Source organism: Cnephaeus nilssonii (genome assembly GCF_951640355.1).
Source record: "Cnephaeus nilssonii genome assembly, chromosome: 7".
NCBI classification, from domain to species: Eukaryota; Metazoa; Chordata; class Mammalia; order Chiroptera; family Vespertilionidae; genus Cnephaeus; species Cnephaeus nilssonii.
Window position 1 is genome coordinate 77,132,151 of NC_137078.1, and position 121,896 is coordinate 77,254,046.

Genomic DNA, 121,896 nt, shown 5'->3' on the forward strand with positions numbered 1-121,896 from the left:
TCCAAAACATTCCCAACTAAAAAGATCACATTCCCTGGAGGCTCTCACGGAGCAGACGGAATGCCAACCTCCACCCTTGGGGAGGCCATGTCTGACTCCAAATCCCGACCCCCGCTCCGGCCCGGCTCGGGAGGAGGAGACCTGTACTGCCTTTTATAATCCTCAGCTTTAATTGGGTTGCTGCAGGCCAGCTCACCCGCCCACGACAAAAACAGCGGAGTTCTAGAGCTAGAGACCCGCCCACGGGCTCCAAAATCCTGCCCGCCTGCTCGCCCCGCCCACCTCGCTCAACCGCTCCCGCCGCCGTTGGCCCCGCCCTTCCGCCTCAACCCCACCTCCGAGCCCGTCCCTTTCGCCTGTTCAGCTGCAGAGCGCAGAGCACCTACGGGGTCGCATCGCTAGGCCCGCCCCTTCCTTGGGTCGCGAGCGCCGAACGCATCGAACGCAGCCAATGGGCGGTGCGGCAGCCGCACCGCGGGAGGTTCGATTGACCCGGCCTGGCGGGACGGGAGAGCCCGGGCGGCTGTTAACGCGCGCTTTAGGGAGAACCAGATTAAGCCGGCGTGCCGGGAGCACATTCGCCTCAGCCGTTTTTTTTAGCCCCGTCTGGGGTTCCCTTCCCAAGCCTGGGTCTTCTACTTGTGCCGCCTGGATCCCTGCTCGGCCTCCCTCAGTCCGGACCTCGCATCTGCCTTCCAGACCTGGGAAATCCCCTTCTCTGGGCTCGGGCGCCTCGCCTCCCCAGGTCCCAGATTTTCACCTCAGCCTCTCTCCTGGCCTGTGATTTTCACCCCAGCCTCTCCTGGCCTGTGATTTATTTCCCTTCCCTCACCTTCCCCCCTTAGCTACTTCCTTCCTTCAGGCCCACCTGAGGCCATTTTACCGACTCCACTTTGCCCAGCCGTCCCAGACCTCTGCGTGGTTGGCCTGCCCTCCGGCCTCAGCTAACTGGCCACTCAGGTTTGCGCCCAAACCCCAGCCCCTGGCTGAACTCCCCCCCCATCCATTCTCTTTAATTAGACACGTTCTCGCTAATATAGCAGGCCGCTCTTGACTGGCGCTGGTTCTGCATTTTCAGCTTCTGGGTGCCTTTGCCTTTTGGCTGATGGGTACTTAATATTTATGCTCCTGGGTCTAGGATGGTAAGTGAGGCCTAAGGGGAGACGGGATCCGAGGGGCTCAGGCTGCAGGATTCCTGCGGGTGCTCAGTTTCCCTTCTCTTTCAGAGGAGGAGCTTAGCTCCCAGCCAGCTGGCCAGGAGAAAACCGGAAGGCAGACCTGATGATGAAGATTGGCAGCCTGGGGTAGTGGTGAGTACTCTGCCCTCAAGTGGATAGAAAAGGTGGGCATGCAGGAGTGTTTGGGCAGAAAGGAATCCTGGACTTAGTTTCTGGGGTTACATGGAATGAACCTGATGACCTCCAGAGGCCTCTTTCAGTAAACTTTTAATGAGTGCTCACTATGTGTCAGGCATTGAACATAGATACTAGTAAATAAAATGTTTGTTCCCAAGTGCTCACTAGAAGCTAATATAGACTCATTTTTCCTGGTAGGAAAAAATGGGAATGTTTATGGGAATATGTAAACAGTATAAGAGCACATTGGGTTGGGCCCTTTGGCTGCCTTGAAAAAAAAGGCAGCCAAAGGGCCCAACAACAACTAGCAGCCTGTTCTTTTGCTTTTTGTCCCTTTACCCAATGTCACAAAATAGTGGAATGTCCTGGGTCCACTTTAGAATCCTGAGCTCACTTGGGCCTAGATTGGAGGGGTGGTTCCCCTCCAGTCTCTGCTAATACTCCAGGATAGTATGTTCAGCTGTGAGCCGGGTCCTGCGCTCTGCTCCCTCTTCCACGGCTTCCCGGGGCTGGCTGTAGGCAGGATCTGTGTAAACCAAAACCAATAGGACAATGCAGCATTTACTTCAGAGAGAGCAGTTCAAGAAGCAAGGGCTTGACTGACCACTGGAACTGTGGAGGAAAAGATTAGCTTAAGAAGGTCTAGAAGGCAATTTTGGGCAGGGGCAGTTGGTGAGTAAAAGCATGTAGAGCAAGCATGTCAAACTTGATGTAGAGAGAGGGAAGGGCCTGGCGTTTCTGGTGTGCCTTTATGTGATCACTGAAGCTTCAAGTACCTTGGCAAGGTGGTACGAGTGGGTTCTTGCCTGGTGGCTCAGAGGGGCTTGCTCTGTAGTTGCACCACTGGTTTACGGTGGGGCTCCTCTACCTGTGATGGCGGCACATTGGCTGCCCCTTGCCACTTACCTGGATCTCGGACTTGAAGCTGGGCAGCCCTTGGTGCAGCTGGGTCATAAATGGTGCTGTCTGCTCTGGTTGCTCCTGAAAATGTTTTTGGTGTTGGGGTCCTCACTGCCATGGTGTGAACTGACTGGAGAGTGGTTTTAGTGGCCTGAGAGTTGGGGACCCCATGCTGCTGGTGGACTTGCCCTTCACAGGCCTACTTCATTTACCTATTTCAGTGCCCCATCTCAGATTAGGCAAGTTCTTTAAGCTCATTAAGCTCCAATTTTCACCTGTTAAATAAGGACAATAAATATTTAACATAGGACCACTGTGAAAATGATATATGGGAATAAGTGTGATGAGTTTTGAACAGGGTCTGGCACTTAATAAGTGTTTTAATCAAATTTAAAAATAATTTTATTTGTTGATTTTTAGAGAGAGAGAGGAAGGGAGAGGGAGAGAGAGAAATGTTGATTTGTTGTTTCACTTATTTGTACATTTGTTGGTTGATGCTCTAACCAGGGATCCAACTCAGAACCTTGGTGTATTGGGACCTTGCTCTAACCACCTGAACTATCCCACCAGGGTTTAAAATTACAAAGCATTTTAAATGTTAGTTGCCATTGTGGTATTCTAGACATCACCTTTCCCATTACTCTCTCCTAGACTCCTAAGAAACGGAAATCCAGCAGTGAGACCCAGAGCCAGGAGTGTTTCCTGTCTCCTTTTCGGAAAGCTTTGACCCAACTAACAAGTCGACCACCCTGTCTGGACAGCAGTCAGCATGTAAGTCAGAACCACAGCCTGCCAATGTATACGCTTCCCTGTTGTTTTGCCTAGGGAGGCTCCTACCCCTGAAGAGACTAGAGTAGCCAGCCAGCAGACAGACTTTGGTGGGGACTATGGGCCTGCTCACAGTTCCGGGGGACTGGAAGAGGCCTGGCCTCTTTTCCTTAGAGAGGTGTGCTGATTTGGAGTCCCCTTCTTTATTAAAAAAATATATATTTTATTAATTTTAGAGAGAAAGGGAGAGGGGGGAGAGAGAAACATCATCGTGGAGTCCTCTTCTTTTATAAGTACTTAGTCACCAGATTTCAGGTGGCTCAGATTCCTGAGGACATGAGGGTACAGGAGAAAGAAGGCCGTGGCAGGGTATTGGTTCAGTCTCTGACTCTGCATATGGTTTTAAGAAGTACCAGAGTCCTACAGCTTTCATGTGTTTCGTCTAGTAAAATTAAACGTAATCATCACTATGGCAGATTCTGTGCATTATCTTGTGTAACTCTCTTTTTTTTTTTAATATGAGGAAGCTGAGTCTTGGAGGGGTTTACTTGTCCAAAGTTACAGTGTAACCTAGTCAGATCTGCCTAGCTCCATCCAAAGCTTTTTCCACCAAGTTTTCTGAGAGACTGATGTTGAGCTCTCGGAATTTAAGTAATGTTATTTATAACCCCTTCAACCACACCTGAGTTTGTGTTAATGAGATAACTTTTGTAAAGCACCTAATTTTGGGGCTGGTTGCCAGGAGAGCCAACCCACCAATGAATGGCCAGTGCTTAATCATGCCTATGTAAAGAAACCTCCATAAAAACTCAAAAGGTCAGGGTTTGGAGAGCTTCCTGGTCTCAGAGCAACTGGGTTGGTAAACAGCACCGCATCCATGTGCCGGGAAGTGGACACCCAAACCCTATAGGTACAGAAGCTCCTGTGTTTGGGAACCTTCCAGACTTTGCTGTATTTCTTCATCTGGTTGTTTATTCATATTCTTTAATATCCTCTGAGATAAACCGGTAATCTAGTAAGTAAACTTCTTCTGAGTTCTTTGAGCTGCCCTAGTAAATTAGTCAAACCCAAGGAAGGGGTTGTGGGAACCTCTAATGTATATCCTGTCAGACTGAACCACCTGCAGTGGTGGTGGGGAAACAGTCTTGTGAAGTCTTAATCTGATGCTTTCTGTGTGTAGATAATATCAGAATTGAGTTATATTGTAGGACACCCAGCCCTGGCAGGAGTGACTCATTTGGTTGTAGTGTCATCTGGTACACCAAAATGTTGCAGTTTTGATCCCAGTCCAGGCACATACTTAAGTTGTGGGTTTGATACTTGGCCTGTTGGGGTGTGTATGGAAAGAACCAGTCAATGTTTCTATCTCACATTGATGTTTCTCTCTCCCTCCCTCTCTAAAAATCAATAAAAATGTATCCTCATGTGAGGATTTAAAAATAAATTGTAGCCCAGCCAGAGTGTCTCAGTGGTTGAGCATCAACCTATGAACCAGGAGGTCACGGTTCGATTTCCTGTCAAGGGACATACCTGGGCTTGATCCCCAGTAAGAGGCATGCAGGAGGCAGCCCATCAATGATTCTCATTATTGATGTTTCTGTCTCTCTCTCCCCCTCTCCCTTCCTCTCTGAAATCAATAAAAAAATATATTTTTTAAAAATTGTAAGACACCCAGGTGGTGCTTGATTGTGAAAAACATACATGTGGAGTCAGAAGTGAAGCAGTGTAGTATTGAGAGTAGAGGACACATACAGGAGTGTGCTTTTCTTTTACAGGGAGGTTTTGAAGGAAAAAATGGGGATGTTTATGGGAATATGTAATGGAGGTTATTTGTGCACTCAGCAAACATTTACAAACATTTTTATGTGATAAATGTGAAAGAATACATATGTGACATCCTATATAATAAAAGCCTAATATGCTAAGTGTCTGGTCTACTGGTCCGACGTTCAACCAATCAAAGCGTAATATGCTAAGGCCACTCAACCTCTCGCTATGACGTGCCCTGACCACTAAGGGGCAGATGCTCCAACCGGTAGGTTAGCTTGCTGATGGGGTCTGGCTGATCGGGACTGAGCCAGAAGGGCCGGAGACGCCCTGGAGACCTCCCGCAGTCCCTCCCCAGCTGGCCAACCTCCCGTGTCTCTCCCCAGCCCTGAATGTGCACCGGTGGGGTCCCTTGGCCTGGCCTGCACCCTCTCGAAATCCGGGACCCCTCGGGGGATGTTGGAGAGCCGGTTAAAGCCCAATCCACAGGGGGAGCGCTGCCCACCCAGAAGCTGGGCTCACAGCTGGCACAGCAGCGCTAAGGATGTCTGACTGCTGGCTTAGGCCCACTCCCCCCTTTTCCCATCCCCAGAGGTAAACCACTATCTTGAATTATGTTCATCATCTCTTGCTTTTTGTGATAGTTTTACCATATGTATGTAATTCACTAAGTTTATTTATTGAGTTATAAAAAAATGATATGTCTGTTACTGGTCTAAAGGAGTCTGCTTCCTGTGTGCATCAAAGCTCAATAAAACACGAACAGGAGCTTGCAGCAAAGAAAATAAGGATTTATTAGTTTAGGAAATGGCCCACACCTGGAGTCACAAATGAATTAATGCTTATAAGCCTGGCTTCCATGGATGGGCTACATTGGGGAAACATCATTAATCATGGTGACTAATGGAGTTAGGGTTGTGGTCTCTGCTGATTGGTCAGTGCTAGGGTAGGGGGTGGTTGTCAGCCATGGCACCAGTTTGTCTGGTTTCCCTGCATTTGGGGGCCTGGAGCTGAAACACAACTGAGGCTTAGATATTGTCTCTAGTTTGACTGAAACTGTCTCTGCTGGTCAACAGACCCGAGGCTGTGTTCCCAAGGTTATTGATTCTGATCAGAATCTCATTGTCCTGCGGGCTTAATGATTAAGGGAGTGGACATGCAAGGAAGAAGGATACTGGATGAGGCCAGTTTAATCAGAAGAAAATAAAGGAGAAAAGTTATATTAAAGAAATTAAGTTTCTACATGGTTACATGTAGTCCCTCTGGGACTTTTCATTCAGGATTCATTCAAGTGACTATATGACAATAAGTGCAGGTGTGGTGGGAGTATGCAATAGGGTCCTAACAGTCTGGAGGTTGGTGAAGACCTGAATCTGAGGGATGTACTGATTGGGTTGAGTCCTGAAGGATATGAGAAGTCAGCCAGGTGAAGAGAGTGCGGCATGATCTAGATGTAGGGAACAGCCTGTGTGAAAGCAGTGGAGGAGGAGCCTCTCGGGGAGGAAAAATTTTCCTCTACCCTAGGTTCTTCTGCCTGGACTAATAATCAGATTGTCATGAGACAGATGAGCAGGAGGAAATTTAAAGCTTAATAACATATAATCATATGAATACCTCCTGTGTACATGGGAGAGACCCAGGAAAACTGTGTAACTCGCCAAAATGGCAGAAGCCATCACCTTAAATACCACCTTCAGCTAAAAACAAAAAATGGTGGTGGAGTCAGTCAGGGGAGGTGACCAGGAAAAGTGCAATAAACAAGGGTATGCAGATTTAAGTCCAAACCTTTTCCATGGATAGTAGAGGCAGGCCAGGTTTGGTGAGGGAGACACTCTTCTTCCAAGTCTGCTGTTTGTTAAAAATAACCAGCCTAAAATAATTAATATCACAAAATGCACATTTTGGGGTGGCAAAAACTACTTACCTCCTGGCCCCAAAGGCAAAAGTGCCTCAGACCCACAAAGGTCATAGTGCAACCCTGGAGATGAGGACTTTAGCCTTAGACACCAGTAGAATGTCTAGGTTTGGAGGTGGTTGCAAATGTGGGTGTGGAGCCTAGGAGAGAGGTACTGATTGGAAATAGACTTGGGGTCATTAGCATTGATGATATTTAGTTCCATACCTCCAAAGTGTATTGAAGTGTCAGGGTGAGTGTGCAGTCAGAAGAGCCTAGAGCCCTATCTGGTTTGGCTCAGTGGATAGAGCATTGGCCTGCAGACCTAAGGGTCCCGGGTTCGATTCTAGTCAAGGTCACGTACCTCAGTTGCAGTCTCCTCCCCGTCTTTCCCTCTCTCTTCCACTTTCTCTAAAAATCAATGGAAAAATATCCCCGGGTGAGGATTAAAAAGAAAAAGAAGAGCCTAGAGCCAAGCCCCGAAGAACACTTACCTCTAAGGGGGATTAGGCAGAGGAAAAAGAAAACCCATTAGGGGACTGAGCAGGAGGTCCCAGAGAAGAGAATAGTGGGAGAGTGGTGGCATGGAAGTCAAAAACAGAATATTTGAGAAGGAGTAGTGGCCAGCTTTGTCTAGTAAGATAAGGATAGTAACACATTTGTTTCCAGTGAGAGGGAGGAGACCTCAGTTCTTGTTTTCTTGAGGGGAAGATTTTAATCAAGAGACAAAGTATAGAAAAGAAAGCAAGAAAAGAAGCTGTTGTACAAATCTAATATGGAGCACAATGTTCTAGGTGATTCTTAATGAACTGTAATAAAAATACAATGCTCTCACTGTATTATGATGCTTACATAGACATTTTAGGTTGCATTTGTAGAAATAGTATCCCATAACATCTCCAAAGAGTCTTAAATCCCTGTTTTCTCTCTCTGTTTCTTTTTAGGAAGCATTTATTCGAAGCATTTTGTCAAAGCCTTTCAAAATCCCCATTCCAAATTATCAAGGTAAAAATGGAGACTTTTCTCTTTTTAATTCTGTCATGTGTAAATGTGCCTGGATAGATTAAAACCTCAGCTTTTGAACATATAAGCTTACCTTGGAGTTGAAGATGCCAGTCCAGTGGTGAGTGTGTATGGGGTGGCTCCACTGAGGCCTGCATGAAAGAAAGCTGTTTGATAGCTTCAGCAAGGGCCGCCCTTCATCTTGGTGGGGATGTGCCAGTGCTCAGGAAGCTCCTGGTGGGCCAGGGTGACTGATGGGTCCAGGTTTCATTTAGTCCAAGTGAGTTCAATGGCATTTTTATGAGGTTGACTCTGTTGGAGGCTTAGGTTCTACAAAGTTTTCCTTGTCCTATATAGAGTACACATAGCATTGTGCACTGGGGCTGGGAGAGAGGAGGCCAACTCTCAAGACCTCTAAGTCTTGAAAGGCCCTTTCAGGGTTTTAGACCTTTCCAGGATTGACTTGAGTTGAGATGAACAAGACCTGGCCCTTCTGAGGTTTGTAGTTGAGTGGCAAACTAAAATAATAAAGACTCTGACCTGAGGCAGACTGGGATAATGGTCAGGTAGAGGTGCCCAAACTATTTGGAGAGGTTCTGGGAGAGAGAGGGTCATATGGAGGCTTAGGAAAGGTTATGTGAAGGGTAGGAATTTGAGCTGGGCCTGCTGGAGCTCCTCAACATAGAGGCTTAGTTAACAGATTGTTGGTTTCTAGGTCCGCTGGGCTCTCGGGCATTGGGCCTCAAAAGGGCTGGGGTCCGCCGGGCCCTCCATGACCCCCTGGAAGAAGGTGCCTTGGTTCTGTACGAACCTCCCCCGCTGAGCGCCCATGACCAGCTGAAGCTTGACAAGTATGTGTGTTGGTATTTCTTGAGCAGTTCTGGTCCTCTAAGTGCACATACCTGGAAGGCAGAGGCCATTCTGGTGTGATTTACCCTGGGGACTGGCCTCCGTTTTCAGAGTGCTGTCATGACCGCTATACCATCCAGAGAGTGGTGGGGAAGCAGAGTGCCTAGGCAAGAGCATGTGGACATGACCAAGGTGGGGATTCCTCACTCAGGAGCAGGAGGCATTGAGGTGATAACATAGAGAGCCCATCCCCCTTACCTAAATTTCCCCGGGGCAGGAATTTACCATGGTTTGATTACCAGGCCAAGAAGGTCCTTTTTTAGGCAGCTGCCTCTATGGCTTCTGGATCAGCAGGACACAACTTCCTTAGGGCATGCCCTTGCCTATGTCTGAGCTCCATATTTTCTTTGCTGTGTTTTCTCAGGGAAAAACTCCCTGTCCATGTGGTTGTTGATCCTATTCTCAGTAAGGTCTTGCGGCCTCATCAGAGAGAGGTAAGTGGGACGGGATGGGGGGGAGGGGTTTGAGGTATGGGCTAGGGTCTGAGCTTAGGAGGCTGCCATCTTTAGGACAGCAGCAGTGTGGATGCCAAAGTGGGCTGAGTGCTGTTCTTCCCCAGGGAGTGAAGTTCCTGTGGGAGTGTGTCACCAGTCGGCGCATCCCCGGCAGCCATGGCTGCATTATGGCTGATGAGATGGGCCTGGGCAAGACACTGCAGTGTATCACGTTGATGTGGACGCTTTTGCGCCAGAGTCCAGAGTGCAAGCCAGAAATTGACAAGGCAGTGGTGGTGTCGCCCTCCAGCCTGGTGAAGAACTGGTACAATGAAGTTGGGAAATGGCTTGGAGGGAGGATTCAACCTCTGGCCATCGATGGAGGCTCTAAGGACGAGATAGACCAAAAGCTGGGTATGGAGTCTTAACAGAGATGACTGCACTCTTCTACACAAACTACTTTTTTCTTTTTTATGTTTTTCTTGATATTTAGAGAGAGGGGAAGGGAGAGGGATAGAGATATAGAAACAGTGATGAGGGAGAAACCTCATTGATCAGTTGCTTTCTGCATGCCCCCTACTGGGAATCAAGCCTGCAACTGGGGTATGTGCCCTGTCCAGGACTTGAACCAGTGACCTCTTGGTTCCTGGGTCAGCGCTCAATCACTGAGCCACACCAGCTGGGCAGCATATTCCTGTCTTATGTGAATGCTCACTGATGGCCAGGGTTGAGGGCAGTGAGAGGTGGCAGAGAAGAGAATTCTATGGAAAATAGTTGAAATAGTTATTTCCAGGCTGAATTAAACAACTATCAAACTTTTTTTTTCTTTAATATATTCTAAGATTTGTTCCTTGACACCTTTTCTGTTGTAGAAAGATTCATGAACCAGCGTGGAGCCAGAGTGCCTTCTCCCATCCTCATCATTTCCTATGAGACATTCCGCCTTCATGTTGGAGTCCTCCAGAAAGGGAGTGTTGGACTGGTCATATGTGACGAGGTACTTGACTCTCAGCAGTCTAGGTGGTAGGAGAAAGTCTGTCAGAGTCTCCTCACTGAGAGCTCCCTCCAAGGGCTATGTCAGTCATTGGGGAATGCTGAGTATAGAGCATGCTGCTTTGGAGGAGGCAAATGAGAGGAGAGCCCATGATATCCATCTGTCAAAAGAGGGAGTAAGCGCTTTTTGGAACTCGGAAGAGGGTGAGGTGCTGTGGATTGATGGCCAGAGATTAGATCCTCTACACAAGACTTAGCTCCTATTAGGGATGCCATATTGTGCCCAGGCCTAAGTGAGAATTTCCTTTTAGGGACACAGACTCAAGAACTCTGAGAATCAGACTTACCAGGCCCTGGACAGCTTGAACACCAGCCGGCGGGTGCTCATCTCCGGGACTCCCATCCAGAATGATCTCCTTGAGTATTTCAGCTTGGTACATTTTGTTAATTCAGGCATCCTGGGTAAGAATCCAACCTTGTCTGCTACGCTGGAGAGGAGTCTTACCTGTAACTCTAGCTGAGGAGAGAAAAGAGAATGCTAGTACTTGTAGGAGGACTTCTCTTGTCAGGGAGACCTTGGCTCTGCCAAGCAACTCAGCAAGGTCCTTTCTGGCCATAATAATAATTATTATTATTTTATTTTGTTGAAGGAGTGGAGGGTATGGAGGGGGGATAGAGAAACATAGATGTGAGAGAGACACATCCATTGGTTGCTTCCTGCATGCTCCTCAGATCGGGTCGGGGAACGAGTCTGCAACTGAGGTATGTGCCCTTGATGGGGTCTCAAACTCAGGACCCTTAAGTCTGCAGGCTGACGCTCTATTCGCTGACCCAAACTGGCTAGGGCAAGATTTCATTCTTTTTGTTTATTTTTTGTTTGAGAGAAACATGGATCAGCTGCTGCCCATATGCACCTTGACCTGAGATCAAAGTTGCAATCTAGGTATATGCCTTGACTGGGAATCAAACCTGCGACCTTTTGGTGTACAGGATGACGCTCCAACCGAGTCACCAGCCAGGGCAAGATTTCATTCTTTTTTTTATGGCTAATAGTCTATAGTATATATGTATCACCACTTTTTTATCTACTCATCTACTGATGGGCACTTAGATTACTTCCATATCTTGTCTATTGTAAATAATGCTGCAGTGAACTAAGGGTGCATATATCTTTTCAAATTTAGATTTTTGGGTTTCTTTGGATATATACCCAGAAGTGGAATGATAGCCATTGTGACAAGTTTGAGGTGATAGCTCATCGTGGTGTGTTTTTGTTTTTGTTTAAATATATTTTATTGATTTTTTTACAGAGAGGAAGGGAGAGTTAGAAACATCGATGAGAGAGAAACGTCAGCTGCCTCCTGCACACCCTCTACTGGGGATGTGCCCACAACCAAGGTACATGCCCTTGACCGGAATCGAACCCGGGACCCTTGAGTCCGCAGGCCGACGCTCTATCCACTGAGCCAAACCGGTTAGGGCATCGTGGTTTTATTTTGTTTTGATTTTTAATCCTCACTGGAGGATCTTTTTAAAAATTGATTTTAGAGAGAGGAAGGGAGAGAGAAACATCGATGTAGGAGAGAAACATCAATTGGTTCCCTCCTGTATGTGCCCCGACAGGGGATTGAACCCACAACCTTTTGGTGTATGGAACTATGCTCCAACCAGCTTAGCCACCTGACCAGGTCTCTCACTGTGGTTTTAATTTGCATTTCTTTGATACTTAGTGACATTGAGCATCTTTTCATATGTCTATTGACCATGTATGTCCTCTTTGGAGAAGTATCCATTCAGGTCCTTTACCCATTTTTAGTTGGATTGTTTTATTTGTTTGTTCTTTATAAATTTTGGATATTAACCCCTTATCTGATATATCATTGGCAAATATCTTCTCCCATTCAGTAGGCCATCTTTTCGTTTTGTTGATGGTTTCCTTTGCTGTGCAAAAGAACTTTTTAATTTGATGTAGTCCTATTTATTATTTCTTCAGTTTTCCTTGCCTGAGGAGATATATCAGAAAAATATTGCTAAAAAAATGTCAGACTTTACTGCCTATGTTTTCTTCTAGGAGTTTTATGGTGTTGAGTCTTACATTTAAGTTTTTAATCCATTTTATTATTATTATTTTAAAAATATATTTTATTGATTTTTTACAGAGAGGAAGGGAGAGGGATAGAGAGCCAGAAACATCAATGAGAGAGAAACATCGATCAGCTGCCTCCTGCACACCCCCCCACTGGGGATGTGCCCGCAACCAAGGTACATGCCCCTGACCGGAATCGAACCTGGGACCCCTCAGTCCACAGGCCGATGCTCTATCCACTGAGCCAAACCGGTTTCGGCCTTTAATCCATTTTTAGTTTATTCTTGTATATGGTGTAAGAAGATGGTCTAGTTTCATTTTTTTTTTTCATGTATCTGTCCAATTTTTCCAAAACCACTTATTGAATAGACTGTTTTTATCCCATTGTATATTCTTGCCTCCTTTGTCATATTAGTTGACCATATAGGTGTGGGTTTATTTCTGGGCTCTTTGTTCTTTTCCATTGATCCATGTGTCTGTTTTTTATTCCAGTACCCTGCTGTTTTGATTATTATAATCTTGTGATCCCTCCAACTTTGTTCTTTTTTTATTGCTATGGCTATTTAGGGTCTTTTGTGGTTCCATATAAATTTTTGGATTATTTGTTCTAGTTCTGTAAAAACACCATTGGAATTTGATAGGGATTTTGTTGAAACTATAGATTGCTTTGGGTATCTATGTGTATGGTATATGCTTCCATTAAATTTATTCCTAGGTATTTTATTTTTTTGGTGCAATTGTAAATGGGATTTTTTTTTTTTAGGTTTTCTTTCTGACAGTTCATTATTGATGTATAAAAATGCAACCAATTTCTGAATATTATTTTGTATCCTGCTATTTTACTGAATGCATTTATCAGTTCTAGTAGTTTTTTGGTGGAATCTTTAGGGTTCTCTCTATAATATCATGTTATCTGCCAATAATGACAGTTTTACTTCTTCCTTTCCAATTTGGATGCCTTTTATTTCTTCTTGTCTGGTTGCTGTGGCTAGGATTTCCCCACTCTGGCCATTTTTCTCTGGCAGAGTTCGCAGGCTCTATGCAGGGCATGGGGTCACTATGAACTGGATGGAAATAATATCTCCAGATATTTTTGTTACCTCATGAGAGCTTTGACCTCAGAGCAGATGGTCTTGGGCAGCTTCTTTCTTTTTTTAAAACCATTTTTTAGTGTTCAATTAAGTGTCATTAAGTATATTCACATTGTTGTGTAACCATCACTACCATCTATCTCCAGAACTTTATCTTGCAAAACTGAATCTCTACCCATTAAACAATAGCTCCCTATTTTTCACCCCCGCCCCTGCCCCCCATAACCACCATTTGGGCAGTTATTGCGCTTAGATATCTGTGAAATGGTTTGTTAGTGTCACCCCAACTTGACAGTGCTTAGGAAAATCACTTAAGGTGAGAACCAGCTGAGCAGCAAGATTTCCACAAAGAATATATTTGAGTGACCACCAGATCAGTTACTAACACCATCTCAGCAGCCCTCCCATCTCAGAGGCACTCTCCCACCCCCTTCTAATCACTACTTTTTTCTCCCCAGAAATATTCTTGAACTTTATATATGTAAATGGAATCATACAGTATATATTCCTTTGCATCTGGTTTCTTCTGTTCATTATATTTATGAGAAATCATCCCTGTTGTTGCCTGTAGTTGTAGTATTTCATTTTTGTATACTATGTCCTTTAATGAATATACCATGATTTATTTCTTTTACTATTTTTTAAAATATATTTTATTGATTTTTTACAGAGAGGAAGGAGAGGGAGAGAGAGTTAGAAACATCGATCAGCTGCCTCCTGCACACCCCCCACTGGGGATGTGCCCCCAACCAAGGTACCTGCACTTGACCAGAATCGAACCTGGGACCCTTCAGTCTGCAGGCCGACGCTCTATCCACTGAGCCAAACCAGTTAGGGCGTATTTCTTTTACTATTGATAAACAATTGTTATTTCCAGTTTTTTATTCTTTTAATAATGATGCTATGGACATTCTTGCATGTTTTTACCTCAGCATAGTATGCATTTCTCTATCCTAAGTGTGGAATTGCTGGGTCATATGTTATGCATGTGTTCAGCTCTATAATCACTTTAAGCGATTGTACCAGCAGAGTATGAGAATTCTAGTGTCTGTACATCATGGGTTAGCTTTTTTTTTTTTTCTTAAAGGGCTAGATAGTATTTTAGGCTTACAGGCAAACTCTGTCACAGTTACTCAGTTCTGCCATTGTAGAGTGAAAGCAGCCCTAAAATGTATATGAATGGGCATGGGTATATTCTAATAAAACTTTATTTACAGAAAGAGGTGGCTGGCCCATGGCTGTAGTTTGTTAACTATGGCTCTGTATCACCAATATTTATCTTTAACATTTTCAAAAAATGTTAGTCGCCCTGGCATGTGTTTCTCAGTGGTTAGAGCTTTGGCCTGTGCACTGAAGGGTCGAGGATTCAATTCCCAGTCAAGGGCACATCCCTGGGTTGTGGGTTCCATCCCCGCCCCCCCCAGTCAGGTGCGTGTGAGAGGCGACCAGTCGATGTGTCTCTCTCACATTGATGTTTTTCTGCCTCTGTTTCTCTCCCTCCTCCCTCCCCTCTCCCTTCCAGAAGAGCAATTGAAAAATATCCGCAGGTGAGGATAATCATCTTAGTCATTTTGTTGGTGTTTAGTAATATCTCATTGCTTCTGCCTAATGTTGAATAAAGTTGGATATCTTTTAATATAGTCATCAGCTATTTGGAGATGCTGATTTTTTATTTTTTTTTTAAATTTCTGGTCAAAAGAAAACCATATACCCAGTAAGCAGTTACTTTCTATTTCCCCTAAACCCCCGACAACCACCAATCTGCTTTCTGTCTCTATGGATTTACCTATTCTGGATATTTCATATCAGTGGAATCCTATAATATCTGAACTTTTGTCTTTGGCTTATTTTACTTAGTGTAATGTTTTCAAGGTTCGTCCACACTGTGGCATGAACTTCATTGTACTGTTACATGCTACTTTATCTCTTACAAACAGTATATAGGTGGGGTTCTAAAAAAAATCCAGTCTGATCATTAGATTGTCTTTTTAAAAAATATGTGTGTTTTTATTGATTTTCTTAGAGAGAGGAAGGGAGAGATAGAAACATCAATGAGAGAGAAACATACTGGGGATGGAGCCTGCAACCCAGGCATGTGCCCTGACCCAGAATCTAACCAGTTACCTCTTGGTGCATGGGTCAACACTCAACCACTAAGCCACACTGGCCAGGCTGAAATGTCTTTTTATTGGGTTATTTGTCCATTTATAGTTAATGTGATTTGTCCTAACCAGTTTGGCTCAGGGGATAGAACTTTGGCCTGTGGACTGAAAGGTCCCAGGTTCGATTCCGGTCAAGGGCATGTACCTTGGTTTCGGGCACATCCCCAGTAGGAGGTGTGCAGGAGGCAGCTGATTGATGTTTCTCTCTCATCAATGTTTCTAACTCTCTATCCTCCCTTCCTCTCTGTAAAAAATCAATAAAATATATTTAAAAAAAATATATATATATATAAACAGGGGGGTGGGGGCATGTGTGGGGAGGTGTGTGGGATGGGAATGGGGGGATGAGGACAAATATGTGATACCTTAATCAATAAAGAAATTAAAATATATATATATATATATATTTTTATATATATATAGTTAATGTGATTAGTTACATGTTTGTATTTTAATCTACTATCTCACTATTTGGCCTTTTAAGTCTTCTGTGTTTTGGTAGCTCTCCGATTCATTCAAATAAATTGCCTGTAATTTGTTTAGCTTTGTTGGTCTTGGCAGGAAGGTTGGTCTGTAACAAAGAAGTCTGCCATTACTAGCAGTGGGAAAAGAATTCTTTTTCTACATTCTTTCCTTTTCCTTTTTCTTCTGTGTTTAGGAACTGCCCATGAGTTCAAGAAGCATTTTGAGTTGCCAATTTTGAAGGGTAGAGACGCAGCTGCCAGTGAGGCAGATAGGCAGCTAGGAGAGGAGCGACTGCGAGAGCTCACCAGCATTGTGAATAGGTAATGGCAGAGTGGACCTAGAAGGCAGCACTTTCTTTGGGTTCCCCCAACTGAGATCATCAGAGTTGCCCCCTAAGTCATCCAAGGCCAATCTTTTGGGACCTTGACCTATGAGGGCCAGGATTCTAGGAAGGGAGTGGGATCTGTGTTCTGACTGTAACTACTGAATAAATAGGGCGTCTTACAGGCCAAGTCCTTGCTTTCTTCCTGGCCTCAGTCCTGTGGTCTGGTTTTGGGTTGCTTAGCAACCTGCTGAGGAAGCTCTTTTCTGATGCTGTTGGATTTCCTGAGCAAAATATCCCTCGGAACACTGTTAGTATTTCAGAAGCTTCTTATCATTTGATATCAAACCTAAAGAACCACGCTTACCTTCCCAGGCCTCATAAGTAGGGATAGATCTGATGGATGGGTGTGGCTTCCAGGCTGAGATGGCTTTTTCTTTGGGTCCCACATAGCACAGGCGGGCAGGTACATTCTGGACTCCTGTCATAGGTATATACACTTGATGATTTACATCCTGAAGAGTCCTGTTCTTCCCAATTGCCACCTCTCCCTCCCAATTTTAGATGGCAAGAAGGAGAGTCAGTGTATCAGGAGCTGCTGCTCAGGTGCCTGATCCCTGTTCTTCCTGGTCTGCCAGGAGGTGTGGGCTTAATTTCATTGAGCCTTGGGTCATTTGACAAAAGGCATTTGGGCAAATGCAGAAACTTCCCTAAGGACTTAGTGGTTTGCAGCTTGCTTTCCCTATCAGAGCACTAGACTCAGTGGGAGACCTTGGCCTCTTCTTGAAGACCAGCTAACCTTTTGAAGGGGAAGAGAAAGAGTGGTCAGTTAAAGCTAGACTGTAAGGGTCTCCGTTCCCATGACTGTGACCCCGATATAGATATCTTTGCCATAGGGCTGATGGGTCTCTGACATTTGATAGTACAAAAGAGTCAGTGTTGGTCCTTTAGGGGGTAATTTTTATTCCAGTAGTTTGCTTAGTGGTTTTACCAGCCCCTACCTTTTTATCTTGTTCTCTGTAGGTGTCTGATACGGAGGACATCTGATATCCTGTCTAAGTATCTGCCTGTGAAGATTGAGCAGGTGGTTTGTTGTAGGTACTGAACTCAACTTAGGGGTGTGGAGAGAGTAAAAGCCCAGTTTTCAAGTTGTCCTCAGAGGGCCCAAGTGTGGTTCAGCCTTTCTCACTGACCCAGCTGCCTTTTTTTCAGGCTGACACCGCTTCAGACTGAATTATACCAGAGGTTTCTGAGACAGGCCAAGCCAGCAGAGGAGTTGCGTGAGGGCAAAATGAGTGTATCTTCCCTGTCTTCCATCACCTCACTAAAGAAGCTTTGTAATCGTGAGTTGAGTCCATGCTCCTCAGCGGTCTTCTGTGAGAGAGCAAGGAGGGTAGGCTCCCACATGTGATCCAGCCACCTTCACTAATACTTGTCCTCAGAGTCCTCATAGAGGCCATACGTGATTCCGGCCCTCCCCAAGGCATGAGCCCTACATTGTTTACTTTGTAAACCAGACCCTTTGCTTTGAAAACTTTAGGTTATCCTCTGCCCAGCCCATGCTTGATGCTTGGGGTATATAGGACTCTGTGTGTGTGTGTGTTCATGAACACGTGCACACAAAATTTCAGACAGGAATAAAAATAACAAATGTACTGTCTCTGGTATAGCTTCCTTCTTGTTGGGAGAACACACTAGTGAGCCAGGTTATCCATTCATGCTCCCAGATGGCACTGACTACACACTGGAATTTGGGACCAAGCAAATCTGGTGCTGAAGAAGGTCATTTGGGTAGGCTTCTAGAGGAAGTTCTAATGAATACTGAAGTGGAAATTTCTGAAAGCAATGTAGCTGGCTTTTTTTCTTTTTCACCAGATCCAGCTCTCATCTATGACAAGTGTGTGGAAGAAGAGGACGGCTTTGAAGGTGCCTTGGACGTATTCCCCCCTGGTTATAGCTCCAAGGTTCTAGAGCCCCAGCTGTCAGGTGAGCCCTTTCCTACTATTTTTTGTTTGTTTGTTTTGTTTTGGTTTTTGGTTTTGGATTCTCTGGGAGGAAGGGTGGGAGATTGTCTCTGTGTTCTAAACCTATCTTGTCTCAAGGCAGGATATCAAGAGTAAGAATTTTGGGCCATTGGGATGACACATTGGGAGCTAATAGTTCATCTTCCCAGGTAAAATGCTGGTCCTTGATTACATTCTGGCGGTGACCCGAAGCCGCAGCAGTGATAAAGTAGTGCTGGTGTCCAATTACACCCAGACACTGGACCTCTTTGAGAAGCTCTGCCGGGCCCGAAGGTAGGGAAGAGCCTAACTAGGCTGCCCAAAGTGCCTCCCCAAGCAGAATAGCCCCTGGTCTTTCGGGTGTTCCCACAGGACAGAATCCTGGCTCCTAGCTCTTGCCCCTCCCTTTGTGAGTGTGGGGCCTCAGGCTGTGCATAAACAGCCTCAAATATGGTTAGTTTAGTCCCTTCAATAGTTCTGGCTCCAGGAAACTCTGCTGCTTTCTTGGGTTTTGATCTTTGGATTTCCCTTTAGGTATTTGTATGTCCGCTTGGATGGCACCATGTCCATTAAGAAACGAGCCAAGGTTGTAGAACGCTTCAACAGTCCATTGGTAAATGCACAACCCTTGTCCCCACACCACCAATGTAGTAACATCAGGATTAGGGTTGATAGAGAAGCTATAAGGAGGCTGCGCTCTAGTGTCTTCCTGGATTTTTTTTCTGGTGGGTGTGGTAAGGTTAGGCTGGTTAGTGATGGCTGGGCTGGGAACTGACTTTGTGGGCTAGGAAATTGGATGGTATGCAGACAAACTGGTGATACTCACAGTTGGTCTGAGCCTAAGAATATAGATGTGTAAGAGAGAACAGTTGACTGGGCTGAGTAGGATTCTAGTTCAGGCTGCAAAAGGTTCTTTTCTGCTTCCTCTCTTTCCAGAGCCCTGACTTTGTCTTCATGCTGAGCAGCAAAGCGGGGGGCTGTGGCCTCAATCTCATTGGGGCTAACCGACTGGTCATGTTTGACCCTGACTGGAACCCGGCTAATGATGAACAAGCTATGGCTCGGGTCTGGCGTGACGGTCAAAAGAAGACCTGCTATATCTATCGCCTGCTATCTGTAAGGATGGTGATATTGGTCAGAGTAGGGGTGGGTCATGGAATAAGACCTTCAGGACCATCTTGGGTTATTTTTTAGTGCCACTCTTTGGGCCCTCTGCCTCTAGCAGTGGCCTTAGCTATGGGCTTAGCCAGGAGCCTTTTATTCTTCTGTTCTCCACCCCATTCCTTCAAACCCTTCTTTACAATGCTCTCTGGATACCTGTGTTCAGTAGTTAACAAACTCCCCTGTGGCCCCATCCTTTTCACAGGACCCCTACTTTCCTTCATACCTGATTTCTACTCTCCGATGTGGCCTTGTAGTCTTATACTCCATGTCCCATGGTATTAAAAAGAGGTATTGGCATTTTCCAAGTTCTCAGTGATCACTCAGACCATCCATCCTATAGTTCTTTTGAAGCTCAAGTTGTCTAGTTTGATTTCTCTTTTCCTTACTACAGTCATCTACCTCCTGCTATTTTCATAATTCGTTAATGATTTTTAGACACCAGCTCCATCTTCATTTCTTTCCCAAATCCAGCTATCATCCTGGTGGACTTCAAGGACCATGCAGTTATCCAGTACTCTGGCCTTCATGTTTCCTTGACACCCCCCCACCCGCCCCCGGCCCCGCCCCAATTTTAATTACTCTAAAGGCTCCACTGTGGAACTTAAACAATACTGAAGCTTTACATAGTACCCAAAACTTTAGTAATAGCTATCACTTCCTGTCCTCCAGCTTTTTTATACCGCCTACATCTGCTTTAACCTAACGTCCCTAGTACCTTGGCCCCAGTCCTCAAATCTAGCTTTACTTCCTTTTCTGTTGGACCTGATCCTTATTGTGTATCCTTTCAGGAACTCCTTCCCTAATACCTACTTCACTTGGCTCATTACAGCTGTTCTCAGCTTTTACACCAGATAAATTTGCACTTACAGATGGGCACTGTCACTAATCACATTCACCATTTTGGCTGGGCCATATTTCGTTTTCTTTCAACAACCACTTCAAGCCTTCATCACTGCCCTCAAGTTTCCTTCCTAAAGCTGTCATCTGCAGAGACCTTGTCCTACTTCACAGAAAAAAAATGGAGGCTATCAGGCTTGAATTCTACCCCCTACCTTTTGCTCTCTTCCATAAATCTTTACACCTGGTCTTCCCTTCCCATCTCAGAGGAAGATCATGCCCTTTCTCTCTGCTTGAGGCTCATTATTCCAGCTCTGCTCTAGAACCCTTCCCCATCCTTTCCTTTCTTAGCTGATTAATCCCTCCTTTATTCCCCAAAGTCTATAAACATACTCAAGTAGCTCTCACCTTAGAAACAAAATTTCTCAGCCCTGTTTATTGCAGCTACTAACATGGGTACTTCCCATTTATTTACTGTCACATTTTTCCAAATTCTACAAATTAACTTCACCTCATCTTCTCACTCATCAGAACATTTATGCCACTGAACTCGCTTTTGAATGTACTATTATTGGCTTCCTAATTGCCAAAACAAGAGACTCTTGATTTTTTCTTCTTTGTGTATCTGACACTGTTGACTACTCTAAAATTATTTTCTCTTTGGAAACTCCATTCTGGTTTTCCTACCTCTGTGATTTTATATACTCACTAGAGGCCCGGTGCACAAAATTTGTGCATGGGTAGGGTCCCTAGGCCTGGCCGGTGATCAGAGCTGATCAGGGCAATCAGGGCCTTCTGGCTGCTGGCTGGGGCCTTCCTTTGTTCCGCGCCACCCCCTGGTGGTCAGCGCACATCATGACAAGCGATCGAACTCCCAAGGGGACACTTTGCATATTTGCCTTTTATATAGATAGATAGATTATATTGACAAGTCTAACAAAATTTTTAGCCCAGATCTCTTACTTGAGTTCTAGCCCCATGTATCCATCACCTACTGTACATTTTCACCTGAATATCTTTTTTCTTTGTTTATTTGTTTGTTTTTGTTAATCCTTGCCTAAGGATATTTTTCTTTCTTTTTTTTTTTTTAAATACATTTTATTGATTTTTTACAGAGAAGAAGGGAGAGGGATAGAGCTAGAAACATTGATGAGAGAGAAACATCAACCAGCTGCCTCCTGCACTCCCCCGCCCCCCCATTGGGGATGCGCCCGCAACCAAGGCACACGCCCCTGACCGGAATCGAACCCGGGACCCTGAGTCCGCAGGCCAACGCTCCATCCACTGAGCCAAACCGGTCAGGGCTAAAGATATTTTTCTATTATTTTTTAGGGAGAGGGAAAGAGAGAACATTGATGTGAGAGAAACACATCGATTGGTTGCCTCCTGCATGAGCCCTGACCAGGGCCTGGGCTGGGGAGGAGCCTGCAACCAAGGTACGTGCCCTTGACTGAAATCAAACCTGGGACCCTTTGGTCCTCAGGCTGATGCTCTATCCACTGAGCCAAATGGGCTAGGGCTCCACCTGAATATCTTACGAGCACTTCATATACATCATGATGAAACATGCTCCCCTTCTGAATTTTGTCATTTAATAGTTCCATTGGCCACTCCACCCAAATCTGGGCATTATCCTACTGGACTATTCTGTCTCCTAACAATCAGATTCCAATTACCATTGATTTTAAACTCTTGAAATATCCTTAATCTAACCTTCCTCTCCAACCCATGCTAAAGTCACAGTAATCTCTTACTTGGATATTGCAAACAGCTTCCTAATTCTTTACCTTTGGTCTTATCCTAATCCATTCTTTACATACTTCTTTCAGAATGAGCTTTCAAAAAATTCTGATTTTTGCTTTTTAGGATAAGGTCAAGCTCTTCAGCCTGGCATCCAAGCTTCTCCAATACAGACACTGCTGACTTTTCCGTCCCAGCTTTTACTATACTTCCACTGTCATCTGGATAGGCTGAATGCCTCAATCCTCCAATAGGCCAGGCTTATTCCTTTGTTCCTATGCAGGGAATGCCTTCCCTTCTCTATGCCCTTCTAATTGATCTAGTTTCTCTCTTTTTTTTTAAGATTCAGCTTGAGGATCATCTTTACTTTCAAGCTTTTCAACACTATTCCATTCTTCCCATCTTGTGGGCTACTAGGTATTCTGTACAGAAATCTATTATTGTACCAAGTAGCTTATATGTCTGTCCCACTAGTCTGAGTTCAAGAATAAGGGTCATATTTGATTCTTTAGTATATCCTAGTGTTAGCACAGGGTCTGGCATATACTACCCAAATGATAGTTATTGGGTGAGTCTTGGGCTTGGTGTGGAAGTCTGGTGAAGCTGCTACAAACCTCAGCTTACCCTAAAGGAATTTAGCCAGGCCCTGAAACCCTCCATTGGTACAGAAAATATGGGCAGACCTGCACAAGTCATATTCCCAAGAGACAGGCTAGGCAATGGGCTTAGCTAAGCAGAGGCACTGCTGCAGGGTTCTTAACTTTTCATTTATCTTTCTCTTGGGTGGCTATAGTTTCATCCCGTTTTTTCTTCTCCCTATGTATGGAGATGACTTAGCCCTGCTTCCCTGCCTCCCCCAACCTTCCTTCAGGCAGGAACCATCGAGGAGAAGATCTTTCAGCGTCAGAGCCACAAGAAGGCACTGAGTAGTTGTGTGGTGGATGAAGAGCAGGATGTGGAGCGACACTTCTCTCTGGGCGAGTTGAAGGAGCTGTTTACCCTGGATGAGGCTAGCCTCAGTGACACACATGATAGGTGGGTGGAGTGCCCTTGTAGCCATTATCTGAATTTTCCTTATAGCTTGGAGATGGGGTGTACAGTGACCACAGCTTTGTCCTCTGCCCCCAGGTTGCGCTGCTGCCGCTGTGTCAACAACCACCAAATCAGGCCACCCCCTGATGGTTCTGACTGCACCTCAGACCTGGCTCAATGGAACCATAGCACTGATAAGCGGGGGCTCAGGGATGAGGTACTCCAGGCTGCCTGGGATGCTGCCTCCACTGCCATCACCTTCGTCTTCCACCAGCGTTCCCATGAGGAGCAGCGGGGCCTCCGCGGATAACTAGTCTGGGTATAGCTGTTAAGTGGGAGGAGACAGGGAAAGGGGCTTCTTGTCCCATAGGGCCCTGCTGGATTTTGTTCTCTGGGAGAAAAATCATCAAGAAGGGCTGCATGATGTTTGCCCAAAATTTATTTTATAAGAAAAACTTTTTGGTTAAAAAAAAGAAAGGAATAAAGGTATGAAAGGGACTGAGGCCTGGGAGCAGCATGGTGAGCCCAGCAGAGAAGAGGCCTGGAAGTGGGCACTCCTATATTTCTCTAAAGCTTGGGTACCTGCTTGAGGTGGGAAAGCAGGAACCCCGGAGCAAGGGGGAGGGGGGCTGTCCTCAGTGACTGATGACCACTGTAACCTCCTGGCTCAGGGTTCTCAGGTTGCTGAGTAAGAGGCCCAAAGCCTCTAACCCCAGTTCTGGGAATGCCTTTGCTGGGCCCCACCAAGGCCTCCAGAACCTCAGTGCAAGGGAAGAAGGAAAATAGAGGGGGGAAAAGGGTGGCAGAAAGAGAAAGACAGAATTGGTTGGGAGTTCTGGGCAGCCCATGCCTCAGCCCTTGCAAGCTGATGATACTGAGCACGGACCTGTGAGGCACGGGGCCCCATCACATGGTGCTGACATAATCTGCGAAAGCCTGGGATGAGTCCCACGAGTCGCTAACCACATGGCAGGTAGCCCGGAGCCGCCGGATAGCTTCTCTGGCTGTGACTGCATCCTGGTCCAGCCAGTTCTGGAAAAGGCGCAGGTGACCAAAGGCTCCACGGCCCCAGCGCTCCAGCCGCTTGGCGAACTCCAGAAGCCCATCTGGCTTGATGCAGTTGGAACTGGTAGGGATGAGATGGGTTAGACACCCAGGAAGCAACTAATCTCTGGTCTGTGCTCCTGCAGCTCTATCCCAACCCCCAATGTATACCTGATGTCCAGCTGACACAGAGAGGAGGACGAATCCTCTGAGAAAACATCTGCCAGGGCCAGCAGGCCAGCATTCCCTAGGGAGAAGGGGAGAAATGCTGATAAACACTCAGGATAGGGAATAAGGTTATCCCAGCCTATTTCTGGCTGGGGAGGAGCCCAGCCTTCTGAAGTATCAGCACACAACTATATTCTAACCCCCCATGCTTCCACTGAGTTTCTAGGTCAAAAGACAGGCTCCTCCCCCCTCTCTTCCCTCTCCATTCCCAGGGCCTTGCCCCCACCCAGGCGATTCCCTGGCAGCCGGAGGCCCTTCAATGTGGAGTTGCCCTTCATAGCAGCAACCATCTCAGGCAGAAATTGGGCTGGGCGCTTCTCAAACAGACGGCAGAAGGAGAAGGTAATCTCTGTCAAGAGAAATTAGAATAAATTCTGATGGCTGCATTAGGATTGGTGCTGCCCCTCCTGCCCCAGTTGGCCTTAGCAAAGGGTGTGAACATTTTATAGAGGCCCAGAAAGAGGAAGGAATTGTCCAAGACCCACAGTAAGGCTAGAACTAAATCAAGATTCAAACCACAGATTAAGCTTAGATATTCACTTGGGAAGGTTCTCTGCAATGGGCAAAGTCTCCATTCACTTTCACTTATCCATTGACTGCCCTCTTTGTAGGGCTGGGGATTAGCAGTCAAGTCTATGAGGAGAGCCTGTTGGCATATTAATCCCTCTCCACTACCATCATTTCTGTCAGCCACTGAAAGGTAAAAACTTTTGGGTGAGGCACTCTAAAAGAGTAATTTTCCATGTGTAGTATAGGAGGAGTTGAGATTGGGATCTTTTAGAAAGAAGGCCAAGCAGGCTCTAATTTTATAGTTGACATAAGGCCAATATAAAAACTGGCTCACTCAGTGAGACAGTGGCAGAGCTACAATAAGCACTCAGGAATGCCACAGGTTCTGGATGAAAAACTTACCTTGAAGAGTCAGATTCTGTAGCAAAAAGAGCACCTCGCTCTGACAGTCAGCCAGATTCATGTCATGGAAGCTCAGTCTCTTCAGGGCGAGGTTGTACTCTGGATGGGGGCACAGGCCATGGGCCTCATTAGCTTTTCCAACGAATAATGCAAGGTTCCGTCTGACCTCCTTTACCACTCTGGGTCTTACCTTTGAGTGTCTGCAACACAAGCCCAAAATCCTGGGGAGAGGCAAAGGTGGTGCTATCCAGGGACAGCTGCTGCAGAGAACCTGAGGCCTTCAGTACAGAGCAGAGCAGTGGGGCTGACTGGGCTCCCCGTGGAAACCCCATCTCCAGCTGTTCCAGGCAGTTTTCTGGATATGGTAAGGAAAGGAGGTTTCAGCTGGCCATCTACTTCACCCGCACAGCAGGTCCTATTTGACCTTCAGGGATTCACTAAAAAAGCGTATGTGTACTTGTCCTTGAGTGCCTATACTATATGCTAGGCACTGTCTTAGGTTCTGGAAATAGAGCAGTACATATGAAATTTAGTCCTTATTTTTATGGCGCTTTTAGTCCAGGAAGACTAGACCACTTGGACAAGCCAATATAACAAAGTATGCAGGGTGGTGGGATAGGAGACATACCAGAGTTCAGGGAATATACATACAGCAGGAGGACCTAATCTAGTTTAACAATTGTTCTTGGTTCAGACCCCTTTTCTGGAGGCTGATCTGCCATGGTCACTCCTTACTAGGTTTGTAGTCTGGGCCCTTAAGAATAGCAAGATAAACGGAACAGATTCCAGATAAGCCTGGTGGCAGGGCTGAATTTGAGATCTTCCCACCTTCCCCACACAAATGCACTTGCACTGCACATTTGTGTAGAGACAGACAGACACACACACACGGTGCTTCACCTGGTATCTCTTCATCCCCAATTATGTGGCTAGGGGGCCCTGCATTCCCTGGCACAGCAGGGTTGTCCCTTTGGCTGGGGTGGTCCACACGAATAGAGAGGACCCGCAGCAGGGGCAGGGCTCGGACAATGGCACGTGTCAGCTCCAGGATGGGCAGTGGTGAGAACAGGTCACTGAGATGCAGGGCACGGAGGCGGCATCCAGCCTGGCCTGACAGGGCCCGTAGGCTGTCCAGCAGGCGAAAGATGTTAGAGCCCAGGCCTATGGCAAGAAAGAGTCATGTGGGAGTGTCAGCAAGGGTAGCATTCAGAGACAACTCCAAATATTCCGATTGATAACTATAAAATCTTGAACTTTGGATCTGATTATTTAAAATCACTTGTCTCAACTATGCTGTCTTGCTTTTTTCCTCAGGTAACCAGCAAACTGATGTCTACTGTACTGGGTTTTGCCTTCAAGCATCAGTCAGGCAGAGTCATAAGACAGGATATGGTGGGCAGCATGTAGCTGCCAGCTGTATGATAGACCCAGGCAGCAGCAGAGGTCTCTGGGCTTTTTCTGCAAGTCATGGGGAACATCTGAAAACCAAGGACAATGATCCAATAGGGACTACTTTAAAAACTTATTGGGTGGGAATGGGGCAAAAAAGAATAACCATATCCCACAGAAAGGAGTAGGATCCAGAAAGTTAGAAAAGTTGCTTAATGCCACAAAGCAAACAATTCCATGGATTCTGCTTATTTCATTCAACTAAACCAGAACTTGGTAAATAAGGTGGGGTTTTATTTTGTTTTTAAATCTTCACTTGATATTTTGCCTTTTTTTTTTTTTTAAGAGAGAGAGAGTGGAAGAGAGAAGGAAAGTCAGAAATATCGATGTGAGAGGAAATACATCAATTGGTTGCCTCCTGCACGCGCCCTGACCAGGGCCCGGACTGGGGAGGAACCTGCAACTGAGGTACATGCCCTAGACCAGATTCGAACCTGGGACCCTTCAGTTTGCAGGCCAATGCTCTGTCCACTGAGCCAAACTGGCTAGGGCAATAAGGTGGGTTTTTTTGTTTGTTTTTGTTTTTTTGCTAAGACAGTAGCGAGCAACAAATCTTGTTCCTGCCTCTATAGCCTGATAACAAAAAACATGATGGGAACTGGGTAAGTAGAGTACTGTGGAAGTACAAAGGATGCGTACTTAAGACCCAGTTCAGTTTACATCAGTAAAGGTTTCCAGCTGAGTTCTAAAAAACATAAAGGAGCCTGGTTAGTGTGGCTCAGTGGTTGAGCATCAACCCATGAATCAAAAGGTCACTGGTTTGATTTCCAATCAGGGCACATGCCTGGGTTCTGGGCTTGATCCCCAGTAGGGGGCATGCAGGAGACGCCCATTGATGTTTCTCTCTCCCTCCCTCTCAAAAAATTTTTTTAAAAAATTCTTTTCAATAAAGGAGATCGGCTAAATGGAGGGAGAAGAGTGATAGTGGCACAGAGAACCTGGTATACATAAGGCCTGAAGAAGAGTGGCAGGTTCTAAGAACTGAAAAATCAAAGTGGCTGGTGTATGGGGGTAAAATGTTCAAGATGGAGGTAAGCAGCAGTGAAAACATGACCCTGTAAGCAAAATTAAGACATGGTGACAGGAAACCACTGAAGGGTTTTTAAGTGAAAAAATGCTTGGGCTTCAAGCATAGACAATGGATGACATGGTGAGTACTGACTCAGGAGGAACTGCTGAAGTGATGAATCCAGGTGAGAAGCACTAGTAGTCTGAATTAAGGATGTGGAGAGGAATAAATGGATTTGAGAAATAGACTGTAAAGATAGGACCTGGTAACCAAATATATTTGGAATAAGAAATAATGCAGGTTCCTTTTTCGGCAACTGAGTCAACTGTGATGTCCATTAAGAGAAGGAACATCATATATAGAGGGAAGAAGATACATTCAGGTTGGGGAGCTTGTGGTTTATGAAATGATATCTAGTAATCAGTTGGATGGACATGTCTGAACTAATGTCAGAACCGGGGGGGGGGGGGGCGGGAGGGTCATCAGCGTAGTTGGCCTTTGAAACCAAGGGAACGGACAGAATTGTCTAGGACAGTGATGGGCAACCTTTTGAGCTTGGTGTGTCAAACTTCGCCAAAAAATTGAGCATAACTCGGGTAGTGTGTCACTTTGAGGAAAAATCATTATTTCGCAAATGTTTCATCCTCAGGAGCAGCAAATGTTTCATCCTCGGCATGCGGCCGCCTCAGCGGCCGCGTGTCATCAGAAATGGCTACGCGTATCAGTGCTGACACGCGTATCATAGGTTCGCCATCACTGGTCTAGGAAGTGTGTAAAGTGGGAGAGCTCTGACCATTAGGAAAGACATAACATCCAGAGAGAGAGAAGGAAAAAGGGTTTTGAGGAAGTGTGAATGAGTATTTCATGAGGAAGACTGCTTAATGGCAAGTGCTGCCAAGAACTAATGTGAGGACTGAAAGGTATATATTGAACTTAGCAACAAGGAAGATCTTGCTTACAGCTCTTTGATGCATAGTGGGTATGTAAGCAAGACTGGAGTGGGCTGTGAGAGAAAACAGGTGACTTAAGGTTGTGAAGGGCAAGAGAAAATAGGTCTAGTTAATATGGGAGAGAAGTGGTGGTAGATTTTGGTAAATACCCAACTGAATGTTTAAATGGTGGGGGAGGGACAGTGGAGAGAAGGGAGGCAACATTAGTGGTTTAAAAGCATGAACTCTGGAGCCAGGTTGTGTGGGTTTCAATCCTGGCTCTACTACTTACTACCTAAGTATCCTGGGCAAGTCACTTAACCTCACAGGGTTGTTGTAAGGATTAAATTAATGGGAATACTTAAAGTATGCTTGGCACATACTAAGCAGTATATGAAAGCTCTTAATACTAAGAAACAAGCTTTCCTAAGGTGAGGGTATGGGTCCAGAGCACAGAAGAGTTCGCTTTCGACAGGACGGTGGAGAAAGAAAGGATGAAAGTAGATGGAGAGTTTGTCGGCTGGCTAATAAATTGAAGGAGTTTATGTGGTGGTGCCTGTTTTCTCTGTGAAGTAGGAGGTGAGGTCACCTACTAGTAAAATAGGAAGGGGAGAAAGGTTTGGAAGTGGTAGAATGGGAGCTGATGTTGCAAACACAGGATTTATCTAAGGTTGATAACTACAGTAACACCAATATACATAGTTGTATGATTTTCTCTAGCAATGTTCGGTAAACTAGGCAAATTGCTAAATTTAGCCAGAATTAACTTTGCCTAGCTGGGCACAACCAGGTAGGAAAGAATTGCTTCGCAGGTTGCTGGTCTGATGTGCTCCACACCTCTGCCCTGGCTGGTGTGTCTAGTGGTTAGACTGTCCACCTGCACACGGGAAGGTTGCAGGTTCAATTTGTGGTGAAGGACACGTAACTCATTTGTGGGTTACCTTCACCACCACCACCCCTGTTGGGTCGAATGCAGGATGCAACTGCTTGATGTGTGTCTCACATCAATATTTATCTCCCTCTCCTCCCCCTCCACTCTCTGAAAAAATATCGAGTGAGGATTTAAAAAAGAAAGAAGTCCCACACTTCCTTGTCTGTACAGCTGCTTTTATATGCCTAGTGGGATCCAGCTTCAGTCCTGACTAGGCTTGCATACACTACTCCCACTGACCTTTGACCTACCATATCTAAAATGTACTCATTTTTCAGGTTCTCCTTGCCCTTCAGGAACCCTTCCAACTACTAAGCATGCCTGCAGACCTCATGTTCTTCCCTAACACCAATAGCCTGCCACGCTACATGCCTTCTGCCTCCCTGTGAGGCAGACAGGGCCACATACCCCAGGTACTCCTCCATAGGATTGGGCATACATGTGCTGCTAAAAGACCCAAACCCTGGCCCTCTAGGGCACTCACCATTATAGGATAGTGTGAGGCTTTCCAGAGACACCCAGGAGCTCAGCAGGTGGCACAGTGTCAGAGCTGCCTCTGTGGAGAGTGGGACTGTGAAGAGCTCCAAGGTGGAGATGCTGCGGAATCGTTGGGAGGCCTCCAGTGCTGGAAGCCCCAGGCAGCTGGGATCTGACCCATCCAAAGCTCCACAAGCCACTTCCCCAATCTCCATCTCTTCCCCATCTTCCTTCTCACCAGCCACAATGAAAACAAAGTCATACAGGTCTTCAGACTCTGCACCAGACCCTTGACGAGTGCGAGCACCCTTTTTCCCTGTGGCTCTCTTAAAACGCTTTAAGGGCTTAGGCTGTGGGGCTGAGCTAGCTGGAGCCCTTTTAGATGCGGATGTGGAAGAAGAGGGAGAGGCAGAGGAGGTGGCTGGAGCAGAGGGTGGCTGCTTGGTGCCAGGAGCCTCATGGGAGGTAGCTGGAGGGTGCAGCTCCCTCTTACGGTCTATCCCACCTGCTCTCAGGCTCTCCTGTGTGCTCCTGCGTGTAACCCGAGTGGTAGGTGGGGCTCTGGCCATCTGCTTGGCTTCGCTCTTCCGACGGGAAGCCATCAGGGCTGCAGCGCATCGCTCAGCAGCATCCCTGCGAGGCCTGCGTGAGCCCAGCAGGAGGGAGCTTTCATCTCGGGATGGGGCCCGGCCTCGAGAGGCCTCTCCACAGAGGCGGCAGGGAGGACCACCAGGGCCTGGCTGCCAGAAGCCAGCACTCATGGTGAGGATAAGGATGAAAAGGGCTGACTCAGGCACAGGCCAGGAGTATAGTGACACCTGGTTGACAACCCCATGGTGAATAAGCTGATGCAACAGCTGTCGAAGTGATTGCTGAGCAGCCACATCAGAGAATAGCAGGTGGCGGAACTTGAGAGTGTGCAGGGAACTGGCCAGGGTCTCCAGAACCCTGCGGTTTGGCTCAGCCACCAGCTCAGTTGCACCCTGCAGCATGTTGCAGATGGTGAGCTGCCGGACATGGCGGGAGCTGTGCAGAAGAGGTGAGAAGCGCTGGTCACAAAGACGCTTGTCAGAAGACACGTCAATGGTTCCACGTAGAACATGGGAAAAAAAGGCCTCCATAAACTTGGCTCGCCAACACGTCACGCTCTGAAAGCAGAGAACATGCCAGACAGCTGTGATAGTAAGAGTGCTACCCATGGGACCATCATCATACTAGTTTCCTAGCTATTTAATGTGCCAGGCAACATTCTAAGTAATTTATACAAATTCACTTAATCCTCACATCTTTGGGGCATGTATTACTACTATAAGCCTCATTTTACAGGTTAAAAAAAAAAGGGCACAAAGGTTATTCCCTGTGATTACACAGGTAAGTGGCAGAATCAAGATTTGAGTCCAGGTCCTGGCAGGATAGCTCAGTTGGTGAGAGCATCAACCTGATACACCAAGGTTATGGGTTTAATCCCTGGTCAGGGCACATACACACATTAATGAGTGCACAAATAAGTGGAACAACAAATTGATGTTTCTCAAACACCCAGTAAGAAAGCTGCTTTTCAAAACACAGATTTGAGCCTAGGAAATTTGGTTCCAGAGACCAGTTTGCTAAAGTGCTTCACAAGTGAAAGTCAATCCTGTAAATTCTCCCATGTTTCTAGAATCTGATCCCAACTTTCCATTCTTAAAACTACCTACCTTTGTTCAGTAACCTTATCACCTCACACCTGACTATTAGCCTCCTGACTGCTCTCTGTTCCCTTTTCCCCATTCCAAACTCGCAAGTCCACTGGACTTATCTTTGTAAAATACCTGATTACATTATTCGGCTTTATTGTTTTTTTCTTTTTTGTACATTATCTGCTATAAAAAACCCCATGTTTTCCCACTATCCAGTGTTAATTTGAAGATCCTCTCCTTGTCAGGAAAAGCCCTCCACAATATAACCTCTGCCTACCTCAAAAGTTTATTTCCCACACATCTTACTCCATGAATGCTTTGCTCTGGCCAAGCTTGATTACCTCACTGACCCAATCTGCCTTCTATGTCCTTTCCTGTATTTGCCCCAAATGCTTTCCATTACCAAAGCAAGTAGGTTTCCTGAAAGGACCTACTAACCTTTCACACTCTGTCTCTCAGTATGCCCCCTTCACTATCCTCCTGCCTCTTTTTGGGACTACTCAGGTCTTAGACTTTGGTAGACATGCCTCATGGTGTTGAGTCTCTTTGCCTGTGCACATCTTATCCCAGACATTAGAAATTCCTGGAGAGCAGGAACCAAATCTTAAATTTGTTTTCTCCAAAGCAATAGTTATTTGCTTTGATGGATATGAGACTTCATCAGGCTATTCTGATACATAGAAGAACTTAAGTGCAAGTGATTTTGAACCTTAATTGCACATCAGCATTTACTGTGGGACTTTTTCGCCTTAAATTCATACACCGGGTACCCAGACTTGAAGATTCTATGTTACATCTGATATAAGGTCTGTGCATCTGTTTATTTTTAAACTTCCCCTAATGATTTTGATCTCAGAGGTTAGGATTCACTGCTATCTACCCCAAAAGGACACACTGAGACAGACTTCCCTAAGTTGCCATTCTCTCCCAAGGTGCATAGAAAGTAGGCTGACCTTGATACAGGTGCCAGCTCAGCTACTATACTCTGGACCTTTCTGAACTTCTCTTCATCTGTAAAACCTGCTTCACAGGTTTGTGTTGAAGATCAAATGAGGCAATGAACGTTAAAGTACTTTGTAAACTGTAAAATACAAAATGTAACTTCTGATAATTAGCCAAGATGGGGCAATGTGAAATGGACTTGATGGAGGCAGAGCCTGCTAAGTAGAGTACTTACTCAGCCTGAAGCAAAGGTAATGGGGGCCTAAGTGTTTCCCAAGATTAAAAGACACATTGGTACTTACCCGACCTCTGTGCATTCCCTCATACCAGAGTGACCCCCAATCTATATCTGAGGTTCTTGGCAGGAACTGGGCCCCTATTATTCTGAGGCAAAAGTGTCATTCCCTTTACACTCACTATTCCCCAAGCCTGCCTGCTGTAATATTAATTAGGAATGACTTCTTCATGCTTGAGGTAACTGCATGGCAACAAGAGGACCTCTCTCACCAGTAGCATTTGGGGGTGTTAGGGGAACAGAAAAAAATACCTGGCAACCAAATCTCTACTCAGCAAAAGGGTTATTCCTGAATCTAAATCCTACCTCACTCTAGCACTTTCACTGGCCCACACTCACCCTTGAAAAACATTGGTAACACTAGCAAGGCTTCAACTTCATAAATGAGAAGGTTGGATGGTTATTGTAGATCTGGGCCTAAAATATGGACAAAGATGTGAACCAAGATATTGTGGCTGTTTCCGACCATGAGGCATGTGGAATATGTAGTTTAGATAACTAAATACTGGGCTTTTTCAGACATTTTATTGGTTGATGAAGAGTACTGGTTCCATCAGAAATGGAACACCTCAAGCTCTCTATATCATGTGAGAGCAGCAATGATACAGTGATTAGGAGCATGTGCTCCTGAGCCAGACTGCCTCAACTTGAATCCTGGGGTCTTCTGTTCACAAACTAACGTTAGGCAAGTCACTGCACCTCCTTCTGCCTCAGTTTCATCATTTGCAAAGTGAAGAAGATAAATATACTGACATCATAGAGTTGTGAGGATTAAATGAGTAATAAAGTTAGTTACAACTATCGCAGTGGCTTTTATTCTCATGAATTAATGCATGAGCAGACAGCAGTTTTCACTGCATTTTATTCCATCACTACTTTTTAAAATCTATGCTAAAACTTCAAAGCTGAAAAAATACCTGAGAGATCTAGTCCAAGCCATTCATTTTATGGACTTGTATAACTCAGACAATGAAAACTGATTTAAATACTTTGATTTTAGCCCTAGCTGGTTTGGCTTAGTGGATAGAGTGTCATCCTACGGGCTGAAGGGAACCAAGTTCGATTCCGGTCAAGGGCACATGCCCAGATTGTGGACTCGATCCCCAGTAAGGGGCATGCAGGTGGCAGCCAATTAATGATTCCCTCTCATCATTGATGTTACTATTTATCTCTCTCCCCCTTCCTCTCTGAAATCAATTTTTAAAATTATACACACACACACACACACACATACACTTTCATTTTAGTGACACCAGGGGAAATGAGGCATCACCAAAGAGGTAAAATGATATTTGCCTCCAACATAATCCTTGGCCTATGCACAATGGGCTGGCAGCTCAGGCACTGGGGGGGGGGGGGGGGGGCGGAGTGTCGGGGAAGAAGTGTGTGTACAAGCTAGGAATGGCGAAATATTTTCTTGTACTAAACTGTTGCAGCCAGCAAGTGTTTATTAAACTATTGTCCACTGTTGCCTTTCTGATAATAGAAATATTTTTTTGTGGAATTATAAAGAAGCAAAAAATCATGTGCAGCCTGGCTGGGTTATCTCAGTGGTTGAGCATAGACCTATGAACCAGGAAGTTGAGGTTTGATTTCCCATAGGGGCACATGCCCAGGTTGGGGGCTCAGTAGGGGGCATGCAGGAGGCAGCCAATCAATGATTTTTTTCTCATTGATGTTTACCTCTTCCTTTCTGTATTCAATAAAAATAAAAAGTCATGTGTAAACCAACTATGGAATGTACATATATGTATGTGAATAACTTTAGATACTTGTTATAACATTGAGACAATTCAGAAGTTTCAAAGGCTTTTTTTAACATTATAGTACCATTTCATTAAACATTTTTACCATGTATTTAAATATTTTTAGAATATGACTTTATGAATATTTTGAAAATATGGATGTACTAGCCTATATAATAAAACCCTAATATGCAAATTGACCGAACGGAGGAACAACCGGTCTCTATGATGCGCACTGACCACCAGGGGGCAGACACTCAATGCAGGAACTGCCCCCGGTGGTCAGTGCACTCAGCCAGAAGCCCTGAACCAGGCTCACGGCTGGCAAGCGCAGCAATGGTGGCGGGAGCCTCTCCCACCTTTGCAGCAGTGCTAAGGACTCCTTGGAGGATGTCCGACTGCCAGCTTAGGCCAACTCCCTGCCGGCAGTTGGAAATCCCCCGAGGGGTCCCGGACCATGAGAGGGTGCAGGCTGGGCTGAGGGACCCACTCCCCCAGTGCACGAATGTCGTGCACTGGACCTCTAGTATTTAATAATTCCTGCATTATTGAGTATTTAAATTGTTTCTAGCTTTTTGATATTAAACTTTGCTGTAATGAACATCTGGAAATAAATTTTCATGAGTATCTCAATTTTTATATACTATAAATTATAAGTAGAATTTCCAAAGAATTGGAATATTTTAAAGACTCTTGACAATTATCACCAGATTGCCCACCAAGAAAGTTGTAACATTTCTGCTCCCACCAATAGCATATTAAAATGCAAGTTTTACCCACCCCTAGAATTACCTTTTAAAACAAAACCAAATCAAAACAAGACTTTACAATATAAGAAGTACAATTTTACTTTCTCATTTTTTATTATTGAGATTGAACATTTTTCACTTTATTGGAGATTTTTATATATTTTGTGACTTATCCAAATCTTTACTCATTTTATTCCACTGGGGCTTTTGTCTTATTCTCTGTATTCTTTTGATTTGCAAATGGTGCTGCAACCATCCTTTCCCAGTTTAGGTATCTTTTAAATTGTAGTCATAGTTTTGGCATTTTATATGGTCAAATATGTTCATATTTTCTTATTTGATCCTGCCCATTTAATAATTAGCACCAGTAACCTTTATTCTTTTTTAGTTGTTTAGTGTTTTTATTTTATACAATTTAATCTTTAATCCATATAGAAATTATTTTAGTGTAAAGTGAGACTCTATTTTTTCCAAATGGTTAATCAATTACTAGAGAATCATTTATTGAATAATCCTTCATTTCCATACTGCTTTGTCTCCAGAATATCTATAGTACTCTACAGATCTCTTAATACACACACACTAGTACTACACAATTAGAAATACTATTGCTTTATAAGCAGTCAGGGGCTATGTCTAACTTGCTCACCACTGTATTGCTAGAACCTAGCACAGTGCCTGGAACTGAGCAGGCATTCAATAAGTGTTTTCGAATCATGAATGAAGTGAAAGTTACTGCCATGCAAAAGTGGGAAGCAGAAGAAGACACCCTCTGGAATAAATGAATATGCTCCAAGTCAGGACCCCTGTCTAGGTGATTGTTAGGTCACCAAGCCTGGGGTTTCCTAAATTTCTGAAATGCTGAAACAAAAAACAATTTAACAAATAGACATTCTTTTTCCAGGAAGCTCAAGCTAATGTTGGGGAAAAAGCTTTCCCCAAGAGAAAGATATCACAATCTCCATCACTGGCTAGTCAACCATACTGCTTGGGAAACAGTGGAACAAAGTGAATCTCATGTTTCTTGAAAGGTTGCATGAAGCCGTTACTGTTTTCTAATATTTTTGCGTTCAATTCTCTTCCTAATAAGGGCTAATTCCTGTACATAGTGCCTGAGGATTTTGTTAGGCCTCAGTGTCATCACACTGAACTCCAGGGGTTGTGTCCAAATCTGAAAGTGAAAAAGCTGAAGGATATGGAGCTGAGTATTACTGAACCTAGTGCATCCCAGAAATGCAACCTCCAGTTCCTGGTAAGAGCTTGTTGCCTTGTCATTTGGCCTCATTCACCATATAAGTCCCAGTTCAAATACTATTTCCTAGAAAAGATTTTTTTGCTCTCTTTTTCCTCAGTCTCCTTCCTACTCTCTATCACACCACTTATCCTACCATACATGATGTATTTCCCCACTAAACTGATAATTCCTCAAGATTAGGAATTGTGTCTGTATTTCCAATATCTAGCCTATGACCTGGTATGTGGTAAGTTTTTGTAAATGTTTATTGAACTCAATTTGTCTTGTCACCTAATTATAGAGTAAAAAATAAAGTTCTGCTTAAATGAGATCTCCAATGAGTTATATCTGAACCAATGAATAATAGAATCTCAGGGTTAAAAGGAGCCCTAAAACTCATCTTGTTCAAACTTTTACCATGTTGAATTTCCTCTATAATATCCTTGTGTCAAATAGTTATCTAGGATCTGTTTGAACACTTAGAAATGGGAAGCTTCTTACAACTGGAATTCACATGTTTCATCACCAATAAGCTCAGAGTTTAAAAGTTCTACATTCAGTTTAGCAAACATTTATCCTCCTTTAGCTTCCACACAGAACAAGTAAATTAATCCCTCTTTCATGAGACTACCATTCAAATATTTAAAACAGTTCATGTTCCCCAAGTCTTCTCTTTTTTCAGGAAAAACATCTCCAGTCTTCCATATGTGACTCACATGATGTGGCTTTGACTTCTTTCTCCATACTCCAGGAATAGCCTGACTACTGCAGAGCCAGGCAGGTCTACTCTCCCCCTTGTCCTTCGGTCTATATTATAGTTACATTAGTTCACACAGCTCAGGGTACAGTCTCTATATGAGTGGTTTTAGCACACTGTTGACTAAAACCCCTTAATTTTTTTATACAAGCCAGATCCCTCCATCCCTACCCTGAGGTCACCCAATTGGAATTTTTTAGACTCAACTGAAGAGTTGGCCCTAGCTGGTTTGGTTCAGTGGATAGAGTATCGGTCTGCAGGCTGAAGGGTCCCAGGTTCGATTCTGGTCAAGGGTACATGCCCTGGGGTTGCAGCTTGATCCCCAGTAGGGGGTGTGCAGGAGGCAGCCAATCAATGATTCTCATCATTGATGTTTCTAATTCTCCCTTCCTCTCTGAAATCAATAAAAATAAAACAAAATAAAATAATAAAATAAAAAGAGTTGCATTATCATGTTCAATTTTATCTTGTTAAGTTTGACCATTGCTCCAGGCCTGTTAAGACCTCTGTGAATCGGGGTTCTGCCATCATTGTGATCACTACTTTCTCTGTTTTGTGTCACCTGTAAACACGGTGAGCAAGCAAGTCAGTGACAAAGGCCAAATGGTGAGGTGTCTTATGATAAGCCATCAGAGCCCTCCTCCCAAATTCACTCCATCCCTCCCTGCACTTTACCCATACACAACTTATGTTTGTGTACTGCTCCTGCTTTTCACTGTGCAAAGTCAGGCCAGAGTTCTACCTAGTGTCTTAACTTACTTCCAGACCGGAAGGCCTTGTCTTCATCAGTTCATCCCATAGTCGGCGCCAGATGGCCTGAGTGGAGAGGCCTGTAGGGAGAAATATCACATTTACTTGGCTGCTCCTCGGCCACCATGAGTGAAGTATATCAGCCTTTTAATGTTGTCCTTCTCTGGATTCACAAGAGCAACTGGCTCTAAAGACAGACTGCCTTGGTTTAAATATCAGCAAAACACACTCTAGCTGTGTGACCTTAGACAAGTTACTTAATTTTTCTGTACCTTAGTTTCCTTATCTGTAAAATGTAGTTAATAATAACTATTTCACAGAACTGTTGAAAAGATTTAGTAAGTTTCTTCAGGTAAAGTGCCTAGGACAGTGCTTGGCACATCAGAGTTAATTAGATAAATGTTAGTTCTCAACAGATGTGTCCATTGTGGGGTTTGAGAGGCAACTTGGTAAAACAGAAAAACAAAGATTCAGAAGATTTGGGTTCTAGTCTGGCTTTGCTATTAATTGTGGTGTGACTGTGGTCTCACTTTTATTAGTATACCAGGAACCACACACTTGTTTTATGTTTTACAGGGCACTGAAGAATCAGATAAGAAAGTAGGTGTGAGGGTACTTTTGGAAAATCCTAAAGTTTTACACAGGTATCAGGTGTAATATTTACCTGAAGAACATTATGGTGTCTTGCTTACAATCATTCACTGAGAAAGAGAGAGAAAGACACTCACCTTTCTTGAGGGCAGTTTCCTCAATCCTCTCCAAGTAATATATATTGAGCAGAGGTAAGATGCTTTGAAGTATTGGGCCTGGGAGGGCTACAAAAACCAAAACACAAAATTTACTTTTTTTCTGCCAGGTTTCTTAGCATTATTTATCCTATTGGGGAATAAAAAAAAAGAAGAAGAAGAGCAAACATCTCTTTTGACAAATGGAACCTATAGACACGAACCTGAAGATAATTCAAACTCTGGTCCACTTATCTTTAGCCACTTAGTTGGCAGCTAGAATTCCATGGCCCTACACATTTACAAGGGTGAGATAATCCCACAAAGCAAGCTAATATGCTCATTTAGGAGCTGGTCAGTTTACTTCTGTCCAAGCATAATGAATGATCCTACATTTAAAAAGTCCTGTTGAATATGTGTGATTAAATAAGTCCTTCATAATCTGGGCCCTACACACTTCTCCAGCTCCCTGCTTTGTCTGCTACACTTCAGCCACACTAAACTACTTTTTTCACTTATCTAAGGTGTTACCCTGCTTTCTGCCTCTGTACATGAGATTCACTTTCTTAAGCTGTTCTCCCCTTCAAGAATATCCTTGTCACTTTCTGAATAACAACTACTCATCTTTCAAGTATCACATGCACTTTATTAAGCCTTTCCTGAATTCCCTTCCCATTCTTCCAGGTTGGCTACTTCCATTCTTTGGGCACCCACTATGTCCAAAACTAGTACTTTCCTAAGAAGAATAGAAATAGGCTCTATACTCAAAATTCAATATATCTTAAAATCAAAACTTGCTTGCTGACTTCCCTAGATCTCAGAGGCATTACAGTATTATGGCTAAATGGTTTGGTCTCTAGAGTTGCACAAAACTGGATGAAATCCTGGTTGTACTAAATTAATTATGAATCCATGAGCAAATTAATGTCTTTAAACCTAAATTTCCTCAATTTTAAAACAGAGATAATAATAACTACCTCATAACATTGTTGTGAAAATTAAAGATCATGCTTGTAATCTTTTTAAGGCCATGCTGGCCATAATAAGCTCACTAAATGTTGGCGATTACTATTCTTATTCTGTCAATAGCATCTCTGTCCAGCCAAGAATAAGTTTAAGAACTTGGAGTATACCATAATTAATGAAAATCTTTAAAAACTTCCATTCTAGTATCTCTTTTTATATTTATTTGTAGAATAACTGAATCTTGCTATTCAAGAACCTAGTACAATTCTTTGTATATAGTAGGTACTCAAAGTACTTGCTGAATAAAAGCACTAATTCCCTATGCTATTACACTAATGTAGGCTCTCTATTGCATTTCAGATAAAGTCCAACCCATATATTGGCATTCAAGGTATAACATACCTGTTTTACTTATGTTTCCTCATTGTATCCTTTCCTGCTACCTTTATTCACTTTCTCCACAAAGTAAAATCAGTCCACCTCCTCCAGGAAGCCTTTCCTGGTTGTCAGGCCACACTGAGACCTCCCTCCCAAACAGCACTGCGCAGCAGGCCTCTTACTTGGCTCCTCTAAGAGGCCTAAGGATCCAGCTTTTCCTGTGTGACCATTTACCTGGAGTAGGCCATGGAGCTCTTCCTCCTCTCTCCCTCCAATCCACTCCCACAGCCGCCGGGATTCTCATCCCCTACCATCCACACACTCCTCTTCCCTTCTTCATTCTTCTTAAGCCAGGCTCTTCCGTGCTTCTCTCCAGCCTACACCTTTAATGCTTCCTCTTCTCAACCCGGGGCCTCCACACCGAGTCCTCTGTCCTCATGGCCTCCAGTATCCTAGAAGCTCCAGGCTGTCGCAGCCAGATCCTGGCTGCCTCTTCCACCTGCCCCAGGACTTTTCTGCTCCCCCTGCCCACTCCACGGAGACTTTCCTCCTGTTTCCTGTGGGTCAGCCTGACCCTTCTCTTAGATTTTGGCACAGAGGCTCCACAATCCCCTCCCCCACTAGGCCTGAGGTATTCGCCAGCCTTCCCCCCAGGACATAAAGACACTGGCCTCTTCAGGATCCGTCCCCACCACACCAAGGGCCTTCCCACATCCCCGGGCCTCCTTAACCACTCTCCACAGCCTCGGGGCTTATTCCTAGGGGCCCCCACCGCCGAAAAAGACCCATCCTCCTGGGCCTTTTCTCCACATCCTCCTCATGATATAACCCAAAGCCCCATCCCAGGCCTTCAAGCCATCCATCCTGACCTCAGCAGGGCCTTCCTCCTGGCAAAGACACCACCACCACTCCTGAGGCCTTCTCCAGAACACCCCCTTCCCAGGCCTAGGGCCTCCTCTCTCCACCCCTCCCCCTCCGAGGCCTGGGCCTGGCCTGTGATAGACACCAACTTGAGCCCAGGCCTCAACCCCACCCCTCAACCACCGTCTGTCAGGCCCCAGGCCTCCCTGGTCCCCTGTGTGGGCGGCCTACCCTCCAGAGGCCCTCGCTCTCCTCTCCTGCATTCCCACTATCAGTCCTCAGGATGCCCACCCGAGTTTTACTCACCAGCGGGCAGGCTGCGACCAGGCGTACCCACCCCACAGCCAGGCCTCCTGGTGCCCATCGGCTGCAGGCCTCCGCCCCTCCGTTACTCGGCCCAGCGCGGCCTGCCCTGCTCTCCGGCCCATCAGCGAGGCTGTTCGTCTCGTCCTCCCAAGCTCCCCATCCTAGCGCCCCAGGCCGCCGGCCTTTGCTGCTCAGCGTGGGCGCCCTCCACCCAAGCCGGGCCCGTGGGTCGCCGCCGCTCTCAGGCCCGGGGCCTCCTTTCTCTCCCACTCGGATCAGGGCCTCCTAGCGGCGATGCGCCCCCTCCCAGTACGGGATCCCCGGGCCGTGGCCCCGCCTGGGGCCTCCTTGGCCCTTCCCGCCGGTCCGTCATTCGAGCCTCCCTGGATTGCTGACCCGCTCCGGGCCTCCCTCCACCAGCTCTCGGCCCTTCCCTGCCGCTCCAGCCAGTCCGAGCGGCCTCGGGCGCTCCCCGCCGGGCCCGTCAGTCCGTCGCTCAGTCGGCGAGGCACTGAGGCCCCCCGTCTTCAGTTCGCTCCCCTCCGCCCCGGGCCGTCAGACAGGCCTCCGCACCCCAAGCCTTTCGGCCTCTCCCCCAGCCCCGTCCCTCACTCCTCAACCCAATGGGCTACCCTCTCCCATCGGCTTGGCCTCCGGGGTCTCAGCACCCGTGGGTGTCAGGCAGATAGCGGAGGCTCCGCGCTGTCAATCAGGTTGGGTGGCCCCGGGCCTGGCCTCCCTGCCTCAGGCCGGGCCTCCCAACCTCGGCCCCCGCCCCCAAACAGCAGGGCCATCCCTGCCCGTCGGCTCGACATCCTAGCCTCCCCTGCCCGGTCCGGCCCGAGTGTCAGCTCGGTGCCCACGAACCGGTCCGCTAGTCCAGCCTCTGAAGTCCGAGCCCTGCCGGCTTCGCCCCAGCCCGGGCCTCCTGGCCTCGCCCCCCGCGCCCCCCGGCCAGGCCGCGGAGCGGGTCCACCTGCCGGCTTGGTCCCCGTCTTTACTCTGCCCGGTCTAGTCGGTCACGGAATTCAGGCTCCGACCAGACGGCCTGGCTTCCAGTGCCCGAGGCTGGGCCTTGCCCCGGGCCTCCCGGCCTCGCCCCCCGCGCCCCCCGGCCGCTGGGCCGCCTCCGCTCACTGCCAGAGGTAGCCCCTCACCCCGCGACTTACCCCACACCCCGCTCTCCAGAACCCCCATATGGGCGCTCACCGCCCGCCCGCACAGCTCGAACAGGGCGGGGGGAGCGCTGGGGCCCGAGGCCGAGCTCTTCGCTGGCGCCGCCTCCCGGGACGTGGCCTCCATGGTCGTTGCCGCCGCTACCTCACAGAACCAGCAACTCCGGGCGCGCCAGGCCTCGGGCGCCGCCATCTTGGGGAGGTGCGCGAGCCCGAGAGTGGCAGCCGCGGGCCGCCATCTTGAAAAGGTCGGCAGTTAGGACGGTTTCATCAGCAATGTGGGTAAGAATGAGAACTGCGCTGAAGGAACAGTGAGTAAATATGCATACTTACAAGGTTTCTTGGAAGGCAATAGTTCAAATAAACACCTATATCAACATATTTGGGTCTGGCGGGACGAAAGAGACATTTCTTAGAAAATCCTTCTCAGGCGTAAATACCAGCTACCCCTAACCCCTGCCTATGGACGGTAGTACATGCCAATCCGAGCTTATGTTCGGGACTGCGAGGAGTCTGCCGCACTTCCGGCCAGGTCGCCGGATATCCGCTGAGTGACCCTTACAAGTCCTTCTTGGTTCTGAAGTGGAGTCGGTGCTGCCGTTGCTGCTCTGGTTAAATCCAGAACCGTAGCCAGACATGGGGCTGGAGGACGAGCGGAAGATGCTGACCGGGTCCGGAGATCCCAAGGAGGTGAGGCACGGCGGCGGTCGAGGGTCAGGACCCAGCCCGCCAAAACGCCCGGGCCCTCGTGGCCCGGCTTCTACCTCCCTCCCCCCGAGAGTTTGCGGGGTAGGGAGAGCTGGTTCCCTTGACCCCCAGAATCCCTCCATTGACCTTGGGCAAGTAGATGAGTAGTCTTTGGGCCTCGACCTTCCTAGTCTGTGAATACGGTGAAGGTTTAACGAGAGCGAAAATGCTGTGTTGACTACTTCTGTAAAAATACTGTCCATAGCCCTAGCTGGTTTGGCTCAGTGGATAGAGCATCGGCCTGCGGACTGGAGGGTCCTGGGTTCGATTCCGATCAAGGGCACATGCCTGGGTTGCGGGCTTGGTCCCCAGTAGGGGGCGGGCAGGAGGCAGCCGATCAACGATTCTGTCTCAATATTGATGTTTCTATCTCTCCATCTCCCTTCCTCTCTGAAATCAATAAAAAAACATTAAAATACTACCTGTATTTTTAGTCAGTCGGGTGTCTTTGATTTGACGTGTTTGGGGAAGCAGCTCAAGTCAGGAACCCCTGCCACATCTTCTGTGGCGGTTCCGGAGATTTGCCTTTTCACTAGTTTCTGTGAAAAAGGGGTTTCTTTTGGGGGAAGGTACCCTTCTCTGGGGACAGTGTGGGAATGTGCGGTAGGAGTTTTTTCCGGAGTAAGAATGCCGATAATGATTGACTGCTTACTATTTCAAGTGCTTCATGTGTGCTAATTCGTTTAAGCCACACAGTCGTCCTAGGAGGTGTTAGATACTAGTGCTGCGGTGTTACAGATGAGCGTAGAGAGGGTAAACATCTTGTCTAAGGACACACAGCTCCTCCATCACGGAGCCAGGAACTGAACCCAGGAGCAGGCTCCAGAGCTAAGACAGCCACAATGCTATACAGCCGTACAGAAGCCAGCTAGCGTTTGTTTCCAATCACATTTCCTATCCTCTGTCAGTTTTGTGCTTATGGGTTCAGAATAGTTGGAAACTAGTTTATCCCATAATTTTTCCTAGTTTTATTATTTTCAGAAAGAGGACCAGAAAGATGTGGAGCCAGCCTTAGGAAGTTCAGGGAGAATATTAGACACTTCAGTAGGGCTCACCACAGCAGTAGATGAGAAAAAGAAAGTAAATAAGTAGTTAATTTTACATTTAAGAAAATGGAGGTCTCCTGGAGATTAAATCTTTTTAGTTAGTGTGATGTTGGTTTTTCTCATTGACTGGAAATTTTACAGGAAGTATTCCATAACCAGACTTGTAGTTGGATTTGTTTTTCCAAAACAAGCCATGATACCTTTGACACAAAATTATCAAAGACACAGAACAATTAATGTAGTAGTATTGCTAATAGGGGAATGATATAAAGGTCTTGCTTCTAAGATAATTAATTTCTGGTTTCTAACTCGGGCAGAATGTGATCTGTGTTTTTTAAAAAAAATTTTAGTATGGATTTTCTTTAAAGAGCAAAGTCAAGAAACCTTATTTAGCCGAAACCGGTTTGGCTCAGTAGATAGAGCGTTGGCCTGCAAACTGAAAGGTCCCAGGTTCAATTCCGGTCAAGGGCATGTACCTTGGTTGTGGGCACATCCCCAGTAGGGGTTGTGCAAGAGGCAGCTGATCGATGTTTCTCTCTCATCTATGTTTCTAACTCTCTATCCCTCTCCCTTCCTCTCTGTAAAAAAAAAAATAAAAAATAAAAAATAAATAAAAAGAAACCTTATTTAATGGAAAACTAGAATTTTGCCTCCTAAATAACATCTTTATGTTTATTTTTTTTTAAATCTTTTAATTGATTTCAGAGAGGAAGGGAGAGAAAGATAGAAACATCAATGACACGCCCCCTACTAAGGATAGAGCCCACAACCTGGGCATGTGCCCTTGACCGGAATCGAATCCAGGATCCTTCAGTCCACAGGTCCACGCTCTATCCACTGAGCCAAACCGGCTAGGGCAACATCTTTATGTTTAGAAGAGGCCTTTGCCAATTGTGGGAATAAATGGCCTGGGTTACAGTTGAACCTGCCCTACCCCTCCTAGCTTTCATGGGCTTTGTTTTGGTCCTTTCTCTGAAGGGCATGGTAGAGAATGAGCCAGATTGTGTTGGAATTTTGGGAACATTGAGGGATGGCTGAGCTAGTTCTTTTATTTCCTTCTATACCTTCTCTTTCCGTGTCCAGCGCGGCTAGAGACTGGCCCAGTTCCTGAGTAGGGGCTGCTGGGGATTGAGAAAATGAAAGAAAGAGACAGACACAGAGATGGAAGGAAAAGGCTGGGGCTGCGTGGGACCACTGTCCTCTGACAGGGACAGGAACCCAGAGCCAATACAGCAAGTTTATTTTATACAGCAAAAACCAGGAAGTTTTACTAACGGTCAAGACAAAGGAGATTATGTGCATTCTTGGGTGGGCCTGAGTCGTACTCATTCCTGGTGCTTGGCTGGATTTAGATATCAAAACCCACCCCCTGGCACATTGGCTGAAGGTCAAGCTGACAACACTCCTGCCTCTGGCAAGGTGTGTTTCCAGGACGTGGCTCTGCGAACACCACTGGATTCAGCTGACAATAATTAAATGCTTATGTGCCTTCCCAGGCACTCTCTACACTTTCCCTTCTCCCAAAAATTGACACATGCATGACAGGTTGAAATACTGATCAAATAGACGCTTCTGCTCCAGATTTAGGCCTATGCTGATGCTCCCTTAGGGAATCTTTTTTGACATTGTTCTCTTTGGAAGAAAGAAAACTAAGTTTGAGACTTTGCACCAGAATTGGAAATATATAGGAAGGGCCTGGTGTTTCCAAACTTGTGGATGGAGACATGTAGACATCTTATATTGATAGTCTACTTATAGCCCTGAGAGTTTTGCAAGCCAAAAAGTAGTGGCTGTAACCGTCTTTAGTTAAGCTCTGGCTAAAGAAGAGTTTTGGTTTGGCCATTTTCATATTCCCAATTCAAGTTCAGAATCTAGAAAAAAAATGTTAGTTTTTCTCCTAATTTGGTTTTAGGATGTAAGGACTAAATTTAGCTATTTCTAGTAATAATGGAATTCACCAGAATTTAGAACAAAATACTTTTTTTATTTTTTTTAAATAAAATATATTTTTTATTGATTTTTTATAGAGAGGAAGGGAGAGGGAGAGAGAGTTAGAAACATCAATGAGAGAGAAACATCAATCAGCTGCCTCCTGCACACCCGCTACTGGGAATGTGCCCGAATCCAAGGTACATGCCCTTGACCAGAACCAAACCTGGGACCCTTCAGTCCTCAGGCCGATGCTCTATTCACTGAGCCAAACCGGTTAGGGCAGAACAAAATACTATTTTTATTATTATTATTATTTTAATATACTTTATTGATTTTTTACAGAGAGTAAGGGAGAGGGAGAGAGAGTTAGAAACATCAATGAGAGAGAAACATTGATCAGCTGCCTCCTGTACACCTCTTACTGGGGATGTGCCCGTAACCAAGGTACATGCCCTTAACCAGAATCGAACCTGGGACCCTTCAGTCCGCAGGCCGACTCTCTATCCACTGAGCCAAACCGGTTACGGCTTTTTTAAATATATATATATATATATATATATATATATATATATATATATATGTCTTTTTTTAATATACTTTATTGATTTTTTTTACAGAGAGGAAGGGCAAAATACTTTTTAATGTTCATAAATAATCTGGCAACTTGAATTTCTATAAGAAAATGTCTAATTAGTGTTAGCTCTCAACTGGGAGTCCCTTAGGGCTGTTGTGATTAACCAAATCATATGAAAGTGCTTTATACACTTAATAGTGTTGTGAATTCTTTAGGTCAGCAGTCGCCAACCTTTCGGGCCTCGTGGACCACCCGTGGCGACCGCTGCTTTAGGTTGTTGCTAATGAAAGTGAGATAGTATGTCCTTGAAGTATACCCAGGATTTGTTTTAACATGGTATGGTAAGCTTACAGACATTGAGAGGATTGTTTTTGAAATAAGAGTTTATTACTTACTAAAGGCCCGATGCACGAAATTTGTGCACAGGGCTCAGCCCTCGCAGCCGCAGTGGCTGCCCTCGGCCCTCTCAGCTCCAGCTTTGTCCAGCTTTGTCTGGAAAGTCATCCGGAAGGTCTTTCGGCTGTCTGGTCTAATTAGCATATTACGCTTTTATTATTATAGATAGTTCCCCAAAGAACTTAAGAGTAATAAGGCCATACCACCTAGGGCCACATAGAGAAGTGCCTGGACCACTCAGGAGCAGAAGAAGCAAAGGAAAGGAGAGCTTTGGTTTCTAAGGGAAGGAGTAGGTGAGGCAGGATAGGCAAGCTTTAGCAAGTTTAGGATTGGATAGATAGAATCATTTCAGATGCCTCTGGGCTAGAGGGTGGTCCCTAGTTGTTTGGTACTTGGCCCTGGGGTGATTAGGGCAGGGGCAATATTGGTTTAGTGTGGGAGAGTTAGATAAGTAGGTGTTGGTTAGGTATTGGGATTGGTTGTTTTACACATGAGAGGCATGTCCCCAGGCACGTTGTTGCTATCTCTAGAAATTAGCCAGCCCTGGGAGGGGCTGTCTCTAGGATTGGCAGGGCCCCTAAAATGTCAAAACATCATAAAATACAGAAATTTTAAAACATGGTTAATATAATGTCTATCATCAGTAATTACAAGATCAATATGATTGGGAATACATATGTCATAAAAATGTTGCTAACATTAATTTTGTTTTCCTTTTGTAGGAGGAAGAGGAGGAGGAATTAGTGGTAAGAGCTGTCTCAGTTTTGGAACCATCACAATAAAAGGAAGGTTGAGCTTCATAAAACTCTGCAGCCATTTTAAGAGTCTTTGTATTTGAAACTTGGAGAGAGTGGGAGTGGAAAAGGCCTTGTGTTTGGGGGTGTGGGCCTGGGAAGCTGGGTCGTTTCTGGGTTTTGGGCTTCTCCAATTGTGTCAGGGAGCAGAGCAGCATTTTCAGAGCCTGGCACTCGGTCTTTGTGGTTTAATAAAGAATTCTGAAAGGATCTTTCCCTGGATGGCCCTTCTCTATGTTAACATTGCCTTTCTAGCTGGGATTCACAGATATTACATAATCCCAAATGTTATGTTAACAAGTAAGGCCTCCTATAGATCTACTTCAAGTTTGGCCAGGTTTCCTTTATCACCTTATTTTTCAGATAGGACAGGCTTTCAGTACATACTGGCAACCTTGGAAGGCAGAAATGTGAAACTTTTTCCTACTACTTAGCATCAGAATTGAATGAGAGACCCCATTCTGCCATTTCTGGTGGCAGTATGGCTCTGCCAGCTAGCCATCTACACGATAATTCAGAGGCAGCACCTTGGTTTAGTGGTTGTATTAATCAAAGCATATGATTTGTAGATCGCCACCTGAAACCCCCATTTTGTTTTCTGTTTTGTTTGTTTGTTTCTCCATCAGGATCCCCTGACAACAGTGAGAGAGCAATGCGAGCAGTTGGAGAAATGTGTAAAGGCTCGGGAGCGGCTAGCGCTCTGTGATGAGCGCGTTTCCTCCAGGTCACAAACAGAGGAGGATTGCACGGAGGAGCTCTTTGACTTCTTGCATGCAAGGGACCACTGTGTAAGTCAGCCTATAGTCAAGAAGGGGGAAAGCTTACAGTGGCCGGGGAAGACTTGGTTCTGACAGCCTTTTCATCCTAGCATTTATTGTGGTCCAATATATGTCAGGTACAGTACTGGGCACTTTACATAAGTAATCTTACATAATCCTACCTCTTTCACTTGAGGCAGATATCATCCCCATGTTACAGATAAGAAACTGAGACTCAGAGAAGATAAATGATATCCCAACTTGTACAGCTAAACAGTGGGGAAGCTGGATTTTGTACTTTTAAGTAACAGACTATTCTTTAAAATAACTTATATCCTCCAGTGTGTCTTTTACATAGCAGTTGGTCCAAAAAGTTTTTTGTGTTTGTTTGTTTTTAAGTAATTTGTTTGACTTTCTGACATATAATAATAATAAGGTATTTTAAATTATAGGGTAGGCACACTCTCCCTTCCTCTGTCTCTAAAAAAATCAAATAAAATACATTAAAAATAATAATAAAATAAATTATAGGGTAGGCAAAGTTTGATATGGTTGTTTATGTTAAAACTGATTGGTTGGCTGATAAGCATTATGAAAAGATGTTCAATACCATAGCTATCAGGGAAATGCAGATCAAAACCACAATGAGATACTACTTCACATCCACTAGATCAGCGGTCGCCAACCTTTCGGATCTCATGGACCACCGGTTAGCAACCGCTGCACTAGATTGATTCCTATCAAAAAAATAGGTAACAAGTGTGGGCCTATGTGGGAAAATTGGAAACCTCCTACACTGCTGATGGGGATGTAAATTGGTAAAGCCTGTAGAAAACAGTCATTTTTCAAAAGGTTAAAGATACAGTTACCCATCAGTTCTATTCAGGTATATTCCTAAGAGAAATGAAAACATGTCTACATAAAAACTTATACACAAATTTTCATAGAAACTATATGTTTTTATTGATTTCAGAGTGAGGAAGGGAGAGGGACGGAGAGATAGAAACATCAGTGATGAGAGAGAATCATTGATCAGCTGCCTCCTGCACACCACCTACTGGGGATCGAGCCTGCAATGTGGGCATGTGCCCTGACTGGGAATTGAACTGTGATCTCCAGGTTCATGGGTAGATGCTCAACCACTGAGCCACACTGGCCCAGCAGAAGCATTATTCTTAATAGCCAGAACGTAGAAACAACGTAAGTGTCCATAAACTGATATATCCATATAGTGAAATATTCTTTGGCAATAAAAAGAAATCAAGGCTCGGGCCGGGTAGCTCAGTTAGTTAGAGAGTCATCCCTATACACCACGGTTGCAGGGTCATTCACATATAAGAATCAGCCAACTGCCCGGCCATTGAGCAATGGTTTGAGCATCGACCTATGAACCAGAGGATTACAGTTTGATTCTTGGTCAGGGCACATGCCCAGGTGGCAGGCTCAACCCCAGTAGGGGGTGTGCAGGAGGCAGCCAATCAATGATTTTATCACTGATGTTTCTATCTTTCTCTCTTCCTTCCTCTCTCTGAAATCAATAATAACATACCTTAAAAAAAAAAAAAAAAGAAAAAAAAAAGAATTAGTCAATGAATGTATAAATAAGTGGAACAGCAAATCTGTTCTGTCTCTTCCTTCCCTCTCTCACAAAAATAAAAAAAAAGGAAATCAAGCACTTTACCCCAAACTCTAAACATAGAATTACTGTATTGATCCAGCAGTTTCACTTCTGTGTATATAACCAAAAGAATTGAGACTTTGTTTAAGGACTTGAAAAAGATAATTTATACATGCATGTTCATAGCAGCATTCACAATATCCAAAAGGTGGATGTAACCCGAGTGTTTGTTAATAGATGGATGGCTAAACAAAATAGGAAATTTAAAGACATACTAAGTGAATCAATCAATCACAAAAGGACAAATATCATTCCACTTATATGAGATACCTTAAGTAGTCAAATTCATAGAGACAAATTAGAATGGTAGTTGCCAAGGTTTGAGGGAAGGGAAAATGGGGAATTATTATTTAATGGGTACAGAGTTTCAGTTGATGGTGAAAAAAATCTGGAGATTAATGATGGCAGGACAGTATGAATGTACTTCATACCACAAAAATGTACTGTTAAAAATGGTTATTTTTATGAGCAAAGCACTAGATTAAGATCTGGGAGTGAGACAGGCATGGTCTCTTTCTTCATTATGAGAACAGTTAGTAAATTGGTAAGTCTCTTGGGTGTAACCATCTTAGGGTGGTCTTCACTGACCCAAAATATAAAGATGCTATGCATCTCTTTACTTTCTTCAGGATTTATCACTTTCAGAAGTGGCCTTATGTGTATATTATATTTCTCTGTTATCTCTAAGTTCCATCCATAAGAGGCAGAGATATTATTGTGTTTACCGTTGTAACTCAGCACCTAGAACGGTACCTGGCATTTAGAATTGTATAAATATTTGTGGAATTGATAAGCACTACGATATGGGAAGTATACGTTTCTGTGGGGAAGACAGGAGGAACAGACTTGTATGGAAATAGGGCTTATTTAGAGAAGGCTTTCATGTTAACTTAAGTTCTAAAGAAAAAGATGAAAGAAAATGGAAAAGAGAGTTCCAGGTAGAAGGGAGATTCAGGTAACAGGGGAGTTCACTGTGGCTCAGGACAGGTGTGAGTATGTGAGAAGGGGAATTGTGAGAGAAGGGACAGGACCAGTCTAGGTCACGCAGAACCCTGTAAGCCATGACATTAAAGCTGCCAATTAATGACTTCTTTTCTTTCCTCCTTCTAGGTGGCCCACAAACTCTTTAGCAACTTGAAATAAATGTGCAGATTAATCACCCTTGGGCATCAGGATATTTCCTTGTGGTTTTGAACATGCCATTTGTTTATTTGTGTAACTGCAAGTTCATGTGAACACCTCATGGATTTTGGTTAGGCAAGTTGCTTCTATGTACTTAGCAGTGATTACATCTTAATAAAGTCCAGTAATCTGCAGACCTTTATTTTAATTGGATTTTTTATTTGAACTTTTAAGCATAAGGATGGATAATAACCCCTCTGTACCCATCACCTAGTATAGTTGCTTTTCTTAAAAAAATAAATATTTTTTAAAAAAAGGAGTGAGGAGGGGATAGGTTTGTGTAGGGAGGGGTATTGGAGTCTAAGCAAGGTGAGAAAAGGGAATCTGGGTAGTTGGGATATTGAAGATAATGGGAGCTAGCAGAGAATGAAATTACAAATACGGAAAAGGAAAAAAAAGAATGAACCGTGCAGAGTTAAGGTATTGGTATAAACTAAATAAATACAGATTTTAATGTAAGTAAATATATATATGCCAATATGTGTCCATGCAGAGAATATATGTTTTCCCTAGCTCAGCCCACAAAGGGCTTCATTCTCCAATAAAAGAAACCAGAGCCCCTTGGAGAAATGGGTGATTCCAGGGCTAGGCAGGGAAAATACAAGAGAAACCATTTTGTTCCAGAGAGAAGGAAGTACTCAAAGAACAATAGGAACGTGTCAAAAGTACACAAAACCTCTATTCAAATCTGGGACAATTTGAGAATCAAAATATGTGATGACAACCCTGGCGGGGGTAGCTTGGTTGGAGTGTCATTTTTCAATCCTCAGGTAAAGATTTTAAAAAAGTGTGTGTGATGAAAGCATTAGATTACAGCTCATTGAATAAAATAGGATCCATGAATCTGTACTAATATAAAGTGAATCACTTGAAAGTTTGGTGAGGAAAGGGATACATATTAATTACAAAAGGAGGAAGTACACTGGAGAAGCTTGGCAGGCAGTAACTTGGATTAAAGCTGACAATAATGGGACAAATAACTATCACCTATAGGCAGCAATGAAGAAAAGCAAATTTTTAAAATTCCTGCAAAAAATATATAAGCTGAATCTAACCAGATAAATTGAGGGATGTTCTATAAAATTAGACATTGTGGTCCCGCTGGAGTGGCTCAGTGGTTGAGCGTCAGCCTATGAGCCAGGAGTTCACGGTTTGATTCCAGTCAGGGCACATGTGTTGTGGGCTTGATCCCCAGTGGAGCGTGCAGGAGGCAGCTGGTCAATGATTCGCTGTCATCACTGTTGTTTCTATCTCCCTCTCCCTTCCTCTCTAAATCAATAAAAATATATTTTAAAAAACTAGACATTGTACAGAATAATCCTCACCATGTCAAGGTTGTGAAAGTAAAGGAAATACCAAAGAAGTGTTCCAGATAGACTACAGAGATAAGAATGCAACTCGTGATTCTAAACTGGATCCTGTTATTAAGGGCCTTATTGAGACAATTGGTAAAGTTAAATGGAATCTAAATATTCTATGGAAGTGATATATAAATGTTGAAAATTATTAAAACCCGGGGGGTGGGGGGCATGAGGGGATAAGGACACATATGTAATACCTTAATAAATAAAGAAAAATAAAACTACAAAAAAAAGTATTAAAAACCAAAACCCCAGTAAGTCCCAAATGTGTAGAACAGAGGCTGACTTCAGATGTAAAAGTCAACAGCTAGTGCTGTTAGCCATCACAATGCCATGTCTAGTGTTGGAACTTGACATATTTCCCCATAAAAACAATGAATAGTGATGAGGCTGAGGCTCTGAGTACTGCTAGTAGTGTATGTTGCTCAAGGGATAGGGAAAATGTTCCCAGTTCCATTTGGGGAGACAGGCTAGGTAAGCACTGTCCAATAGAATACTCTAATAATGGCAAAGTTCTGTTGTGCATTGTCCAATATGCTAGCCATATGTGGGTTTTGAGCACTTGGAATGTGGCTAACGTGATTAAGGTACTGAGTTTTAAGTTTTATTTCATTATAATTAAATAAAATTTGAATTTATATTCAAATAGTCTTGTGGCTGGTGGTTACCATATTAGACAGTGGAGGTCTAGCAGTGCAAACACAACCACCTGAGTGGTAATGGAGAAGCAGGCCCAGTGGGCATTGGAAAACTGCTTCTGCACTGTAGTCAGCTACTGCTATGTGAGAATGCTTATCCAGTGTGGCTTGATCACTTGTAAAGGAGCTAGAAATCCAAGTTTCAGATGAAATTTAATTTTTAAATGTGGACAAATAACTGTTTTAAAGCTTTAGGCCAAATTAAACACATCTATGGATTGCAATCGCTGGTTGCACGTGAGAAAAACCTATATGCAAATATTTATATACCAAAAGAAAGTGAGCCATCCCCAAAATGAGTGCCTTGTGCTTCAGAATAATCAGCAGACTGATCTTTAGCATAGACAACAAGACCAAGGAAAGCTTCAAAGAGGAACACATGACAGTGGAGCTGAGGATCTGAAGGATTTAGGTTTGCAAAAGTGGGGCAAAGAGCCACTTGAACCTAGGTGCTCTTTCAACCTATTGTCCTAGCTAGAGGGATGGCCAGCATTTCCCAGCCATTTCTGACTTAAAACCCATTTCATGGTGATCTCACAAATACCTTTACAAATGGTGACATTTTATTTGTTGTATGTAATCTGATGATTTTCAAACATCTTTAATTTCCAAAGAGCAAAGCTGAAATTTTGTAGTAAACATCCTTAATTCATTACTCAGATCTTAGTGAATGTTTCGTAAAATGTTACTAGTTTTATCATAGGAGGGAATTACCCAGAGGAAGAGTTCCAGAATTCTGCTTAGAGGATGGGGCTTGAGTCTTGCTGAGTACTAAGCTGCCAGTGAGGAGGGTGAAACTCCATGTATCCAGGCAAAGAACTATAGGCAGTCCTCGGATTCCGTCTGAGATCCGTTCCTACGGCACGACGTAACGCGATTTTCGCCGTAAGTCAGAATCCACCTACATAAGCTCCTGTCCTATGTCACTCACATGGAGCACATACTCAGCAGTAATGAAGTGAAACAGTCAAAAAAATTTTAAAAGAAAGATAACAATTCCTGACTTTTACTTGTGGTAAATAAATTATAAAAAAACATAAAGCACATATGTACATACATCAAAATGACGGAACTTTTTTTTTTTTTTTTGTAAATGGGAGATGGCAATGTAACCACAAAATGATGTAAGTCGAGTACGACGTAACTCGAGGACTGCCTACTGGATAGCTGTAAATGCAGTAATTCCCAAAGTTAACAGAGGACTGGGAGATGTTTTAATTTTGACCAGCTAATATGGGGAGTTCCTGTTGAATTTTTTGAACACCTGGAATACTGAACTTGAACTCCAGAAGGGGTACCTCAGCATAAAGCTCAAACCAGCTGTGGAGAGGCTACTTACAAATCTTAAAATGAGCCATGAAAGGATCAAGCTGACTAACACAAAAACCTGACTGCCGGCCAGAACCAAGTTCAAGACATTTTAGCCCGGCTGGTGTGGCTCAGTGGTTTAGTGTTGACCCATGAACCAGGAGGGCATGGTTTGATTCCCAGTCAGGGCACATGCCTGGGTTGGTTCTCTCTCACTGATCTTTCTCTCTCCCTTTCCTTTCCTTTCTGAAAAAAGTAAAATATATATATTTTTAAAAGACATTTTAAAGGAAGACAACAAAATTCAGCATTCAACAATGTGAATTTCATAGTACTAAGAATTCAATTAAAAATTGCTAGACATGCAAAGAAGCAGGTAAATGTGACCAAGAGAAAAAAGTCAATAAAAACAGACCCAGAATGACAGAGATGATAAAATAGTATACAAGGACTTTGAAATTGCTATTATAGCCCTAGCTGGTTTGGCTCTAGCCCTAGCTAGTGAATAGAGTGTCGGCCTGTGGACTGAAGGGTCCTGGGTTTGATTCTGGTCAAGGGCATATGCCGGGGTTGTGGGCATGATCCCCAGTTGGAGGCGTGCAGGAGGCAGCCAATCAATTATTCTCTCTCATTGATGTTTCTATTTCTCCCATCCTCTCTGAAATCAATAAAAATATATTTTTAAAAAAGTAATTGCTATTATAAATATATTGAAGAATTTAATGGAAATCAACATAATGAGTAGTGGAAAATATAAAAATGAATCAAATAGAATATATGGAGCTTAAAAATACAAAATGTGGAAAAAAACCATTATCTGCCCTGGTTGGGTGGCTCAGTTGGAGCATCATCCTGTACCTCAAAAGATACAGAGGTCATGGGTTTGATTCCTGGTTGGAGCATGTATGGGAGACAACCAATCGATGTTTGTCACTCCCTCTCTAAAAATCAAACATGTCCTCAAGTGAGGAATTTAAAAATCTACACTAATAAAAGAGAAAGATGCAAATTGATCATACCTTCATGATGCCTACCAGCCAATCAGGAGTGAGTATGCAAATTAACCCAACAAAGGTGGTGGGTTAATTTGCATACACAGGCCGCTAGTGGCAGGGGGCAGGACCCAGGCGTTCTGCACCGCCCCAGCCGCTTTGCGCCTCTGGATAGCATGGGAAGGTGCAAAGGCGGCTCCGGCTGGAGCAAAGGTGGTGCCGGCAGCCAGGGGAAGGAAGGCCCATTCTTGCACGAATCTTCATGCATCGGGCATCTAGTAATAAAATAAAAATACAGTGGCCTCGCTGTGCACCGGAGCCCAAAGACCCACCATGATGTGTGGGCAGAGCAGGAATGGAGGCAAGAGGCCTCTTGAACCAGAGGGGAGCAGAGGTGTGGACCTGAGGAGAGGAAGGGAGCCCATCTGGAGCCTACAGGGGTTTAGGTTTTGAGGAGCCATCCTTGTGAAATTATCAGCTGGGACACAGCTAACTTCTGATACTGCTGCGGCCGAGAGTTCATGGACACCTGCCAGCAAAGGTACCCTCTTATTTCTGAGCGGAGCGCCTGGCAGGATGTCCCTGCAGCATGTGGAGGAAAGAGCAGAGGGCTTGGATCCTAGAGGCTGCGAACAAGTCCTGGCCACTGCGTCTCAGCTTGTGTCCTGAAGGGACCTCTATATCTCTGGGGTGTTAACTCTTGCAACCCCTCTCCCGGGCAATACAGTGACATAGCCACAGTGACAAATGCACAGAGGGCCCTGGAGCCTCCTGGGTTCGTGAAAATGGGGACCACACACATCAGCTTCAGAGACTGAACTGATTCCCCATCTAGCTCTGCTCGATCCGGGCTGAGGGAAGCGCTGAGGCCTGGTTCTGGCCTGTGAAATGGGAATGATGTGCTGGACTGGCTGGGCGGCAGGGATGACCCTTACCTTCTGCAGTAACAGAAATGGGACAGCAGATGGCGGCAGCCTCTGCCACCTCCTCCCAAGGCAGGCAGCTGGGCTGGGCTGGGCTGGGCTGGGCTGAAACCACAGCTGGTTACCCTTTAGAAGGGGTAGGTGGGAGGCTGAAGGAGGGCTTTGGGGCCAGGTGGGCATCCAGCTGCCCTGGGAGGTCTGTTCCGCCTGCCACTCTGCAGACAGGTCTTCTCTGGTGGCCGCACTGCTCAGGCCGAGCCCTTCAGGAGCTGGACAGCAGCACAGACTCGGTGCTCAAGGTGTTTGGGGCGGGGGAGGGGGGGACGGAGTGCCCACCTGGTGCCTGTACCCCTCTGTCCAAGGGGTCACCCCACCGGCCCCTCCAGGCTGGTTTAAGGACCCTGGGGCTGCAGGCAGGACCAGGGGGACTAGTTGCAGGCTGGGGCTCGGGCTCAGCAGGCCCCTGGAGCTGCAGGGGAGTGCTGAGGGTGCTGTGTGCTGAATGGGGGGCTCCAGGCGATGAGAGATGCTGCCACCGAGGCGGGGTGGCATGAGGGACCTGGATGAGGCCGCACAGGGGAGGAGCCACGTCTCACAGAGGGAATGTAGGAAATCAGTCGGTTTGCAGATCCGGAATCAATTTCTTTTCGAGGTAAAACAAAATCTGCCAGGGAAGGCAGGTGGAGGAAGCCAGGCCCAGGAAAAATAATGCTACTTTGTAATCTGAGCCACAGACGGCGAGGGGAGTCAGGGCATTCTCTACACAAGGCCCTCGCCCCAATGCAGCGGGACTCCACCACGGTTACCAGCTAGGAGGGACCGAGGGACAAAGAGAGCAGCCGCCCAGAGGCACTGGTGCAATGACAGGACCCCTGTCCACTGGGGTGGGGGTGGGGTGGGGGAAAGGATGAAGCCCATCAGAGCAAATGGCCACAGGGTGAGGGGCCGCTTACCCAGAGGTCACAGGTAAAGGAGACACAGGCTGTGGGCAGCCCAGGGTTCCATTTTTAGCTCTGTCCTTTTACTGCTGTGTGCCCTGGAGGAAGTAGCTCGCCCTCTCTGTGCTGCAGTAGTCTCACCTGTACAATGGGCCACCCCTGCTCCTCACAGGAGTGTGGGGTGCTTGTGTGTGTGCCCCACCTGCCCTGAGGGCTTTCCGCTCCCTAATCAGCACCCCGGGCCCACCACCCTTCCCTCCCCAGCCTTCCAGGGACTGCACAGGCCCCTCTGGACCTCTTGCATGGACTCTGGACAGGCCACTGCTCTCCTGCCTCCTTTTCAACCCCAGCTGTCACAGTCCAGCAGGAAAGGGATGGCACATGCAATTTCTTGAAAGGACTTTGGCAAAGGGACTGCTGACAGGTGTGAGAGCTGGGGCAGACAGCCAACCAGGGAGGTGGCACCTCAGAAACAGAATCTATGCAAGGTCTCAAGGGGGCGGGGCCACATGATCAAGTGGAAGTGGTCACGTGATCTCCCAAGAGTGGGCCGTGAACAAGGCGGTGGGGCCATGTGAAAAGGCGGGAGAAGTCAGGTGAGGACTGGGGAGGGGCCACGCGCGTGAAGATGGAAGGGGTGTGCTGGGGGCCCCAGAAGCTGAAGAGGCAGGAAGGACCTTCCCCTGGAGCCCTTTGAGGGAGCACAGCCCCAGAGACCCTGCTTTTAAATTCTGGCCCCAGAATGCCAGAGCACAGACATGTTCCTGCTTGTTTAGGCCAGTCTGTAGTCATCGGAGCAGCAGCCTCAGGAAATAAGACTCCTCCTTGCCCCTCCTTTTGGGGCTTTGATTGGGTTCTGTGGCCAGCAGAGCCCTGTGCTCTGGCAGGGGAGACCCCCTAGACCCCTCCCTGCAGGGGCTCACAGGGAGATCCATCCCTGTATCTGTACCTCGGCCCTGTCTCCCATTCCCCTGGGGGCGCCTGGGCAGCGACAGTGCAGTGGGCACCCAGGGCAGGCTGCTTGGTGGGAAGTGCAGACTATGTGGCCCAGGGACTCCTCGCAGCCTTGTGGAGCCCCCAGCGGCAGGATGATGCAGGGTACTCCCCAGCCCCTCCCTTACCTCCCAGGCCTTCCCCGTACTGAGACCAGCCTGGGCCTCTGCTTCCTGGAGCACCTGGGTTGACAGGAGCCAGCACCTGGGTTGCCCTGCCTATATTTTAGAAGCCAAAACTGAGGCTCAGAGAGGGGAAGCAGAGGTCCCTACCCCTCCCCCCCCAACTCAGCCCAGCTCACTGGAGGCTCCTGCAGCTGCCACCTGGTTGCCATGGTGTCGGAGGAGGAGGAGGAACAGATTTCTGAGAAGCAATCCAAAAATACACACCAGCTGGCCTCTCCTTTCTCACTCCTCCAGCTTCAAAGCCTCCTTTTGTGCAGGTAGGCGGGGCCTCTTCCTGGCCAGGCAGCAGAGAGCAAAGAGGTCAAGGAGGCAGAGGGTCCAGGTAGTGGGTTCTGGGACCCCAACCTCACCCAGCAGATTTTCTGGACCTGAGCCCAACCTTTGACACTAACCCTTAACATTTGACCCTTGACACCAAGCCTAATAATCCTAACAACCCTAAAAATCCTAACCCTATCCCCAACTCCCAACCCCACCCCACCCTACCCAACCCTACCCCTAACCCTAATCCTAACCCACCTTTTCACTTCAAATTCATCTCTTACAAAGCAAATTCATCTTTTGCAAAGCAAATGCAACTTTGGCAAAGCAAATTCACCTTTTTCAAAGCAAATTCACCATTTCCAAAGCAAATTAAAAATTTCCACTTCAAATTCATCGTTTGCAAAGCAAATTTATCTTTTGCATATAAAATTCATCTGTTGCAAAGCAAATTCACCATTTCCAAAGAAAATTCACCTTTTCCACTTCTGACTCTGACCCTGACCCCGACCCCGACCCCTAACCCCTAAATCCTAAACCCTAACAACTAACCCTAACAACCCTAACCACAATGGTAACCCTAACCTTTGACATTTGATTCCTTACTTTGACCCTTGATATTTGACATTTAATGACTGGAACTTGCCCTTTGACCCTTGGACTCTTGACATATTATATTTTGACCCCGACCTTAGACCATGAGCCTTCACAAATCCTAACAACCCTAACCCTACACTCTAGACCCTGAACCCTAGACACTAGATCCTTGATGCTAGATCCTGGACTTTTGAACCTTGACATGCTGACCCTTGACTTTTGACTTTTGACCCCTTACCCATGTTCTTTGATTTTTCCACACTAACCCTTGACACGTGACCCTTGACACCAAGCCTAACAACGCTAGCAACCCTAAAAATCCTAACCCTAACCCTAACACCATCCCCAACAACCAACCCCACCACACCCCACCCAACCTTACCCCTACCCCTAACCCTAACCCACCTTTTCACTTCAAATTCATTTTTTGCAAAGCAAATTCATCTTTTTTTTTTTAAATCACCATTTTTATTTTATTTTTTTATTGATTTCAGAGAGGAAGAGAGAGAGAGATAGAAACATCAACGATGAGAGAGAATCACTGATCGGCTGCCTCCTGCACAACCCCCACTGGGGATTAAGCCCACAACCCAGGCATGTGCCCTTGACCGGAATTGAACCCGGGACCCTTCAGTCCGAAGGCCAACACTATCCACTGAGCCAAACCAGCCAGGGCCAAATTCATTTTTTTGAAAGCAAATTCATCTTTTGCAAAGTAAATTCATCATTAGCAAAGCAAATTCATCTTTTCCAATTCGTATTCCTCTTTTGCAAAGCAAATTCATATTTTGCCAAGCAAATTCATCTTGTGCATATCGAATTCATCTGTTGCAAAGCAAATTCACCGTTTCTACTTTTGATCCTGACCCTGACCCTAACCCAACCCTAACCCCTAAACCCTAACCCTAACCCTAACCCTGATATTTACCCCCTGACCCTTGACCCCTGATCCCTGACCTTAGAAATTTGACCTTTGGCATCTGGCTTTTGATCCTGACTATTGATTTTTGAACCCTAACACTTGACATTTGACCTCTGACCTTTGATGCCTGAAACTTGCCCTTTAACCTTTTATGTTTGACACTTTGACCCCTGACCTTCAACCATGGCCCTTTGCAAACCCTAACAACCCAAACCATACACCAAAAATGTCAAACTTGTGGCCCCATGCGGCCCACAATGAATATTTTTGTGGTGCAGCCAATATAACAGTATGTAAGAAACGTTTTAATAAAAATTTCATAACTTAATTTTTACAATATCCTGTTATACATAATCCTATATAATAAAAGGCTAATATGCAAATTGTCTTCTTGACAGGGAGTTCGATCGAGAGTTTGACCAGGGGCCAGGGCTGTTCAGCCAACTGCCCATGGCCCCTCCCCCCAGCTGGCCCCGCCCCCGATTGGCCCCTCCACCTGATCGGGGGCAAGGCCGGCCAGTGAACTGCCTGTGGCCCCTCCTCCTGGCGGCCCGGCCCAATCGGCCCCCATTTGGGTGGGCCGGCCAGACCCCACCAGTGCCTGAATTTGTGCACTGGGCCTCTAGTTATTAATAATGAACTATGACATTAGCTAATGACTGATTGCAATAATGGTGTTGCATTCATTTCTCTTACATGCCTTACGTGCAGGTGCACCATTTCTCTTCACTAATACCAGCAGCAAATATTTTAGCAGCTGATTGCCACATCGTTAGTCTTGGACTGACTTGTTTGGTACGTGCAACAGGACATATTTTACTTTCGGAGAACAAGAAAAATAAATTTATTTGCATTACACTTATTAATTTGTGCAGTTATTCAGTGTCTGGTAAGTTAATGTTCAAGAAAAAATATTAATTTTTAATTAAATGTTCTATTATTTTATGTTAACGATTACTCATTTATTTTAGCCCTTTGTATTCAGCATGTCTCTATCGAAATCAAGTGGTAGTAAAAATAAATGAAAAATTGCTGACGAACATTGAAATTTCCAAGAAAAGTGGGAATTGGAGTATTTTTGCTGTGAAGTAAAAATAAAATAATCTACTTGATATGTAATAATGCTATTAGTGTACCAAAGTTATACAACATTAATCATCACTATGAACAACATAAATCAAAATATGATAATTACGAGGGATTAATGAGACAGAAAAGTTGAAAGAGCTCAAGTTGGCACTGAAAAAGCAATAGTGCATGTTGACTCAAGTATCACAAGAAAGTGAAGCGGCCGGCGGTGCATGCCAGCTACAACTTGTCAGAGTTGACAACTAAACACTCGAAACCTTTTACTGAAGGTGATGTCATCAAGGAATGCCTGATTGAAGCTGCAAAAATTGTTTGTCCTGGAAATGTGAAGTCTTTTCAAACAATCTCTTTGTCTCAAAAACATTTGCAGAAAGAGTTACTGATTTGGCCGACAATTTAAATATTCAGATCAAAGCAAAATCATCTAGTTTTGAAGCTTTTCCCATTGCCTGTGACAAGAGTATTGGACACTGGAGGAGTAGCTCGGTTAGCCATGTTTCTTCGTGCTTGTGACACGGATTTCAACATTTTTGAGGAATGACTGGAACTAGTGCCAATGCGTAACACTAGTACAGGACAAGATATATTTAATTGTGTTTTTAAACTTCCGCAAAAATGCAATCTACCTCTCTCAAAATTAACTTCTGTAGCTACAGATGGAGGTCCTTTGATGACCGGAAAAAACAATGGCAAAAAAAAAACAAAGTGAAATTTTGATCCAAGATTCTTCATACGCATTGCATTATACATCAAGAGGTATTAAACATGGAAAATGTGTTGACATCTATCAAAAAAATTATCAATTTCATAAGATCTTGAAGTTTAAATCAGTGACAGTTCTCTGCTTTCTTAAGTGAATTAGCGCATATTCCAGCTTGTTCTACTATACCGAGGTACGTTGGCTATCCTGCTCCAAGGTTCTTAACAATTCTGGGACTTGAAAGAAGAAATATGTCAGTTCTTAATAACTAAAAATCAAGACACAAGCCTGTTTTTTGACACAATATGGTTGCAAGATTTATCCTTCATGGTTGATATAACAAAACACTTATATGATTTAAGCTTAAAACTGCAAGGAAAAGATCAGATTATTACAAACATGTGTGACCAAGTCAAAGCATTCAAATGTAAGCTAGTCCTTTGGGAAAAGCAGTTGAAAAAATGAAGATTTAACTTTCTGACATGCAACATGAACAAATCAAGTTTAGGTGAAACTGCATCGTATCACAAATATGCAGAAAAAATTTTAAGCCTTAAAATTGAATTTGAAACAAGGTTTTCAGGTAAAATTTTTGGAAGACAAGTTTTCTTTGATTTTTTTCAATAAATATAGAATCAGTACCTAATCAAATGCAAATGGAGGTAATTGAGATCCAGTGCAATTCAGATTTGAAGGCAAAATTCAGTGAAATTGGCATGCCTGAATTTCACAGGTTTGAAAATACTCGAAAATTCGCATATGAAATTATTTCCATGTTTGGAAGTACTTATTGGGGTGAGCAGTTATGTACAATTAAGAAAGGAAATAAGTCTCCTGTCAGATCCAGAATTACTGACATTCACCTTGGGTCAGTTTTGAAAGTAATCATGATGGGGAAAATGAGACATTTTGGGCGGGTTAGCAATCTGAATCTGTGCTAGCAGCCTGAACGCACATTCCTGTTAACCTACAGCCTAGTCACTACCCCTTCCTTAATTATCTGTTCTTGCAAGACCTGTTTACCTAAGTACTCCCATTTTACAGAGGCCATAAACCATGCACAATACACAACCCTCAGAGGGGGTTATCAGCCCTGGCGCCAGGCCAGGCCTTTAGGTGTGGTCTCACGGCCCCTATCCCAACACACGGGGCTTTTTGCAAAGCCCTCGAAAGGTCCGGAAGTCCATCCATATTTGGGGGACAAAGAAACCAAAAGGGTATAAAGGGAGAGCTCCCTCCATATTGGCTTGCTCAGGATTTGGAGAGAAACAGTCTCCCCTGAGTCACTGTACCGGTACATGAGGAACATCTGAAAATAAATGGGTTTTTCCTGTATCTCCAGTACTCCTGCGTATTTTTCGGTCACCTGGTAAATTCTGTAACAATCACTTCGAACAAGATCCCCCCCAAAGTAGGAAAGATGGTAGCAGAGAAGAGATACCAAGTGTCAGGAAGAAACATTAATTTTCTTTTTTTTTTTAAGAAACATTAATTTTATCATTGCTCTTGTTCTTTTTCTTTGTACTATACTTTTCGAAACCCATGTTTCTATGAAAACTGAAGCTTTTGTTTTTTTTTGCGGCCCACATAAACTTAAACCTTGTTTATTTGGCCCGTGTTAGCCTTTGAGTTTGACATGCTTGAGCTAGTGTGTTAGGGAGAAAGGCCTCCATTCTGGGAAATCCCAGACTGTGCAAGGGCCTGAGGGCTGACCTTGAGCAGGGGTTTTTAAACGGAATACTTTCTGCAAACAAAGCCTTACCTGTCGGCCATTATATAAGACAGATGAGACGAAGCTGCTTGGGGCGAAGTGGTATGTGTTGAAGGTGCCCGCCCAGGGAGATGGACCAGAGTCCCCTTCCCCCTGGAGCTCTGGGTCCCAGGGAGATGGGGGTTGAGGTTGGTCCTGGCAGTGGGATGGGGCCGCCAGGAGAGAGGGAGAGGCCTGGGCAGAGCGGAGTGGGTAATATTTACTAACTTTTACAGAAGGGCTTCAATATTTTCAGAATTGCAAGTTCATGACAGTGTGGCTGGGCCAACGAACTCATCTTTCACAGCAAGAAGTTAGTCTATACAAACAAAAATGAAAATATGTCCTTGGGAAAAATCATAATGACTTCAACCTTTAATGTCCTCACAGTTTCTTTTTTTTTAATCTTGAAGGGATATTTTAGGGGAAGTATCTCTTGTCTAGAGGAAAGGTTTATATAAATTCAGCAATTCCATCAACTTCTCTTTTTCTTTTGTGAAATTCAAGTAAAATTAAATTTAAAACTGTATCCGAAATATGATTGTTACAGTTTTACAAAAGTATCTCTACCCATCTGTTCATTACCCATGCTTCTCTTCTTGTATTTGCATATTAAGTTGTCAAAATGATGTTCATCTAATGTTATTGGTTATTCTGGCTGGTGGGATTTAGGTTGTTTTTTTTTTTTACTTCCATTTTTGGGATTTCAGCATGTTTTACTGAATTCTTTATAATGAACAGATGCCAGTTTTTATTTTTTATTGAACAAGTTGATGCCAGGTTGCCATGTTTACTGATAACTAGGTTTTTGCTTACTACACCTCATAAATCTTTTCTCCTAGGTTTCCCTGAAATTATTGTATGCTGCCACTGGGTGGCAGTAGGCACAGCAGTATTTGGGGAGGTGCTGTTGACCCTCCATCCCCCCACAGGTCTCAGATAAGACTTTGGATTCCAGATTTGTAAGTTCTCAACAACTTTTTTTGTTTTGTTAATTATGTCTATTGTTTATATGTTCTAAATCCACAAGATATTATTTAAAACAGTCAATATTTATTTAGTTTTATCTACCTTTTACTTTGGCACTCTTTATTCTTACTTATTTACTCCCTTCATCTGGGATAGTTTTCCCTCTGCCTGATGACCTCTTAATGTTTATTTTGAGTGTGGGTGAGCTGGTGAGAAACCTGACACCCCTTCATGTTCCCTTCTGAAGGGTCTTCTAGCCTAGTGCTGCTTGCTCCATCCTATGTAATAAAAGCCTAATATGCAAATTGTCCCCTCAACGGGGAGTATGACCAGGGGGTGGGGCCGGCCTGCCAACTGCCTGCAGCCCCTCCCCACTGCCAGCCCCTGGCCAGCCACCAGGCAGCCAGGGGAAGGGAGGCAGGCTGGTGGCTGGCAGCTGTTAGGAACCCCACCCATACATGAATTTTGTGCACTGGGCCAGGGGTTCTCAGAGCTCCTTGAGTCTGTGGCTTGATGTCTTTTGGAAATACTCAGCCATTATTTCTTCAAGTATCACTTCTGCTTTATCCTCTCCTTTCCTCCTAAGACCGGAATCTCACACGTGTTACACTTTTACACTGTGTCTCCCATTTCTCTAATGTTCTTTCTCTGTATTTTCCGTCCGACGTCCTTTCCATGCTTCAGTCTGTGTATTCCCGACAAAGCTAAATTCTAGCTCACGAATCCTCTTTTCTGCTCGCACAGGTGCCCTGTTATTTCTGAGCGGAGCGCCTGGCGGGATGTCCCTGCAGCATGTGGAGGAAAGAGCAGAGGGCTGATCCTAGGGGCTGAGTACCAGTCCTGGCCACCGCGTCCCAGCTTGTGCCCTGAAGGGACCTCTGGAAGCGGCTGTTTCTTCCTCTATAAAACTGTCTTGGTGCCCATCTCCTGGGGTGGGATGTGCAGATGAAGGCAGGAGAGTCGACAGCTTCGACTGTGTGTGGCATTAATTACCAGGGCTGCATGTCACCAGTGCGGACAGTGCAAGGTCAACAGAACAAAGAGAACGTCCCTTGGCCTCCCCGTGCCTCAGTTTCCCTCAAACTGAGTGCACTTTTCCAGCTCTGACGGATCTGGGTCTCACCTTCCCCACAACAGGAGCCCGGGACACCTGCCCTTCCCTCCAGGAGGGTGTGGGCGCCCCCTGGAGGCAACCAGAGGAAAGGGGCCGGGCCTCCACTCCCCTTTAACAAAAGCCTTTCTGCACGTTTGTCTCTTCAGATAACACCGGGGAGTTAACTCTTGCAGCCGCTCTGCAGGGCAATACAGTGACATAGCCACAGTGACAAATGCACAGAGGGCTCTGGAGCCTCCTGGGTTCGTGAAAATGGGGACCACACACATCAGCTGCAGAGACCGAACTGATTCCCCACCCAGCTCTGCTCCATCCGGGCTGAGGGACCCACCGAGGCCTGGTTCTGGCCTGTGAAATGGGAATGATGTGCTGGACTGGCTGGGCGGCAGGGATGACCCTTACCTTCTGCAGTAACAGAAACGGGACAGCAGATGGCGACAGCCTCTGCCGCCTCCTCCCAAGGCAGGCAGCTGGGCTGGGCTGGGCTGGGCTGAAACCACAGCTGGTTACCCTTTAGAAGGGGTAGGTGGGAGGCTGAAGGAGGGCTTTGGGGCCAGGTGGGCATCCAGCTGCCCTGGGAGGCCTGTTCCGCCTACCACTCTGCAACGGGTCCTCTCTGGTGACAGCACTGCTCAGGCCGAGCCCTCCAAGAGCTGGACAGCAGCACAGACTTGATGCTCAGGGCGTTTGGGAGGAGCGGGAGGTGAGGTGGGGTGGGCAGAGTGCCCACCTGGTGTCTGCACCCCTCTGTCCAAGGAGTCACCCCACCGGCCCCTCCAGGCTGGTTTAAGGACCCTGGGGCTGCAGGCAGGACCAGGGGGACTAGTTGCAGGCTGGGGCTCTGGCTCAGCAGGTCCCTGAAGCTGAGGGGAGTGCTGAGGGTGCTGTGTGCTGAATGGGGCTCCAGGGGATGAGAGATGCTGCCACCGAGGGACCTGGATGAGGCGGCACAGGGGAGGAGCCACGTCTCACAGAGCGAATGCAGCTGGTTTGCAGACCCCGAATCAATTTCTTTTCGAGGTAAAACAAAATCTGCCAGGGGAGGCAGGTGGCGAAGCCAGGCCCAGGAACAATAATCTAAGCCACAGACAGGGAGGGGAGGCGGGGTGTTCTCCACACAAGGCCCTCGCCCCAATGCAGCGGGACTCCACCAAGGTTACCAGCTGCAGGATGATGCAGGGTACTCCCCAGCCCCGCCCTTACCTCCCAGGCCTTCCCCCTAATGAGTCCAGCCTGGACCTCCGCTTCCTGGATCACCTGGGTTGACAGGAGCCAGCAACTGGGTTGTCATGCCCATATTCTAGATCAGCGGTTGCCAACCTTCGAGACCTCACAGACCACCGGTTGGTGACCGCTGTTCTAGATGCCAAAACTGAGGCTCAGAGAGGGGAAGCAGAGGTCCCTACCCCCAGCCCACCTGCCCCTCAACTCAGCCCGGCTCACAGGTGGCTCCCCCAGCTGCCGCCTGGTTGCAGTGATGTCGGAAGAGAAAGGAGGAGGAGGAGGAAGAGATTTCTGAGAAATAATCCAAAAATACACACCAGGTGGCCCCTCCTTCCTCACTCCCTCTCTCCAGCTTCAAAGCCTCCTTTTGTGCAGGTAGGCGGGGCCTCTTCCTGGCCTGGCAGCCGAGAGCAAAGGAGGTCAAGGAGGCAGAGGGTCCAGGTAGTAGGTTCTGGGACCCAACAACAACAACAAAATCTAAACATACTCTTATCATACAATCCAGTCATCACACTCCACGGTACTTACCCAAATGAATTGGAAACTTATGTCCACACAAAAACCTGCACACAAATGTTTATAGTAATTTTACTTATTTTTAAATTATTTTTTAAAATTAATTTTTAGCAGTTTATATTTTCTAATCCTTGTTACATAAATTTACTACTATATAAAGCAGCATTTTAAGACATGCTAAAAAGTATAAAGATCCATATAATAATCACCTGCTTATTTTTCCTGTAGTTTAAGAAATAAAGCATTACCTAAGTCGTTGGTTCTCCCTGGTAATCTGTCCCATCCTCTTTCCTAGAGTAACTTTACTTATAATTGCCAGAACTTTGGAAGCAACAAAGATGACCTTCAGTAAGTGAATAAATATAGTATATCCAGAAGAAGGAATATTGTTCAGTTGTAAAGTATACGAGTTATCAAGACATGAAAAAGACATGGAGGAAGCTTAAATACATATTATTAAGGGAAATACGCCAATCTGAAAATGCTGTATGTAATATGATTCCAACTCCAGGACATTCTGAAAAAGGCGCAACTATGGAGACAGTAAAAAAAAATAAAAATAAAAATCTGTGGTTGCCAGGAGTTAGGAGGGAGGGATGAATAGGTAGACCACACAGGATCTTTAGGATGGTGAAACTAATCCGTGTGATTCTATAATGTTGAGTTGGTGTTGTTATACATTTGTCAAACCCCTAGAATGTACGCCAAGATGAACCGTAATGCAAGTTATGAATTGGTGGTGATAGTGTTGTGTCAATGTAGGCTCATCAGTTGTAACAAATGTGCCTCTCTGGTGGGAGGTCAAAAGTGGAGGTTGGGGAGGGGGCAGCAGGTATATGGGGAGTCTCTGTACCTTCCACTCAGATTTGTTAACCTAAAACTGCTCTAAAAAAGAATTAATTTTGTAAAAAGTCTTTACCACAAGACTTTCCAGAGCTGTAACTATTGGGATATTATATTCCAGATGCACAAGAGGTGACAAAACAAGCAATCTTTCCCAAACTCATTTCAGCGTTGTTATAAAACACCTTTGAGCATCTCACATACCTCATAAGCAATTCATGAATTGCTGCTCTTAGCCACTCCATTCTCCCCTAGCCCTTCTACCACGGCCCTAGTTCAGCTCTTACCCTTTCTCCGTCCCCTAGATCTGGTCTTCTTCCCTCAAACACACTGTTCTCAGTAGCTGCCTAAACTCAAATCTATGTCTCTCCACTGTTCACACTTCAAGCTAAACCCCTTCCTAGGGTATAGGAAGCCCCCCGTGACCTGCCCCCACCCCCATTCACATACCTTAGAAACATCGAACTGCTGTGCTTCCCCGAATGTTCTGTGCTCTTGTAGGGCTCTCTGTTTACACCCTACTATCCGTCTGGAATACTCTTCTCCCCACCCACTGGTTAACTACTACCTCTCCTCTAAGTCTACTGCCCCATGAGACTGTGAGCTGAAGAGTGGGGACTAGGTCAAATTCCTTTTTTCTGATCTCTTCTTTCCAAATTCTGGAAGCCAATGGGCCCCAGGCTCAGTCCTCTTCCCATGGGGCTTTCTTAGGTGACAACCCGTCTCAAGGCTTTACAGACCGTCAATCTCTAACAGCTCCCAGACCGACACTCCAGCCAAACAATTTCCAGTGCAGGCAATGACCCTTGTCTGTCTGCTCCTTTTCCAGATCCCCACACAGCTGGCTGCTTATTCAGGCCTCAGTTCAAATGGCACCTCCTCCTGACTTCTCCATTCAAACAGTCCCATGCCCACTCTTCCCCCTTAACTTACCTTGTATTGTTAGTGTTTGAAATGAAATAATTTTACTTTAATGTCCACCTCTCCGACCACACTACCCTATGAGATGGGGGAGTTCTGATCCGTTACTTTATTTCAGAGCCTAAGCCACTGTTTGGCACATTGTCAACACCCCTACTATAAACATTTGTGTGCAGGTTTTTGTTGTTGAATGAGTGAATGCCTAACACAGGGCTGGCACATGCTACTTGCTAATGCTTGAGTGAAAAGGGCTTGATACTGGGCTACATGCACCCCGGGAACTGCTTTCTTTTACCTAAGTGTTACCATTAGCCTATTTCACACCGAGACATGGGGTTTATTGCTTGCCCGGGTCACACAGTAAGAAGGGATAGGAATACTGGCAGCTTGATCCAAGCTTTCTTTCTTAGCCATTGCGCTATCCTCTCACATCTGGAAGTATTCACAAGGTGTATTCAAAGGAAGGCAGGGAGGCAGGGAAGGGGGAAATGCTTCTAGTTTCCATGTTCTGTGACTCTAGCAGGTGCAGATTTCCACCCTTTCCTCAGCTCACAGCTCTAGACACTGCTGGATACAGGCCCCTTTCTGACGGCCTGGGCCTGGCCCTTGGGTTTGCCCCACACAGGAAATGAGGGAACTGGCCCCCGAAAGCAGAAAATGGGGTGGAACTCACCCTCCTCCAAGAGTGACACAGTACCAGCACGCAGACAGTGCTTCCTGCAGTATTTATTGAGGAATTTACACATACACAGGAGAAAGGCAACCAGAGACCGTGGTTCCCACAGCTGAAATCTTCTAAGCAACGCTTTCTTTTTTAATTTTCAAGTAGGATAAACAATGACTGAGAGGAAAGCTGCCCAGGCTCTCTGCCTCAGACGCCTGCACAGGTGGGGAAACAGAGCAGCCCGATACACAGGCATGAACGAGTGATGAGCAGGTTGGGAGAGGGGGAAGGAGGAAGGAGCCATCAATGAGATTGCAATTCTTTTTTTAACTGGAAGAAAAACTGGCAACAGTTTTAGGCTGTTGATAAATTAATTCCTCTCTGTTGTAAACCTAAACCTGAAAAACCAAAAACAAAAATACCCAGAGCAGATGGGGAGAGAGTGGGAGGTGGAAAACACACACACACACACACACACACACGCACGCACACGCACACACACACAGTACACGCACGCGCGCGCGCACACAGTACACGCGTTAAGCTCTGCATTCCCTCTGGAAGGGCTGTCCCTCCAACCGTGGAGCCAGATCTTACTGCAGGCAGGACGGAGGCAGGGAAAGGGCTGTGTGTTTTGTGAGGGACCTTCGTAAGTCTTTGGTGCTAATAAAGGCTGACTTAAGCAGCAAGTCCTGACGCTTCAGATCCAGATAGCAATGCAGGGGACCGGAGAGTAACGTTTTTGCTCATCCTCATAGATGGGGTTTGTATCTCCAAGGTTAGGGGCCAACCTGATCTAAGACCCAGTAAGTATTTGATTTTATTTCAGTACTTTCTTCATTCCCATAAATCATGGGAGCATAATGCCTCCCTCTTCAACTAATAATTTAAATATGTAGAAACAGTTATTAACACACATGGAAGTACCTCCAAACCCTCCCCTCTTTACCTAAAACACACCTACAGACCCTCCTGAGAACCTGATTGGAGGTTTAACCTTCCACAGTAAGTGCCTTCTGCCAACAATTCCTAAGGTGCTGGTGCAGGAGAGGACCGGGTGGCTGGGGAGGAAGCCGGAATGGCTAGGGGACATGTACAATATAAAACAACAGAGAGGTCTGCGTGTCTGGGAAGTGGCTGGGCTGGGCAGAATGCCAACCCCCAAATGACAGATTGAGCAATTTCTAAACCAAATGGAGAGAGGTAGGAAAAGGGGAAGGCGTGAAAGAGTTGGAGAAAGAGGGAAAGGGGGGAAGGGAAGCGGGGAGAGAGAGGGCGGAGGAGAGCGGCAGACACATAGGTGATTTGTTTTCATTTCCACATCTGCGAGCTGAGAGTCTGACTTGCTGCCTGTCCATTTCCGCCGCTCATCGACTGTCCATAGCTCAGCATGCCATTGGCTCCACATAAGTTCATCCCAGCCATCTGCTGGGTCATCTGAAAGGCAGAGAGGAGACTTTCAGACCAGGATGTGGGCATGCAGCCAGTTAGTGCAAAAGGCAGGGCAGGAGTCCTTCCGTCAGTGGGGATGGGGAGAACGAGACAAAGGAGAACTCTGTTATGGTACTTAACTGCTCTGAACCTCAATAGAGCATTCCCGGGACACCAGGCCACGTGAATGAAGGACTTTTCAGAAGAGAGATATTGACAGAGACTAGTCATACTCAGGGAGGGAAAGAAGGAATCCTGGAGCTAGACAACATAAAACAGCATGAGAAGTTATTGTTTTTTCCTTCCAGGCCCTCATCCTAAACAGAAGGGGCCGACTGTTCATTTGCCGTCGACAACCCTGAGGGTACAGAGAAGCCCCCTCGCCCGCGCCCCTGCCTGATCTCCAGCAGAGTTATTACTGCAGTGAAAGTGCTTGCGCAGACTCAAGCAGAGAGAGAAAGAAACCGGAGTGTTCAGGTGAACAAAGGAAGGCACACAAAAAGCCCAACGTGTCTTCGGTGCCTGAGAAGGGAAGTTGTCGGGAGAAAAGAGGCAGTGGGGTCAGGGCCTCTTTTAGAATTAGACGGAAAGACCGGCCTCTGGCAGAGAACAGAAGAAACAATCTATCAAAGCAAAATGCCTTCCATTTCCTAAGCCCAGGACATTTTCTCCAGAAGTTCTTTTTCTTTAGAAGTCTATTTTTCTCCCACCAACTTTTAAAGAAAATGTCAAGCTTACAGAAAAGCTGAAAGAAATAGTACAATGAAGCCCATCTATTCCTTTCTTAAATTCACCAATTATTAGCATTTTGCCATCTTTTCTGATACATCTGTATAAACTTGAAAAATTTTGATGGGCACTGAAAACTACAGATATTGTGACATTTCACCCATTACGTCAGTAAGTGTTTCATAATAAATAACACGCTCCTGGAACCACAACACAATGAACACGCTCAAGAGATTTAAGATTAATGCAGTATTCTGATATGCATTTCATTTTCCTATCTCTTTAGTCTCCTTTAATCTAGAACACTTCCCCCGCCACATTTTTCTTTTTTTCCTGACACTGTTTTAAGAATCTAGGCCACTCACTTGGCAGAAAATCCTTCCATTTGGATTTTATATGATTAAATCCATTTCTGGCAAGAATTTATGTAGGTGATATTGTGCCCTTCTTAGGTCTTAGTGCAAGATACCAGAAAGCACATGATATTAATTGGTCCCACTATTGGTAATTTTACGTTTGATCACTTGGCTAAGGTAGTAACTGTCATTATGTTTTTCATTGTAATTAATACATACCTGAAGCGTATTTCTTTGAGAATATGTGATACCTATTTTTCTACAATTATTAGTTGTCATTCTTCTCTGTGTTACAACCCATCAGTGTCATTTTTAGTTCAAGAGCACCCTCTTCTGTTAGTACAGGGAAATGACTATTTTGCAGGGAGAAAGATGGTGAAATACACCATTCTTCAAAGAGCAATTCTCCTTGTAAGTCATCCCACCTCCCCTAGAAGCCATGTTTTCCAGGGCTACCATCTATAATCCTACCTAATAAAAAGGTAATATGTAAATTACCATCACTCCGCTACGCCCACGATTGGGCCAGCGGGAGGCGCAGGAGGCGGGACTCGGGGTGGCTGGGGTAGCCGATTGGGCCTGGCGGCGTGAGCTCAGCATCTGCACCATGGCTGTGCTGTGGAACAGAAGGGGCCTCTGGGGGAGCGAGCTCACGTCCCGCCGCGGACCATCAAAAGCGGGGGAGCTGGGTGCCTGTCTGCTCTGGCACCAGGCCTTTCAGAAGCCTCCGCCGCGCCCGAGGCTTCTGAAAGGCCTGGTGCACCAGCGGACAGGCACCCAGCTCCCCCACGATTGAAAGTGAAAGCGTGTAGGGGACCCTACACGTGCATGATTCAATCATGCACTGGGCCTCTAGTCCTATATATTTCAATCCCTTAATTTTGATTCTCCATATAAATAGAGCCCTAATCTACCAGGTCTCAGATCTCTTCTCAGCATGTTTCCAGTCAGGGTAGGTCTTTCTCTTTCTGGGGATGATTTCATCTATGGTCTGTCACCTTCTCCGTGATGCCGGCTCTGCTGGGTTTAGGTGTTTATATGCCGACTGCCATGTAATTTGAAGTCTGTAGCATTCTGTCTACTGGACGTGGTAGCCGTGGGTAAGTTATGGGAGGTTTTATTTGCCCTCCTTGTTTATCAGTATAGGTTGCTTTTGTTTTTGTTTGATGGATGCATGGAGAGATTTAGGTTTTGGCAGTTATCCTTATTCTACAGGAATCCAGAACTCTGCAGAAAGTCTGAATTTGGATAGACCTTCTAGAAAGAAGAAAGAAAAAAACGCAAACCTAAGCATAAGAATGTCTCTCGTGTTATCTCATCTACTGTGAAGATTTAAAGGATCAGAGGGAGACACAAAGTGAAATGGCCTTGAGGAAGTCTGAAAACTCTTGTCCCAAATAAAACGGGGTAGCTTACCTGAGTAAGGTTCCATTGCAGCTGCTGAGCTGGCTGAACCCCATACATAGTCTGGGGCATAGCTGCCATGCCTGCCATGTAGCCAGCCTGCTGGGTGGTCATCATTCCATTTGGCACACCCATCATTGATGCCTGCATACCACCCATATAGCCTGCAGGCAGGGCCATGGGGGCAACCATCCCAGAAGCCCCTGGCTGAGCTACCATGCCTACTGGTGGGGGCATCATGCTCCCCATTATGCTATTAGGAGGTGCAACCCCAGGGAAGCTGGGGTAGGCTGTGGGATATGCCATCTGAGCAGGAGCCATGAACATTGCTGCCAAGAGAACATACGTACAGATTTGTTAGGAAAGCACACAAAGTCAGTCCAAAGTCTCACTGGCTGCTCTTTTCCAACTAGAATTTCTCAGGACTACTCAACTCAGAATGCTCTTTTACACAGCCACACAGTCAGACAGACTGCCTACAAGACTTGTCATGGCTTCCCACCAGAGGGTTGCTGACCTAGCTACTTCCCCTTTAAGGTCTAGATCCAGACTTGAGTCAGACTTCACAGACATGTGACACCAGAGCCCACAGAAGAATCTGCTGATACTCTGTGGCGTCACAAGAAATGTCATTCACGTTCAGGCTTGTTTGGAGTATGCTATCACTGCCCCAAAGCAACTGCCCTGTCGCAACAAATAATTTCTACATTTAAGTCCTCGTGTCTCTATCTGGCATACTGCCAGGCACCCCAAGAAATCTACCTGGGGCAGGCATCTGAGGTGTCTGGGATCCATACAGCGAGAGGATGGAGTCTTTAGAGAGCTGTTTCTTGCCTGTTTCTTCTGATTTGCTCCCTGGCTCTGGAAACAGGTTCAGGTTTTCAGGAACAGAGCCGGCACTCCCTGCAGTTGGCATGGAACCTACCACCTTAGGGCAAAGAGGGCAGGGGGACAATGGAATGGTCTTCATGGGAATCTCTGTAAAGATCTCCCTCGTTTCTCTGTTGCTTCTAACATTTGCAATAAGAACTGATGGCTGGCCCTGGCCGATGTGGCTCAGTGGTTAGAATGTCAGCTCACACACTGAAGGGTTGCTGGTTCGATTCCCAGTCAAAGGCGTGTACCTGGGTTGCAAGTTTGATCCAGGGCCGGGTCAGAGTGCATGTGGGAAGAAACCAATCGATGTGTCTCTCTTCACATCAATGTTTCTCTCTCCTCCACCCACTCACTCCCTTTCACTCTAAAAAAAAAATTAATGGGAAAAATATCATCGGGTGAAGATTAACAAAAAAAAATCAAAAAAGCCCTAGCCGGTTCAGCTCAGTGGATAGAGCATCAGCCTGTGGACTGAAGGGTCCCGGGTTTGATTCCGGTCAAGGGCACATGCCCAGATTGCGGGCTCGATCCCCAGTAGGGGGTGTGCAGGAGGTAGCCGATCAATGATTCTCTCTCATCATTGATGTTTCTATAGCGCTCTCTCTTTTCCTTCCTTCCTGAAATCGATAAAAATATATTTAAAAAAATAAACAAAAAAAAGAATTGATGGCTGAAGTTAGTAGTTGGCATGGAACCTACTTCCTGACATTTTTACCATACAAATATCAGAAAACACCTAATAGTTAAGCTCTGGAACAATGTTTAGTTCTTTAGCAAAACAATGTAATTTGCTAAAAATATAAAATAAATTTTAAAAATAAAAGCAACCTACAAATGATACAGCCAGAAAGAACTGAGTTTAGATCCCAGAGTAGCCATTTGCTATTGTGTATCAAGAGGCTGGGCACATAAATTTTCTGAACTAATGTTTCCTCATCTATAAAATATCATTTTGCAGGGTTGTAATGAAGATTTTCAATTATAAGTGAAATATATAAAAACACCTAGCACTGTGCCTGGTACATAGCAGATATTCCACAAATAGTAGCCATCAAAAGTCTTTCACACCTACAAATCCTCTGGCAATAACTCAGGCCGAGGAGTTGACCTAAAGTATCAGCCGTACAATCTTACACACCTTAGACAGAAGCCCACTCAAAGGGAGAGAATGGAATGAATAGTAATCTTAGGCTGTAACAGAGACAACACAGTATTAAGGTAAGAATCAAGAACCAAGAAAACCAAAGCCTAGTTCCACCAAGGAAGCATGACTCAGCTCCATGATTAAGTTATCAAAATCACTCTTTTCAGAATACTACTCTTTCAATCCTGAGGAGCCCACAAAACTCACCTTTCTGGGAGCTGAAGAAGAGGGGGATGGAACAGAGGCCAAAAGATCTAAGTCCTTCTCTAGGGCATTGCTGGTCTTACTGCTTGTAATGGAGCAGGCCACAGGAGCATCTGAAAAGAAAGATTAAAGTTAAAAAAAAAAAAATGTAGCACTGCTCATTAAGCCCAGGCCTTCCTTCTATTGTAGACACAATAAAGACAGGGAAAGCCCGTACACTCCCATCATGGGTCTGGAAATTTAGGCTTCTGGAACCATCTAGCTTGGATGGGCATCTCACGAGAGGCCTTGCCCCACATTCCCAAGAGCTCTCTGGAGAAGCCTGCAGCCCAGCTATCTGGCACAGGGCGCTGGCTCCTTTCTGGCTATTTGAGGGACAACACTGTGTAGGATTCATTTTCAGAGATAAATTAAAGATACATTAAAATTAGAAGCCTAAGTAGCCAATAACCTAAATCAGCAGAAATGGATTGAAATAAAGTACAGCCATCAGTACTGTGAAAGATAAAGAACAGGTTTACTTCTGAATGGGGCAGGGTTTTAAGGTTTGGAGAAAAATGAGCACAAGATAAGGGGCCATCTCAGAAACAGGTTGCACCTGAAAAATGAGAGGGAGGGGGCAAGGCTCACAGGTGCTGGTTTAAGGAAAACTGCTACCATGTACTGAGTGCTTAGTATGTGCTAAGCAAGGGGCTAAGAGCTTTAGAGGTATTATCTCACTTCATCCTTCCAGCAACACCTTTGACATGGACACTTATATCATCCTCATTGCATAGATAGGAAAGGAATGTTCAGACGGTACGTGATCTACCCAATGTCACATAACAGTAAGTGGCAGAGCTGGGACTCTGGCTCTCAAGGCTGTATTCTTAACCACTCCATTGTACTGTCACTCTGAAAATGTCACAGTAAAACTTTCTTAGCACAACTGCTCAGATACAAAACAACAGGAAGAACATGAGAGAACACTCTTAGTGCCAGGGATACAAACGGAAAGACTCCCATCTCTGCCCAGCTTCCCAGGGTCAGAGAGAATTTGTAAGATTATGGGAGTGGGAAAGTCTGACTCTTACCAAGGCCTAACAAATCCATGACAGGTGCTGTGGATTTCGGGGAGCTTTTCCGAGGTAGCTGTGGATCTTCTTTTTTCTGTGGCTAAGGCGAAAATATGTTATTGAAAGAAATAAGCAGGTGTTTTGAACCCTTTTCCCCTCCCCACTGTAAAGCCACAGGTTTTCTTGTGGTATGGTTGATGTTATTCAAAGAGAGTAACCAAAGAAACAAAACTCAGGAAGTGTCAGGCAAAAGAATCAAGTCAGAGGTACAAGTGCATAAATCAAACCTAAAGTGAAAAGCAAAGGTATCATCTGTGCTTGTTTGGCTTTCTGAAGAGACAGATCTGTCTGAAACCAAGACAACCACAGATCAGGGGTCCAACAGAAGTAGCAGGTTTTGGTCCCAGGAAAAAACCAAGAATAAAGGTAGGTGTCTGATGGTACAAGAGCCAAGAGCCATCAAATCCCCCAGTGATTAGAAAACCTTTAATACCAAAAGGGAGATCAGTCTAAAGATTACCTAACTCACTCTGCCAATATCACTAATGACTGTGTTCTTTAGACAGTGCGATTCAGAATGATGATAAAACACTCTTCCTTAAGCAAACAGTAAAAAGTCCTCTCTCCTAAGATTCCAAGATCTGATATTAGATATCCACTACTACAGCCACAATATGTCCTGTGGAAAGAGAAAGGTGTCTACTTCAATATGACAGAGCAAGAATACAAGAAGTGATTGCATAAAATGGATCAGTCTGGCCTGGCTTCTGGACTGTTCTTAACTGCAACAGGAAATGAGATACAGAAGGTCTAACAAGAGGTAACATCTACTCAGAAGGTGTCACACAGCCTTGACATTCTGGCATGGAACATGCCTCTTGCTTAAATGGGACAGATGAGGTTCCTAAGCTGCCACCTAGCTCCAAAGAAACTGTGACAGAGCAGATTAGGCAACAATTAGCCATGGGAAAGAAGCTGAAGCGGCAGCAGGTGAGCTCATCTAAATGCGGAACCCTTAGTCCCAGGTACAATACGCTATCAACCGCAGGCCACCCCTCCACACTTATAAACGCACCTGAGGCCATCCACAGAGTGCAAATACTTTTCCACTTACCATTTTTACTTTCTCAAAAACAATAGGTTCCATTTTTTTCTCTGAAGCTGGCTCATTCCCTCTTTTCCACTTGTCATCTTTTTCTTTCTATAATGATTTTAAAAACAAGACAAAGAACACAGGCCCAATAGTGACTAGGCAGTTTTGATAAATTGTCATTCCAAATGTCCAAAAAGGAAACAAAAAGTCCCTGTTGACTCTGATACAGGAGTCTGACAAGCTTTGGAGTTTTTGGTGTGGGGTATGAGAGTCGGCCTCGTCCACATCAGCCTCAACGCTCTAAGAGGCATCCTTCAAATATCTTAAGCACCCGCCCTCCCTCATCTGTCTTTTGACTCTTGAACTATGCAGTATAGGCTATCTACGGAGGATAAAACATTTTGCCTGTCTGCTGCCCCTTTCTGACTCAAGTTTAATTAGCTCATGCTTTGAGGGGTTCCCCCTCATCTTGGTGAAATAAGTTCATGTTCATCTAAGTAATACATATCCTTTGTGGTTTTATAAATTCAGTTATAACTTCTCTCCATCTTTATCTTTTTTTTTAAAACCAGGAAAAAAAATGTCAAGCTTAATGGTTAGAAAAACAATCATCAAGGAAATAAGGCCAAAAAAGAGTAAAAGGATTATAAAGTATCCCAAATGAGCCGCCTGTATAAAACCAAAAAGTACATCAAAAATAAAATATTAGAAAGTCTCTCTCAGTTTTTGTTACTGTCAGAGGCTGTTTCATAATATTTTCACCTGTGTTATTGGTCATATTTTAAAAATCATATAAACATTAAAATGTCAAACAGAACCACAAAGTAAACTCAAGAACATAGGCATTTGAAAAGAGGTATACCAAACTTGTGAAAATTTAAGGCCTTGCTACTGATCAAAAAGTGCAATTTAAAATGCCTTTATTTTTTTTGCGGGGGGCGAAGGAGGAAGTCTTAATAATACCTAATGTTGGTAGAGATGAAGTAAAACTAGTACTCTAATATAGTGCTAAGAAGACAGTATAAAATAGTACAACTTCTGGAAAGTATACTGGCAAAAGTATGAAAGACAAATACTGAAACGCTTTGACTACATAATACCATATTTTGTAATATATCTTAAGAAAATAATCCAAAATATGGAAAGCTCATATGTACAAAGTAATTTACCCCATAATTATTTATGCTGAAGAAAAATGTAAATCACAACCCTTATGCCACAAAAGGAAAAAGATAAGATAAATTGTGATCTAAGCACATCAAATTTAAAAAATTGAAATAGCCTTTTGGTAAACAGTTTTTTTCCTTCCTAAATGGAAATATCCAGCGAGTAAAACAGGCTGTTTTCATGAGCACACTATCTTCCTACAGAACCTCTTCCCTCATCTTCGGGATGACCTCAGATACCCTTTCCTGAGCTCATCTAATTTCACATCTTCAGGTACAATGAACAAAGGGAGGCAGACAGACCATAGTTTTCTACAAATAAAAGGCAATGTATGTGCTTTGGTTTCAAACCCTTTCTGATGCCATCCAAGCCGTAGCTATATACTGGGTTAATCTCCCTTGGAACAGTTAAGATAACTTCCAGGTCCCTTTTGTGGATGACTCTGAGGTAAGAGTATTATTACCTTGCACTTATCTGTCTGCATTGAAATTCACCTACCAATTAATGCCTTTTCACATAACCTCAAAAGATCAATTTGGAACTTTAAATAACCTGGAAGGGCTCAGAGCCCTGTGTAAACTTAGTGATTTCACTAACTAGTGCATTCTCCATTAGAATAACTAACCAGATGGATGACAGATAGGACCTGTGCTAGAATTTGAGAATACCATACTTTCTTTCTGTGGCTCAAGAAATAGTCAATTACATCTAAACGAATTTACTATAGAACCTTGTCAAAGGCTTTTTAAAGGTCTAAAGAGTCATATTTATTGGTTCTTTAGTTGTCAGTAATCAGGCTTATAGTCTTCTTTCAGAAACCATATCATATTTCCTCCTGTATATTTTACTTGTCCTAGTTATCATACATTGTATTTCAGATTCTAACCACATGCCTAGGAGGAAAAGCGTACTTGGCAACTGGTAGTCTCCATCTAAAACCCTTCTCAGGAACAAGGGTCGTCCCATTAGCAATCAGTCCACCGATGCACAGGAAATACATGCTGGTCAAACTGAAGGAAACTGGTGATTTAATTACACTTAATTTTATTGACTTCACTTATGGAAACAAAACTTATGTATGCATGAAGGGTTTGTATGTGTGTATATATAAATAATATAAATTCATATGTATTAAATTCATATATATATATATTTTCTATTTGATCTCAAATGCCCAACATGTCCAGCTACAGAAATAATTTGGAATTGGGAGTCACTAGCATCCCAATGCAGATCAAGACAAAGAATTCACTGATGGTTTGCCCTGTCTGCCCTTGAGGCCAAACTTTGCTTCATGATATTTCATGGTCTTGATTCAATAACTGGCTTTTTTCTACCTCTGTATCTTTATTATTTTACCGATTTGAGAGAAAGTAGAGATGAAGGGGGGGGAAATAAAAGGAAGGGGGGAGAGAGGGAGAGCTGGAGAGAGGGGGGGGAGAGAGAGAGAGAGAGAGAGAAACATAGATTTTTGTTGTTCCACTTATTTATGCATTGATTGGTTGATTCTTGTATGTGCTGACCGGGAATCAAACCCAAAACCTTGCTGTACTGGATCGATGCTTTAACCAACTGAGCTATTTTTTCAATGATAGTTTTTGAGCATGTTAGTAACTGATCTTCAAATTCTCCCCTGGCCCGATTAATAAGCAAATTACTTATTATGAACAAAACTTGAGAGTTACAACCAACCTTAAGGGCACTGATGTCTAGACTTCGGTCCATGTATTTCTTCTTCTCATATTTATCTCGAATAAATCCCTCGACAGCTCTGCAAAAAGCTTATTAAGGATAAAGCAAGCAAGTCTTTCCCAGGATGACTATCAAAGGTCAATCTGTATCCCACGGAACGTTGTTCTCTCTCCCTCCTGTCTGGCTTCCCCATTCGGCTCCTGTCTTTTCACATGTAGTTTCCCTGACCAAAACCTTGAAATGCCTCCTTCCCAGTTATTGCAGGGAATCCCATTTCTTCTGATTTCCCTTCAGAGCACTGATAGCAACAAATGGGATTCATCTTCCATCATCTGTGGAAGATGAATCCGCTCGCTGCTCTAGAACACAGATAAAGCAGCAGACAATTACCTATTTTAAAGGCCTTAGGTCAATAGGTCTTAAACAAAGGCAAATAGTGACCCTAAAAACTATAAACTCTTGCGTCCCGTGGCCAGATTCTATGGCCCCAAATCTGCTTTTTAACACGTTCTACCTGCACCAACCAAAAAGCCAACTCTAACAAGATGGTCAACAAACCATTGGCTTTGTGAGCTGGGTGCTCTCCCATGCAGAGGGGATGGGAGAAAAAAGTTACTAATTGGTCAACAACAGTTAATTCTTTCACACAGAACATAAAAAGGCCTTAAAAAGTGAATAGTAGTTTTTGTGATTCAACACAACACAGTAAATGATTTTTATCAAACAATAGCTTCAGAGATCCAAAAAACTATTGGAGATGTCACTTTACAGAAGAATTCACAGTGAAACTGAACCACTGCAGTCTTAATTCCTGAATGAGCTTTCGCCCTGTGACACCACCATTCTGACACAGAACGTATACATATGCTTTTTGTAGGCCTTGGTTGCAGGAGAGAGAAAATACAAGATATGACTAATCCACATTGATTAGATCTGACTACACAGACAGATCATGAGTTGTGAATATTCTGTGACTCTCCCAAAACACCAAAATACCACTCAGTCTTCTAAGTTGCTCCAGAAAAGATACGGGTCTATTTGAGGTCGCCGAAAGGTCTCAGGAAGGTATGCTTCATAAAGTCGGTTTGCCTTTCCATTCCCCATCTCTTGCATACACTGCAACCAAAGAGATGTGGAAACATGGAATGTCAGATTAGGAAAGAATTTTAAAACTTCTCACCCAATGGCAGCATTTTACATTGAAGAACCAATCTAGAGAGTGGTAGAACCAAGTTTAAAACCTGTGTATTTTGATTTCCAATCCATGATTCTCTCTACTTTGCTTGCAACCATTCGCCCCTACAGGTGTCTTTCCTACCTCACCCCTGAGTTCTGTTTATTGAAAAATCTGTCTGACAAGATACATTTAATTCAGTAATAATTCAAAATTCCATTTGAAAGTCCAAGACACATAGCTACCAAATGTCTACTTGGCAGGCAATAATCAGTGCCTAATCTGGAAGGCAACGTGCAAGCAGTAACTACACTCGGAATTGGTACTATTAGTTAACCCATTCAGCTTTATTACCAATAAGTGTTTTACATTAGGCTTTTGAAATAGATTCTTTAGCACTTGTGAGGGATAAATCCCAAGATCTTTTAAAATCTTCAAATTCCTAAATACCTCTATGGCATGTAGTTTCCTTAATAAGATACAGTAAAGTGCAACTGAAAAGTATAACTAACCTTTAGACTTTTAATAAATCTATAAGCCCTGGCCGGCATGCTCAGTGGTTATAGTGTCGTCCCGAGCACCAAAGGGTCAAAGGTTCAATTCCCAGTCAAAGGCAAGTACCTAGGTTGCAGGTTCAATCCCTGACCCTAGATGGGAGGCAACCATCGATGTGTCTCTTCCACATCCATGTTTCTCTCTCTCCCCCCTCCCTTTCTCCCTTCCATTCTCTCTAAAAATCAATGGAAAAAATATCCTCGGGTGAGGATTAACAAAAAACAAAACACACACACCAGTCTAAAATATTTCTAAGGCCATGTTCTGGTTAAGAATAATCTCTTATTTCTATCATCCTCTTTAGCAACTGGTTTTCTTTGGATCCACTCTCCCCAAGAATTTTTTTTTTCTTAATTACTATAAAAAGTTTCAATGCAGGAAGAGAACAGAGAACAATGAAGCCACATTGAGGTACAGATCTTGGGCCAGCTGGACTCCCTAACTCGAGTGTCTCACTCCTAGCCCATCAACCTAACAGCAAGCATTTTAGCAATAAAATGTTACAAGTCTATGAGAGGGCTTTTAAATTTTGTTTTTAGAGAATATCTAAAACTAAAAATGTTAGATCTGCAGATGTCAAGGGTCTTAGAAAATAATCCAAAGATCCTCCTTTACATCTTTCTCAATCCACAGGGTACTAGACCATAAACCATTTGTGATTTGAAGTAGGTAAAATATAGGTGGAATAATTTGTACTTTAAATAGAAAGATTAAAATTTTCACTATAGCCGAAACTGGTTTGGCTCAGTGGATAGAGCGTCGGCCTGCGGACTCAAGGGTCCCGGGTTCGATTCCGGTCAGGGGCATGTACCTTGGTTGCGGACCCATCCCCAGTGGAGGGTGTGCAAGAGGCAGCTGATCGATGTTTCTCTCTCATTGATGTTTCTAACTCTCTATCCCTCTCTCTTCCTCTCTGTAAAAAATCAATAAAATATATTTAAAAAAAAATTTTCACTATTAAGGTATGAGAATTGGATATAGGTGTTCGACAACTAAACTTTCCTTTATCTTTACCTTTGTGCCCAGTTTGAAATTCACCCAGAACTACTTTAACACACTCTTGGGTTGTATTAAGTACCTGAATCTGTTCTTGAGTCCACTGGTCAAGGTTAACTGATTTTACCCTGGATATGTGCACCCCCAAATTCCTGTGGATTCCAGCACATCGAATGCAGATGAACACACCAATGTTCCAGGAGGCCCATCGTGGCCCTGTGAAGGTCAGGAACAAGTCAATAAAGTACAAATTAAAACAACATTCAAGGCTCAAACGGTAGTATTTAGATTATCAAACATTTCAGCTAGAACATAAGTGAGAGGATTGTTATCTCAATCACCTTTTTATTGGTTTAGTTCATTCCTCCATGAATAGGCTTTCCTTTTTTTTCATTTAGCTTTAAATTTTTTTAGTGTACAATACAGTGGTTTTTAGTATACAGGGCGAGGCAAAAGTAGGTTTATACTGGTAGTTCATATGGAAAATAACACAATAATTAATAAATAATAATGTAAGAATAAACCCTCTGCTTTGCATAGTCACAACTGTAAACCGACTTTTGCGCCACCCTATATTCACACAGTTGTCCAACCACCACCACTATCTAATTCCAGAACATTCTCACCACTCCCAAAAGAAACCTCAAACCCATAAGCAGGCATTCCTCATTTCCTCCCAATTCCTCTCCAGCCCCCAGACCCTGGCAACCATAAATCTAATCTGTCTCTATAGACTTGCCAATTCTGGACATTTCATATAAATGGGATTATACAATATGTGGGCATTTGTGTATGGAGCAACCTTTTACAATGTCTGATAATATGAGTATTGAAATGTAGATGTTGTAATACCGTTACTTATATAAAGAAAAATCCTAGGAGAACAGTGAAAAGTTATATCACATTCTATTTAGTATCTTACATGAACAGCCCTCCCTCAAGCAACTTTTCAATGGTGGTGGGGCCTGGATTCACTTTTCCTATTAGGAAAAAAGATACAGACATGCCATATCAACCTAAGGTTCAACCTGAAATTTAAAACTTTGTTTATCCTCCCCTCCCTAGCAGGCCTATAAAATATGCATCCAGATTAGGTTAATAGGATCCTTTCTCCTTGAGCTGATGTCCCTACATTACCCTATAGAATTACCTAGATTCAAGAATGTCAAGTAAAGATACTTATTGAAATAAAAAAGAAATCTCAGATATGTATTTTAATTAAAAATGGTTACATAATTCCCATCTCTTGCCAACTTTGCTCACCCTGATAATCCCTCTGGAAAATTATCAAACTCCTCTTCATAATCTTTTTTTTCCTATTCATAATCTTTGTACAGGAAAAGCAACTTACTTTTATATAACACCTGACAAATACTTACTGAAAAATCACTAGTATTTCCTTCTCCATCATTCTACTAGGCAGAAACTTACCACATAAAATAAGCATGATATCGAAGTTAGCAGTTGCAATAGAGATGAAAAGACACAAAATGATTTTCCTCCAGAGACAAATAGGACCCTGGGTTTTGAACAACTAAGGTCACAAGACTTCAGTTCTGCCGGACACAATTATTTGGTTGCTCTGCAGTTTTTGACAGCAGTCTCAATAAAGGAATACTAGAATCATATGCCAGATATTCTCAGAAATTTGAATCCACAACTATCATAATTAAGAATGTAATTTTTTAAACAAAGATATCATTCAGATACTATGGCAAATACTACAAATACAGAAGGCTCAAATTCTCCTTATAACCACCAGGTGGAGTTCTCTGTCTGAAATTTTATCCCAATATCTTACTGCTATTATCTCGATAGGCTCAGATTTACCTTTTAAAAAGACCTTCAGTCCCTTCAAATCCCTGGACAGATTTGCACAGTAGATCTGCCTTATAGCTAATAAACACATAAAGGATTCACACATTTCTTTCAGTGGCAGGGAGTTACATAAACACAAACAAAATACCTAAACAGATATGAAGTTTCATAGGGTGCTGTATGTCTATTTTAGGTTACAGTTTTCATAAAAAAAACTCAGATATGGTCTAAGTTATATAGAGTTAAAAATGGGACCAAAAGTTAATATCTCATGTTTCTTTACCATTTTCCCTTTGCTCTAGATTCTAGAATTCATGATAAAATAGTTAAAGTATATTTGTTTATGAACAAAATCAGAAGCCAAAAACATTAATTACAAGTTGCTGTGGAGCATAAGGAATATAGTCAATAATCCTACTTAATAAAACAGTAATATGCAAATTGACCATACCTTCGCTACACCCATAAGCCACGCCCACCAGCCAATCAGGAGCAAATATACACGTTAAACCAGCAAAGATGGCAGGCGGGGGGGGAGAGGGCAGCACCCATGCCAGTGAGATCCAAGCTATGATGGTGGACTAGGGCAGGCGGTTAGCGCCGGCAGCCGGCTGACCAGGTTCGCCATCACCGATCATGGACCAGGGCAGTTGGCATGGGTTAGTGCCTGCAGCCGCCTGACCAGGTCCCGGATAAGGGCTTCGAGTCAGCCGCCGCTGGCAGCGGCTGACTCGAAGCCCCTATCAGGGATCATGGACCAGGGCAGGCAGCGTGGGTTAAAGCCCGCAGCCGGCTGCCCAGGTCCGTGATCACCGATCTCAGAGCAGGGCAGGCGGCGTGGGTTAACGCTGGCAGCCGGCTGCCCAGGTCCGTGATCACCGATCTCAGAGCAGGGCAGGCGGTGTGGGTTAACGCCCGCAGGCGGCTGCCCAGGTCCGCCATCACCGATCATGGACCAGGGCAGGCGGTGTGGGTTAAGGCCTGCAGCCGCCTGCCCAGGTCCACGATCAGGGATCACGGACCAGGGAAGGCGGCATGGGTTAGCGCCCATAGCTGCCTTCCCAGGTCCGCCATCACCGATCTCGGACGAGGGCAGGCGGCGTGGGTTAGCGCCCGCAGCCGCCTGACCAGGTCCCGGATAAGGGCTTCGAGTCAGCCGCGGCCAGTGGCAGCTGACTCGAAGCCCCTATCAGGGATCATGGACCAGGGCAGGCAGCGTAGGTTAACGCCGGCAGTCGGCTGCCCAGGTCCGTAATCACCGATCTCAGAGCAGGGCAGGCGGTGGGTTAACGCCCGCAGCCACCTGCCCAGATCCGCCATCACCGATCTCGGAGCAGGGCAGGCGGTGTGGGTTAACGCCCGCAGCCACCTGCCCAGATCCGCCATCACCGATCTCGGAGCAGGGCAGGCGGTGTGGGTTAACGCCCGCAGCCACCTGCCCAGATCCGCCATCACCGATCTCGGAGCAGGGCAGGCGGTGTGGGTTAACGCCCGCAGCCGGCTACCCAGGCCCACGATCACAGATCACGGACCAGGGCAGCTGCCTACCCAGGTCCATCACCGATCACGGACCAGGGCAGGTGGCGTGGGTTAGTGCCCGCAGCCGCCTGACCAGGTCCCGGATAAGGGCTTTGAGTCAGCCACCGCCAGTGGCAGCTGACTCAAAGCCCCTATCAGGGATCATGGACCAGTGCAGGCAGCGTGGGTTTACGCCTGCAGCAGGCTGCCCAGGTCCGTGATCACCGATCTCAGAGCAGGGCAGGCGGCGTGGGTTAGCGCCGGCAGCCACCTGACCAGGTCCGGGATAAGGGCTTCAAGTTAGCCCCCGCCAGCAGCAGCTGACTCAAAGCCCCTATCAGGGATCATGGACCAGTGCAGGCAGCGTGGGTTTACGCCTGCAGCAGGCTGCCCAGGTCCACGATCACGGATCACGGACCAGGGCAGGCGGCATGAGTTAGCACCCGCAGCCGCCTGCCCAGGTCCCCAATCACGGATCCAGGTGGCGTGGGTTAGCACCCACAGCCGCCTGACCAGGTCCCCAATAGGGACTTGGAGTCTAGCATAACGAAAAGAATAGTCAGCAAAAGCAGGAGACAAGGTTTCATAAGTTCTCCCCCAGGTCACCACTGTTCTCTTATACATTTTAATTATCCCAGACTTTGCATGATGGGATTTGATTTGAGTTATGCCTGATAGAGATTACATGGCATGCATTGTAGGCTCATTCTTTCTTTTTGTGGTTGCCTGACTGAGAAAGGCCTTGGAATGAGAGAAGGCACTTTTATTTTCCTTTTTCATTCTTTAGAGGCTGAGGAATTACAGTTATATGAAGAACTTAGTGAGAGAATGAAAGTCTCATGCTGTATTTTTCTGTAAGTTTTATCATGTGGACTATCAAAAACTTGGTGGGATCCTTTTCAAGAGGTGTTACAAAAATTATGTTGGAATTAACATTCAAGAGTAAAAGGAGAGAAGTGAGTGGTGGGTAAAGGAAAGAACTTTGTCCTAGAAACCAAATAGAAGCCACATAAACCTTCAGATTCTTACTCATTGTGCTTTGGAGGTATTAAAGGATAATTTTTTAAAAAGTTAAAATCATGACTCATAATCTGTATAGATAAAAGGCTAAGTGACCGACATTTGTCCATCCGTCCGACCAACCGGTACATATGACGCACTGGAAATATAAAAATAAACTTTGACTCGCACACGTGCCATACATATAAAGCTCTCGCTGGCGCTAATTTGAATGTTGCATTTGGTGGGAAAGTTCTTTTCAGAGGGGATTTTTTGTGTCGCCATGCTATACGATTGGCCATAGTACAAATAAGTTTTAAAGTACTGTAGTGTTTGGGGATGTTTCAGACAGTTGTCTCTTAAAACAAATATGAGATCAGAGGATTCTGCTTATAGTGAATGGTTAGTAAAACTTGGAGATGGCAAACTTGATAGCAGGTTTCATTTAGGAATGGATATTATTGAAATTCCCCATGAAATGATTTTTAATGGCTCTATTATTAAAGCCACCTTTGGAAATAGTATATTATAGATAATATTAAAAATATATCTAAACATGCAATTCTTTGTTCAAAAAATGAGCACGTTCAAAAATTAAATGAAGAAATTTTGGATATACTTGATGGAGATTTTCACGCCTATTTGAGTGATGATTCCATTGACTCAACAGATGATGCTGAAAAGGAAAATTTTCCTATTGAATTTCTTTTTTAAAAAAAAATACATTTTATTGATTTTTCACAGAGAGGAAGGGAGAGGGGTAGGGAGCCAGAAACATCGATGAGAGAGAGACATCGACCAGCTGCCTCCTGCACACCCCCCACCGGGGGACGTGCCCGCAACCAATGTACATGCCCTTGACCGGAATCGAACCCGGGACCCTCCAGTCTGCAGACCGACGCTCTATCCACTGAGCCAAACCGGTTTCGGCCCTATTGAATTTCTTAATAGTATTACTCCTTCTGGAATGCCGTGTCATAAATTAAAATTGAAAGTGGGTGCAATCATCATGCTATTGAGAAATCTTAATAGTAAATGGGGTCTTTGTAATGGTACCAGATTTATTATCAAAAGATTGCGACCTAACATTATCAAAGCTGAAATATTAACAGGATCTGCAGAGGGAGAGATTGTTCTGATTCCAAGAATTGATTTGTCCCCATCTGACACTGGCCACCCATTTAAATTAATTCGAAGATATTTTCCTGTTATGCCAGCATTTGTGATGACTATTAATAAATCACAAGGACAAACTCTAGACAGAGTAGGAATATTCCTACCTGAACCCATTTTTGGACATGGTCAGTTATATGTTGCTTTCTCTCTTTTTTTAAAAGTATTTAAAAAAAATATTTTATTGATTTTTTTTTTTTTACAGAGAAGAAGGGAGAGGGATAGTTAGGAACATCGATGAGAGAGAAATATCGATCAGCTGCCTCCTGCACACCTCCTACGGGGGATGTGCCCGCAACCAAGGTACATGCCTTTAACCGGAATCGAATCTGGAATCTTTCAGTCCACAGGGCGACGCTCTATCCACTGAGCCAAACCAGTTACGGCTGTTGCTTTCTCTTGAGTTCAAAGAGCATGTTACGTTAAAGTTAAAGTTGTAAATACTTTATCTCAAGGGAAATTAGTCAAGCACTCTGAAAGTGTTTTTACTCTTAATGTGGTATACAGGGAGATATTAGAATAAGTTTAATCACTTTATCAATCATTATTTGCATCAATGTTGTTTTTATATTACAAGTTTGTTATATCAGTTTGTTATTGTTATATCATTTTGTTATTGTTTACTTATTAATATATTTATGTATTATTTTCATATACATTGTGCTCATTTCCTTTTATCTCTCACACTTTTATTATAGAGAAAGGGCAAATAGCAATATTAAAATATTTCATCTAATTAATTCCCTTTCAATGTGCATGAATTTCGTGCACCGGGCTACTAGTCTATACTAATAAAAGGGTAATATGCTAATTAGACCGGATAGACCAGACATCTTCCAGACAAAGCCATGGTGGCAGGGGCCGAGGCAGAGGCGGTTAGGGGCAATCAGGCAGGCAGGTAAGAGGAGTTAGGGGCGATCAGGCCGGCAGGGGAGAGTGGTTAGGGGTGATCAGGCCGGCAAGGGAGAGCAGTTAGGGGCGATTAGGCCGGCAGGGGAGAATGGTTAGGGGCAATCAGTCCGGCAGGCAGAGGCAGTTAGAGGTGATCAGGCAGGCAGGCAGGTGAGCGGTTAGGAGCCAGCAGTCCCAGATTGTGAGAGGGATGTCCGACTGCCGGTTTAGGCCTGATCCTACCAGCAGTTGGACATCCCCCAAGGGGTCCTGGATTGGAGAGGTTGTAGGCCGGGCTCAGGGACCCCCCCCACCTGCATGAATTTCGTGCACTGGGCCTCTAGTCCTATATAATAAAAGCCTAATATGCTAAGTGTCCAGTCGTCTGTTCAACCAATCAAAGCATAATATGCTAATGATATTCTAAGGCTGCCCAACCACTCACTATGTCAAGTAAAGATACTTATTGAAATAAAAAAGAAATCTCAGATATGTATTTTAATTAAAAATGGTTACATAATTCCCATCTCTTGCCAACTTTGCTCACCCTGATAATCCCTCTGGAAAATTATCAAACTCCTCTTCATAATCTTTTTTTTCCTATTCATAATCTTTGTACAGGAAAAGCAACTTACTTTTATATAACACCTGACAAATACTTACTGAAAAATCACTAGTATTTCCTTCTCCATCATTCTACTAGGCAGAAACTTACCACATAAAATAAGCATGATATCGAAGTTAGCAGTTGCAATAGAGATGAAAAGACACAAAATGATTTTCCTGGGGGAAAATCTGACCACCAGGGGGAAGACAGTCAACTGGTCGACCAGTTGCTATAAATGTGTACTGACCAAGGCGGGTGGGTGGGACAGATGCTCCGACCCGGTAGGTTAGCTTCCTGTTGGGGTCCGGCTGATCAGGACTGAGCGAGATGGACTGGACATGCCCTGGAGCCCTCCTGAAGTCCCTTCCCAGCTGGCCAAACTCCCGCATCCTTCCCCAGCCCTGATCATGCACCGGTGGGGTCCCTCAGCCTGGCCTGTGCCCCTTGCAATCCGGGACCCCTTGGGGGATGTCAGAGAGCCGGTTTCAGCCTGATCCTGCAGGCCAGGCTGAGGGACCCCACTGTTGCACAAATTCATGCACTGGGCCTCTAGTAATGTAATAACTATGTATTACTATGTATGGTGTATACATATATAACTATGTATAATATCAGAGGTACTAGACCTATTGGAGTAATCAACTCATAAGTTATATAAATGTCTAACCACTATGCTGTACACCTGAAACTAGTATAATATTGAATATCAACTGTAATTTTTAAAAAGTTTTGCCCTAGCTGGTTTGGCTCAGTGAATACAGCATCAGCCTGCGGAATGAAGGCTCCCGGGTTCGATTCTGGTCAAGGGCACATGCCCAGGTTGCAGGCTCGATCCCCAGTGGGGGGAGGGGGTGCAGGAGGCAGCCGATCAATGAGTCTCTCTCATCATTGATGTTTCTATCTCTCTCACCCTCTCCCTTTCTCTCTGAAATCAATAAAAATATATATTTAAAAAATTTTTAAGACTTAAATTGAAAAATTAGGTGTGGAATGTTATACTGTTTGCTTCCTGGCCATAAGTCAGAAAGTGATTCCCAGTCATGTAAGCCACCATCACAACTGTGTAATTTCTCCAGATCCCATTCCAGAGTATTTAAAGACTCTGCCTCTGAGGAATATAAGACTGATACGCTGGAACTACTAACAAGGCCTCAGTACAGAAATATAGGCAATAACATGTTCATGAAAAGCCAGGAGAGCCTCCTCTGCCCCCTCCCATACCACATCCCTCCTACATACAACCTTTTCCCAGTGAAATAATGACAGTTCTCTCCCAGACACTCAGCCTCCTTTAGTTTTAAGCCACTAGATTTATTAGTCAATAGCTGCATGCTCCATAAGAGATTCTGAAATTGAGGAAGAAAAATAAGAAACAAAAATTACTTATATGGCTGAAAATGGTGTCATTATTAAAAGTATAATCTTTGCAGCAAGATAAAACTTAGTTTGTATGTCAGCTCCATCAATGATTAGCTGTATGACCTCCAGAGAGATACTTAAACTTCTTAAGTCTCGGTTTAATCACGTTTAAAATGTGTACAGTACCATCTACCTCACTGTGCTTAGAATGTAGAGGGATAGTGGCAAAAGAGAGCTATGTAAGTACATGGTATAGAATGAGACTTCCAGAACCCATTTCCAACTCACCTTCTTCACTGACAAGGACTGGTTAACTCATTCAGATGTATATACCAACAATCCATGCAACAGTAGAGAATGCTGTTTAGACAGGCATGAGTTCCAGACTGAAAATGTCAGAATCAAAGTTGACTGACTGGGTAGAAGAGGACTTTACTCTAGATCCAATGCCAAAGTCTTCTAGAAAACATGACATTTAAGCATCTTCCTTTATCTCCTTCAAAATATTCCTTGAAAATGCACTATCTAAACCCCCACCCACTTCCCTTCTCCACTACACACTCCCACCCTGCCCTTGTGCGCACACATGCTTCCACTGCACATACCAAGGAAGGCCCAAAGCCGCTGACCTGCCGTGCCCGGACTCCACAGCATCTGGTATTGCTGCTACAAGGCCAGACTACTTAAATCTGGTATTCTTGCAAAGATAAACCAATTGCTCAATACACATCAGTCATGGCAACCAGGAGAATATGTAAAAGATGCCATTTTGAAATTGAAAATGGAAAGAGACTCTGAGAGGCAATATTCTGAACAATTTTGAAAGCAAAGAGGATAGACAAGTGATATAAATTGGTGGCAATGAGCACAATACAAGAACAAGGTCATAGCTAAGTGAGCATATTCAACAGGAGCCTAGGGGAGCAGGCTCAGGAAGCATGAGGCAATATTAAAATTAACATATAATCACTCTGCAATAAGGAATCAGTGAAAATAAAGTATATGGATGAGGATGATGAGTCAAGAAATCGACTGTAGTAAATACCAGCCGAGAATCAGGGAAATCTGGGATGACACTGATAAATACACTGGGCTTTCATTTTTATGTCTCTCTCGGGCTATGACTCCATTTATAAAATGGAAAGTATGTAAGTAATAGCCAATTTATATTCAAATGTTGAACAGCTTCTAGTGTCCAGTAACTAGATGCCCTGCTGCAAACCCCCCTTGCTGCTAAAACTGCCCCCCACCCCCAGGACCAGCGCTGCTAGGCTTAGACGGATTGTGGGCTTGAGGAGTCAGCAGAAACGAGAACTAGAGTTACAGGCAGCTTGTAGAGACTACTATAATAATTACAGTTCAATGGCCTCTAACCTATGGAGTTCCAAACAAATAAATGTTGAGGGGGGAATGATAAATTTTAAAAATCAATGTAAAATAAAATAAAATCAATGTCTATGCGTAGACTTGCTGGCATCATGGAGCTGTTGAAAAGCTCTTCAACAGAAGAAGAGTCACGGATGGGAGAGAAAATGCCATCTTACATGCAAGCCCTGTTGAATCTACCTTGGAAATTTTCCCTGAATCTATCCCTCTTTACCTAGACCTTCTCAATGCTCATATCTAAGAATTCATTATTTTAACATTACTTACTGAGTATCTATTACATGCCAAGCACTCTGCCTGCTAGTTATTATGGATACAAATGCAGAGATAATACAGATATGATTCCTGATTCAAAGAATTCATGGACTAACAAGTAATTGGTCTCCAGACTCCCACCAGAATCTTTCTAAAACACAAATCTGTACAGATCAGGCCTCCAATTATAAACCTTTTGTGAAGTCTCATGTATACTAGTAAAGGTGAAAATGCAAATGAGTGCAAATTTTCTATGCATATAACAAACTGAGCTCTCTATCTCTTGCTACAAAACCTGCTCTTCCCCCATTTTTCCCCATTTTAGTCAGTTATACCTCCAACCACTCAGATGCATCAGTCAGAAATTTACACATCATCTTTGATACCTCTCTCCTTCAACCTTCATATCTATACCATCACCAAGGCCAAAATATCTCTCAAATCAGTATCTCTTCTCTCTACGTGCAACACTGTCACTAATCCAAAGTCACCAGATCTCTTGGATTAGTGCAACAACTTCCTAATGTCTCTCTACTTTTACCTTTATATTTCCTTCTCCTCCAACCCTGAACCAAAACCATTCGCCACCAAACAGCTTGAGCCCTTAAAGAAGCAAATGTACTAGTAACCTTGCCACTCAGTTACTTAAAACCCTTCTATAGAAGGCTTCCTTCTACACTGTTGGATTAAAGAATAAAATATTTAACATGGTCTCCAAGGTCTTATAAGATCTGGCTCAAGCCTACTTCCCCAGCCTCTCAACTCGGACAGCACCAGCTTTCTTTCATTTCCTCAAAGCACCAACATGTTCTTTACTTAGGGTTTCTGGCTGTTCCCACTGCCGAAAAAGCTCTTTCCCCAACCACCACCCACCACTTGTAGCTGGTCAACTCCTACATTATCGCAAAGGTCTCGGCTGAAAAGTTTCTTTCCTTGGCCCCTGAATGTAGACCAGTTATAACTTCACTTCCAGCTTTTCTTCTGATTTTTACATTGCATTATGGAAAATTTCAAATGCATAAAAACAGAGTATAATTAACCATCAGCTTCAACAATGATCAATCTCTGGCCAATCTTGTTTCAGCTATACTTCTACCACTTTCCCTCACTCCCAACACCTTGTAATATTTTGAGGCAATTCCCAAATATGTACCATTTCATCTGTATATACTTTGGTATATATCGCTAAAAGGTAAGGATTTTTTAAAAATAAACTTCTACTTGCCATTCACTTTTTCCAAGTGATACCACATTGTAGCATATATTTATTTGCCTGTTCAACATGTCTTTCCCACTAAACTGTAAGGGCCACAAGAGCAGACAGCAGATTTGTGACATTCACTGTCATATTTCCAGGGTGTGGCATAGTTCCTTGCATATAGCAGTAAGGCAAAATTTTTACAAAAATTAATTAAAGCCCTAGCTGGTTTGGCTCAGTGGATAGAGCATCAGTCTGTGGACTGACGGGTCCTGGGTTCGATTCCGGTCAAGGGCACATGCCCAGGTTGTGGGCTCGATCCCCAGTAGGGGCGTGCAGGAGGCAGCCGATCAATGATTCTCATCATTGATGTTTCTATCTCTCTCTCCCTCTTCCTTCCTCTCTAAAATCAATAAAAAATATATTAAGAAAACAAAAATTAATAAAAAATGTGTAAATCCTTTGACTCCTCCCTCCCACCACTTATAAGAATTCATCAAGGAAACAACAGGGCAAGTACTCAAAGAAATATAGTTTAAGGAAGTTCTAATACAAATTAGAAACATCAACAGATTACATAAAAGAATTATGGTATCACCATACAATAGAGAAAAAATTTTGTAGCTCTCTATTTAATATAGAGATATTTCCATGTCATATTAATTTTAAAATGCAGTTTGAAACCAGTATGCACAGAACAATACTATTTTTGTTTTAGAATGTGAATAAGTGTACATGTATGCACAAAAAAATGTCTAGAAGGATATATGTAAAATATTAAAAGCTGTTATTTCTAGGTAGCAGGGTTATGAAATATCTACTTTTTTCTCTATATGTTTATATATTCTCTGACTTGTTTGCAATGAGTTTGTATTACTTTTGTAATGAGAAAAATAACAGTACAGGCCATTAAAAAAAAAAAATCACCACTGTCCATGGCTCCTGACTGGCTGCAGGATAAGTTGAAACTCCTTAACATGACATAGAAAGCCATTTGAGAGCCTGTGCTTTGAGGTGCTGAGCAAATCATTCTGAGCATGCCGTCGCTCTTTGCCTAAACCATTCTTCCTACTTGGAATGGCTTTCTCCCCAATTCCCTGCTTGACAAACTTCAAAATGTAGTCCACTGTCACCACTTCTGTGAGGCCCTCCAATGGAATAAATCTTGACCTTCTCTATGGCTAATAGTTCACTGTATGCTTTGTTCTTCTAGTACTTACTATCTTATTATAATTGGTTGCTTATAGGTCTCTCTTGCCCCAAATAGACTGTGAGCCCTAGAAGGCAAGGACCATGCCCCTTCATCATTTATCCCAAACTCTTAGCACAATGCTTGCAAACAATACATACAAAATTAGTATTTGTTAAATGAATTCATCAATAAGAAAGATAAAAGTGTACAACTGTTTCCTGTTTTGGAAAATGAGGAGAAGTCTTCAAACACCTTAAAGGTGAAGCTATCACACAGAAAAGGAATTAGTTTGCTCTGGTGAGGTTCCAAAGGCAGAACTAGCATCAATGAGTAGAAGTTGATTTTAGCACACTCTGGGGAAGAATTTCCCAACAATTAAGGTTGTGTGAAAACAAATGCAGCATATCCAGAACTAGTAAAAGCCCAGTAAGTACAGCTGTTCAGGCAGAGGCTGGATGATGCACTCTCAGGGATGGTAGAGAAATGATCTCCACACAGTGAGTGGGTGCACGGTGAGCCCGAGGGTCCCTTCTACTACTGCAGTTCTACCAGCTAATTAAATGGTTCTCAAAATGCAACATGAAATAATCAACTCATGAAGACATTAGGTCTTGATGAATCTAAAAAACTGAATCAAATTCAGTTCATGGAGCCTGTGACTAGTTTAAACATGATTATAAACAACAACCACCTGAAAACTGGCTTAAATGTAATAGACACATAAGGAAGAACCTATTGGGGTGGTGAACACATCCTATATAATAAAAGCCTAATATGATAAGTGTCCGGTCGTCCGTTCGACCAATCAAAGCATAATATGCTAATGATATGCTAAGGCTGTTCAACCGCTCGCTATGACGTGCACTGACCACCAGGGGGCAGACGCTCTGACTGGTAGGTTAGCATGCTGCTGGGGTCCGGCTGATTGGGACTGAGCAAGATGGGCCAGCCACACCCTGGAGCCCTCCCACAGTCTCTCCCCAGCTGACCAACCTCTTGTGTCCCTCCCCAGCCCCAGTTGTGCACTGGTGGGGTCCCTCAGCCTGGCCTGCACCACTTCGCAATCCAGACCCCTAGGGGGATGTCGGAGAGCCAGTTTCGACCCAATCCCGCAGGCCAGGCCGAGGGACCCCACTGGTGCATGAATTCGTGCACCGGGCCTCTAGTAATACAATATACAGATAATATATTATAGAACTGTATACCTGAAACTTATATAATTTTATTAACCAATATCACCTCAATAAATTCAATAAAATGAAAAGAAGGGAGGCCAAAATGTCAGTAATCCCAAAGACTCCATTAAATTTGTACTATACTTAGAGTGTTGATGAACAAGTCACAACTTGGATATGACCTGTGGTCATTGAAGAAGCAGCTACTGAAGAATGGTGGTGTTAGGGTGCACCCTGATAACTTTTCATTTGAAGTTCAGGAAGGAACTCTTAATAATATATTTTTCAAGGTGTACCAAATACAAACATGCTACAGGTCACATTTTTAAATAAAACAAAGAATCCGTGGTTTACATTCTTTCTAATTCATCATGTTGTTTCTACTGAACTCTGGTTGTGTAACATCACTTTGAAATAACATTAAAGAGGAAGTGGATGATTTTTCAAAATATGAAGCTGTAAGACAGAGGGGCACATAATAAGTAGCTCTACATTAAATAGCTAAACAATGCCCAGGTGGCATGGCTCAGTGGTTGAACATCAACCTATGAACCAGGAGGTCATGGTTCAATTCCCAGTCAGTGCACATGCCCAGGGTTGAGGGCTCGATCCCCAGTGTGGGGATTGCAGGAGGCAACCAATCAATGATTCTCTCTCATCATTGATGCTTCTATCTTTCTCCCGCTCTGAAATCAATAAAAATATATATATATATATATATATATATATATATATATATATATATATAAAAGCCTAAGCGACTGTTTGACTGGTAGCTATGATGTGCACTGACCACCAGGGAGCAGATACTCAATGCACAGGTATGGAAACATGGAACAGACTGAATCTCAAGAGGGAAGAGGGGAAGGGGGAAGGTGGGAAGAGATTACCAAAGATCTTATATGCATACTAGAGGCCCAGTGCACGAATTTTGTGCACCCTTAGCCTGGCCTGCAGAGATCGGGCCAAAATCGGCTCTCCAACATCTCCCAAGGGGTCCTGGATTGCAAGAGGGCACAGGTCAAGCCGAGGGACCCCACTGGTGCACAAACCCATGTACCAGGCCTCTAGTATAAAATGAAAATTAAAAAAAAAAATAAACAGCTAAGCCAATTGTCTTCTGCTGCTTTTAAGGACAGGTTAACTTGTGGCTGGCAAAACTATATAGAAAGAAATAATTCAGACTTTCCTTTCTTCACAAAAGGATGTAGGAAAAGCTATATGAGATGTTGATTATCAAATTTGAGCTGGCCGAAATGCAGATCATTCCGAGGTCAGTACTGTATATCTTTAGTTCTAAAGTAAAGATTTTATATTAGTCAAGAGGAGTCTTAAAGCAAAATAAGGGGAAACATTGATGGTTGGTAAAGGGAAAGAAAATATTTAAACTTACAAAGAAAATAAAGGACCAGTTTTATGTGCTGAGAACAAATGACAAAAAACAGAATCTGGGCTATCTTTTCTTCTTCTATTTTTACTCATGATTCACATTTTTTTCAAGCTGCTCCATGTGCGTACCATAGTTGGCTCACAATAAGGGAGATAATTATGCGCTCCACCTGGATTACATGGCCACTGTACTATTTTGACCTGGATTTTTTCCTCTATCACGTCAACAGTTAAGAATTCATCATGCAGACACAGGGCCTCGTGTCCTGCACAGGGTGCCTGGGTCCCAAACTGCTCTTCAAGGACACATTCCGCATGTTGCTAACTCTCACTCCCTAGAGTCAACTAGGTCATCTTTAAAAAACAAACAAACAAACAAACAAACAAATAAAAAAGGAAGAACCTTAATCAATAAACTCTGATTTGAAAACAGAGCTTAATTCACTTTTATTTGGCCTGTCATTAACTCTAACACAAAAATTGGGAAAGTGAAGAAGAAGCAGTATTTGTTTTAAGAACAATTCTAATGCCAGTTTCCTCAGTTCTACTCATTACATCCCTCCACCCCGATTCACTACAAATACACAGAAACACCACTGCCCTCTTGGAGCATTTAAGTGGGGCCTGAGAGGTATGTTTACCCACCTATTTTCATCTACACAAAAGAGAACTCACCTCGTCCTCTATTCTAAAACAACAATAAACAGTAACCTTGAACTCTGTAAGTACAAACATTTTAAGGAACCATGAGACCAAAATAAGGACTTACTCAACCTTTGTTCCCATCCGGTCCCTCTCGCAAGAATGTTGTTTCCTTTTGTCAAAAAGAGACACTGTCCACAAACACTGACTGAACTACATCAAGAACATATAGTGAAACTTTGCTGATAACTAATCAAAGAGGGAATTTACTGCTTAGAAATAAAAATAAAAAAATCCAACTTCCCCAAGTGTATGAAAACACCAAAAGAAATGTAACTCCTGTGGAAAGATGGCCAAACATCTAGAGAAAGAATTAAAAAGAAACATTTCTTTCTATTAAAGATCGATTGTGTCCCATGAGAAAAAAAGCTCAACAAAGTTGGTTGGCATCTCTGTCCACTGAGAAAAAGCTCAATGAGTTGGGCGGGGGGGGGGGGGGGGGGAGGTCAGAGCAGACAAAAATTGGCTAAAACAGAGCTTGAACTCCAAGTTTTCCCACAGTGGGCCTCAGGGTCACATTCAGGTGTAAGCTTCCACAGCAGCAGCCCCCTGAATATCCACAACCACAGGAAAAACATGTGCCTATGTTTCTTCTCTTTAAAAGTAATTTTGATTTATCTGTTTTTCTTTAATGGCTATTTAAATGATGCTACATTTGCTCTTATAATTCCTAAGATTTCATATAATGCTTAAGAGCATATTATTTCTACCTCACTAGACTCTAGAAGCGGACACTATAACTACTGTACTTTGACTGAAATAAAAGATCCCCTATTATTTAAACTATTCGTTGAAGTTTGACATGAAACATAGGAAATGCAGCAAGGTGTTATTGTAAATCTATCAAAGTAACTTAATATTTATCTCAATAAGGTTTGATTGGTTTTAAAAACAATGAACAAACAAACAAACAAAAAACCTAAACAATAATACCCCTAGCTAAACTTAGCAATATTATTATTAGTTTAACCCCAAATTGGGGAATTGGCATCTTGTAATTATTTGGGTTTTGTTTTTTGTTAAATAAATATTCCCACGAGAGACTAGTGTAAAAATGTGATATACACTGCTGGATCTCCAAGTGGGAGCCCCATTCTTTCTGGAGAATCTTGAGTTTCACCTGCAGGACAAGGTCTCTTATGCCCGTATCCTCAGTAAGGGGCCTGGGTGCCTATCTACTGAGAAAAGAGTAAAAGAGCCCTAAGTGAGCAGCAGCACAAGAACGCTAGTTCAGCTCTTACTTCGAGGTCAAGTTCTAAATTCATGGGTGGTGGATTTACACAGCACCTTACACACGGAGGAGGGTCTGGTGCCAAGAAAAAAGAAATCAAGCAAGGTAATTAAGAATCTACACTGATCTGTAATACTTTTAACAATAAAGATACATTAAAAAAAAAAAAAAAGGAATCTACACTGGTCCTGTAAAGCTAAGGCACAGAGATCTCAGGACTGTGAAGTGGAGCAGGGACTGGGAACAAGCCAAGGAAGGGTCAACAGTTAAATCTTAAAAGAGTGACTTTTTTGTTATTAATCCTCAGCCAAGGATATTTTTTTCCATTGATTTCCAAGGATATTTTTCCCATTGATTTTTAGATATTTTTTCCCATTGATTTTGAGGGAGGGAGAAAGAGAGAAACATTGATGTGAAAGAGACACATTGATTAGTTGCTTCCCACATGGGGATCAAGCCTGCAACCGAGGTACGTGCCTTAACCGAAATCGAGCTAGAAACCCTTCAGTCTATGGGCCGATGCTCTAACCACTGAACCAAACCAGCTAGGGTGGAGGAAGAACAATTTTTAAATATATTTTGTGGTAAATTCCATTCTTTGCTTCCCCTTTGTTGTTAAAGTTCTAAAAAGTCTTAACAGGGCTAAGGGGAAAGAAACAAACAAAGTGACTGGTGTCTGCACATGAAGCGGAGCGTTAGAGCAGAGGCAGCAATGTGATGAAAGCTCCGATGATCCAGAGAAGCAACCCCAACTGGGAGAGAGAAGCAGGACACATGGGGGCCACCTGGGCAATTTTCATCTATACTTGTGGATTCTCCTTCCTGAATTCATATTTTGGAGGTTCTCTGTTTTGACCAATAAGGAAGACTGGACTACTTACATTTCTGGATTAACCTAAGATCTCTCACAAATAGCTTTACGGGCTATTACTTCCATTAGCAAAACATCATTTTGTGAAAATCTTGCTCCATCCTATTCTGACTCCCACAATCTGTCGTTCTTCTGTGACACTCATCTATGATTGTTCTGTTGTTGGGTTTTATTTTTGTGAGCTCCTTTAGTGTAATTTGGTATACTTAAAAAAACACACACTAGTATTTGTCTTGTGAACTTGAGATTCAAAACACTTACTACTCAGAAAATCATCCAAAGGTCATTGAAATATCTTATACAGAAAGTTGGGGAAAGAGTATAGCGTATCCTTAACATTCCTTGACTCAGGTTAGCCCACAGTATTTTGGCTGTAGACAGTTTTCTCTGCACAAAGACCCTGCTTAAAGCCATTTATGAATAAGCTAGGAGAGTCTCGGTGAAGGCATGGCTTCTCTGAAAAAGGGAGGGAGGAAATAAAAAAACAACTGCTTTCATTGGGAGCAGGAAGGACATTATTTCATTTGGAGCTAAACAGTGAGACTATCTCAGTACAAACAATTGTTTGGCTTGAAGGCGCCATGTGGCCAATTACTCCAGTAAAGGCTCAGCTGAAATGGAACCCAGAACTTGCTGGGACCGAGGGACAGGGACTGACACAGGCTCAGTGTCAGCTTCATCACAGCTTTGGGGGTCCCAGAGCATGCCAGCAAGGATGCTCACAGAACACACTCTACTCCAATCAGAAATAGTATCATTCTGCACCCAACCCAACCAAGAATGTAGATTTGTTTATTTATTTAAAATATATTTTATTGATTTTTTTTTTTTTTTTTACAGAGAGGAAGGGAGAGGGATAGAGAGTTAGAAACATCGATGAGAGAGAAACATCGATCAGCTGCCTCCTGCCCCCTCCCTACTGGTACAAGCCCTTAACTAACTGGAATCGAACCTGGGACCCTTAAGTACGCAGGCCAACGCTCTATCCACTGAGCCAAACCAGTTAGGGCAGTGGTCGGCAAACTCATTAGTCAACAGAGCCAAATATCAACAGTACAACGATTGAAATTTCTTTTGAGAGCCGAAAACCGACTTCTGCGCATGGGCCACAAAGTTTCAATCGCACTGTATTTGCGCGCTTGCACGTGGTATTTTGTGGAAGAGCCACACTCAAGGGGCCAACGAGCTGCATGTGGCTCTCGAGCCGCAGTTTGCCGACCACTGAGTTAGAGCAAGAATGTAGATTTAAAAGATGAAGAAAAGATGGCATTGGGGCAAATACATTTATTCAATCTAAAATTGACATCTTATAGCAAACACAACAAGTTTAAAAATTAGATCTCGTAAGAGAGGTAATACATTTCAATCACTATCTCAATGGCTAACAGCAGACTCAGGGAGGAAGTGTGCAGGGAGGGATTGCTGAGCTAATAGCCAGGCAATCATTTCCAAGTGTGCAAGGTGGACTTGATATTTCAAAATTTGACATTATAATTAAACTAATTTCCCATCAGTCACGACCTCACTTCAGGTTACAAGTGCTAAATCTAACTTGGTTCGCTAGAAGTCACTTTCTTCACTCCCTGGGGACATGCAGTTCTTAACATTTTAACATTACTTCAAGTTAAAGTCTTAACTTCCTCTTTGCAATAACCAGTATCCTACTCCTATTCTGAAAACAACAACAACAACAACAACAAAAAACAGAAGATGCAAAGTGTCCATTTGGGGTATGCATATCTTTAAAAGAAGCTACTAAAGAAGGGTGATAGGGCCACGGCCCCGGACCAATGACTGCGCTCTTCATTCCCCTCCCCTGGGATAAGTAATAAGCGAAAGAGGAACAATGTAAAAAGGGATGTTAAAAATAGCCCACACCCAAACAGTGCCACTTCCTTTCCTCTCCAGCAGTGGTTTTCAAGTGAAGCCATTTTCCCAAGGCGCAATGTCAATGTCTGGAGACACTTTTAGTTGTTATAACTGATAGGAGGTGGGGGTGCTCCTGGCATCTAGTGGGCACAGGCCAGGGATGTCGCTAAATGTCCTGCAATGCACCAGACAGCCCCACAAGAAAGAAGTATCAAAAATGGCAAGAGAACCCAGCAAGTACACTTCTGGGAATATATCCTAAGTATCCCAAAACACTAACTCAAAGGAATATATGCACCCCTCTGGTCTCTGCAGCATTATTTACAACAGCCAGGGTTTGGAAGCAGCCCAAGTATCCATCAGTGGATGAGTGGATAAAAAAAGCTGTGGTACATTTTACACAATGGAATACTACTCAGCCATTAAAAAGAAGGAAATCTTACCTTTTGTGACAGCATGGCTAGATCTGGAGACTATTATGCTAAGTGAAATAAGCCAGTCAGAGAAAGACAAATACCATATGATCTTACTTTATGTGGAATCTAATGAACAAAATAAACTAACCAACAAAATAGAAAGACTCATAGATATAGAGAACAGACTGACAGCTGTCAGAGGGGAGGGGGTTGGGAGACTGGGTGAAAAAGGTGAAGGGATTAAGCAAAGAAAAAAAAAAATCATAGACACACACAGACAACAGTATGGTGATTACCAGAGGAAAATGGGCATGGGTGAAAAGGGTAAAGCGGGGGATAAATGGTGATGGAAGGAGACTTGAGTTGGGGTGGTGAACACATAATACAATATACAGGTGATGTATTATAGAATTGTACACCTGAAAACTATATAATTTTATTAACCAATATCACCCCAATAAATTCAATAAAATTTTTTTAATCTTAAAGAAGGACTTCTCTTTAGCCAGTGCCATTAATGTTGTATTCTATGCAGCACAATAAAGATCTATGTACCAGAAATAAATAAATGTCAAGAGTGCTGAGGTTGAGAAGCCCGGCTCTAGAGGAACCATTTATAAGCCACTTAGTTTGGAGCATGTGAGATATAAGAATATAGCAATTCTGAAAAAAAAAAAAAAAAAAGAATATAGCAATTCTGTGGAAAAGCCTCTTTTTTTATATATATATTATCTTGAATTCTTTTTTCCCATTCTTTTAATTAAGGTATTATATGTGTACATATCTTACCATTGCCCCCCCACCCACCCAAAAAGCCTCTTTTGTAACAAACAATTTAGAGTACAAAATTCCAAAACTGGAAAGAACCTTAAGGATTATCTAGTCCAAGCACAGTTGGAGAAACTAAGGCCCAGAGAAGTCAAGTCATTTACCCAATTTCACAGAAGAAATCATCAGCTGGACTGAATTAGAATCATCTTTATATACCCCAAATGTGTGTTATACATGGTAGGTGCTGAATAACGGTCACTGAATTGATACCCTGTTCTTTATAGTAGGTGTTCTTTTCTGTTTCAACACTCAATTCACCCTCTGCTGCTAGGAAGCCCAACACCTGAGGTTGTGCATGAAGGCTTATTCACACCACTTCCCATCCTCAAAGGAAGCCCAGAAGTGGAGGACAGTATCACACACTAGAGCTCAGAAACAAGTCCCAGGCTGAAAATGTTTTCCCGTTGTTTGAAGGGAATCTCATGCCTTTCACCCAAGCAGAGGCTTCATACAAAACCTTCTGAGTCAGCAGATGAACCCTTGTGCATGATCACGAGCATGTAAACTTCTCTCCACAATGACGTGCGGCAGCTTCCCTAACACGTCAGAGGAGCCCCAACCAATGGCAAATAGACAGAAAATCAGTACCAGGTTAACTGAATCACAGCCGTATCCAAACAAGCTAGACCTTTCATTTCTAAACCAACAGCAGAACAGAAATGAATTCTGGGGTCAAAGTACAGTTAGTCCAGTGGCATGCTGAATGTTAGTCATCAAAACGGCCTTGGCTAAAGGGAGGAGAGCAAAAGGCAGAGATAGGCCCTTTCAAAAAGAAAATATTCACTACTGTGTGTCAAAACCAGGTATAATGAGGTCCAGAGGGGTGGGATGAAGATGCCAGCCATGTAAACTGAAAGAGCATGTAAAGGGAACATTATGTAGATAAACCCAGAGCAAATCTCTAGGGGAAACATCACAGCTTCAAAAGAGTCAACGCAAGGTTCTTCAAATTAAACAAACCTGTTCCAGTGGGAACAGGGACACTTGTAAAGCTGCTGCCAGGTTATTATTAATGTTTATGGCACCTGAGAACAGTGCCTAAATACTTCCCCCCTCCTACAAAAAGGCCAAGGGACCGCTCTTTTAGCCTCCTGTTTCACACCCCATGCTACATTTTCCCCAAGACGATGTGTCACACTAAAAGCTCCTAGTGAGAGGGCAGAGTACTAGCTGGGTGACTGACTCCGGTTTTCAATGTGGCACCAAAGCCAGGAGCACACAAGAAATGGCACAAAGAAGTGATTACCACAAAGCAACCCTGAGATTCACCTGCTCAGCTTCCTGGAATGTACAGATCTTCAAATATCTGTGTTAACAGTATGAAGGTAACTTTCAAAAGACAAAACACTGGTGTGCTCCATGGTTAGAGCGTCGGCCAGCACACCAAATGATACACAAACAGAATACAATAAAGATATTCAGATGTTTTTAATGTCATGAAAAACACTTATAATAAATGTTACGCAAAAACAATAATGAAAATATAAGCTCAAGTAAAAAATGGGCAAAATGGCGTATGGGCAATATCTTCTGCATCATTATACTTCATTCTTCTCAATGAACGTTTTCACAAATATGAATAACTTTCATAATCAGAAAAATAAAGATTTGCATTCCAAAAAAAATCACATTAATGATGTTTAGCTAATAAGCACAAGGACTCTTCTACCTCCCCACTCCCCAAAATCCCAAAAGACAAAAAACAGCTGGTCTGGGAGTCTGATCCTATGGTAACAACTAGAGGCCCGGTGCACAAAACTTGTACACCGGTAGGGTCCCTAGGATCAGGGCCGATCGATTGGGGCCTTCTCGCTGCTGGCCAGGGCCTTCCTTGGTTCCACGCCGCCCCCTGGTGGTCAGTGCATGTCACAGCGCGTGGTCAAACTCCCGATAGGTTGAACTCCCAAGGGGATAATTTGCATATTAGCCTTTTATTATATAGGATTCTCCCCGCCCCCTCCTGCAAATACATAAGAAGTCTAATGAAACTGAACCCCATTTTTACTCTGCACCCAATATAGACCCTTGATTTGAGTCACTTCGGTCAGGCTGCTTTCTGTTCACAGATGAGGCTCAAAACCAAGTCAGAATGCTCAGAGGAGCTGGTTTGGAGTCTTCCTGAGTCCAGTGTTGCATTTAATGACACTTTCTCCCACGTACCAGCTGGGGACATTATTATGGCACTCACTCTAAGGAAGATCTTTCCTCAAAATTATCCTTGGTCTGAAACAGTTGCTCTAACCCAACTCCTCATGCCTAACTTCAGACAGACGAAGCCCTCAGTTCCAAACAGCTATTCTTTCAGTAAAAATGCTTTCAACATAACAGAGGAGCCTGAGTCTTTTCGTTCTTTCTCAAATCAGCGGACACACTTAAATTGGTTTCCATTACCTCTGCTGTTTACAGCTATTCTGAACAAAGGCATCATGGTAAGAACAGGGAGTTTCCTTCCTACTTCTCATCGGAGGGCTCGTGTTAGTTATAACCCTAGTGGTAAAGTATCAACAAGAAAAAGATACCAGCACCCCTCCCGCCATGAGCTTTAGACTGCAGCCAAAGATGTTCTCAGCTCACATAGAAGATTCTGTGAGAAATTATTTTTGAAGGCACAAAACAAGAACAACCATCTAAATAATATTAAGACAATTTTTAACTCAGGGCTTGAAACACTAGAGAACTTAGTTCAAAATCCACACCCTGGGGACTTCCAGTAAGACAAGAAAAGAGGAAGTTGACATTTACTTGGTGTGCACTTCAGGAAGCAGCGTTGTAGGATTAATACGTAAACCCACATCTAAAAATGTGAGCTCTGTGGTAGAAGCTTGGGGATTCATAATCTTTCCATCACTAGCAACTGCTGCAAAAGACTGCCTGGTTATTTGAGAAAAGGCTCTTCTCTCAAATCGCTATGCTAAGACAGGCTTACCAGCTACAGACATTAGATCTCACTTCCTCCCATATCTGCTTTACTATTTTCAATAAATCATAAAATGAGGGTGTTGCACGCTTGTTTTTTGGTTGAGGAGAAATGACATGAAGCCTGAGGAACCCAGTTCTCACTGCTTTGAATTAAGAAATTTCTTTCTGCCCTGGCCAGTTTGGCTCAGTGGATAGAGCGTCGGCCTGAGGACTGAAGGGTCCCAGGTTCGATTCCGGCCAAGGGCACATGCCCGGGTTGTGGGCTCGATCCCCAATAGAGGGCATGCAGGAGGCAGCCGATCAATGATTCTCTCTCATCATTGATGTTTCTCTCTCTCTATCCCTCTCCCTTCCTTTCTGAAATCAATAAAGAAATATATTTAAAAAGAAGAAATTTCTTTCTGAAAGTTTTGACTTGAAGTTAAAAAAAAAATCAGTATAGCATTCTTCAGGTGGGCTTCTGAAATCTAGTACTTCCTCAATAAACTATATTCTATATGTATGTAAAAGCAAACCAGAATATCCATAGGAAATATACAGAGGAGGAGGGGGTCCTATGTCAATAAAAATGGTCAGAAAACTACTTAACATTACTTGAAAATGAAAAAAAAAGCAGCAATAATAAAATCCTGTTAACCACCCATTGATATGTTACAAAGGTGGGATTCCAGGGCAAGTTTCAGCCACATATGAGGGAAGTCAGGGGGGAAGGGTAAAGTTGGACAAACTGAAGACGACCACCAGGACAACCTTACACTGATGGATGGTCACAGCTGAAGGCAGATTTGACTCATCTCTGAGGCTTTCCACTGGGGAGGGACCTGCAGTGCAGCCATCAATGGACCAGCATCCACAAAGCCTGTGGAGAAATACAGGATCCAGAAGAGTGGGGTAGGAAAGGAGAAAGTTTGGAAAATGGAAGAGTCAAATACAATAGTGAAATATTGTACTTATTAAACATAAGGCTTCAAAAATGCATAGATGTGCCCAGCCGGCATGGCTCAGTGGTTGAGTGTTGACCTCTGAACCACGAAGTCACGGTTCGATTCCTGGTCAGGGCACATGCCCGGGTTCTGGGCTTGATCCCCAGTGTGGGGTGTGCAGGAGGCAGCCAATCAATGATTTTCTCTTATTATTTATGTTTCTATCTCTCTCTCCCTCTCCCTCCTCTCTGAAATCAATAATTTTTTTAAAAAAATACATAGCTGTACCTCTTAAGTTGAATGGACTGGCTGAAAAGAACTGGTATTCTGGAAAGCAGTCTTATACACTTTTTAAAATACAAATTACATTTTAATGACATCTGGAATCATAGTAATACCTGCCAAGAGGAAATTAATTTTTGGAGAAAAGAGAAAAACAATGAAACCTATGCAATTTTTACAGTTGGTAACCTTACTCAAACAATGAGGGTCCCTTATCCGAGCCTCTGCGGAAAATAGCCTAAAAGCAAACATACTTACACTCCACTGAAAACCTTTGCTGGCCTAGTTCCACCAATTCCATTAACATAGCAGGGGCCCAAAGGCAGGTGACCTGATTGACAAAAAAAGCACTTCTAGAAAGTGCTAAACTTGTATCATGTAACTCCTTAAGCACTTTATAATCAAGAAGAAAACTAGTAGCAATAATTTGGAAAGTTTTGCCTTTAAATGGAGCAGCAGAAACTTTCCTTACAAGATATACTTTTCAGGTCCAGTATAGAAGAAAGTAGATCCAGTGATCTTACCTCCCTCCCCCAGAGCTAACCCATCTGAAGATGTAAGGGTGGGGGAGACAGATAAAGACCAGTAAAATACGTGGCACAAGGGAAATCAGCTCCACCACAATTACCTTCAATATATACATACATACATACATACATACACACTCACACACTAATCTGCACCATGTTTTAAGGCTGCAATCCTCAAAATTCTCTCTGTACGTCTTAGGTGTAACTGACTCAAGTCTTGCAGTTGTAGACTGGACAAACTCGATGTATACACATCCTGCTTAAGGATTCCCAGAATAGACAGGGTGGGAACTTATTTTCTGAGTAACCAAATGATAAATCACTCCTGGAAGCGACCAACAGTCAAATCGGATTCAACAGAAGCCAATTTTCCTAGTCACGCATCCTATTTGTATGAGCAATGACTGAGTTGTTATATTACTTCCTGATACCAATTATTGTTTCAGTTTCAGCAATAGTTAAGAACCTTTAGAAGCACACAAACTTGTACCTGCTTGAAAACCCTTCTTATCTCTTGTCTAAAATAATGCAACTATTTACTTATAAGCAGAAAGAATACTGTATCTTGGAGGTTTTTTTAAGTGCTTTTGCCTGTTGCCATTTGGATCCTACCCTTGCTCCACTCTATCACAGGGAAATACGTCTCCCTTGCCAACTGATTTCTGGGTAAGTTCCATCTATGGTTGGTACTGATAAGGATAAGAAATAGGACAGGGGAAGCCAGGGTAATGCCCTCTCTCTTACTTGGTTTGAGTTCCAGCTGCCACCAGACAGCTCTTCTTTCCATGCTTCTAGCTCACACCAGATGGCTCAGGCTTCTGGCCTTTGGTGACACCAGCACTTTCTAATTTCCTTAGGGGTATAGTAGCTCCCAGGTTGCTAATCTCTGGGTTGCCTCACCAGCCCATTTACCTTCTCAGCTCTTATATCATCTGTGTAACTTATTCCATATATTAAATTCCCTTTGCTTGTACTACCTACAGTGGTTTCTATTTCCCTAATGGATCCCTGACTTTAAAAAATATTTTAAACTTAGCTTCCCTGCTCTCGCTGGTTTGACTCAGTGGATAGAGTGTAGGCCCTTGGACTGAAGGGTCCCGGTTAGATTCCGGTCAAGGAAATGTACCTCGGTTGCAGCCTTGATCCCCAGTAGGGGGTGTGCAGGAGGCAACCAATCTATGTGTCTCTTTCACATCGATGTTTCTGTCTCTCCCCTACCCCTCCACTCTCTCTAAAAGTCAATGGAAAAATATCCTCAGGTGAGGATTAACAAACAACAACAAAAACTTACTTCTCTAAAAATTAAACTTTCAGATAACTTGTAAAATATGTCTTCTAGTAAGAAACAACGGATTTATGAATGACAAAAATCAATTCATTCATTCAAACAAGTATTTACTGAGAGCCTGATCTGTGCCAAGCACTGTTCTAGGTGCTGGGAATACTACAGTGAACAAAATAGGCACAACACCCCTGCCCTCACAGAGCTTACATTCTAGTGGGCATGTCAACCGTGGCAAATTACAGTTTTAAAAGAACTAACCAATATGGAATATGTCTTTTTAACAATAGAGGAATTTGGCAAAAATGAATTCACTTTAAGGTGTTCTACTCTACACAGACGTGGTTCCTACCTTTTCAATGTGGTATGCTGAACTGTCACATTCCAGAGGCCAATACAGAACTTCTTCAAAGTTAGTATCTACTTAAACTGGCCACTTGTGCTCAAACAGAAGTACAACTGTGATAAGGATTTAAGCAGACACAATAATAAAAGTTAGGCACAGTATGCTTAGAATGTAAAACATAAATGTGTTTTATGCAGACTTCTGCTTGGCATCTTTTTCACAGGGGATATCATTTGGAGGAATTGAGTTTGAGTCTATTTAATAAGTCGCTTTATCCTTGTCTATGGCACAGGTAAATACTGCCAACATAACATACAAAGCAGCTGCAATGTACATAATGAGTAAAGTGTTGCAGTCACCAATCGCATGACATTATTCCCAAGATGAAATTTTCAGGCAGAAGAACAGAAACAGACAATGACTCATGTGCTGAACCGTTATATAGACAACCGTGCCCAAGAAAGCTGCCACCTACATACCACAATGACATCAGATGAAAAATGCAGAAAGAAAATAATTTTCTGATTTATTTGAAAGCAATAGATTTGCTGAAAAGTGTACCAGGATCAGGCTGCACTACCTGTTTACACATCCTAAGCACTGAGTAACCACAAACACACACCAGATATTCAGTACTCTTAGACTGAGTATAAAAGCATGTCCAGACTCAAAAACCAATGTCATCAACTCCAGAAATGACATAACACTTACTGCTGCCATTTCACTGGACTTTTCTAAGACAACTTAATGTATTCTGGAAGGTGCACTTCCATGGAGATCTGTGGGCATAGTACTCAGACCTTTCTTATTACTCAGCAATCAGAAATATATTTCATATCTGCAATAGTTATACTTCCATCTGAGTAGCAGGTAGACTTCCAGTACTATGGGAGTCTAAAGCATATTCATAATCTCAGTACCACACAGTAAAGTCCCTTGCCACTCCCCAACAAGTAGGTAAAATACACTGAAGATTCTCCTCACACACACACATGATACATCTGGCAGCCTTTGCACATTGTTTCTTCTGCCCAGAATGCAAAGCCCCCTAAATTCACCTGGAAAAGTCATGCTCATCATTCAAGATACAGACTACATGTCTCTTTGAAGCCACAACTTCCTGAGACCGACTTGTTTGCTTTCTTCAATGCTTTCATTTCTTTCTGCACACAATACCATAATGCTAATGACAGCATTGCATCATTTACGTGTTTACACATCTGCTTTCCCATTAGACTGTAGAGTCCTCGAGCCCTAGTTTTTAATCTACATATCCTGGTACCGTGTCTGACACAAAGTGCGTAAGGAATATTGTCTGAATGAATACATGCAGTGTGGGATTGCAAGCTTGCAAAGAGTTCCCCCTAAAAGTTATGGCATTTTGTAATCTCTGTCCCACTGCCACGGGGTATTTCAAGTACAAGGAGAACAGATAGGAAAGTCTCTCCCAGGGAACAGGTTTAACAAGTTGATATTAAAAGACATTCTAATTGGGAATTGGACAAATTACTTTCAGTAAAACGGTGTCAAGCTAACCACAGCTGTCAGAATTCAGGTGCATTAGCTGCAAAAACCCAAAAAGTTATTTGACCTTGGCTGGAAAAAGCTGTTGGACTATAGATGGAAGCAAAACTTCTTCTGTTGTCTAGATCTGATGGAATTTTTTAACCTTTCAAAAGGTGCCATAGATACAGTTAAAATAATTAAAAATTTATGGGAAAGTTCATGTCCTAAGTAATGATGTTTAGTAACAAGCAATGTTTTAGCTATCAACAGAAACAAATGTAAAGCAAAACTAGAGATTAATTTACTGGAGTTAAAATTTAGTACTACTATTAGAGAATTTAATACAAAGATTCCCTGGTGTATTTTTCAATCAAGTTTGAAGAGTCAGGAAACATCCAGAGACCAACCTCAAGGGTCCCAATAAAGTGCATTTACAAAAATGCCAGAACCCCCACTTCTTTCCCAGGTGGCTGCTGAAGATGGCGTTGGGCAAGTCCTGTTGTTCCATGGCCAAGGCCAACTTCTGGGTCGCCTGGCAGCCATCGTGACCAAGCAGATATCGCTGGGCCAGAAGATGGTGGTTGTGCACTGTGAGGGTATCAACATTTCCGGCAATTTCTACAGAAGCAAGGTGAAGTACCTGGCCTTCCTCCGCAAGCAAATAAACACCAACCCATCCTGCGGTTCGTACCACTTCCTAGCCCCCAGCGGCACCTTTTGGCGACCCAGCAAGAAACACGGCCCCACGAGACCAAGCAAGGCCAGGCCTCCAGGTGTCTGATGGGATCCTGCTACCCTGTGACAAGAAAAAGCAAATGGTGCTGCAGCCCTCAAGGTTGTACATCTGAAGCCTACACGGAAGTCTGCCTACCTAGGGCGCCTGGCCCCTGAGGTTGGTGGAAGTACCAGGCAGTCACAGCCCCTCTGCAGGAGGGGAAGGAGAGGCCAAGGTCCATTGCCAGAAGAAAAAGCAGCTCATGGGGCTTTGGAAGCAGGCAGAAAAGAACGTGGAGAAGAAAACTGACAGATACACAGAGGTCCTCAAGACTCATGGACTTCGGGCCTAAGCCAAATAAAACTGACTGCGAATTCCTAAAATAAATAAATAAATAAAAAGCCAGCACTCCCATATATAGGAAATGGTTTTGGCTTAAAGACTAGGGAATTATTGGGTGAGTCATTCTCATTGTGGCTTCCAGGAACTAGAGTATTTAAGGGAATAACATCAGAATGGGAAATGAATAAAATCAAGATAAAATAAAGAAGATCAGCAATGGTAATAAATAATGCTTACATCTGTGTAACACTTTTATTTACTCAGCACTTTTGTTTTCAAAGGAGGAAAATTAAACTGAGAATGTTAGGTGGCAGACTGAAGGTCCCAAAGCTAAAATAAGTAAAGGAGTTTAACTGGATATTTCAACATCAAGTCTACAGCCCCTTCCACTGCCCTGCTTCTTTGCACCTGTAAGGTGAGCTATGTGCCATGGATGGGCCTCAGACACTTTCTAAGACGCCTTTAATGAGATCAGAGGTTTCCAAATCACTTGAGCAAGATAACCTAGGTATAGCCTTATAAAATGCCTTGGAAGAATGAGGAAGCCCCTCAATATTGTGAACCTTCATGTTCCCCATGTTATACTATTGTCTGAAAAATGCAAGTGTGCAGCCCTGGCTAGGTAGCTCAGTTGGTCAGAGCATGGGCCAAATATGCCAAGGTTGCAGGTCCGATTCTAGATTACAGCACATATAAGAATCAACCAGTGAATGCATAAATAAGTGGAACAACAATTCAATGTTTCTCTCTCTCTTTCTTGCTGCCTTCCTCTCTCTCTTTAAAAATCAATCAATAAAAATACATTTAAAAATAATTTAAAAGAAAAATGCAAGCTGCCATTAAGTGGGGGTAACACCTACTTTTTGCACAAAAGCACTGTTTAGGAACATATTTAAATGTAGTTGTCTATGCATAGATTATATCTTAAAAGTCACATAAGAAATTACCAATAGTGGTTACTCCCAGGAACGAAAATGATGACTAAGGAATCAGGGACAGGAACACAACTTTTCACTGTACACATTTGCCTTTAAACCATTTGAATTTTTTTTTAAAGATGATTTTAAGTATAATTTTATTATAATGTAAAATCTAACTACATGTTTAAACCATTTGAATTTTGAACCACATGCAAGTGCTACCTTTTTCAAAAGGTACATTTAAATTTAAGAATATATAATGGGAATTGAACCAGATGCAATGGTTAGGTGATTCAAGGTGAAACATTTCAGAGATAGGATGCAGCAGAAGAGAAAAGTAAAAAATATTACAAAGTTTCTGTCAGACTCCAGAATTCCATGTGGTGTTTCAGAGTCTGAAGTAAATATTCCTCAAGACCATCAAATTTCTTTCTGTTTAATTCTCTGCTCATTATACAGCTCTCAATTTTTTACGAGCCTTGATATTGAGAAAGGAGTGTCCCAAGAGCGACACAAGTATTCAGGTCATCAGAAAGGTAGATCCTTTCATGGTAAATAAGATCGTGTCTAATTTAAACCAGTCTCTGAAGAGGTCAGTCAATAAAGAGTTATTTCAGGCGCACTGATAAAACATGGAACTGCAGAGCTAAAGACTACACCTTGGACCAGTAAGACCCCACCAAGAGTCTATGCAAAACTAGGACCCAGCCTTAACCAGGTAGAGTTACCATTGACATACCTGGAATTTTCAGTGTGTTTGTCCTCTGTTCCACCACTACTGCTTAGGTCAATCCAAAAACACTTAACCTAAAGGCCACAATAACTTGAAGATTTGGGATGGTGAGGAAGCCACATCTTTGGGCCTACAGCGAGTCACAGTATTTTTATTTTTTTAAGGCAGTGCCAAATCAGCTTCCTTTCCCACACAGGAATCACTGTGCCTTAGAGGTACCAGAAACCGGTGAGTCTTGTGCTCAAGAGATTTAAAAAAAACCAGGACTAACAAAAAACGTGTACTACATAAAGAGAACACATTCTTGTTCTCTACTCTAATGTTTAAATTATGTATCTAAAGATAATAACATTCTTAAATAAGTATAAGGTTTTAAAAAGGAGATTCCTTGCCAAAGAGTTATTATTTTTGGACATTGCAAAAATACCTGCTCACAGGTCTGCAGTCCAGGGCAACATCATCTAATTTAATATGGATGGATTAGCAATCACTCACTGATTTTTAATTGGATCAAACCATAAATCTTTGAGGACCCAGTTAGCTCTCAATTTTCTAAGTAAGAAAGGACACGAGACACAGAGATAAGCTCACATCCAAGTCTCATTTTAGCCAACAGTTTTTAAATTCCTCTTCCCACTAAATATATTTTTTACCACAGCTAACAGGCAACATAACCTATTGATTGTAAATGCCTCTTCTTTCCACCATCTGACAGTTGTTCACATGGTCATTATGACAACCAAAACCAGGAAAAAGGAAGAGGAAAATGAGTGAGAGGGGCTGAAATAGTGGAGGGCTTAGATAATTCATAAACTGGGTAAACTGAGGCCTGACCATAAACAAATGTCTTATTTAACTGAATTGAAAGATGACTGACATCTTGTCATCTCAATTTTAATATAATGGCCAAGTCACTGTTAAACTAACTTGTGAAAAGAAATTGTTTCAGGAACCTGGATTCTACCATCAACACCAGTTAATAAGGTTTACAAGCCATCATTTACTAGTTCTCATTAAGAATTAACTAATGTTTCATTACCTGATCCCCAGTTAATGCTACTGATAAAGAGCAATGGAAAATTTGGAGAAGTGATGAATCAACCTCTTTCTTCCATATGCTCTATTTTATTGGAATATGAGTAAGAATAAGAGTGGTATGATGGGGAAGTGGGGAGTCAATAGGGAAAAAAGGGGGACATCTGTAATACTTTCAACAAAAAAGATAATTTTTTTAAAACTTCAATAAATAACTGTTTATAAAAATTCCTTTAAAAAAAATTCCTTTAAAAAAACGAGTAGTATGACAAATGGGGAGTGGGGGCGTTACTAATCATCAATGGCATCTGACTCCCCAAATGTAGCAGGCTCACTCCACTGGGTTGCTTCACTGTGACTCAAGATCTATCAACCAAGGACATAGGGTAATTTAAGTAAAATCAAGAGGTACACTCCCAAATTTTAAACCGAATCTTCTAATAGATTTAGGACAAAAGCTAGCAAGAGTCAACTTTAAGAAATTAACCTACTCAACATAAACTGATTCTAAAGTACTTTTGAAAATGAATTCTTGCTAATGCAAAAATTCAGAAAAGAAGTCTGGGGACCTGCTTTCCTAATGATACATTTATCTATTGGTAGAGGGCACTAAAATATATTACTACTAGTAGGTGTCTAGTAGTATCAATGTATCATCTCCCTGTTCTCCTCACATAACCTTATTTTTCTAAAATAAAAGGTAATTAGCCCGGCTGGCGTGGTTCAGGAGGTCACAGTTGGATTCCCTGTCAGGGGTCAGGGCACATACTTGGGTTGCGGCTAGATCCCCATCGGGGAGCGTGCAGGAGGCAGCCAATCAGTGTTTCTCTCTTATCTTTGATGTTTCTATCTCTCTCTCCCTCTCTCTTCTTCTCTGAAATCAATAAAAATATTTTTTAAAAATAAATAAATAAAATAAAACAAAAGGTAATTAGTGAAAGCATCAATTATGCATATACTTCCCTTGTCAATATTGATAAATACAAATACATTTGAATACTTCTTGTATACTATATGCCCAATATGTTATATGGCAAATCCACTGCACAATGAACAGAAGTAAATTAACAATAGTTCCCAAAATATAACTCTATTTCTCCCCAACCAAAGAAAAAATTTTTCCCAACTCCTCTAATTATATTCCAAATAATTCAGAAAGATAACAAGGAAACAAAATATTTATAGACACTTGTATCTGTAAATTTCAAGTGCAAACATGTCACTAATAACCATGCTTTCTATCATACTGATTCTTAATTGGATCAAACCAGGAATCTTTGAGGACACAGAAAACAAAGACCAAATGGCTCTGCCAATTTCTAATGATCATATTTCACCTTTAGAAGGGTAATCACCATGGAAGCAACAAATTCAATCCATCCCTTGCTTCCTTCTCTCCAGTGATTACACGGATCCTACGCTAAGGACACAATCCGCTAGCTTCTGCCACCACATACACATTAGGCCTCAAACGCACCCCAGAGCCAGGGCTAGGCTGTCTAGAAATCCGCACTGTGTCACTGCATAAAGCAGTTTCCCACTGCACCTATCCAGGAAGAAAGCCACCTAAGCACTGTCAGATCTCAGCAAGTCGGTAAAATGACAGAAGGAACTGCTAACCAAATTGGCCGGCAGCAACAATCATCACCTTTAAAAAATCATTTAAGCACTTTTCCTCCCCATCATCACCTCACTTTTCTCCTCTCTCTCCCGCCCTCCCCCTTTCTCTTCCCCTCTCTCCTCTCTGTCATGGTCACACAAACTGCAGTTCATCCCCAGCTTGGCAAGTGGAAGGCTGTAAGCCCTGGGCTGCCTCTGGAATGACAGCCCAGAACTCATTCAAAGCCCTGAAATACAGGCACACGCACCCGCACACACCACGCCACTCCACCACCCCCACCATCACCCCGCCAACACACACGCACACTCTCCCTCGCAGCCTCTCCCCACACCAATCCCGGCGCTGCAGATCACCTAGCCGGCTCAGCAGCAGGAGTAGCACGAGGTTACCATTCAGGATGACTTGGACGGCCTACGCTCCAGAAACCCCCTCCCCACAGCCATCTCCCAGGCGCGGCGCGGAAGCAGGAGGACCGCCCGCCCGCCGGGGGTGGGGGTGGGGTGAGGGTGGGGATGGGGGTGGGGTGGGGGGAGTTACGCTACCTTTAGACTGGCAGTCCGCACAAAACTTGTTATCCTCCTCCAGCAGCAGGTTGGCCAGGACCGCCTGGTACCGATCCACGTCCTTCACTGACTTGCCCGTCATGGCCAGGGTGCCGGCGGGGGCAGAGGGCGGTGCGCCCTCCTCACCCCCAGAAACCTTTGCCTCGGTCTGGAGGTGAGGACTCCCAGTCCCCCGCCCAGGGGCACTTCCTGAGCGGGGCAGGACTCTCTCCTCCGCCCCGCGCCCCTCCTCGCGTCAGCCGCGCCCGCCCCCCACGCTGCAGCCCCTCGGCGCTGCGCCCCCTGGCGGGCTTAGGAAAGGCAGAGAAAGCTGCCGGACCAGGGGCCCTCGGCCTCCCGGGTGCGAGGCACAGAAACGATGGCCTGGCCTGCCCGTCTGCGAGCCAAGCGTCCCGGGCCCCCGTTTCCCAGGCAGCTGCCGGCCGCTCCGCCACCACCTCTGCCGTCTACTTCCGGCAGATCTTCCTCTTCACTTCCACCCTTCCCAGCCCGCGCATGCGCCACGCCCCCACCACTTGGTACTGGGCTCTTCCCTGGGCTCCGCCTCTCAAGAACCAATCCGGGCAGAAGTGAGGGGCGGAGCTTGGGTGGGGCGGAGGGCGGGGTGGACACGCCCCCAGCATGCCCTTGGAAGGGAATGAATGGAGCCAGGCAGAAAGACACCCTTTGAAAGTAAAGAGAAACAGCAATCAACTCCCCCCTCCCCCCAGCACCTCTTTCATTTAATAAGAAAACAAAATGTGGAGATTCTTTATGTCAAAAACAAAACAAAAAACATCCGTTGTCTAGCCGGCATGGTTCAGTGGTTAAGCTTCGACCTATGAACCGGGAGGGCACGGTTTGATTCCCAGTCAGGGCACATGCCCAGGTTGCGGGCTCGATCCCCAGTGTGCAGCAGCCAATCAATGATTCTCTCTAACCATTGCTGTTTCTATCTCTCTCTTCCGCTCTGAAATCAATAAAAATATATTTTTTAAAAACCCTAAAATATTCTCTTAGCTGCCTCGGGAGTAGATCTTCATCTTTCCACATAGAGAGGTAACTTCATATCTGCAGGCCATTTGGACTAAACCCAATCTGACTTCATTATGCCTTTCCTCTGGCTCTTCTTGTGGCTCTTCTTAGATGTTTTTGGAGACTTTGAGCGGCCCCTGTGTCTGTAACTAAGGAGATCTATGAGGTCTTGGACTCCTGCTCTGATGCCTCTCTCGGCGGGCGGCGAGGGGAAGGGCTCCTCCTCTTGGGAGACCTACTCCGCCTTCAGGGAGACCCACTGCTACTTCTCCTGGAGCGCTGTGTGGGCAACAGGCCTAGTCTCCGAAGCTTCTCCAGCGGTGATCAGGTGATGGTACTACCCTCTGCAACTTCTCATCCTCTTCACTGGACTGGACATCATCCATGTCTTCCTCTCCTAGAGCGCTAACCCGAGGCTCCAATTGCTCAGCTTTCTCTAGCACATAGCGTTTCTGTAGCCGGGCAGAATGATGTCATAGACTCTCCCACAGTGCAGTAGTTCATCAATGAATTCATCTACGTGCATCAGCTCAAAATCCCCATCTCGGTTCTGGCTCTTAATTTTTCTATAGCCGTTGTACAGAGGCTCCATGAACTCGTAGCAATCAATTGCAGTGCCTGCCAGCCTCATGTAAAGTGTTCCCAACATGCGAATGTACTTGAGGTCTTCATTTTTTATAAACTCAACAATGATATCCTTCTCCGGTTGAATCTGCAGCAACTTCAAGGTCAAACACAGAAAGGGAGTTGGCTTTATGTTGCCACCATACACGCCACCCACAAACTTTAACTCCATGGCTTTATCAACTGCAAGTTCAGCCGTCAGTCCAAAGCACTCCTCTTTCCAATACTTGGACTCATAGATTCAAGTCGGAATGATCTCCTCCACCAGCTCTCCTTCACCCTGCGGTTCACCATTTTCATTTTTATTTTAAAAAAAATATATTTTATTGCTTTTTTTTTACAGAGAGGAAGGGAGAGAGAAACATCGATCAGCTGCCTCTTGCACACCCCCTACTGGGGATGTGCCTGCAACCAAGGTACTTGCCCTTGACCGGAATGGGTTCACCATTTTTAGAACCTGGTTCCACTTATCCAGGCGTTCATGGATGTGCCCTGACTGGGGATCGCACAGCAACCTCCGCGTATCTGAATGACGCTCTAACCCACGGAGCTACCGGGCCTGGTTCAGACTGATTGATTTTGTAAGTTTCCTGGTCCCCATTTATCTCATCTTAAAGGCACATACTCCGCCCCTCCCCGTCCCCTTTCCCACCTCGACCCCACCCCCCAGATAAGTAATGTGAAATTGGCAACTGAGCTGCCACCAACGTTTCCCGGGCCCCCCCCCATCCCCCACAAGCTTGTTGTCTTTGTGCAGAGCCAGATTTCTCTTAAACCTTTATGTGGTTGAGTTTATCATTCATACACAGCAATGAACATTTACTGAGCACTTACTTTGTGCCAGGCACTATGCTAATCTCTTTACATGAATTATCATAATATAGTCCTCATATCATTGTTAGATACATTCTTGCGCTCCATTATGCCCTGCTTGGAGCCCCTCCCGGAGATTTTCCTGTTATTCTCATTATAGGTTTCATGATTAACAGCCTTCAGTTTCCAGTAAAGTGCCTCATCCAGTTTCTAGTGGACTGCCTACACCCGGCCCCCACCTATACCTGGTCTGACCAGTTACTCTGACTGACCTTTACAAGAGACATAAGTATCGCTGCCCCCCTGATGCCATTTTGGTCTCAGCCCTTCTGCTAGCAGAGGTAAAAATAAGTTTATAATTCTTTTTTTAAAATATAGTTTTATTGATTTCAGAGAGGAAGGAAGAGGAAGAGAGAGAGATAGAAACATCAA

General features: G+C 44.0%; 4 protein-coding genes and 2 pseudogenes across 11 annotated transcripts; 3 read left to right on the plus strand and 3 right to left on the minus strand.

Annotated features, from left to right (window-relative positions):
* Positions 1-511: 511 nt before the first annotated feature.
* RAD54L (RAD54 like) lies at positions 512-23,239 on the plus strand. Of its 3 annotated transcripts, none has more exons than XM_079776325.1 (18): positions 512-1,142; positions 1,227-1,310; positions 2,907-3,026; positions 7,629-7,689; positions 8,402-8,537; positions 8,960-9,029; positions 9,155-9,443; positions 9,902-10,026; positions 10,334-10,484; positions 16,020-16,146; positions 17,172-17,246; positions 17,361-17,491; positions 18,024-18,134; positions 18,322-18,445; positions 18,686-18,764; positions 19,088-19,267; positions 22,764-22,927; positions 23,021-23,239. In XM_079776325.1, the coding sequence occupies exons 1-18, from the start codon at positions 1,140-1,142 to the stop codon at positions 23,232-23,234; spliced, it is 2,244 nt and encodes a 747-aa protein (XP_079632451.1). In that variant the 5' UTR covers positions 512-1,139; the 3' UTR covers positions 23,235-23,239. The 3 variants fall into 3 exon arrangements, with proteins under 3 accessions (XP_079632451.1, XP_079632449.1, XP_079632450.1); XM_079776323.1 differs by having other exon boundaries at positions 512-960; positions 1,041-1,142; positions 22,764-23,239; XM_079776324.1 differs by having other exon boundaries at positions 512-960; positions 1,079-1,142; positions 22,764-23,239.
* A 106-nt stretch (positions 23,240-23,345) lies between these two features.
* Positions 23,346-42,708, minus strand: LRRC41 (leucine rich repeat containing 41). 3 transcript variants are annotated; one of them, XM_079776320.1, is made up of 10 exons: positions 42,460-42,708; positions 38,783-38,869; positions 38,064-38,134; positions 29,911-31,051; positions 26,009-26,269; positions 25,299-25,463; positions 25,109-25,207; positions 24,423-24,545; positions 24,140-24,215; positions 23,346-24,050 (listed from the first exon to the last, which is right to left on the minus strand). In XM_079776320.1, the coding sequence occupies exons 1-10, from the start codon at positions 42,656-42,658 to the stop codon at positions 23,831-23,833; spliced, it is 2,442 nt and encodes an 813-aa protein (XP_079632446.1). In that variant the 5' UTR covers positions 42,659-42,708; the 3' UTR covers positions 23,346-23,830. The 3 variants fall into 3 exon arrangements, with proteins under 3 accessions (XP_079632446.1, XP_079632448.1, XP_079632447.1); XM_079776322.1 differs by lacking the exon at positions 42,460-42,708 and adding an exon at positions 41,291-41,849; XM_079776321.1 differs by lacking the exon at positions 42,460-42,708 and adding an exon at positions 40,358-41,061.
* A 274-nt stretch (positions 42,709-42,982) lies between these two features.
* On the plus strand, positions 42,983-51,706 carry UQCRH (ubiquinol-cytochrome c reductase hinge protein). 2 transcript variants are annotated; one of them, XM_079776327.1, is made up of 4 exons: positions 42,983-43,155; positions 47,883-47,906; positions 48,581-48,742; positions 51,501-51,706. In XM_079776327.1, exons 1-4 carry the CDS (start codon positions 43,102-43,104, stop codon positions 51,531-51,533), a joined length of 273 nt encoding a protein of 90 aa, XP_079632453.1. In that variant the 5' UTR covers positions 42,983-43,101; the 3' UTR covers positions 51,534-51,706. The 2 variants fall into 2 exon arrangements, with proteins under 2 accessions (XP_079632453.1, XP_079632454.1); XM_079776328.1 differs by lacking the exons at positions 42,983-43,155; positions 47,883-47,906 and adding an exon at positions 48,202-48,463.
* Positions 51,707-70,252: 18,546 nt separating this feature from the next.
* SMAP2 (small ArfGAP2) lies at positions 70,253-119,473 on the minus strand. Its single transcript, XM_079776497.1, has 10 exons — positions 118,993-119,473; positions 84,499-84,632; positions 82,722-82,807; positions 81,692-81,770; positions 78,854-78,940; positions 77,758-77,839; positions 76,688-76,797; positions 75,223-75,388; positions 74,473-74,789; positions 70,253-71,977 (listed from the first exon to the last, which is right to left on the minus strand). Exons 1-10 carry the CDS (start codon positions 119,093-119,095, stop codon positions 71,852-71,854), a joined length of 1,290 nt encoding a protein of 429 aa, XP_079632623.1. The 5' UTR covers positions 119,096-119,473; the 3' UTR covers positions 70,253-71,851.
* LOC307103267 (large ribosomal subunit protein uL13-like) lies at positions 111,816-115,655 on the plus strand (annotated as a pseudogene). Its single transcript has one exon. The product of its transcript is annotated as a large ribosomal subunit protein uL13-like (transcript).
* A 703-nt stretch (positions 119,474-120,176) lies between the features above and the next one.
* Positions 120,177-121,572, minus strand: LOC307103511 (pre-mRNA-splicing factor 38A-like; annotated as a pseudogene). The gene is made up of 2 exons: positions 121,558-121,572; positions 120,177-120,931 (listed from the first exon to the last, which is right to left on the minus strand). The product of its transcript is annotated as a pre-mRNA-splicing factor 38A-like (transcript).
* Positions 121,573-121,896: the final 324 nt, after the last annotated feature.

Excerpts from the sequence above, each read along its gene's own strand:
- RAD54L (XM_079776323.1), top strand. Across the intron at positions 10,027-10,333 it reads GACTGGTCATATGTGACGAG|GGACACAGACTCAAGAACTC; the intron begins GTACTTGACTCT and ends ATTTCCTTTTAG. Across the intron at positions 18,135-18,321 it reads TCTAGAGCCCCAGCTGTCAG|GTAAAATGCTGGTCCTTGAT; the intron begins GTGAGCCCTTTC and ends TCATCTTCCCAG.
- LRRC41 (XM_079776320.1), bottom strand. The coding sequence starts at position 42,658 with ATGGCGGCGCCCGAGGCCTGGCGCGCCCGGAGTTGCTGGTTCTGTGAG. Across the intron at positions 38,135-38,782 it reads GGAAACTGCCCTCAAGAAAG|GCCTCTCCACTCAGGCCATC; the intron begins GTGAGTGTCTTT and ends TTCTCCCTACAG. Across the intron at positions 26,270-29,910 it reads CCTCACACTATCCTATAATG|GCCTGGGCTCTAACATCTTT; the intron begins GTGAGTGCCCTA and ends TTCTTGCCATAG.
- UQCRH (XM_079776327.1), top strand. The coding sequence starts at position 43,102 with ATGGGGCTGGAGGACGAGCGGAAGATGCTGACCGGGTCCGGAGATCCC. Across the intron at positions 47,907-48,580 it reads AAGAGGAGGAGGAATTAGTG|GATCCCCTGACAACAGTGAG; the intron begins GTAAGAGCTGTC and ends TTTCTCCATCAG. Across the intron at positions 48,743-51,500 it reads TGCATGCAAGGGACCACTGT|GTGGCCCACAAACTCTTTAG; the intron begins GTAAGTCAGCCT and ends TCCTCCTTCTAG.
- SMAP2 (XM_079776497.1), bottom strand. The coding sequence starts at position 119,095 with ATGACGGGCAAGTCAGTGAAGGACGTGGATCGGTACCAGGCGGTCCTG. Across the intron at positions 77,840-78,853 it reads TTTTTGAGAAAGTAAAAATG|CCACAGAAAAAAGAAGATCC; the intron begins GTAAGTGGAAAA and ends TTTTCGCCTTAG. Across the intron at positions 76,798-77,757 it reads CATGGATTTGTTAGGCCTTG|ATGCTCCTGTGGCCTGCTCC; the intron begins GTAAGAGTCAGA and ends CTTTCTTTTCAG.